This window comes from Stomoxys calcitrans, chromosome 3, assembly GCF_963082655.1.
Source record: "Stomoxys calcitrans chromosome 3, idStoCalc2.1, whole genome shotgun sequence".
NCBI lineage: Eukaryota > Metazoa > Arthropoda > Insecta > Diptera > Muscidae > Stomoxys > Stomoxys calcitrans.
In genome coordinates, this window is record NC_081554.1 from 149,941,788 (window position 1) to 150,055,865 (window position 114,078).

At 34.2% G+C, this 114,078-nt stretch overlaps 2 protein-coding genes across 2 annotated transcripts; both read left to right on the forward strand.

Annotated features, from left to right (window-relative positions):
• The first annotated feature begins 393 nt into the window (after nucleotides 1-393).
• Nucleotides 394-66,443, forward strand: LOC106090737 (carbonic anhydrase 2). The gene is made up of 3 exons (XM_013257023.2): nucleotides 394-745; nucleotides 65,284-65,699; nucleotides 65,763-66,443. Exons 1-3 carry the CDS (start codon nucleotides 712-714, stop codon nucleotides 66,123-66,125), a joined length of 813 nt encoding a protein of 270 aa, XP_013112477.1. The 5' UTR covers nucleotides 394-711; the 3' UTR covers nucleotides 66,126-66,443.
• On the forward strand, nucleotides 9,817-12,877 carry LOC131995799 (uncharacterized). The gene is made up of 2 exons (XM_059364897.1): nucleotides 9,817-10,342; nucleotides 12,411-12,877. The coding sequence occupies exons 1-2, from the start codon at nucleotides 10,036-10,038 to the stop codon at nucleotides 12,440-12,442; spliced, it is 339 nt and encodes a 112-aa protein (XP_059220880.1). The 5' UTR covers nucleotides 9,817-10,035; the 3' UTR covers nucleotides 12,443-12,877.
• Nucleotides 66,444-114,078: the final 47,635 nt, after the last annotated feature.

The window sequence follows — 114,078 nt, forward strand, 5'->3', positions numbered from 1 at the left end:
AAATTTTGCACCGATCCCTTGCTAACAATGTCCGAGGCATTATGGATTTGAACTTTTAGGTTTCCATATTACCACTGTGTTGTTTTTGTTGCTGCTGTAAACAGCAACAAAACGAACGCACTATACGCACTGCAACATTATTTGGGCTGCGACAACATTGGGGGAATATTTGAGTGAGGCGTTGATGTTGACTATGTCGTTCAGCATATAACAACACCAATGACCGCTGGCATCGCATGGCAAAAAACGACGACAGCAGCAACACCAACACCATCAGAAAAAAAACAATTTAACTTTTTACGAACGGCGAATAGCGGCGTCGTTAGCGCTACTCGTACGCCTAAAAACAGTTCTGTTCTGTTCCATCGTTGGTTGAGCGGCGATTCATCGACAGATATTTTCAGTCAGTCATCATTTGGCAGACTAACAGCTCGCATCGCTGGAAATATTGAAACCACCGAAAATAATAACAAGCTTAACTCATTACAAATCATTATTTTGAATATAACCGCGCGACGGACGGGGTGCCATCAAGAATAAACAAACATTTGATCGTTTTTAACTGTTTTTCGTTGTTTGAACTGCGTAATACCTGCGTTCTGACGTTTCAAAGATCTGTGTGGTGAATTGGAAAGTTTCAAAATAAAACAAATAATTATTTGTTGTTGTTATTTTACTTAATACAACCCAGACCTTATAACAGCTGTCAACATGTCTCATCATTGGGGTTACACTCAAGAAAACGGTAAGTTGATGTTTGACGATGCACGCTGTTCGTGGTAGCAAAAACCCCAGATATGCCGGTTAATTGGTCAAGTCAAAAACTCTTTTAGTGTGTAGACTCCATCTGAAATGAGTTCCGAATAGAATAAAGACACGGACAAAATTAATCGAAAATAAAATACAAATGTATACATTTGCATTTAAATCTATGTGGAAGCCAAAGTACATTTTTGATTTGCGAATGTACGCATATGTATGTAGGTTCTAACATAAGGAGGGTGTTATTAATAAAAACGTATTATTTTCTTAAAATCTAAAGATCTTAGCTAGATTAGTGAGCTTCTCAAACAAAACATTGGTTGATACTTCAATTAAGAATATGCATCAATATAATAGCCTTTGCAATGATCAACCTCTATTGAAAGATAGTATCTAATTTTTATTAAGTTTTACTTTTTTGGATCATTGCAAAAATCTCACAAAACTTTATGAAGCCTTAAGTAGGGTTATTTAACAGTTCTATAAAGGAAATAAGTCAAAAAAACCTAAAAGCTGCATTAAGTTTTTGAATAAGGCCGTTAGTTTTCAGTAATCCATTTTCTTCACCACAGGATGGGAGTTTATTAATTCAGTTATTCCATTCACAACACCTCCAAACACCATCTGCAACTCTATATACTATATGTGCTTTATCTTCTTAACATTCTTAAACCCCGTTTACATTGCTCTTTAAATCGGGATTTAATGGCTCGATCATCTATTTTCGCTTTATAAAATTAGATGACAATAGCTTTAAATCCGGATTTAATGGACAGTGTAAACGGGGCTTCAGTCCTTCAATACCCACACCATATAAAGCAACAAGACTCCAGCGCAAATATCAGAAACAGTTGTTACTAATTCTGGCAACATTTGTGAGGTATTCAGCAATAAAAACTTCTCTATGATTAGATGTCGCTTAGGTGCAAGCCGTTCGGACTTGTTACAAAAAGGAGGTACCTCTTTGATAAGAAAGAACTATCCTTTGTACCTTAATGAAATGTTCGCATTTATGGATTTATAAGAACACCTATATAAATCAATTTCACTTCTTGTGCCTCTAGAGGACCCAATTTAAAGCTGGTACTTTGTTCGCTTTTTACATTGAAAATCATTACTTTTCGCTATTATTTTTGTTAGATAATGGTCCAAGTGCAATTGACGGGCCTTAACCAATTTTTCTGAAAATGATTACGTTTATTGTGTTTGGCGTGCTGATTCCAGTGATATAACATTTTTTCAGAGGAGGGGCCTGGGACTTCAGAAATAGACCTCAAAATGGACCTTAAAAATCCCATTAGCCGAACTTACAGTAGTTTTCCAAGCGCATCGATCTTTTGCGCTCCTTCTAAAATCTCTGACACCAAGTTTCGTGATGTCTTTCTTATTAACTTTGCAGGGATACCAATCTCAGGCATGGCTTGAAATACCTTTGAACGTATAGGGCAATCGAAAGCGGCTTTGTAGTCAACAAAGGGATGGTATGAGTTGAACTATCCTTCTCGGATCTTTTTCAGGATAAGACGCAATGTGAAAATCTGGTGGATTTATCAAGTCTGAAGCCGCATTGATAGGTCCCAACTATCTTAAAGGTTGGGTAAAATGTTCTTTCCATATCCTCAGCATGCTATCTGTGTCAGATTGCCATTGCGCCGTTATATCATGGGGACAAAAAATGCCTACATCAAGCAGTTGGGTCAGTCGAGTGGAGTATGCCGTTACCATCTGCTATGTTCCCAGCTTTCCATTGTCCAGCTTCCGTGCTGGATCAAATCGTTCTTTTCACGCCATACTCAAACGGGTGTGATCTTTTGCGGCAACAAGGTAGTGATCTGAATCTATATTCGCTCCACGGATCGATCTATATATAACACGTTGGATAAATGCCTTCCAAATATTACAACCTGATCAATTTGGTTCCATTCTTCTTAATCTAAAGACAACCATCTGGTGCTGCTAGATACCATGGTTTTTGCTGTGGGGAAACGTTAGTGTTGTTGTCAGCTTTAACCCATTATCGAACGTTATCTCGTGGAGGCTAAATTTTCCGATTATTGGACCAAAGATATTTTCCTTCCCATACTTCGCATTAAAATCTCCCAGAACGTTCAATATCCTTTTTATAGCCGAGTCCGAAGGGCGTGCCTTAGTGCGACACCTCTCTGAGGAGAAGTTTTTTACATGGCATAGTAACTTTTTTTTTCTAAAATGAAGTCGAGCTTACTACCATGAGAATCATATTAAGCGGAAAGATTTGATTAATGAAAAGAAATTGCCTGATCAACCGATCCTTGAACATTGACATACACCATTTATATACGTTTCGCTTCAAAAGGCGGCTAAACTTTCTTATTCACTACAATCGCTTAACTCATATCCACAGACTGCTGAGGCTCCCGGCTTTGCAGCCCATTTTTGGGATACTTATTTAAGGTCATATGAAATTGGCATATGTAGTGCTGACAGACCACAGAGACAACATCTCCTTTTACCTGTAGGTCTAAATCTCATTCATGAAACTATCTCAAATCTATGTCTAACAACATTATTATCTATTATTTGACAATTGCAACTTGCCATTTTTTCTAATGTTCTCGCCGGGATTCGGGGTTGAACGTCTAACATGGTAACCTATGCGCTACGGTGACATCCAGATTGCCTGTTGTAAACATATATTAGGGCAAAGATTCCTGTAGATAGTCTATCTCAGGTTCCCCCGCTGTCAAGGGCTATACAATGGTAGAATTTCTTGACATTGAGAGTGAGGGTGGTAGAATTTCTTGACATTGACGCAAAACCCACTCCAAACATGAGGGAACTGGGTATTCTAGACATCAATACTACCTTAAGAAAGTTTGTATCTTATACTTAAATAACTTACTTCTTAACAGATGCTTTACGGTAGGCTCGGGATACCGAAAGTGGTCTAGCCGTAAATCCGTCTTAAGTTGTTCTTTTCACCAGGATATACAAGTTACCCACGTTGGTACTTGTCTCCAAGTCCAACATTTTGAATTACTTAGAAATGCAACTTAGCCCTATACAGCTGTAAAAGAGCTTGGCAATAGTAAACAGTTTAAAACGCGTGTCTATATCGTGTTGTAGTCTGGTGGAAAACAAAAAAAAAATCCACCTACTGTTCAATACTCAGTCGGATCCAAAGGTTTGCTTGTTTGTGCAACGCAGCCGCACTTAGGACGCCACCATCTGATGCACTGAGCTTAATGCCTTTGGACGTTGTGGCTAGAAGAATTACTGTGAGGCTAAGGGAACTTTCTCTTTGGATCCAAAGGATGGCTTGTTTGTGCATCACAGCCGCACTGAGGACGGCACCATCTGATGCACTGAGCTCAATGCTACACCTTAGGTCACTGGATGAATGCTATGAGTTTGAGGGAAAACGAATTGCTGTGAGGTTAAGGGAACTTTCTCTTTGGTCATATGACGCCTACAGACATTGTGTTGTTCTTGATACAATACCCGATGTGCCAGAAAGTGTGGTTTACCTATAGCCTGAGCTGCTATGTAATAAAAATTACTGAGCCACTACGTCCGATAGAACCGATGTGAAGTCCAACTTTCATTATAATAAAATGTACGTAGGCTTCTAAGCGCATGGCTCTGGACTGAAGATCAAGAGGAGAATGGGAGTGTTCCCTAAAGAACTTCGAGAAGGTTACCCTTCTCAAGTTTGTATCAAGGGAATGTAAGCTATTAAAGAAATGGTGGAACTGGTAAGATACAAAGCCATAACGACGATTGTCATAAAAATCTAGTCAGAGAACCAGCTAGCCATTAAATCTCGGCTGAACAGTTAAAAATTCAACTACTGTGTATGCTGGGCCACATAGATATTTTAGGGAATGGTAGAGCAGACTACCTTTAACATTCCAGACGAACTGGAATCAGTAGGCATGCCCTTAGCGACATGTAAGCTAGTCTTCAGGATTAGGCTTGAGGCGAACGAATGACAGATGATCACAAAGTGCGGGTTGTGAACGATTCAAAACTATGTGGCCCAATCGAAATTATCGCTTTGCTGTCGTTGGCCAGAACGTTAGTCTCAGTCATTTTGTCCGTCATGACAGGTTACTTACTCATTTGAAACATACTTATAGGCCGTAGTGGCAAGTAACGAATTCCACAGAACATCTGCTGTATGTGTCTCGCGCAAGCAAACAGGAGTTCCACCTTAGGTTCTCTTTTCATTGAGGACTTTTTTGATTTATCGAATATCAACATTCTCAAGTCGTTGGACTTTTTAAAGCAATCTGTTTGGTTCAACGGTGGCAACGAGACGTCATCTATTTTCTCCTTTTAACGAGTATCACAAAATCAAATGAAGAAATAAACATGTTTGGTACATTATTTCAAATCGCAGTAAATAATAGGTTTAAGGCTTAATACTGAGTTCGACTTTTCCCCCGAACAACTGTCAAAGCGCACTATTAAAAAAAAGGAAGTGCGAACGCATTCCGCAAAAGTGGTACCAAGATATATTTATTTACAGGGAGTGGCAGTTGCCCAACAACAAAATATTGAGTGCACTATCTGTCAAAATCAGTGATTAATGCAAATCTGATTTTGTGTATGTTACTAGTTCTCGCCATTTTTCGCTGTTGGTGTGTGTCATGGTTCTTGACTATAGCACACACACACACAACCAAATCTCTTTGACAAATAGTGCACTTCTCGAGGAAATAGTATTCTTCTGTTTACGGTACACTACCTGTTAATTATTTCATGAGTGGTACTGAGTTCTATGGGCGACAAGTCGCTGCGTCAGTATAAATTTCGCTTTAATTAATTGCGAATGTAATTAATTAATCACGAACTGGGTCACAAACAACTCTGTTTCAGAGTAGCTGCTTTAGTTGTGTGTCGCTGTACGAGTTTTGTTTGTGCTATGTCTTCCAATAGAATGCGGCACATTTCGCAATCATTTAATAGACAATTTTCGTGCGAATTGACTTAAGCTGCTATCACACGATATATGCGTTACATATGTGCTGTCACTTTCTATATGCAGAATACCTTCCTTATTTACGTCAAAAATGAGTAGAGCGTGCTGTAATAGACATGTTTCGCATATGTATTGTATTCTTTTTATAACATGTGTCTACATGCATGTTCGATGAAATAAAGGCTTGCTTTAATCGGAAGAGTATTTATTCGAAAATCAATTTTTCATATTAAAATTTTCGTACGTATCATACGATGTATATAACTTCCAGAGTTGGTAACTTTGAAAATACGTAAGACAAAACATATCGTGTGATGGAAGCTTTAGTACCAGGCTATAGGAAGTAAACAAATTTCGTCATTTCCTTTGTATCATTTTACTAGTTGTTGGTTGTTGAATCACTTTATAACGTTGGCAGGAATCACACCTCTGCAAATATCGACTGAAATCACGAAACATTCCCCACCAAAACAAAATGACTGGAAATTTTATTAGAAGTCTTTCGAATTTCTAAAGTCAGTTTCTTTAGTACTAGTCCATTTTATATGATCGCGTGACAGATCTAATCAGCTTCAATTTTGGTTTGTCTAGCATGCTAGAAAAAAAATCAAATTTGTTCACTTTTTCTTATTCTTCTCGGTGTATTTAATCACTTTTCTTGCCCTAATCAAGTGAACAGTTTTTTTTTACGAAAATATTGCATACTTCTGTTTTTGTTTTTATTATTCTATTTAAAGAAATTTTTACACGTTCATTTTTTTGCAACGACTTAAACTCGGTTCAACTCGTGCCCCACCATTCCACCATTCATTCAAGCCTCTCTAAGCTATTCAATCAAGATTACATCGAAGTCTCGTGACAAGTAGATGTGCAGTCGACGCCGTCGTTGTTGTTACAGCTGTGACATGAACGATCTCAGGCTTCAGTGTAAGAGTAAAAGTGCACATTTACTTCCCTGAAATTTTGAGTAACGAATACTTTCATTATAGGTGTAGTTTAGAAACAATAGAAAAAACTAGTTTTTGTTCAATTCTTATAGCAGTACATGAATGATACTTTCCTACTATGCCTTTTGTGTACGTTTTCTGGTGTTTCATATCGGATCACCTGAATTTCACTAATTTGTTTTGTATCGATAAATGCAGGCTTATGATCTTTTCGAATGCAAGGTAGCACAGTTTGGGAAACTACCAATCTAGTAATGAACAATGATAATTTTTAAAGATTTTTTAACTAACCTACAGCACTGTATTTTAAAAAAGCTGTAGTATATAGAGAAACTTGAACTGTTAAAAACTTAGGCCTGGTTTCTCATTCTCCGGTAACAATTTTACATATGGATATTCTTCCTGTTAATGGAATTTGTGTTTCTGAACACCTATATGCTTATTGCTTATCCTATCGATAAACCGTAACCGGCAAATGGGTGCTGGTTAGTAACTTATCAATCCGATAAAATCAAACAGATTGTAATATACAATCAGCTGTTTTTTGTTTACTGATTGTTATGTAGGTGTGTTCGCGTACTTTTCCAGTAACAATTCGAAAGTAAGCATTAGCAACCTCTTATTTACAAAACTTTCCAAATATTTTGCACTTTCAAGATTTCTCTTGCTGGCAAACAAACCACTTTCAGCAAAAAATTGTGCTAATTTTTGAGTAAGGCGAACACTCTTACTGCTAATTGTAGTGTAATAGCGCCATATCTTCTAAATTTATTTAAACGTGTATGAAAAAACCAATGTTTATACCCTCCACCATTGGAGGTATACTAATTTCGTCATCCCGTTTGGAACACCTAGAAATATGCATCTAAGACCCCATAAAATATATATATATTCTTGATCGCCATTGAATTTTAAGCCGATCTAACCGTGTCCGTCTATCCATCGAAAGCAGGCTAACTTTCGAAGGAGTAAAACTAACCGCTTGAAATTTTGCACAAATACTTCTTATTAGTGTAGATCGGTTGGGATTGTAAATGGGCCAAATAGGTCCATGTTTTGATATAGCTGCCATATAAACCGGTTTTGGGCCTTGACTTTTTGTGCATCTAGAGGGCGCAATTCTTATCCGATTTAGCTGAAATTTCGTATAAAGGCCTTCAACATACGTGTCCAATATGGTCTTAATCGATCTGTAGCCTGATACAGCTCCAATATAAACCGATCTCCAGAATATGCTTCCTGAGTGCCTACAAGGCGCTATTCTTATCCGAATGGACTGAAATATTACCCAATGACTTCTACTATGGTCTTCAACATTCAATTTACTTATGGTCCGAATCAGACTATAACTTGATTTATCTCCAATAGCATAACAATTATTTTACATCATTCTTTGTTTGCCTAAAAAGAGATACCGCGCAAAGAACACGTTTTTGTGTAAATTTTTAACAGAATTCATAGTGGTGGATTCGCAAGATTCGTCTGGCCGAGCTTAGCACGCTTTTACTTGTTTAAATTAATCTTCCTTGTTTTAATTAATCTTCCTGTTACTTAAGACGAACTTTATTTTTTCTACGAAAACCCGGACTTAGATAGTTTTAGTTCCCACAAAAAACATGGGCAAATTTCTTACTTATCATTGAGTGCTGTACAATTAAATTTTTGATCTCAGTGCTAAGAGACTTCGTTGTTGTAGCCAAGTCCGAAGGGGGTGCCGCAGGGCGACACCGCAGAAATTTTTGTTTTTTTGAATGTTCTCGCCAGGATTAGGACCCAGGCGTACAGCATCATAAGCAGACATGCTTACTTCTACGAAACCTTGGCCTCCAGTTTTAGTTCATAGAAAAGGCATTCATTATTTAATTTTATAGAGATAGCTTTGTTGGAGGTACAATTTATATGGATCTAACTCTTTGATGAGGAGTGCAGTTTATCAAAAACTCTTAGCATTTTACAACTCCATATCAAGTTGCTACTATCTTCTGGATTTGATTTTAATTAAAACTAAACAAATTACTGTCATGTTGAGACTCAGGTTTCAGAGATTTCTGTCACATCATCAACCCTAGATTACAAACTATAGTTTAACTCCGTTGATAAAGCTAATATCACTTGATCCAAGGTTAAAACAAGTAAAAGCGTGCTAAGTTCGGCCGAATCTTATATACCCCTCACCATGGATAGCATTTGTCAAATTCTTTCAACGGCTTTTTAAATATATATATATATATGTTATATATATATCATATATATATATATGAGTTACATCAAGTTATTCACCGATATGGGCCGTGATTGTCATAGAAAAATACCACCTCCAAAATTACAGGCAAATCAAGTAAAAATTGCTCAGAGTGTCAAATTGGGAGATCGGTTTACATGGCAGCTGTATAAGGTTATCAACCGATTTAGACCATGCATGGCATAGTTGTGCGAAGTCATCCCAAAACGACATATGTAAAATTTCAACCAAATTGGATATGAATTGCACTCTCTAGAAGCAAAAGAAGTCTAACCCGATTTTTTTGGAAGTGTTACCAAGTGATACCAAAATTTCAGCTAAAGAAGTCAAGACTCAAGATCGGGTTATATGGGTCAATAGGTGCATTTGACAGTTCTATAAAGGATATCTGTCCAATTAACCTTTTGTAAGGCTGCAATAAGTTTTGTGAATCTGGGCAAAAACATTTAGCGGGAAGAGCATTTTATTTGCCTATAAGCTAGAGAATCCACCAGATCGGTAAATAAAAAGGACTAAATATTGCCTCCGTGAATTTGTCATTGGGACAAACTGACAATTTTATTACGTAGTAATTTTTTTAATTAATTAAAACCTTTAGTTTTTCTCAGTGTATGAATAATTTGAGAAGAAACCACTTTATTGTTATTTACCTTTATTAAACAAAACTGAGTTTTGTGTATTTTACTACAGCTTCAGAATCTGCAATGAATTCTAAAAATTGCATTAATTTTTGAACAGTCATTAATGTCACCAAGTTTTCAATTAGTTTGGAACGTTAATCTAGTGTTGTCAGCAACTTGCAGTCGGCTTAAGACAAAATAGTAATGAAATAGGAATTTTAGAAATACACACTTACATATATAAACAAAGCAGTTGTTATTTGTTAAGTTTTAATTCATTCATGTTTTGTCAGTGATAGACACAACACGTATTCTGCGCTAGACAACTTTCTTTTGTTTTTGAATTAAATTCGTACCAACAACGTGTGTGACACCCAAAATATTCACCTGTGACAAATATACACTAAGTGCAAGTGCACCCAATCTGCATATAAGCAATACACACCCATCGCTACATAGACAAAACAAGTCTGCGTGCTGAGTGCACTGCTTGCACTCAGTATGTCGACGAGTGATGTACAGAACAACAACAACAGCAGCATTGATGATGAAGACGATGACTGGCAACGTGTAACATCAAAACGAAAACATACAGGGTCTCCAACTTCAGTAAAGCAACATGCCAAACGTTTTAATGCTGATGATGTGCCTTCAACATCAACCAACCGTTTTGTAAGTCTTGCAAATAATATGGAACCTGACAATGATGATGACGATGATAATGCTACTACCCAGCCTGAGGAACCGAAGCCGCCTCCAATCTTTATTCCTGATGTGGCAGATATAGCAAAAATGGTTGCTAGTATAAGTAAGATTATAAGTAGCAATAATTTTTCTTTTAAATCACTAAGAGACGGTCAAGTTAGACTAATTACAAAAAACGTAGATTCGTATCGAAAAATTATAAAATTTTTGGAAAGTTCTAAAAAAGCATTCCATACGTACCAACTTAAAAATGAAAGGGCTTATAAAGTTGTAATCAAGGGTCTACATCATTCAACTTCGACCTCTGATATCAAAGCTATGTTGCTTTCTTTAGGACACCAGGTGCGCAGTGTCAGGAACATTATCAGCCGTCAAACGAAATTACCGCTACCAATGTTTTTTGTAGATTTGGATCCCAGTCCAAATAACCATGAGATTTATAATTTAAAATCATTTGATAATGCGATAATTCAGATTGAACCCCCAAAGCATTTTGACGACATAGTGCAATGTTTTCGCTGCCAGGAATTCGGCCACACTAAGTCTTATTGCAAAAAGTCTTTCAGATGTGTGAAATGTGGGTTAGGTCATTCAACAACTGAATGTACTAAAACTCATGAAGTTCCCCCAAGGTGTGTAAACTGTTTACAAACCCATACAGCCAACTATAAGGGATGTCTCGTATATCAAAATATGCTGAGAAAAAAAACGAATGCAGTGAATAAAAAAGGGAGTTCGCAACCAAACTTTGACGCTCGCAGCCATCAATATGATTTTCGAAACCAAAATAATTTGCCAAATATGTCCTACTCAGAGGTAACCAGAGGGGTGGAACCAAGTCCAAATAATCTATTGCAAAAGATTGAAGCCATGCTTAACAAACAAATTGAGTTGACAAATACCCTCATCAACATGATGTCAATGATCATGAATAAATTATGCAATTAGATCTAATCATATCCATATGGAACGCCAACGGCGTTACCAATCATTTAAACGAAATCGAATTATTTCTGAAACTAAACCATGTTGACATTTTTTTTAATTTCTGAAACTCATTTAACGAGTAGATCCTTTTTTCGAGTGCGTGGATATGACCTAATAGGCTCTAATCACCCAGATGACAAGGCCCATGGAGGTGCTGCCATTTTGATTCGGAGTAGTATTAAATACGAAATTTCTGAACCACTTCACGAAAAATTTCTTCAGGCTGCAGGTGTAAAAATTAAATGCAACAACATCGACGTGGAAATATACGCCATATATTTTCCTCCACGGTTCAGCTTGAAATGCGAAGATTTTGAAAAGTTTTTTAGAAAGTTGGGCAACAGATTTATAGTCGGAGGAGATTACAATGCCAAACACCCGTGGTGGGGTTCTCGTTTGACTAATCCTAAGGGCAAGGAACTGTATAAGTGTGTTGTTAAGAACAACTATTCAACTTTGTCAACTGGAGCCCCAACATACTGGCCAAGCGATCCGAGAAAGACCCCGGATCTACTCGACTTTGTCGTTTATAATGGCATTTCTGGCACATCTTTTGGTATTAAAAGTTCTGATGACCTAAGTTCGGATCACAGCCCACTCATTGCCAACTATAAAACGTTACCTTCATTGAGGAGTAAAAACTCGAAATTGTTAACCAACAGCTCGGATATCGAGGTGTTTCAATCATGGATTGAAACCAACTTATATCTTAATACCCAAATAAGGAATGGTGAAGAAATAGACCAGTCAATAGAATCATTTAATAGGCTAATACACGAGGCTGCATTCAGGGCTACACCTGAGCATACAACTTTTGTTTCTAATCTGAAAATTTCCACTGAAATAAGAAATCTCATAAGACAAAAAAGGCGTTTGAGAAGAAGATGGCAGAAGTCTAGAATACCTTTCCATAAAACTACATTTAATCGTTCTGTTAGAAACCTGAACCGGTGTATTAAGGATGCAAAGAATGAATCCGTGGGAAATTATTTAAGCAAGCTGCACCCAGCTGGTGACAATGACCATAATTTGTGGGTAGCCACAAAATACCTTAAAAGACCACAAAAGAGGAACGTACCAATCAAAAATTGGTCTGGAACCTGGTGTAGAACGGATAAGAGTAAAGCGGAAGCATTTAAACATTTTTTGGAAGAAACTTTTACGCCCTTCTCTTTTTGTTCCAGTTCTGACAGTGATGCAATCACCGAGTATCTAGATATTGCATGCCAGATGTACAAACCAATAAAGCCTTTTCGTTCTAAAGAAGTCGAGAATGAGATAAAGAAGCTTAACCGCAAAAAGTCACCTGGATACGACAATATTGATGGAAAAACATTAAAATCTCTCCCTAAAAGAGCTATAATTTACATAACTATATTATTTAATGCAATATTGCGACTATCATATTTCCCTACCCAATGGAAATACGCAAAAATAATAATGATTTTGAAGCCCAACAAACCCGAAAACGAGGTAAGCTCATACCGACCTATAAGCTTGTTGCCTATACTGTCGAAGCTATTTGAAAAGTTATTTCAAACAAGGCTCCAACCGATAGTTGAATCAGTTAGAATACTACCGGAACATCAATTCGGATTTCGACAAAGTCATGGCACTCCTGAACAATGCCACAGGATCATTAAAAAAGTAAGAGAAACCCTAGAAAACAAAGAATATTGCTCTGCAGTTTTCTTAGATGTAAAACAGGCATTTGATCGTGTATGGCATGATGGCCTTTTATATAAGCTGAAACAATTGCTCCCGGCCCCATTTTACTTACTTCTAAAATCATACCTCCAAGAGAGGAAATTTTATGTTAACATTAACGACGAAGATTCCGTCTTTGGTGCAATAAGGTCTGGTGTACCACAAGGTAGCGTGTTGGGGCCAATATTATACACAATATTTACATCTGATATGCCATCTAGCAATCATGTAACAATTGCCACATACGCCGATGACACTGCTATTTTAGCATCGAGTAAATCGCGTACAGAAGCTTCGGACATAGTGCAAAGGGAACTTTACGAAATCCAAAATTGGTTGACAAAATGGAACATAAAAGTTAATGCCGAAAAATCTACTCATGTAACTTATAGCCTAAGGATGGGAGATTGTCCTAATCTACTGCTAAATGGTGTTGCTATACCCACTGCGAACAGCGTCAAGTATTTAGGCATACATATAGATAGACGCCTAAATTGGCAAACACATATAAAAGCCAAAAGGAAACAGTTGAATATAAAAACTAAAAGACTATATTGGTTGCTTGGACCGAATTCAAAACTCAGTTTAGAAAACAAGATTTTGATCTACAAAACGATTTTAAAGCCAATCTGGACCTTTGGAATACAGCTTTGGGGAACAGCAAGTAATTCAAATATTGAAATCTTGCAGAAATATCAATCAAAAACACTTAGATCACTTGTTAACGCACCCTGGTTTATGACAAATTTAAATATACATAAGGATCTTAATATTCCAACAGTACATGAAGAAATCAGAAAATACAGTACAAATTACCTAAGTAGACTCAGCAACCATCCAAATGTATTAGCTATAACACTTTTAGATGATAGCGATGAAACTAAAAGACTTAAAAGACTGCATATTCTTGATCTCCCATTTAGAAAATAATTAAATTTTTGTTATTCTCATATCTTAAGTTAATGATGTAAACTATCATATTATTATAAACTAAAATGAGTTTATTCTGTTAAAAGAATAATATATCTTTGTTTTAAGTTCAATAGAACTTAATATTTCTGTCATTGTTATAAATTCATAAAACTTTGCTTATTATTTCTTTGTAAATAGATTGCAAATAAAGAATACTTTAAAAAAAAAAAAAAAAAAAAAAAAAAAAAAAAAGTTTTAATTATTTTTGCAAAAAACTGCTTAGCGTTTAAAGAAAAATAGTGATAAAAGCAAATGTTCTGCTATTGATACTGTCATTGCAATAGGTTTTGTTTTTCCCACAAACATCATATGGAGAAACAGAGGGAAAACATCTCGAAAGTAATGAGTTCTGCCCGATTTAAGCCTAAGCTCGAAGAAAGATTGTGTTGTTTTTATGGTTGAGTATAACCGCAGAGCGATAACTCTGGCGCATTTACTACCCGTTTTCGCCCTAACAGCATCGGACCACTCAATATCCGAGAATGGACCAGATCTCCCGGCACTGGATCTGTGGATCTACGGTCTGTGTGGTTTTCATCGTTATCAGAAGAAGCTTAGCTGGGACCTACCGTGCGGGTCCACAGGTTGCAGATATTGGAAAACTTCGTACGGAGTAGCTGTGTCTGCGGCCACGGACAATCAGCGGTATTGTGCCTGTGATGCTCGATATGACAAGGATCTTTTAAATAACCAATTATGGACTCCTTTAAATAACCAGTAGCCATTATGTTCACGCGGCGAAGGGTCCTATAGGACGGAACGAGATTGCTTGACGAGGATCGCTTTACTGAAAAAGCGTTCTTTCCATATCCTCAGCACACTATCTGTACCAGTTACCAGATTTGCTTTTTGTCTTTGCAAGAGGATTTACCTGTACCAAAGCCATCGGTTTGATGTTCAATTCATCGGTAGAATTGACTCATTTCTTGCCCAGAATTTATGAAATTTAGATCAGATCCCTTGACAGTCGCACAGTTGCAGTCAATATAAGAACTTATACCTTGTAACAGTAATAGGCCCCTCGGCGAGTATGCATACACAAAAACGGCAAGAAACGAAACGATTGTGAGTTATACCCGTCGTATTCTTCCGTAATTTATTTAGTAATTTACTTGGGAAACCAGCAAAATTGAGTTTAGCCTATCAAAAAAAAAAAAACCTGGTAGTAACCTACCAAAAACGGCAACACTGATTAGACTTTGATGAAGACATTCTATCAACGATTTTTTTATTCGAAGTGAGAAATAAGTTATTTGCCTGCTACTGAAACCTCGACTGGTGGAGCGGAAGCTCCAGCCTCCATTAGCCGACTGGTCAGCAGGGGCTTTTGCCGAAGACACTGGAGTCTTAAGGACAAGGTCTTACCTATTCTATCTTTACATGCCTATAATTTGCTTGGGTCATCTGCTTTTCCTGGTAAACCCGCACGCTCTTTAAGAAGTTGGAATAATAGAAGGCGCATCGCTCTCAGGTTTATTTAGAAGCTTGGTGCGAATGATCCTAAGACTCTCACTTATAGGGAGAGAGACTCCCTAATTAGGGCTCGGGGATTGGCTGCACAGGCTACTCCAAAGATTACACGTTTAAATTCGGAAACTGCACTGCAGTCAGCCAAAAGGTTGCGGTCACCTGGAGGGCATCCCACGCCTTAACTAGGGTGAACAATTGTAAGATGGGTCCAAAAACCTTTGTTAATGTCGCTAGAGACAGTTTGGTGATGGCAGTTGTCGACAAGGGAGAATAACAGGGCTAGAATTAATTGGATTGGGATAGTCAATGGACTGTCATCAGAATACTCCGATGTTCTTGCGGAATTTCCTAGGTCTTCTCCAGTTTGTGACGATCCAGTCTGATATCGGGGCTGATGCAGACTTCGGGGATCAACGCTCAATTGAAATGTATCGTTGTGTTAAAAAAAAAAATTGGTGAGATCTGGCCAGGTGCAGCACACTGTTTATTGTTTACGCTTTTCTTACTTATTGCTAATGTGCGTTTTTCACATTCAAATTCAATTAATAAAAGAAACAAAATTGAAACATTGCAGGCGGTATTTAAATAAGATGTAAAATAAAAAGAAATAATAATGAGATGATGTGTAATATGCTGCATTTTGTCAAAAAAGAATGTGAATCCTGGAAAGCCCCATGACGTCTATTCATTTTAATTAAACCACAAGTCCTTTTTTTGTCCAATAAGCCTAGTACTAACTTCGACTTTTCGGCCGAACAACTGTCAAAACCCATTATCAAAAAATGGTGACGAAGAAAATGCGGAATGTGTTCCTTAGAAGTGGTACTGACTTCTATGAGCTTCGCTTCGATCCATAATTTGTTTTTTTTTTTGACTTTTCTATTCAAAATCAAGTTTAGGGAGTAAACTTAATTGATTGATTGATCTTTTGTGGTATTTTAAAATGTTGGGTCACTCAATCGAAAGAAGTTGTGTACGGAATACCTAGAGATTCTGCTAGTTCCCTACGAATGTTGTCCTGGTCTGAACGATTCTTGCATTTTTTTCTTCGACAGTTTAAGTTGACGTTGTGGTACTTGTTTATACTTGTCCAACAACAACGAAATCAAATGTGATATTTGGAATATGCTGAATTTCAATTGAAATGTTCTGAATATGAAATGGAATTTGTGAATTTTAAATAAAATTTCTATTGAAAGTTCTGAATTTCAAATATGTTTTCTGAATTTCAAATAGAATTTTTGAACTTCAAAGGGAATACCAAACCCTGTGGCGGTAGATGCGCAAATTCCACTAGGCTGTTAAATTTCTGGACACTTCCTAATTGACATTCTAGTTTTTTTTTTGCACTAACATGTGTAGCAGCCACAAGATCAAACGATTTTTAATTATAAACGTGTAAATTATAAAATAAAACAATTAAAATGTGAAAAAGGAAGAAAATGTGAAAAAAAATGTAGAATCCAAACCAAGCATTTGACGTTCTAGTGGGATTTGGATACAACTCTGGAGTTGGACAATTCCATCAGCTGGTCAAGTGAGCTAACCTTCTTTAGTGAGTCATGTACATATGTATATTTTAAATTTCAATTGAAATATTTTTAATATCACATTTAATTTCTGAATTTCAAATGAAATATTTTGCATTGCAATTCAAATATTCTTCATTTTTATTAAAATATTCTGAATTTACATTGAAATATTCTGAATATGAAATGAAATTTCTGAATTTTAAATAAAATTTCTATTGAAAGTTCTGAATTCCAAAAGGCATTTTTGAATTTCAAATGGAATATCTGAATTTAAGATTTCTTTTCTGAATAGGACGGAATGAGATTGCTTGAATTCCAAAACGCATTTTTGAATTTCAAATGGAATATCTGAATTTAAGATTTTATTTCTGAATTTCGATTTGTAGATTCTGTATAACAGTTAAAACTGGTGTATAAGGTTACAACTTCTTTAGCGAACAGGTATTATGTTTCCAAAAAAAAAAATTTTTGAACAATTGTTAATTGTTGTAGCAAACATTTCATTCTGCAATTTTACTCTTCTAAAATAGTAAACATGAACTGATATACAGTCTTTTCTATGCTAGGAAATAAGTTATTCTGCAACAAGTTCTACAAGGCCAAAATTAATACAACTTATACTTGCGGTGCGGGTATTAATCTGCACCATGCCATGGACATACCTTGCGCACAACAAGCCGATTACAAGCTTAGGTGTATGTCCATAGTGGCATGAGCGTATTAATATCGGCAACCTTTTTTCAACCTAACCTTACCTATACTTGCCTTACATTTTTTTACTAAGTTAAAAAAATGATAGTGTTCAGCAAACTTCATTAAAAAAATAAACTACCATATTGGATGGGGTATCCATCAACAAATGTTAATAAAAATGACAGTCTTATAACCATAAATATTTTTACTTTCAAATTTTCATAAATATAAAAATATTTTGTTCCAAGAAGGTCATGAGAGAAAAATATGATTCTCCATTATATCATTGTCAAGTTCAAATTTTGGACAAAAAAATATTATAACATATTTATTAGATTATAGCACAACATTTCAATACAAACATTTATTGAAAAAATTTCCAAAATTTATAGAGTCATATATTTTGAATTGCTTACGCAAAAAATATGTATTTACGTCAACTTATATGGCCGATTAACACATCTATGCTAATAAATTGAACAAAATTTTTCGAGTTCAAATATAGGGTGACTGTGACTGAATATAAATTTCTAATGAAATTAACATGTTTGACTTCGATTATTATTTTTGTGTGACTCAACAATTTATAAAGTTCACAATGAAATTTCTTTTTGAAAACAAGTCATAACTTCGCACTGATCGTACCATTGTTCTCAGACGTTTGTAAAAGATCTACTTCTCAAATATTGAAATGTTGACTTTTCATTATCACAATTTTTAACATTGAAGACTATGCATGTAGGCTAGGAGGTTGTTTTGTTTTGTTATAAAAATGCCTAACTCAACAGAAAGCATACCATTCATTGGGTTTGGCGAAAAGTATTTCTTCCTCCAAGAATGTACAATACGTAGTAATGCGTACGTTTTATATTAAATGGAAAACATGTTTTATAGATAAGTTGATATCTTAATAACTGCGGTTTTCTCCTTAAAAAAAAACACACAAGAGTGAATGTAGGAAGATAAAACTGGCATTCTACAAGGGTACAACTTATTTAACTACAAGGTGCTTTGTTTCCCAAAATTTGTTGTAAAATTGTTGACAAGTTGAAATATTTGAGACATATTGGTTTCGCTAGCACAATTTCATATTAATAAACATAACGGTAACACCTTTATGAAAGGGTCACATGGCGAATCAGGCTAATTATGCATTTTATTATCATTGACAAAAATGTTTGGTATTGACTTGAGTAAAAGTTAAATGTTTTCTTTCTGTTGAAAGCCACATATGTGTAACTACCACACAATATAATATCCATATAATTGTTTGCTGTCCCAGTTACAATGAGTGCGATATTTCTTTGTCAAGTGCCATAAAGTACCAAACTTATACGTACCGAAATTCCCACGTGATCTTCAGCATTGCCATATTTGAACAAAAATTTTCATTAGGGTTGGTATTCTATTCTGCTTTCGGAATAGCCGCTGAAATTGTTAATTGTTTCGCGAGCGGAATTTGACAGCAAGCAAATGTTGTTATTTCCATACCACAAAATGTTTCTTTATATGCACTTATTGTTTTCTCTATTTTATACATTTTTCTCAAATAAATAAAGAAAAACGAACCCTTAAAACCAATAAAACAAGCAAAAATGATGCCAGCAATAGTTTCAAGTGTTGCCATTATAATAGTTTTTTTTTGCCATTTTCGTCACTATAAACAGAGTACTACTTTTCCGCCTATTTTCAGGCAACTTTTCGCCGATGTTTTTATATTGAGTTTGACAGCATTCCGCTTGAAAAGCTGAACAGAACACTCTGCTTTAGATATGATAAAAATTACTTTGTAAGGGCTTAGTTTTTTTTTATTATTAACCCATATTATCATAATAGGTCAAATAACCCATTTGACGTATCTTTAGGAGGAAAAGCGCCACCTAGACTTGAACGCAAGTTTTAATGTCATATTCGTAATCTACTCCCAAATATCTTTCATTTGAGTCCCATATAGCCATGGTCGTCTAATATGCCTAATATATGATTTTGTATGCCAGATTCGAAATCTACTTCCGAATATCTTTAATTTGAGCCCCATATTGAAACGAACGTCCAATATGTCTGTTTGGGGGAGTTTTGGCGTTGGGGCGGCCCGATGGGTACTTAGACTCAAATTTTAATACCATATTTGTATTCTAATCTCCAATACCTTTCATTTGATACTTATATTGTCTCGATCGGTCTACTTTTGATTTTGGGTTGTGTTTTGGCATAAGGGGAGGGTCCGTCCCCCGTCCCGAAAAATTATATATCCTATGTTTCCTTCCAGACCACCCTACACAATATGCGAAAATTTCGAGAAAATCGGTTCTGCCGTTTTTCAGTCTATACGGAACAAACAAACCGAGTTCCATATATCCGAGATTGGCTAATGTGTCCATTTTGTGCGTTTTTGTGGCGGTGGGGTGACCCCCTATACTTCGACATGATTTTGTATGCCAGATTCGTTATCTACTCCCGCATACTTTTCATTTGATACCCATATTGTCCTTATCGGTCCACTTTTGATTTTGGGTGGCGTTTTTAGGGTAACGGTGAAGGGTCCGCCCCCTTCCGTTATCAACAAATTAAGACGCCTATTCCTACTTTGTGACAATATACGTAATATACTCCCGAATACCTTTCATTTGAGTCCCTTATGATCGTCAAATAACCTTATTTTAAGGGGTTTTGGGGCTGGGTAGGACCCCCAGGTACTTGGACCCAACTTTTTTTATGAAATTCGTACTCTACTTGAATACCTTTTATTTAAATAGCATATTGTCGCGATCGGTTCATTTTTATTTTTGGGTAGTACTTTCGGGGTAAGGGGGAGGGTCCGGCCCCCTCCCGATATCAAAAAATTATATAGCCTATGGTTGCTTTCAGACCAACCTACACAATCTGTGAAAATTTCAAGGTAATCGGTTCAGCCGTTTTTGAGTCTTTACGGAACAAACAAACAAACCGACAAACAAACAAACTCAAATTGAATTTTATATGTATATAAGATTGTAATACGTCCAGCATTGGTAAACAATATGCCGTGCGAGATAGCTGTGAGCACCACACAGGCTGGAACATTGAGGTCCGATCAGTGTGATGTTCATTGCTGTCACTAGAAGCTTAGCTGCGAAATACCGGGCACGTCCACAGATAGCTGAGAGTGGAATGCTCCATACGGAGTAGCTGCTACGGCAGTCGCGGACAATCAGCGGTATCGAGCGGAGAGTCTCAGTCGGGTTTTTGGCTCCTTTAAATAATGGTCACCATGTTTCTTTTGCGATCAGTCCTTTGGAGCTGTGTGTGCTCACCCACAGGAGATTGACGAGGATCGCCACCACATACAAATATGGCTACAACAACAACAACAACAACATAATGATCTTTCTAAACTTCTAGCTAAGCCTATGTCAATGGTGGACATTCGACATTTGGTCTAAGAAGATAGCGGTCGGTCATTAGTTTTTAATATGTTACGGTGGCATAGGTTGACATCTTAACCAAAGGCCTGCGCAAGACCACAATAGAGTATTACAAAAACTGAACTCTTCCTTTAAAAATACAACATTGTATGAGATAATTGAGTAAAACAGATAACAAGACACCAAAACAACGATAATACATCATGTGGGTTCAGCGTTCACGAGTTCAGCAACACAGTCATCAATGTGCAGGTCCTTGATGTTAACATCTGCGCCACGGTGGCTCCACCCTTTGATGTAGCAATAAAATATTTATAATATGAAATAAGTTAATATAAAATATAAGAACTGTAAGGGATGACTCCTCTTGGACAGAATAAGTGTCCGACCAAAGCGCTATATTTTAGTTTTTAAATAATTTAGATTTTATTTTATTTTAAATATATTCCTAGACAAGAATAAGGCAATACTGCACAGTATTCGTCTTAAGATTTCGCTAGCTGCGGTAGTCTTATGATCTTCCCAAGTCTTAAGTAAAACACCGTGTTTTGTTTAGGCGACTTTATTTTCCAACAGTCAGACAAGAGTCAATTCAATCATCTAGAGTGAAAATAAATCAATGTTCGAAAGAATTACATTAACAATTATTCTTAACCATCGAAATTTTGAGCAAAAGAGAGTGCAGTTACAATTATATTGAGTTTTGACAAGAGAGTGTAAGTTAAGTGATGTAAAATAAGAAAGAGTGAGACAGCAATAGGTACCGATTATCAAGAGTGTAACATTGTAACATAACACAAAGATTAGGTACCATAAATGTTTATTATTAACATTGAGATGTTATACTGTTGAGTTGTTGATGGCATTTAATATATATTGGGTTGCTCAAAAAGTAATTGCGGATTTTTAAAAGAAAGTAAATGCATTTTTAATAGAACTTAGAATGAACTTTAATCAAATATGCTTTTTTTCTAAAGCAAGCTAAAAGTAACAGCTGATAACTGACAGAAGAAAGAATGCAATTACAGAGTCACAAGCTGTGAAAAAATTTGTCAACGCCGACTATAAGAAAAATCCGCAATTACTTTTTGGGCAACCCAATAAAATAATAAGAACTTATAAATTTATCGTAAAAATACGAAATCTTCTCTTATATATAAACATGAATTTGCGTTTGTTTGTTTCTTTGTATGTATGTTCCGTATGAACTCAAAAACAGCTGAACCGATTTTCTTGAAATTATCACTGATGATATGATTCATTTTATGATATTCGAAAGGGGACCCTCCCCCTTACCCTTATTTTCAGAAATGCCAGACTTCGGAGACGTGTGGTGCGAATTTAGCTAAATTTTGTGTGCTCTCTTATAGTAACCTAAAAACAAAAATTTGGTATCAGAATTTTGGATGGTGTACCTAGGGGGGCTCCCACCCCAAAACCTACCAAATATATATATTGACCAATCACGACAATATGGCACTCAAATGAAATGTATTTAAGATAAGAAAACGTATCTGATATCCAATTTTAGGACCAAGTGTTTGCGGGACCGCCTCGAAACCCCCCTAAATCGGACATATTTATGGGACTCAAATGAAAGGTATTTGCGAGTAGAATACGAATCTGATATCCAAATGTGGGACAAAGTTTCTGGGGTCCATCCCTTCTCCAAAACACCCCCCAAATATGACATATTTAATGACCGTGGCAATATGGGGCTCAAATAAAAGGTACTTGAGAGAGACAAATGTGGGACCTAGTGTTTGTGGGGCAGCCTCTCCCCAAAAACAACCCCCAAGAGGACAAATTTACGACCATAGCAATATGGGTCTCATAAAAGGTCTTTGGGAGTAAAACACGAATCTCAAATAGGACGTATTTGCTGACCATTGTAATATGGGGCTCAAATAAGAGGTATTTTATAGTATAACACGAATCTGTGATATATTTTCAGGGCGAAGTCAATGAGTGGCCGCCCCATCCCCCAAAACACCCTCCAAACCGGACATGTTTGCCGACTATGGAAATATTGGGCTCAAATAAAAAGTATTTGGGAGTGACCATGAATGTGATTTCAACATTTGGGACCAACTGTCTAAGGGACGTCCCACCCCCATAACAACCCCCAAATAGGACGCATTTGCTTACCATGAAAATTTGGTTTTTAGGGCCTATATCCCAAACCGGACATATTTGCTGACTTTTGCAATAAGGGGCTCAAATAAAAGGTATTTGAGATTAGAAAACGAATATGATATCCAGTTTTGAGCCCAATGGCAATATGGGGTTAAAATAATTGATAAATTACTATAAATGCTGCTTTATTTTCAGGGCTAAGAGTACAAATTTACCGACCATGGCCATATGTTTCTCAAATATGAGGTACTGGAGATCAGAAAATGAATTTGATAACCAATTTTTTGGCCAAGTGTTTAAAGCTCTTGAATTATCGAAAATAAATATTCAAAGGATAATTTTGGTCCATATAAAATAAAAGAAGGCGCAGCGGAGCGGGCCCGGTTCAGCTAGTTTGATATAAAATGACTTAAATGACAATACAATCCCTAAGCCAGCCGAGTATTATCATCACTTCTTACTAGAAAAACACTAAATATTTGCTTCTACTCAATCAGCTCATATATTGAGAACATTGCAGATCATCTTTAAAAAAATCACTCCGTCTAAAAGTTCAATGAACTTGGTGTAACCCAATTAAAGCATCGTTAGTTTTGCTTTAATGACTGGTTTTGTATCATATTTTATGTGCACGCCAAAAAAAAGGGTATACCTCTTGAATATATATTTAGGCAAACATCGAATCATTTGATATATATTCTTTTGATATATATAGTTTTAACTTTGTCTGTCGATAACAAATCAAACAAGTTTTACTTGTCCTTATTTCCTCTGTTTTTTTTTTTAAATTTCTTAGATGGGAGTTGGCGAGACATTTAATTGTAATTTAACCACCGTCATTATTTACTTTTGTTGGAATTAAATTAACATAAATTATAACAATGAACTTTAAAACCGTTTACAAAGAATTATTATTTGTCAGAAAAAAACGAGTGAAGCAAATATATAACAGCTCACTCACCATACTCTGTGGTTAATGCATGACGATTTTATGGGGTAAACAGCTATTCTGGTATTTCTTGATTTAAAAACTGGCGATGTGATGCTTCTGTACCATTAAAGAGATTGTCAATGCCAAAATAATTAAAAACAAATAGATAAAAACGAAAAAATTCCAGGAGTATTGCAAAGGGTCTGAAGCCAATAAAAGCTTTATTTATTACCCGATTTCGCTGAAATTTGAAACAGTGAGTAGGTTAAGACCTCCCAACATCCGACCTAAATATGGTTCTGACCGGACTATATTCAGATATAGCTGCCATATAGACCGATCTACCGATAAGGGGACTGAAGCCCATAAAACCTTTATTACCCGATTTCGCTGAAATTTGAAACAGTGAGTTTTTCTGAGCCTCCAGATATCCGACCTTAATATGGTTCAGATCGGTTTATAATTGAATATATCTGCTAAAAAGGCCAATATTTTGTTCTACAAAATTGAATAGTGACATATATATAAGACCACTCAATGTCCGTGCCGAATTTGGGTGCTTAAGTTATCCAATTTTCATCGGATTGTGACGAAATGAGGTTAACATATATACCCGAGGTGGTGGGTATCCAAAGTTCGGCCCGGCCGACCTTAATGTCTTTTTACTTGTTTAATATTAAGATCAATCTTTATGACAATTATTTCAAAGTTTTATCTAATAAGGAGGAAGTCGAAGGTTCCAATACGAGTAATGATGACAGGCATATCGACATCATTAAGTCGTCTTCGATTTTTAAGACAGTAAAAAATATTTTAACTTTAAAGGACCGATGGTGAATATTCATTGAATACTTCTCAGCGCATTTTGGTAGCTACCTTCATATGTATTCGCATGTCACAGCCAACTTTGTTATATTTAGCACTGCTGATGAATTCTTTCCGAATTTGCTTTGTTTATCCATCCTTATCACCAAGAATATAACAATCCAAAGCAAACATTTAACTGAATTATTTTTATTTTAACAAAATGATTTGTTTTCTCAATTGTCCCAAGGGCACTAAGTGTTTTCGCGTACAATATTTGCCAGGTGGAGAGAAAGCGTGTGTGTTTTGTTATTGACAAGTTCCAAATTTCTACTGAAGGTTTTATTTCTTGCAGAAATTTGGTGCTTCGCAAATATATTTATGGAAAACAACAGTTATATTTTGTTTTATAAAAGTAAATAACAATCGAGGTTCTTACACTTCGGCAAAGTTTTACTGGAAACACAGGAACAAAACTGCTGCCCATTTACTAACATATGTTTTTCGTTTTGATGAATGAACATTACGTGTGTTTGAGTACTCAAATCAATCCTGCAAACTTTAATGAAAAAATAAATATTCGAACAGACCTTTTCGTTTACATTTTAACGTTGTTATGATTCCATTACTAAAGCGTTTACAGGTAGTGGCAGTTGCCCAACAACAAAATGTTGAGTGCACTATCTGTCAAAATGAGTGATTAGTGCAACTCTGATTTTGTGTATGGAACTAGTTCGCGCCATTTTTCGTTGTTTGTGTGTGTTATGGTTCTTAACTATAATACACACACCCAACCAAAACTCGTTGACAGATAGCACACTTCGCGAGAAAAAATTTTACTCAGCTGTTTACGGTACACTACCTGGTAATTATGTCATGGTCGAAACCAACAACGAAGTATACACGAAATATGAAATTTGACTACGACTGATGTCGATTTTCGCCTTAACACTAGGAATAAGTGTGAATATCGAATGGCATAATATCGAAATGTGTAATATCGAAAGGTATAAGATCGAAATGTACAATATCGAAAAGTATAATATTCATTTAAAGCATTTCAATCGAATATTATAATCAAGGATACTTCGTCTAAAATGGATTATTTAACTCTTTAGTCAATTTCTAATTTGACATCATAAATAAAGTTCAATAGTCAATTTCTATAGTTGGTAACTTTTCTTAAAAAATTTGTCAATCTTTTTATGTCCAAAGCCAATAACCAACCACTCGAGATTAAATCGTTTTTTCCAAATCATATCATAAACACGACATTTAATTTACAATTTTGCAACTTTTTATGACTACGTCTCTGTATAATTAACAAACGATTAAAACTTATTTGTTTAAAGTTCCGCCATTATACATAATAATTGCAATTTAAATGTCTTACTCACGAGATCAAGATTTAAACAGCACTATCGGAAGTTTTATTTTAGAAATAAAAAAGAACAACAATAGAAAAATACAAACAAAAACCACCTTCTGTGAGAATAAACTAGAGAAACAATTTTGTATTCGCTAAATTGCCATCTAACCGGTTTAACAGTAAACAAAACCAACACTCACGCATAGATTTTAAGTTAAATTAGCCATTTATGGGAATGAATGTATAAAGCCACTGTAGAGATTTATCGCTAACTTCTATATTGTAATGCAATAAAGAAGGTGAAAAGAAAAATGAATGGGAAGTACCTATCTTGACGAGTTGAGGAAACACGTGCTGGTCTCTGCTTGATCTCATGTAAATGTCTCGAGATAACATTTAGATGATGTAAACTTCTCTATTACAAAGTGAAACAAAGAAAAGTAAAAAAAAAAATATGTGATTGCACATGTTCATCGACTTTCTCAACAAGTTTGATAGTTTGGTTGGTTCTGGATTAAGGGGTTTCATCATGAATAGATGGAAGTTTCATGGCAGAAGAGACATCTTCAGACTCACTAGGAAGCTTTAAGACTCAGACTGAGTTATTACTAATCTAGGATATTTTAAAGATTTTCTATGTGGTTCATTGAAGTTAAACCCAATCTTTTTTATTTTAACAGTATAAAATTCAGTGTCGCGCATTATCGACAAATTAACTATCTTCTGAATATTGTTTCTTGGTCAGATTAGGGATCCCAAAGTCAACTTTTGACTAATCGATTAGTCGACGATTTTGGCACAGATGTATTTTTGTTATCCATTATGTTCGGGGAGAGTCTGTATAGGACAATATATATTATCATTGCCCCAGCATAGACTGGACTCCAGATTTAAAATCTTCAGCTCCTGAAAAGCGTCCGATTCCTTAAGTTTGGAAATATTTGTTAAAATATACTAGGCGTCGTATGAACCACGAGCTGTATGACGACGAAAGAATAGTTAAACCCATCAAAATACCATGTTTGAGGCTGTGTATGTTATGTTATCAGAATGAATAAGCTTCAACAAAGAAGTCTTTGAAGGCGACCATAAAAGAAAATGCAAAAGGGGAAGACCAAAACTCCAATGGAGTGACGAAGTGGAGAGCGACATCTCGAAACTAGGTGTCAGAAATTGGAGAAGAAGCGCAGAAGATCGAAGTGCTTGGGCATCTGTTCTACGTTCGGCTAGAGGAATAAATTTTCTGTAATGGCCAGTTAAAGTAAAGTAATAGACTCATCCAATACCATATTTTGGGGTATATATCAAATATGGTCCATATAGTTCCAATTTTGTGTGTAGGTCTCATGTTGACGTACCCACATTTTGTCTAAAATTTTGAAATCAACTTTTGCTTGGCTTGGGGCTTTCCTATAATCCATAGACAAATCGACCAATATTTTACAGTAGCTCCTAAAAAGGGTACATTTCACAAATAGAGAATTTAGTCTAGATGGAATTTAGAATAGATGGACTCACATTTGGGGAGGCGGTCTTTTTTCATGTTTAATGGTGACGACAACAACACAATTTGGAAAATTCTACATTTTTGAAAAATGGTTTTTGATAAAGTCGACTTTTTGCACAGAAAAGTCTAAAAGACGACTTTTGCCATTTTGATAAAAGTCCACTTTTCGCCCCAACTTGGGATACCTAGGTCAGATGCATCTAGATATCTTACGTATTTTAGTCCTATTCAAACTGGTATCAGCTTGTTATATGTAGTAAGCAATGATATTCCTTTTAATGACTCCAATGGGCGAAGCGACTGACGTTTCTGGCAGTTATTACAAAAAGATTAGAAAGTAGTAATAGTTAAATTCAAATTCAGTTGGATTATATATACTAAACAATACTCTACTCTTTGGAACCAGGATTCTAAGAGCTTAAAGTCTATTTTTGCTCTACTTAAATATCATAATTAATTAATGAGTAGTTATTGGAGAAGATTAATATACAGTGAACAAAGTTAAGAAATGAATAAAAAAACAGTTTTTTCTCTCTATTCACAACAAGTCTTGGCATGATGGTGTTGAGTGTTATAACTAGCAAGGCTTGATAATTTAACTCCAACGTGTTGTTGGAAATTCAGTACAAGAGTGGCTTTTGTTGTGGTTTTTTCTATAGGAAGTTTCCAAAGTATATAAGTTTATAAGCATATATATAATAAATCGAATGTCCTTTAGGGACTTTTAATGGGGCCAAGACTTTAAATCGAGATATCGGTCTATATATGGCAGCTATACTCACACTATTGCATATTACTTGGTACGTACATAAGAAAATAATCCCAAGCAGGCCCATGGGCTCGCCAATAACCGCAATTATGTGCTTGCCACCAGTATGGACACATTCTTATACGCAGACATTTTTCCTTTTTATTTTGTTTGAGCAAAGAGCATTCAGTATATTGAGCAGCTCAGTCGCATGTGCTCATGGGGTAAACTCGAAAAGTTAAAATTTTTAAAAGTTCCCCCATTGGTACAACAAGTTTGGTATGTCCAATAACAAAAATCATTAGAGCAACACATTTATAGCTGCCAAGTACAAAAAAAAAACACAACAAGGATTTCTAAGGCACATACATTGTTTGGTAAAATTTACGCGGTTAAGAAATATCCATCCCAAAGTAAGTATTTGAAAGTGCGAAAACAACAACTTTCGAAGATAATTTTTTGTTTAATTTATAGCATAACGAATACAATAGATCATAATACAAAACCATAATGGAGTTGTGCGATAATGGAAGGCTTTTGATCTAATTGTGTATCATAACATCGAAATAAGTCAAAATATTTTTTGGAAGAGTTTGAATTGCCAACTTAGATCTGCTTATAATTGTAAAAATTTGAGTTTGAATTATATTACAGTATTAAATTTAACTTGGTATGTTTTTCAATATGCACAATCTATTTTAAAATTAAAAAGAATTTGCATTCACATAACCATGATGTTAAATTATTTTATAAATAGAGAAAAGATCATTAAGCTCAACTCAAAAGAAAAATTAACACGTCATTAGGAAAAATTATCTTCGACCTAACGGGCAAATGAAATTATGTATTAGAGAAAAAATAGTTGAATCTCCGAATAACATGTTTTATATATCAAAAATTTAAGATATTGTCAGGGTAAAAAACTTTGTATTTATACCAAATTCTTTAAAAATATTATCGCAAACAACATGTTCTTTTATCGTAAACTATGTCCAAGGTTTTCAAAAAAAATTTTTACTTGGCGAAAATTGCCTTTATGTGAAACAATTTTTTTTTGCTTGAAGCTTGGGTTATACATTGTAGTTAGCATAGCATTTGACCATTTTTCAACCTTGCTAGATTTAGATGAGTTTATGCTACACTCATAAATTGCTAACATTTCATTTACCATCACAATTTTTTTACATTTGGCTTATGCACAATTAGTTTTACAAATAACTAATTGATTCTCGGTATTTAATGCACATATTTAATGCGAGGACTAACTTGAACGCTTCAATGGTTAAGGCCACTTTGCTGCCCATCATAAGGCAAGGTAAATAGCTAACACGCCACCTTTCAAGTTCAAAAACCAATGAAGTTCATTGAACAGCAAAACATGAATATGTATAACAAGATTCGAAAACAACTACGAAGCCACTAAGAAAAGTAAAGGAATTGTGCTATTTTTGGTTGATACCATAAAAATAATTAAAAATTTTATTAGACAAACGGTATATTTTTACTTACAGCAGTTCTCAGTTTGTAGTAAATTGGGACAAAGTATGAAATGAATTAAAGCTCTTCCTTACATCAGTTGAGATTTTAAATGGGCTAAAGCTTTTTTTGCTTGAAAAAAGCATTTATTATAATAACAATATGAATTGATTCCTTATTCAAAATATTGCCCATCGTTAGCCACCACTTTTCCAATCTTTTTGATAACATATGGATTTCAGTCTAAAAGATCTGGATCGGTTTTTAGAAAAGCGATGAATTAATATATGAGTGCGATGAAAAGTCACCAACTCATTTTGGTGAATATTTTGGAAAGTTATGTAAAAGATTAGTTATAAAGCATCACAATTTATAGTTATTCTAATTTTGATGAAGTTTCAATTTTAAATTTCATGTCATCACAAAAATGAAAACAAATATAAAAAATTATGGGTGGCAGGTATTCAGGTCATCAAAATCAATGGTTTTATTCTGCACTACTAACGGATATACACACAGATAAAAATGATTTTGGAAAACAAAAACTTTTGTCAAAAAAACGGCGGCGAAATTTGTTAATTTTCCTGACACAATTTATTTGGAATTTCATCGACCCAAAGTAAAAATTTGTTGTTGAAAAGCACCAACATATAACAACAACAACAATATGTACTTTTTATTATTTACGTTTTTATTACTCGTTGCAATGTGCGTTTTTTCCCTTTCAAATGCAAATTGAATTAATAAAATGTACAAGATTGAAATATATTAATCTATATGTTAAAAAGATGTGAAATAAAAAGAAGAAATAATGTGTTGAAGTGCAATACGCTGAGTTTTGTCAAAGATAAACAATTTTACTGACATTTGTTAACATTCACAATAGGCATATTTTGACATAATACTGGGCCCTATCCACTTTATGTTATGACAACTTTATATTCGTAAATCATGGGTTTTATGCAACCAAGTTTGGTTTTATTTAATCCGGATATGGTGCGATATACTTTAAAACATCTCAAAGCAAAGCATACTGCTACAAGCATATCGACGAATTAAGTTCACCCCTAAAAGCCTAGTACTGAAAGGGCAGACGATTTGGCGGTACTACTGAAAGGAAGCAAGAAGGAGGTCAGTATAGCTATTGGTATCGTAACGGGACACATAGGAATACGAGCTCACTTATGTAAAATCGGTGCGGCAAGTGATAACATGTGTAGGGCATGCGGGGAAGATGATGAGACGTTGGATCATTTCCTTTGTCATTGCCCGGCTTTCGCGTCCAACAGATACCGGTACTTAGGTGGAGACACAATATCAGACATGAACCAACTTAGGGTAGTGGTCTTGAAAACAATTAAGGATTTTGTAAATAGCACGGAATTCCTAACTTAAAATTTTCTTTTTAGAGGTTACTTTATAGTTTTTAGAGCGCACAACAAGCTGATTACTATCTTAGGTGTATATCTATAGTGGCATAGGGCGGATTAATATCTGCACCCTCTTTTCAACCTAAAGTACTGACTTCGAGTTTCGTTCGAGCAAGTGTCAAAACGCCTATAAAAAACTCTTGTGAAATGACTTTTTCAAATAAGCCGTGCTAAGTTCTTTTTACGAAATGATTTTAACATGTTGATAGCAAAATTGTCAAATTTCGTAGATTTTAAATATACATGTATATTAATTCCAGTGAACAATGACAATCAGCTATTTACAAAAATTGTTAATTTAATTTTTAAGAAATGTTGTCTTTTCATTTTGTGTTGTAATTGTTTGTGGTAGAGATATTCTGGAAAATGGAAGACACTGCATCTTGGACTTGGACCAATCCCTGTTTAAAGAGGGCAGTTCGGGACGCTTCCAGCCTAAAGCTTCATCTCCGGGAAGACAATCTCCAATTCGCCATTGAAGAAAGATCCACCCGGCACACAATCCGTTGCGTCGCCAATGCCACGTCGTCGTCCCACGCCATCGGGCCCGAAATCCGAATAGTGCCATGTTCCTGACTACATCAGTCAGAAGACAGACCTCAACGACACGCCCTCCGCGTGCAAGTGTAAAGGTCTTAGACTATCGCATTCAGTGCTGCTCTCGGAGCACTCCTCCCCGCCTCCGATATCATCATTGTCGCAATTCCCCGCAATACCTTCTCCACTATACCGAGTAGACTCAACCTCTCCACGACCTCCACGCTCATAGGGGAAGATCAGTAAACCACAGAAAATTACATCCAGGGGACCGCTCCTGGTCTATGATCCCAACTTCTGTCTATTGAATTGCGTCATGAATATAGCGCACTCACACTCCGTTTAACTCTCTCCTTAACGTTCATTCTCCCGTTCTATTTATGGTCAAGAATAACGCTCAGGCAGCTGCAATCCATTAAGGATCAGTCCCCTGAACTCGTCATACGTCCTCCTTATGGTGAACAACACCCGCTATGTCTTTCTTACAGTTTTCTCACCGTACCCTGAAGGGGATTTGTGATAGTATTGAAGCATGAGTTTGACGTTTGTATCTCATATATGGAACGTATGACGGTAGTAGTCGGTGTATTAACAGTGCGCTTCATGATACACGGATAACTTTAAATAACATTGGGACACTTTGGACATCCTTATTTTTTCCTGGGGAATGAAGATAAGGTTTGGCGGCATGTTATAAGCGGCGCGAATGATTACATATCAGCGAGGCTGAAGGCTCTGGCGTCGAACTTTGTGAAGTAGAAGATGCAAAGAGCTTCCTTGAACCATGGAAAGGGCGGAGCCGAATCTTATATAACCTCGACCATGGAACGCATGTATCAAGTTCATTGCCTGGTATTTTTTTTAAAGCAAACAGAGAAAAGTAGATATAAATTGCTATGCTGTTGGAGCTATACTAGGCTAAGAACCTATTCGGACCATTAATGGTTTTGATATTAAAAACAATACTGGAAGTAATTATGCAAAATTTCAGCCAAATCGGATAAAAATTGATCCATATGGAGGCTCAAGAAACAAAATCGGGAGATCGGTTTTTATGTGAGCTAATGGACCGATTCATCCCATATTTGGCACTTACGCACAAAATTTCAGCCATATATGTAATCGGGAGACCGGGTAATATTTCTTTAGGTGCAGTGGGTGGCGGCCTTTTTCCAAGGACTGCATTCACCCGGTATAAATGCTGTCTAGCCTCGCTTGATACACCTCTTTGTATTGTTTCATGTTGTGCTACCAAACATACAGCAGCTTCTGTTTCTTAATCCATTTCTTTGTTTTATCTTTTAAATTTTCTTCAAAACGAATTGGACGCCCTGTAGTTAAAAAATATTATTTTGTTTTAAGTTTTGTTGACATTCGAAAGATAACAATGATGTCAACATACAACTGTTTACTACCAAAACAACGCTTTAAATCCCAAAAAAAGTTTAATTACAACTAAACAAATTAGCAACACTGTTGCAAATATTGTAAGATTTCACAACATTTAATTGATGTTTAGCAAAATTTTCCGCACAATCCATGTCAGTAAAGCCTAGTACTGACTCCCATGTAACAGGTTTCAACACAAAATATTTAAGCAACACAATCATCCCATAAATTCTAAATAAATGTTTTTTTTTTTTTTTTTGTTAAGCAAACTGCAAACAAATGTTCATTTAACACATCAATATCATATATTGTATAAAAAACAAATTTATTATCGATAACGATTATCTTCTGGTTCAATCATGTCACACTTTTTTCTAAGGCTAAAGTCATTGCCCTGTGTAGAACCCAACTTGTATTGGATAGGTTAAAGCGAGACTAATAACGAAAATGTTTCATTTAAATGTACGACAAGAAAGTGTATATCACTGTCTTTAAGCAGTGTAGCCATTTGTGGCTAAATAACGGTACTTTGATGTAATGGTACTAGACGCTGTAGATTGGTATTCTCACAGAGAAAAAGTGTATTTCATTAAATTATATGTTCATAGCTAAGTATGGTGCAATAAGTGATGGGGTACTCTATTTGAAATAGCTTCTGCGAGTGTGTATACATACACTCAGAAAAACTATTATTCTTTATAATGAATTTTTAAGCTTATAAAGGAAACAACTCTATAAAGGAACAAACTCAAAATTTAAAACTTATTCTAAAATACATTCAAATAAAAATTAATTTAATATTATGTAATTATATGCCAATTAAGATAGATTTGCAGCTTTAGTAAAAATGTTTGATAACAGCCATAATATTCAAGTTTCACATTATTGTGAACATATACAACAACATAAACCCCCAATTTAATATAATTGTGTGCTCTGCGGGATAAGTTGTGGGTGCTACAATAACATCAAACAACAATACATAAAATTGTTCCCTTTTCGGGCTTTTTTTATTAATGAGGATCGCATTTTAAGACATTAAATGTAATTATTTTAAAACAAATACATTTTGTCATGCAAAAAATTATTAAAACAATAATTTTTATTTAATATTGCTGAGAAATGTTTATTCAAGTCATTGTAAGGCCAATTTAAAACAGAAAATCTACAGTTTTTGCTAGAAATTAAACAATTGGATGTTTTGTCGTTAATACTTATAGTTTTTTGGGAAAATAATTAATTATTACTTGCAGATTTTTTAAATTCTTCCGCCAAACCTTTAATAGTTGCTTTTAGTTTATTCTCTTTGTTGTATGAGAGTTTTTGTTGATTAAAGTATAGCAAACGTTGGTTAGGTTAAGTTGATTAGAAAACGTAACTATTTTTTTTTCATTGTACATATTGATGGGTATGCACACTTTTTCATTTCATTCAGTTTCCTCTAAACACGCTCAATAAATCCCGCAATTCAACCCCCATCATCATTATTAGCGTGCAGCAGCATTATAATCATGTCACATATTTTGTTTTGTAGCATCGCCCGATCGAGTCCACATTTCGTTATGTGGTAACGTTGAATTGTTAAATTGCGCCTATTAAATGACACTACGATCTCTTGTTTGTCCCGAAAAAAAAACTCAAAGAGGAAAACACAAAATAGGCAATTGAGGGAAATTCAACAACGGAATGTATATTGTTTAATGAGCGAAATTAAATTGAAAGCGTTATGCGTTTGTTCTATGTAAAGCACCCTGTCAATTACATAACTAAATAAGAGCGTCGAATTATTGAATTAGCATCGAATTATTTCGAACTTGGTATAGAACAAAGTTGTACAGAATAACTCTTTTTAACGTGTAATAACTGTTGCTATCTTGCACTTTGCACTACATAATGCTATAACCAGGGCAGCGGAGTCGGAGTCGAGAAACTTATCTCGACTCCGACTCCGGACAAAGTAGTAAAAATTTTTCAACAAAAAAAAAAAATAAAAAAGTCAAAATTTCAGGGATATTTTCCTTAGAGAATCGTTTATTGAAATATGTTTTTTTAGAGAAAATGTTATTGATGTGATGTCTTTAACGAATCTTTCAATAATTTTTTCACAAAAATGTCATTGAAATTTAAAAAAAAAAAGAAAATACTTTCATTAAAATTTTGTCTTAAGAAAAATTTCACTAAAATTTTGTCTTAAGAAAAAAAAATGATCAAGTTTTATTAGAATTTTGTGTTTAGAAAAAACTTAATTCTAAAATGTTGTCTTTAACACATGTCATTAAACTTTCGTCTTTAGAAGAAAATTTTTGTTTGTTTCTCCTTCGAGACGAGCTCAATGATCGGAGATGCAAATGGAAAAGGAAAGCCAATGATAGCAATACACACCAACCACTATGGGACGCGTTTCGTCTTTGGTTAGAAGACTTTTCAACCATATTGGGTATGATGGCTTCAAGAGCCGAGCGTTGGTATGTTGTATTTGAATCGTAGTATTAGCGAAAACGCATCTATGATACAATTACCACATTAACCACGCTCGACAACCCTGTCTATTAGCTGTACTTTTCCCAATGCATGTATTTTTTGTGTAATGACAGACATTCGTTCTGGACAAATTACACTTCTTTCGTACTACACCTGATTTTGTGCATCTGTTGGAAGGTGTATTGATGCCTTCGAACGCTAAGATAACGACAACGGCTCTCGCTGTTGCTCCGTGTGCCCAGGTTCGAATCCTGGCCGGGCTCATCTTCTTCTGTTACGGCGAAGATCATTAAATTTTACAATTTTTGTTTGTTTCTTTTTCGAGACGAGCTCAATGATCTGAGATGCATATGGAAAAGGAAAGCCAAAGATAGCAACACACACCAACCACTATGGGACGCGTTTCGTCTTTGGTTAGAAGACTTTCTAAAGTATAATATGGTCGAAAATATTATATTTTAGAAAAGATTTAATTGAAATTTTGTCCTAAAAAATTGCATTGAAATTCGGTTTTTGAAAATATTTTATTAAAATCTGGTATCTAAGTAGAATTTCGACCAAAATCCGAACATATTTTAAGAGTCATAGAGAAAATAATTGTACAAATTTTGCGAAGATCGGTTGTTAAATGCGCTTGTCAAGGCTCTAAAAGTGAAAATCGGGCGATTCATGTACCTGGGAGCTATATCTAAATCTAAATCGATTTTTATGAAATTCACCAGTGATCGCAAGAGTCATAAGAGAAACCTTAATGGCTAATTTCGAGAGAATCGGTTGACAAATGACGACATTATTTATTACTAGTCCAAATCAGACGAACGTATAAATGTTAATTTTTAAGAGCTATAGGAAAGTTTGTAAAAAAACCCATAAAATTCAGAAAAATACATGAAATCTTTATTTAAATCGATAGTATGGTCCATATAATTAAAAGTTTAATGATTATTTCATGCAAATGCAGACCGTGACTGCGCCACAAATGGTCCATCCATTAAGTCCAATTTTGGCATACTCTTTCCAACATTTAGGCAGGTATCTCACGAATAAATGCTTCAATGTTGTCTTCCAATGGGTCAATTGAAGCGTATTTGTCTGTATAGACATGAACTTTTACATAGCCCCACAAAAGAAAGTCTAAAGACGTTAAATTGCACGATCTAGGCGGCCAATCGATCGGTCCATAACGTAAAATAAAATGTTCACTGAACTCGCCTCTCAATAAGTCCATTGTTACGCCTGCTGTGTGGCATGTAGCACCGTCTCTTTGAAACCACATGTCGTGCAAGACAAGATCTTAAATTTTGGGAAAAAAAATGGATATGATTTCATGATAGCGCTCACCATTCACAGTTACCTTACGATTCACATTATATTTGAAGAAGTACGGTTCAATGATGCCACCAGCCCATAAACCGCACCAAACATTGACTTTTTCTGGATGCATTGAAACAATAAACCAGTGTTGCCAAAAAGATAATAGCTAAAAATCAGCCTTTATATGGGAGCTATATCCAAATCCAATTGATTTCTTCCAATTTTAATAGAGACGAACTCTAGGCCCAAAAAGATGCCTGTAATAAATTTTTACACAAATTAACATGGATTTACGGACGGACATAGATAAATTGAACCAGAAAGTGATTCTGAGTCGATATTATAAAAATATTAAAAACTTGACACTTTTTTTGAATAAGCTAAGTTTTCGAACAGTTTGAAAGTCCGTACTCAAAAACGAAGTACAAAAAAAATTTTAAGTATTTATTTTTATTAAGTTCAAACGGTATATGGTATTGCTTAACCCATTAACGACGAATGGGTGGAAAATACTCAAGAATAGAACCGTCTTAGAAAAATTCAAGCTGAACGAATGAAACTAGAAACATTTTTTTCCCATTTAGGGGAAAATTGGCTTGTCGAATATCGGCAATTTTTTAGTTTAAAAAATTTTTTCTTAAATTTCATAGGAGAGAGTTTTCTGGAAACCCTTTTAGAGTCTTGTTGCATTTTATGGTTTCTATATAAAAAAAAATAGTCATTCAAATCCACTATTCGCTAAATGGTCATAAAATATTAGGAAATTTTTTGTTTTTGTTATAAGAGCATATTGGCTTAAGAAATAAATTTTTTTTTTTTTTTAATTTGAAAAAGAGTCAACTTTGGATTCTGAGTCGGAGTCGAGTTAAAATTGCTTCACTCCGCAGCCCCGGCTATAACCGAACATATATTGTTAATAATCAATTATTTTACGCGCCCTTTATGTTACACCACACATATTGCCATAGACCTTTAAGAAGTTCAGCAACATCATATAAAACCATAGGCCAATGCAACATGTTGCCAGACTCTGGGAAACCCTACAAATGCAACACTGGTGGCAATTAGGAAAGCATTACGTTATTTGGTATTGCATATGCGCGGTATATGCGCGGCATTGTGCCATTATACACTGGACCATAGATAGTTGTGGTATTGATCGTTTGCATAGGTAGCAATTGCACGTGACAATAATTCACTCAAAGAAATGTGGTACTCCACACATCAAATAAAGGTATGGTTATCAAAAGAAAGGCCATATTTAACATAGATATTAGGATTAAAGACACCGTGGTGCAGAGTTTAGCATATCCGCATAACGCCGAACGCGTGGGTTCAAATCCCGTCATAAACATCGAAAAAATTTTCAGCGATGGTTCTCCTCTTACAAATGCTGGCTGCATTTGTGAGGTATCCTGCCATGTTAAAACTTTTCAACCAAGTAGTGTTGCTATGCGGCACGCCGTTCGGACTTGGCGTAAAAAAGGAGGCCCCTTTTCATTGAGCTTAAACTTTATCGGACTGCACTCATTGATATGAGAGAAGTATCCCTTGCTTCTTAAATGGAATGTTCATGAGAAATTTAGTATTAAGAACTCCTCCTCAAAAAAATATCCCCTCTAATGGAATGTTTATGGGAAAAACTAGTATGTATTAGGAACTCCGTATTCCAGATTTCACTGATATTGAATTTTGTTACTCGATTCGTTGAACAATTCAGCTGTTTTTCTTTTTAAAAAATCAGCTGATTTCGATCAATTGGCGAATGTATCGATTGAAAGCACTTTAGCGATTGCGGTACTTTAGTTACTGTGAATTCGATGTGTGAGGAACGAAATGTTTTTATACCCTCCACCATAGGATGGGGGTATACTAATTTCGTCATTCTGTTTGTAACTCCTCGAAATTTTCCTCTGAAACCCCATAAAGTATATATATTCTTGATCGTCGTGACATTTTAAGTCGCCCATCCGACTGTCCGTCCGTCGAAAGCACTCTAACTTTCGAAGGAGTAAAGCTAGCCGCTTGAAATTTTGAATGCTTTTTATTAGTGTAGGTCCGTTGGGATTGTAAATGGGCCAAATTGGTTCATGTTTTGATATAGCTGCCATATAAACCTATCTTGGATTTTGACTTCTTGAGTGACTAGAGGGCGCAATTCTCGTCCGATTTGGCTGAAATTTTACAATAAGTTTTTTGTTATGACTTCCAACAGTTGTGCCAAATATGGTTTTAATTGGTCCATTACCTCATATAGCTGCCATATAAACCGATCTGTGATCTTGACTTCTTGAGCCTATAGAGGGCGCAATTCCTCTCCGATTTGGCTGAAATTTTGCAAGAATTGTTTTGTTATGACTTCCAACAGTTGTGCCAAATATGGTTTTAATTGCTCCATAATCTGATATAGCTGCCATATAAACCCGTCTGGGATCTTGACTTCTTGAGTCTCTAGAGGTCGCAATTATTATGCGATTTGGCTGAAATTTTGTACAACGACTTCTCTCCTGACCTTTAGCATACGTGTCAATTATGGTCTGAATTGGTCCATATAAACCGATCTCCCTATTATACTGCTTGAGCTCCTAAAGGGCGTAATTTTTATTCGAATTGGCTGAAATTTTACACAACGACTTCTACTATGGTTTTCAACATTCAGTTCAATTATGGTCCGGACCATCGGACCATAAGTTGATACAGCTCCAATATCATATCATTTTTTTTCTTTTATCATATTTTTGCTAAAAAAAGAGACACTAGACCTAGACAAATGCGACCTGGTGGAGGGTATATAAGATTCGGCCCGGCCGTCTTTAGCACGCTTTTACATGTTTTTTTAGTATTGGATGCACCGTGGAGGACAAAAATAAAAATCTAAAAATCTTTACAGTACAAGTCCGTTTGTTTGAAATCAGGTGGTAACACTGTTTGAAAACAATATGAGGAAAAAAGTGAAAATATTGTCCAGCACTTCACTGCATAGTGTAAAATTAAACAGGACTAATATAAATATTATATTTCCATCCTATATTGGATGAAGGCGTTATCTCTTGCTGTGTTTTATTTTATCACTCTACCGTGTAAATCACTATAAATCGGCTTTGATTAACTGGTACTGGATGATCTCGATAACTATTTAGTCAACTTTTCACTGAAATTCTATCGAGTACATCCGACTTGTGATGAAAAGTACTAACATAAAAGACGGCATATGAGGGCAAATGTGTCTTAAAGCTCACATCTGATCGGCTTTATTTTATAACTATATAATGCAAATCGTGATTAATCGCATGATATCAACCACTTTTCACGGAAATTTTATCTAGAGCATCTGACTTGCACTGGGTACGACTTAAATAAATCACAGCAAGCATTGACAGTAGCTTATTGATTACAAAACAATTACCTCATTATGGCGCAAATTTCTTTTACTAATTTTTGTTATCTTAATAAAAATACCGTTGTGTTGCCTTCTTTCCACTCTAAGACAGCCCATTTCGCCAAGCCCTCATATTTTCATGTTCTCTTGGGGAAAAAAACAAACTAACAAACTCAACGCGCAATAAATGGTATTTTTTGTTATGGTGAATATACAAAAAGGAAACATTCTAAAATGTTCCATAACAACATACTCGTAACTTATATGGCCTTTTTAACACTTTTTTCTTTCCATTTTTAATCATTCTTTGGAAACATAAATTTTGCTGGTGTGTATTTGTATTTTCTCTATTTGGCGCCTGTTTGTTATAATGGGTTTAAAAATTATAGTATTTCCCATATGGAGGTTATGCGAGAAACAGCTTTGATCAATAGTCATATAAAAACAAATCAAAATACTGAAATTGTTTTGTTTTTTTCTTATTTAATTGTATATTGAAAATTAGCCAAAATAAACAAAATAAAAATTCCAGTGGATATATTTTGTTACACATGCATGTTTTGATAGTGACATTTTATTGAGAATAGAATGAAATTGAAGAGTAAATGTTTTTGTTGATTGTTTTGTTATATAAATAAATTTTTGGAGCAGTTTTTAAATTGCGTACAGTATGCTTAAATTTCGCCGTAAAGGGCGATATTCGCATATAAAGAAATTATATGTGCTAAAAGAAATGCTTTGATATATGTTTACACTCATAGAAAATAGTCGGCTGAAAATAGCAAAAGCTGTCTGCTGAGTGTTAGCAGTTAATTTTGCTGCTATTACTGCAGTTGTTCTGCTATTACAGCAGTAGTTCGACTATTACAGCAGTATTTCGGCTATTAAAGTTGAAGTCATGCAATTTCCGCACAGCAGACTTACTGCTGAAAAGCTTAATTATGATGGGAATGTTAGAAGAAAAAACAAAATCCAAATGTAAATGATTGTCTCAGTGGATGTTTATAATCACCACTGAATAATTACTTTCCATAATCTTTTTTCATTAAATTTAGAAACAAAAGGCCATGCCAGTCATGTACACATTAGTAGAGCATGGACTAACGCAACTATTGAAGAGAACGGACGTGTTTCAATAAGCTCCTCGAAGTTTCAATTATAAAAAGAATTTTAGTGTCTGTGCTATAATCTAAACGCTAAATATCCACTTTCCTCTTCAGTGGCAACACTGAGTGATATTCAGAATATAGAAAAAACAATCAAAATACACAAAATAAAATAAATAAATATAAACAAATCGTTTGCCTTCTGCTACATACATACATATATGTGCTCTGCCGAAAAATAAGATAAATCTCTACCGATAGATAACTCTCAACATAAACTCTCATTTATCTTTTTGTTTTCACTCCGCGGATACGAGAACATAGAAGCACAAATTAACTTAAAAAAAAAAAAAAAAAAAAAAAAAACAAATATTAACAACAACAATAACAACATGTCGTCGGCATCGTCACCAAGCTGTGTCTCACCAATAACCGATAGCTGTTTAAGGAATGAGATAAATAAACAAGTGCAGTCCGCGCCAAAAAGACCAGCAATCGATACTCTCGCAGTCTCACAAACAACTAAAACTCCGAAGCTATCTGAGTACGATTCCAACTCACGTCTTTGGCATATTATTGACAAACAAATGACAAAACATAATGAATTGATTTGCAATAAAATAGATGAGAAAATTAAAGAGAGTGAAAAGAGAATAGTACACATTTTTGAAACTAAATTTGATGCTATGCAAAGAGAGATATGTGGTTTAACTAAAAGGGTAGAACAACTGGAAACAGTGTCGGCTGACGTTATTATGCTTAAAACCCAGCTGAATCAAATGAAGATGGAAATAGATAAACGCGATAATGCCTTAGTAGCTTCTGATTTACGCATAAGCGGAATTCCATATATTGAAAATGAAAATCTGGCAGAAATTTTCTATAACATATGCAACACCATTAATATTAATCCGCCTAAATTGAAATCCATTCACCGCCTGAAAATCACACAACAAACTAGAAGTAACCCAGATACGACTATACTTGCCAAATTAGAATCGCCATATGAACGTAATTTTATGTTAAAATCAGTTTTTAACTGCGTGCGTAACCTAAAACAGCCATTAAAACTTTATATGCTAAACATGCCAGATCTTAATGCAAACTCACCGTTCTTTGTTAACGAAAACTTGACTCCCAAGAACCATAAACTTTTCCTTCAAGCCTTGGTACTCAAAAAACAAAAAATAATTGCCTCCGTCTTCACAAGGCGTGGATTGGTCAACATAAAACTTTGTGGTTCGGATCGTTTATGTCAAGTAACATCCATCACCGACCTGAATAATCTCCAAACTTATTCAGGACACACATTGGATAATAACCAGAATAGTAATATATCAAAAAACTAGGAAATATATTTGGACTTACACAATTTATCTGTCTTAACTTTGCCAATAGCTTTATAGTTCATTTTGAAAGTCATAGATATAATACCTCTTCTTATTATTATATATATTGTTTTATGTTGTTTGCGAATAAATATGCCTATGTTGCTGATATATTAACGTATTTATATGAGTGCATCCTATGATAATGGTTGGAGTTCCAAATGCAATACACATGCTATGATTCGTGTTCTTTCAAGTGCGACAAGCGGTCTTAAAGTAGTTCACATAAATGCACAAAGTTTAAATAAAAAAATTGACGAATTTCGTTACATTTTTCAAAATTCATGCGTTGATATAATTTGTGTATCGGAGACATGGTTTCGAAACGATATATTAAGTCAAGCCTTCAATATACCGGGTTACCGGCTATACCGCGCCGATAGAGAAGGGCATGCGGGAGGTGTTGCAATTTACGTAATTAACCATATGAAAAGCAGGGTAATAGACAAATCGACGCAAGGTAACTCCATAGAATATATGTTTTTAGAGTTAGAGAGTGGAAGTGAGAAAATGCTGATTGGAAATGTATACAGACCTCATAGAAATGTTGACATCATGCCACTTATTTCAATCTTATCTACAATTACTTTGGAATATGAAAACATTGCCATAACGGGCGATTTTAACAGTAACATACTACATGAACAGTTTTTGGTCGATGAAATGCAATCTATTGGTCTCACACTGGTTAATTCTACTACTCCCACTCATTTTACAGCCTCCTCTAATACATTATTAGATCTTATTTTCAGAAACAGGCAATTGGAATATTTGTTATATGAGCAACTTTCGGCTCCAGTTTTTTCAAAACATGATTTGGTCTTTTGTTCTCTCGATGTTTTTAATCACTCCAATCCTTCAGATGAGACATATACCTATCGCGATTTTAAACGGATTGATATTGATTTGATGGAATACCGCCTGTCAACCATAGATTGGGATCGAATGTATAGCTTTCAAACCGTTGATGACAGACTATCCTTCCTACAGGATAGAATATTAGATCTGTACAACGAACTAGTTCCATTGAGAACGAGAAGAAAGACAACTCGCGAGAAACCCTGGTTCACAAATGACATTAAAAGATCTATGGAAGAACGTGACATAGCATATAGCAGATGGAAGCGTTTCCGACTGCCAATTCTTCATATGCAATATCGACAACTTCGGAATGGAGTGACGGAGAAAATAAGGCAGGCTAAAAATCGTTATTTTGAAAGGCGATTTTCAGAGTCAATCGGTTCTGGTAGTAAGTGGAAGGTAATACGCGAAATTGGTGTTGTAGGAAAAGAGCGAGATGTTAAGGTCCACGAGAATGTGGACGAGCTTAACAGTCGTTTCACAAACATTTCATTCCAGCCGGGGGACTTGAATTACTACAGCGGGATTACTGGGCAGATCGATGAAGGCATGTTTGGATTCACCTGTTTTAGCTCTGGAGAGGTATTGAGAGCTCTAAATGGTATAAAGTCTAACTCCATTGGACTGGATGGTATAGATCCCAAGTTCGTTAGAATGATACTACCGACATTACTTCCGCATATCACGAACCTCTTTAATTGGATAGTGACGACATCTACTTTCCCTTCTGGCTGGAAATACGCTAAGGTAATACCAATTCCGAAGGATGCGAATGAATATAGGCCCATTGCTATTTTACCTTTCCTCTCGAAAGTGTTAGAGCGTCTTCTCCATGATCAAATGAGTAACTTTTTATCGAATAACAATCTCTTGACGGATAGACAATCGGGTTTCCGCCCGAAACACGGATGCATAAGTGCGCTTCTTGATGTTTCAGAAGACATTCGCTCGAGTCTGGACAAAGGTCATATGGCTTTCCTATTACTTCTAGACCATTCTAAAGCTTTTGACGCTGTTAGTCATGAGATATTGCTTTTTAAACTGGAAAATATGTTTAAATTTTCCAGTCCAGCTATTCGCCTTATGACGTCCTACCTCCACAATCGGCAGCAATCGGTGTACAATGAAGACTGCCTTTCTGATTTCCTGCCTCTAGTGCGGGGAGTACCACAGGGATCTATTTTGGGGCCATTGTTGTACTGCATTTATGCAAACGATCTGCCTGAACGATTGCACTTTTGCAGAATACATATGTATGCTGATGATGTGCAGCTCTACGCCAGCTGTGACTCATCTAAATCTGATGAATGTATAGAAAGGATTAATGGAGATCTCAAGATAGTGCACGATTGGGCTAGGGCCAATGGTCTAAGCATCAACTCTCGGAAATCTAAATGTTTGATTGTCCATAAACGCGCCCTAAATCCAGTTGTTAATAATCCACTAGTATTAGGCGGATCTAATATTGAAGTAGTAGAATCAGCCAGGAACCTTGGCATTACATTTAATAAACACTTGACGTGGACGAATCATGTTAACATCTCCACCGGTAGAGTATACGGAATGCTGAGGAATCTGTGGCATTCGCATTTTTTCACTCCTTTTCATATTCGAATGACACTTGCTAAGACCTACCTAATACCTACGCTTTTATATGGTTGCGAACTTTTTGCCAAAACTGACAGTGCCTCGATGAGAAGATTAAATGTAACATTCAACAATATTGCGAGATATGTTTTTGGGAGAGGAAGACGCGACAGAATATCTGAATTTTCCAGACAAATTTTTGGGCTTTCATTGGAAAATCTACTAAGTTTCAGAGTGATTACAATGCTACATAAGATAATTACCAAGCAAGCTCCTAGTTATCTTCTTGCTCGATTAACTTTTTTCAGTTCTAACCGGGGAAACCGAATCATACAGATACGGCATAATAGACAACTATCTGAGAATCACTTTTTTATCAATTCGATCCGCATTTGGAACCAACTACCACCAACAATTCAAACTATCAGCAACATACGGCAGTTTAAGTCATTATTACATACTCATTTAAATTCAAACTAAATTTTATTAACATAATGCAAACCAAATTAAAATTATAGTTGTATGTCTGAAAAATAGATTGTAAATTAATATCACTTATTTGTTTAATCTCTTTTACTCAAAATTTACCTCATCATTTCTTTTATACTTTGTTATTATTATTATATTTTACCTTCATTTCAAATCGTATTGTTAACCAATTATATATTTACCACATTGTACACCAATACTATTATATAAGATTCTATCTTTAGTATTGGTAATAATAAATAAAATAAATAAATAAAAAATAAATAAATAACGAAAAATGCCAGCGAACTCAGCCACATTTCAAAATATATGCCAATGTATGCGATGTCATGTGTACAAGGAATCTGTTGAGCAGGTAGTTTCATTACAGTAATATTCCTCAAATTAAAATCATCTCTTTTAACAAAATTTCTAAAAAAAATGACTAAAGTAATTAGAACAAGTAACAGGCAACCATAAAATGTAGCATACTCATTTCTTTTCAGCAGACTTGTGTATTAAAAACAGCAAATTTTGTTTGCTGATTTGTTTGTTGACCAAATGTTTTCTAATACAGCAGCCCTATGTTTGCTGAAACATAGGTAATGTCTGCTTTCCCATTTTTAGCAGATAGCAAACATTTTTGCTGTTATGAATAACAAATTTGGTTGAGTGTATCGGATTTTCCAATATGGACTACACTACTTTTTTTTTAAAATAAAACGCAAACCAATTTGAGATATTTCAAAAACTTTATTATCCGCTTTAAGTATAACAAGAAGTAAAATAGAGAGATCAGTTTATATGGGGGCTCTATCAGGCTGTAGACCGATTCAAACCATATTTAACACGTATGTTGAAGGTCATGGGAGAAGCAGTTGTACAAAATTTCAGCCAAATTGGATAATAATTACGCCCTCTGGAGCCTCAAAAAGTCAAGATCCCAGATAAGTTTAAATGGCAGCTATATCTGGTTATAGACCGATTTGAACCATATTTGACACAGTTGTTGGAAGTCATATCCTAACACCTCGTGCCATATCGGATAGGATTTGCGCCCTCTAGACGCTCAAGAAGTCAAGATTCAAGATCGATTTATATGACAGCTATATCAGGTTATGCATCGATTTCACCCGTTCTTGGCACAGTTGTTGAAAATAATAAAAAAAAACATCTCATGCCAAATTTCAGCTAAATCGGATAAAAATTGCGCCCTGTAGTGGCTCAAGAAGTCAAGATCCAAAGTCGGTGTAAATGGCAGCTATATCAAAACATGGACCAATATGATCCATTTACAATCCCAACCGACATACACTTATAAGAAGTATTTGTGCAAAATTTCAAGCGGCAAGCTTTACTCCTTCGAAAGTAAGCGTGCTTTCGATAGGCAGACGGACATGGCTACCTGATATAAAATGTCATGACGATCAAGAATGTATATACTTTATGGGGTCAGAGACGAATATTTCGAAAAATGACGAAATAAGTATACCCCCATCCTATGGTGGAGGGTATAACAAAAGGCAATCACTGTTGACAAAATTAACTTGAACTTTTTCGTCATCTACTTAGTGCCCCAACAATAACTATTTTGTTAACCAATAGAGATCCATATTGTTGCGCCATTTAGACCCTCTCCGCTTGTTAAAATAATTAGATCTTTGTTTTTAATACAAAGTCAAAATATTTGTATGCAATAAATTTCAATTTGTATCCGCAACTAACGATTGAAATAAAAAATGGTTTATTTATGGGGCGAATATGCATTATTTATTTTAATTAGGTCAATTAAACGTGTTTTTGAAATAATAAACAGTTTTCCAATAATTTGGTTTATTGAGTTGATAACCGCTTTATTTGAGTTGATAACAGCTTGCCATAAATGGAAATTGTAAAATTGTTTATTAATAATACAAATTGTTTATAGGACCAATTTCAGCTAAATTTTTAATTGAATTTACAAATTTCTTAATTGATTGAATCAAGATATTCATTTTTTCGGTGTAGGAGGTAATAACCACCGCTGTTGTTGTTTCTGGTGTTCTCGCCAGGATTCGAACCCATACGTTCAGCGCCATAGGCGAAAAAATCTGCCAATTTTTGAGTAGGTGATCATTTCTAAAATGAGAACATTTAAAAGTACACCTTTCAAATAGGACTCTATAGTGCTTTCTGACAATTTCAATTACTCTTTATCAATAATTTCGTGTTATTAAGGCCACAAGTGTTTAAATATTGAATATAAAAACAAAACATACTCAATGTCAGTGAAGTAAACATATGTTTCTTGTTTTGCCATATCAAAGGTACAATGATCATATGGAAATTAATTGCATAACTAAACTCACGTGTTTTCGATGACTACAATCATTATTTACCTAACAATTCACTTGCTTGATTTGCCAACTTTATTCGTTAGATAACTTGGCTTCCTTTTTCCCAGAAAGCAAACAAAACAGTAATCGATTCGCATAAATTGTCTCATCCATCACCTCTTGTTTATATGAAGAACGATTCCGGTGAACGACACAAGAGTATTTATTTGTAAATAAACTTATGTATATTTGCTAAAGTTATTAAAGCATAACAAAAGAAAAAGAGGTCGATCACACTTTTAGCACTATCACTCTGTGAACATTTTAATATATCCATGTTTATCGCTCACTTTCCTGCCCGCCCTATTCGACAGTTATCGATCGACGTGAACGAGTGTACGAGTCTTCTTCGATGCTTTTACTTGTTGTTGTTGTTAATTGTAATTTTCAAAACAATTTAATTAATTTATATCAATCATAATTAATCGTTTTCATGTGAGCTCCAAGTGTGAGGGAGTTAATTTGGTTTGAAATGCTTTTGCTTCTGTTTGTCTTTCCGGTTGCCTGTGGCTGTGCGTCTACTACTCGGGACGCCATGCCGCAGTCGCCGCATAAGTCTTAAGAGTCACATGAATTGTATGAAAAGCACGTGACATCGTATCGGCTGTGTATGGGATTTATGGTATCTCTACAGTGTCTGCATGTATTGTTGAGAGTATTATCTCATTGTAGATACAAGGTTTTTGAGTTTTGTTTACACGTATTTGTATCCACTTTACAATGACTGTATTATGAAAGGTGTGAGACAATCGGTGTGTTTTGTGATGGACCCTTAACACCAAAAGATAAAAAAATGTTTTTGCTCAAAAAAAAAAGAAAGAAAAAAATTCCACTACGTAATATGTTCTGTGTTATTCTAGCCGTAAGTAATAGTTAATATTCAGATATTTATTCCCCTTAATTACATAACGAGCCTTTTTCGTTTTTGACCCTATCTACAGCATTTACGTAGTCATGCATACCGGATAAGTTTTTGCCAAAAGTGTTTCTGTAATACTAGTTGGATGTATAGCGTCATAAAGAATTTTTTCACATTTTTATTTTTATTCCTTCACCACAAACAGACAATAAGGGGCAATAGGTAGACCAACACATATTTGTTTAATTTCTCTCAAAATCTATCATAAGGGAAGTTCTACCCAATCGGATGTTATGTGTTGATGTTACTGTTCTGATTAATTTGACGTACCCATTCAAACATTATTATTCTATCTACGGTTCTTGTGAAATTTTTGTTTTCAGAGACATATTAAAATAATTTTGCAGACAATTTCAAATTATTTCTTAGATTGTATTTGAACAAAAACTATTTCAAAAAAAAGGACGAACTTTGGATACCCACCACCTCGGTAAAAAATACATCATTTTATCTGATCTCCATCAGTATAAATATCAGCTACATCCAAATCTGGACCGATCTGGGCCGTATTGAACAGAGATATCAAGGAGCATAACACAGTTCGCTATACCAAATTTCAACGAAATCGGACAAAAAATACGCCTGTTATTGGCACAAGACCCTAAATTGAGAGATCGGTCTATATGGCAGTTATATCGAAATATAGACGGACCTTAACCATACTCGGTACGAATGTCGAAGGGTCTAACGTAACTCATTGTGCCTAATTTCAGCGAAATCTTTTTAAAAATTCACCCTTTATGGGCCTAAAACTTTAAATCGCCAGATTGGTACATATGGCAAATCTGGGTCGATCCGGGCCGTATTGAACAGGGATGTCGAAAAGCCTACCATAGCTCGCTCTAGCGAAATCGGATAATACATGCGACTTTTATGGGCACAAGACCTTAAATCGAAAGACAGGTCTATATGGCAGCTATATGCGAATCAGAACCAATCTAGGTCAAATAAAACAAGAATGTTGAGGGCTATAATACAATTAACTGATATAAATTTCGGCGAAATCGGCTTAAGACCCTCAATCGGCAGATCGGTCTATATGGCAGCTATATTTAAATCATGTTATAAATGTAGCTTTTATGGGCTCAAGACTCTTAATCGGCAGATTGCCCTATATGGCAGCTATATCTGAATATAGACCGATCTGAACTATAATTGTGCTGGATATTGGGAGGCTATAATCAACCTACTATTTTAAATTTCAGCGAAATTGGATAATAATTGCGGCTTTTATGGGCTTAAGACCCTAAACGATCAGATCGGTTGATCTTTATCTAAATATGCTTCTAATTTCATCAAAATCGGATAATAAATGCTCCTGTTATGGGCTTTAGACCCAAAACCGGCATATCGGTATATATGGCCATATTCGGCTTGAATATCGGGGTCAACTAGTACAACTTCGTGTTTTAAAAGTTTCAGCGAAATCGGACAAAAAATGAGGCTTTTATGGACTTAAGACCCTAAATTGACAGATCCGCCTATAAGGCAGTTGACGGACGCACGGACATCTTTAAATCGTCTTAAAATATTACGACGATCAGAAATACCACGTGGGAAATTGAAATATTGAGCTGAAAATTGGCACAGATATGTATTTTTGCTGTATGCAGGTTAAGTTCTTGAACGGTCCAAATCGGACCATATTTAGATATAGCTGCCATGTAGACCGACCTGCCAATTTAGGGTCTGAAATCCATAAAAGCTGCATTTATTATCCGATTTCGCAGAAATTTGAGTCAGTGAATTGTGTTATGACCCTCTGCATCCTTTTTCTTACCTAGATCGGTCTAGATTTGCTTATAGCTGCCATATAGACCGATCTCTCGATTTAAGGTCCTGTGCCCATAAAAATGGCATTTATTGTCCGATTTCGCTAAAATTAGGTATAGCGAGTTGTAGTATGCTCCTCGACATCTCTGTTCACTACGCCCCGGATCGGTCCAGATTTGGATATAGTTGCCATATATACCGATCTGCCGATTTAAGGTTTTAGGCAAATAAAAAGTGAATTTATAAACAGATTTCCCTGAAATTAGCCACAATGAGTTGCGTTAGACCCATCGACGTTCGTACCGAGTATCCCTGTGAAATACGGTCCAGATCGGTCCAGATTTGAATGTAGCTGATATATATACCAAAGAAGATCGGAATAAATGAAGCATTTTGCACCGTATAATGACGAAATGAAAGGCGGTTAATATAGATATACCGAGGTGGTGGGTATCCAAGTTTTTTTTTTTTTTTTGTAAATAAAAATTAGATGTTGATTAATCCTGACTGGCAAGCCTACTACGTAATGAATTTGACTCTTTGTCACATTAGCAGTTCCTTTTGAACGCATATTTTTTGTTCTAATGATGGGGATTTTTATACCCTCCACTATAGGATGGGCGTATACCAATTTCGTCAATCTGTTTGTAACACCTCCAAATATTCCTCTGAGACCCCATAAAGTAAATATATTCTTAATCGTCATGACATTTTAAGTCGATCTAGCCATGTCCGTCCGTCCGACTGTCCGTCCGTCGAAAGCACGCTAACTTTCGGAGGAGTAAAGCTAGCCGCTTGAAATTTTGCACAAATACTTCTTATTACTGTAGGTCGGTTGGTATTGTAAATGGGCCATATCGGTTCATGTTTTGATATAGCTGCCATATAAACCGATCTTGGGTCTTGACTTCTTGAGCCTCTAAAGGGCGCAATTATCGTCCGATTTGACTGAAATTTTGCACGTTGTGTTTTGGTATCACTTCCAACAACTGTGTTAAGTATGATTCAAATCGGTTCATAATCTGGTATAGCAGTCATATAAACCGATACAAGATCGATCTTTTTGAGCCGCTGGAGGGCGCAATTCATATCTGATTTTGCTGAAATTTTGCATTAGGTGTTTTGTTATGATTTCCAATAACTGTGGTAAGTATTGCGCCTGATTTTGCTGCCATATAAACCGATCTGGGATCTTGACTTCTTAAGCCTCTAGAGGGCGCAATTCTCATTCGATTTGGCAGAAATTTTATACAACAGCTTCTCTCATGACCTTCAACATATGTGTCTAATATGGTTTGAATCGATCAATAGCTTGATACAGCTCTCATATAAACCTATCTGCCGATTTTGCTTCTTGAGCCTCTACAAGGCGCAATTCTTATCCGAATGAACTGAAATATTACACAATGACTTCTACAATGTTCGGCATTAATTTATCGTCTGAATCGGACTATAACCTGATATAGCTCCAATAGCATAACAGTTCTTATTCATTATTCTTTGTTTGACTAAAAAGAGATACTGCGCTTAGAACTCGACAAATGCGATCCATGGTGGAGGGTATATCAGATTCGGCCCGGCCGAACTTAGCACGCTCTTTCTTGTTTTACTTAAATGCATTCAATTCTACGACAACGTAAACTTCTCTGTCGTTGCTAATGAACGTCAAGCTTCAGTCCACAACACAGTTCATCAGTTGCTTGCCTTATTTCAGTGGTACCGCAATGGACTAAATTGCGTAGGTGAGTTTGATTACTAACGGCCACCATAACCTATCCTATCCTGACCCAGTGGGCACGAACATTATGCGTTAGATCATTTTATTGTATGTTATAATTCTGTTCGAATATAATAATATATATTCACTGTACTCATATAAAGCACCAGTGTCTAAAAACAAAAGAACTATCATAATTTTTATACACAATTCTCATATGACCACAGCGATGTGGTTCTTTCATTTGACATATATTTATCAGGAAAATTTAAGTCATGGGTTTGAATTCCTTCTGTTGCTCAAAAGAAAAAGATTTATTGTAAGTACAAAAACAAATAGTTATCAAATATGTTAGTTGGTTTATGAACTGACAAATTTTAAAATCCCCCCGCATTAACGGCAAAATTTATTTGTTAAGATATCACCCAAAAATTATGGAATACCCAATTTCTTTTTTTTTTTATTAAGTACATGCAGCGACATAGCAATGAGTTTTAAATGCCGATACTGTCAAATGGGTTAATATATCAAAATGTCAAGACCCCGAAATGTTTAAAAATAAATACTAAATCAAATTAAGCTCTGAACAGAAAGGAAAAACAAATTAGTGATAACATTTTTTATGAATTCTTTAAAAGTTTTTTTATACATAATGGACACTCATATATATGTATGTATATTTTATAAATAATGTACTGTATGTTCTGAAGGTGTTCATTTGTGTTCATTTAGAATCGAATTTATCGCATTTACTACTTGGGCTTTTGGTTTTTTATAATTGATGACTTATGTCGGTGTATCAAACCATTTGTATTAAGCTATTTTACTGGTAATTAGATTAAAAAAATTTTTTGTGGAAAAAGTAACATTTATTCAAAGAGTATTTCAAAGACTGAAAGATATTTAGAATCGAAGGACTTGTACGATTTAAAGCTAAAAAAAAATGTGAATAAATTTTCGAGGTAAAACAAATTGCATTTTCCAGGATGACCTCTAAAATTTGTAATTTTGTAATTTGTAATTTTATAATTTTATACTCAACGAAGTTCGTTAATCTAAAATACCAAAAAGTTTGAAAATCAGACAGCAGACATACAGGGTGGCTGATGAATATTGCTACAATGATGAATATTGCTACATTTTTTTTTCGGTGTATGGAATACATTTTTCTTTTATTCATGTTAAATTAAATTATTAAATTAATTATTAAATTATTATTAATTAAATTAATTAATTAATTAATTAAATTAATTATTAAATTATTATTATTAAATAGAAAAAAAGTTATTACATTTTTTTTTGGTAGCGGCTTTCATCAGCCACCCTGTACTGGGTAAGCAACATATGCCTCCTAACAATCCAATCATAAACTGAGCAACAAACATATTCAGCAAACCACAGACTTTTAAGCAGTCAGTTTGCTATTATAAAATTGCAATCATTCTGCTGTAACAGCAGAAGTATTGCTGTGATAGCAGACAATTTCACTTCAAAGTGTCAACGGGCCCTAAGTTTTTGACTTTTTATATGTGATTGTAATATAAATTTTAGCAGTTTTTTTTATTACAATTTTGTTTTCTTTGAGTGTATAAAATACTCTACGCAAATGACCAACCCTCCATTTACGTTGACAATCTGAAATGCATGATTGCATCACATGATTTGCCTTTCCAAAACGAAAAGCTTCTCCTTTCAATCAGATTTTATATAGGCGAATCTAGACAAAGTTGAATTTATATTCGCATAAAGGATGGCGGAATCTGTAAAGAATAAAAATTAAGTGTTTATGGTCTTTCTGCAAGTCTAATTGCTCCCATATGGAATGATTGGCTATTCAAATTCTTTTATTTTGATTTTTATTAAGTGTCGTCCATAATTGATGGCCATTATTGTGCTTTAGATGAATTGATGCAGTAAGATTTTGTTTTAATTAATTTCCCCTCGTTATGGCGTTGCTAGCATACTTATCTTACAATCACATCACGTTCTTTAAAACCATTTCAACAAAGAATTGTTTTGACTATGTATTTAAAAGTCAACATGGGAGGATTTGCAAAAAAAATTATTGTTGTTCAATTTGAAAACAAAAAATTTGTTGAAAAAAAACAACAAGTAAAAAGGCATTTAGTTAGGCCGGGCCGAACATTGGATACCCACCACCTCGGGTATATATGTAAACCCCCTTTCGTCACAATTCGGTGAAAATTGGATAACTTATGCACCCAAATTCGGCACGGACATTAAGTGGTCTAATAAATATATATGTTGAATTTTATATTTAAAATTTCAACAAAATCGGGTCAAAAATAAAGCTTTTATAAGCTTTAGACTCTTAAACGGGAGATCGGTCTGTATGGAGCTATATCTAAGTAAAGACCGATCTGAACCATATTTTGGACGGATCCCGGGAGACCTAAAATTACCCACTGTTTAAATGTTCAGCGAAACAGTGGAAATTTCAGGTAATAAACAAAGCTTTGATGGGCTTTAGACCTTTTATCGGCAGATCGGCCATTTTGGCCATTTTTCTACATTTTACAATTTTTCCGCATTACCCAAATATATTGTTAAATTTTTAGGTTATGTCATACAAAAATAACATATACTAGTGTGATAGCAAAAATCATGTATCGTATGTAAATTGACATTTTTGACACATACAGTGAAATACCAATGATGGTATGTCATTATACAAGAACATTGAGTATGATAATAGCTTTAACAGTTGCCCAACAACAAAAAATCGAGTGCACTATCTGTCAAAATCAGTGATTATTGCAACTCTGATTTTGAGTATGTTACTGGTTGGCGTGTGTGTGTGTGTGCTGTGGTTCTTAACTGTAAAGCACACACGCAACCGAACGTTATGAAATCTCGTTGACAGATAGTGTACTCCGCGTAAAAAAATTGTCCTCAGCTGTTTGCTGTACACTATCTGGGTAAGTTTGTCTTGACTGTTACCGAAAATTTAGCGTGCAGGTACGCAGCACAAATTATTTTTTTTTTTTCGTAACAGGGTGACACAGTAGGCATTGGAAAATTTGTTCTCGCAATTACGAATGAAAATGTATGTTGCATGCAACATGAAATAAAGTTCTTTGCAAATAGAAACGTTTAAGTTCAGTACATATGTACCTTACTAACCAAAAATTATTATAAATTAAGGAACCTCGTTGCAAAATATGGTTTTATAGCACGAAAATCATTTGCTTTCGTGTGATACGGATTTCCTGCTTTTGGGTTGGTACTCTGTTCGACTTTTCTCATGAAATGTTGAACTCCATAGAAAAAAAAATTTAAATTAAAAATGCGAGAAAAAATGATATCTCTTTTACTCTTAGGACTAAGAGATAACAGTAAAAAATTATTAAATTTAGCGTAATATGAAGGCAAGATTGTGTTCTTGTAAATGTGTTAAAAAAAATTTAAGATATTTCGTTTAAGTTTTTAACAACCATTAAGGTTGCGAATGGCATCCGAAATTTGCAACCACCCATGCGTTCTTTCTTGGTTTAACTTTATAGCGCTTAACATAACAGCATCCCATGCATAACTGTAATCCTATAGTCCTCATAGGTTTATCGGGCCACATTTTTATATATTCTCAAAGCTTCTATTTGAACCCATATTAGCTGCGTTTTATTTTTGTACTATATATCGGTTATTACTATCTGTTATTGCATATTACGAGAACTATCCAGGACAGCTTCGTACTGAAATTCTATCCAGAACATTTGACTTGCACCGGATATGACTAAAATAAAACAACAATTTTACGGATCAATCTGCATGCCTGCTCGTAGAGTTTTTGGGAACTGAACGACCTCTAAAGAAATTGAACCCAAAATTTAAATCACAAATTCTGCTTTGTTCTAAAGATTTTTAAATTCAACCTTAGATCTATTGAAATAGAATTACTAATGAATTTTGAAAAAATCGTTCATAAATACTATTTTATAAAAACCACAAAATGCAAGAGCTTGCGTGAAATTCTGGTTAAATATTCTATCCTTAAATTCTTTACATCCAATCACGTAGGTTCGCTTTAGATTGAATGATAAAAGTTTATTGTATCAACAACATTACGTAAGTTAACTTTTTATTATTTGAATTTAAATAAATCGCTTCATTTATATTCTTACCACTTATGAGATAATTGGAACTACTTCAACGATTATTGTGATTGGCTGTTAGTTTATTACAAAACTTTACGTCACGAGTAGTATATCTAAAACTATGATTGTAGAGGGAGTGTGAAAAAAACAATGAAATGATTAAAAAAAAACAAGAAGTCAAGATCCCAGATCGGTTTATATGGCAGCTATATCATGTTATGGACCGACTTGAACTATTCTAGCACAGTTGTTGGAAGTCATAACAAAACACGTCATGCTAAATGTCAGCCAAATAGGATAGGATAGGAATTGCTTCCTGTAGAAGCTCAGGAAGTCAAGACCCCAGATCGGTTTATATGGCAACTATACTAGATTATGGACCTATTTGCACTATTCTTAGGACAGATGTTGGAAGTCCTAACAAAACACGTCATACCAAAATTCAGCCTAATCGGATAAGAATTGTGGCTCTATAAGTCAAGATCCAAGATCGATTTATATGGCAGCTATATCAAAACATGGACCAATGTGGCCCACTTAAATTTTCAAGCGGCTAGCTTGACTCCTTCGAAAGTAAGCGCGCTTTCGACAGACAGACGGACGGACATGCCTAGATCGACTTAAAATGTCATGACGATCAAGAATATGCAATATATACTATATGGGGTCTTAGACGAATATTTCGAGGTGTCCTTAAGCCTTTTTCATTGAGTTCGTCTTTTCGCCTGCACAACTGTCAAAACGTATTATAAACAAGTAAAAGCGTGCTATGTTCGGCCGGGCCGAATCTTGGGAACCAACCACCATGGATTCTGCCTAAAATTTATACAAAATAAATCTTGTTGAATGGCATAGTTTTATTCTACATACCAAACTTCCGTTTTACCAGCAAAAATAAAGCTTCTTGAAACCGAACGAGGATGATCGAAACCGATTTGGACCGTACTTGGCATAATTGTTGGACGTCATAACAGAACACTATGTTCTAAATTTTAGCTCAATCTGACCAAAATTGCGGCTTCCAGGGGCTCAAGAAGTCGAATTAAGAGATCGGTTTATATGGGAGCTATATCAGGTTATTGACCGATTTGGACCGTAATTGACACACTTGTTGGATTGAGGTTTCCAGGGTCCCAAGAAATAGAGCTGGAAATATATCGATTGCACTATCGATACTATATATATTAAATTTTTGGACTGATTATCAATTGATATTTTTCCGATGGATACTGTAGAAAAGTTAAATTTTTTGCAAAATTTAACAAAAATAAGCAATTCGACACTGAATGCATTCTTTAAGATACATTGCGCCTATAGAGGGCTCAATTTTCATCCGATTAGCCTAACATTTTGTACAATGAAATCATCTCATGACTTTCAACTGGCTTCATTAATCTTGGTTTTATTTGGTCTGTGCATTGATATTGCTTCCATATAAATCGATCTCCGGATTTTTACTTCGCATTTTCGTTTGAAATATAGGTTATGGGAAATTAACGATAGTATCGATATTTATCATTAAACTATGCCAGCTCTACTAAGAAGTCAAATCGGGAGATCGTTTTATATGGGAGCTATATCAGGTTCTTAACCTATTTGGACCGTACTAAACACACTTATTGGAAGTCATAACAGAACACTTTGTGCAAAATTTCAACCCAATTAGACAAAAAAGGTGGCTTCCAGGTGCCTAAGAAGTCAAATCGGGAAGTCTATATATATGGGAGCTATATCCAAATCTGAGCCGATATAGCCATTCCCAACGACCTACATCAATATTAAGTATCTGTGCAAAATTTCATGCGGCTAGCTTTACGCGTTTGATCGCTATCGTGATTTCGACAGACGGACGGACGGACGGACATGGCTAGATCGTCTCAGAATCAGGTATGGCCTAAATGGGTTGATAATCTGATATAGCTGTCATATAAACTGACCTTGGGTCTTGACTTCTAGAGCTTCTAAAGTGCGCAATTCTTATCCGATTCGGCTGAAATTTTGAAGTAAGTGTTCTGTTATGACTCCCAACAACTGTGCTAAGTATAGTCTAAATCAGTCCATAACCTGATATAGCTGCCGATAGGACTTTTTGAGCCTTTAGACTTTTTGATACCTATCTTGGAATTTCCCATCCCCGGATTGGCTGTTGTATTTACTAAGATATTGAACTCAAATTGCACTTCTGGACTTTTTGTGCTACCCAATAATATTACAAAGGAGCTTTTGAGGGCAGTTGTTTTGTAAAATTAGCCCTTCAAACTTTTTTGCAAATGTTGAATCTCTTTCCATATCCTATTTCTATTTTTTAAATAAATGCTCAAAAGGGTCAGGACTCATTTAAAATAGATTACAACGATTTTTGTTAACGTGCCTGAAATTCTTCTATTGCTTTTTAAAAGAAAAAGAGAAACATTAATATATAATACTTTCTCCCTTTTGATATCTTTCAATGTTTCTAAATATTGATTATGCAAGCTATTGAAAAAACAACCAATTTTGCATGGTCCTAAGTTCACGTTTAATTGCAAATAAGTCCACTTTTAATTGCAAAATTAAACAAGACAAAAAATGTGACATTTGAAATTCAAATAAGTATTGCCCATACATATATATGATAATGAAATCTGTAGAAAGAGTCTTAAGTTAATTATAAATTATTATATTGCCAAATTAAAAGCATAGGAAAATATATTTAATAATTGTATGGGGTTTAATTGAAATCTGGTTAAACCAGGACAGAATTGCAAAAAAATGCATGCAAATTAAGAAAATAAACTGTTGTTAGGCTAATTAATATATAGGATGCTTCATTTTGACAGTTACTGTTCCACATATTGGTTTGAGATTTGACGCATTCAATGATATGTCTGATTTGTCAAATATTCATTAGTGGGCCACCTATTACTTCTTTTATTATGGCAAATATAAGGAACCATTATTGTTACAACGCTGGGATTTGAAATTTGGAGGGAACATCAAGTACACTATTCAGCGTTGGTCATCTTTCCACTAAAAGCTAAATTTATGAATATTTCAAAGATAAAACTTCTCTAATAAGTGGTGTCGTTCGCTGTTCGAATTTGGCTATAAACACACTGAAAAAATGTGTGTCCTAATTTTAAAGATTCGAGCCAAGGATTAGCAAATTTAATATAAAGATGAACAATTTTCCAATATTTGTAAGGAAACATTCCATATAGTGAAAATATTTTTCTTGATATTAAGAATTTTTTATTTCGAATGAAAATTAGGAAATTAACCTTGGGATAAGATAAAAGGGAATCGTAGTTAAAGACCCAAAATAGCCTTACGAATCAATCAACGATCAAAATTTCAAACGGATAGTCATTTCCGTTAGTAAATTTTCATTTTCAATTTTAATGTTTTGGTTCTTTGGCTCATTTTCATTGCATAAATCCGTCGAATAAGGAAAAATCTTAAATTTTGGACCAACTTTTTTTCAGCGCAGGTAGTAGTTTTTTGCAGGTCAAATGATAGAGCCGTTTAAACGAATCTGGTCTATGCAACAGACAATGCCTTATCTTCTCAACCATCTCCAAACAAAGGGGTTCTCTTTGCATTTACTTTTTTTAAAGCACAGTATTTTTTTTTTTTAATTTAAATCAAATGGGCTCAAGCTCTTCAAAGACACTGGTCAGTACTTCCATAGCTGTAAAGAATAGTAAACCCATAATTTATATTTATATACAAAAAGAAAACGATGAAATGAGACATTTTGATTAATGGGCAATGGACACTTATGTATGAAAATTTTCCATAATCAATTACACTTTACTTCTGACTGAAATTTTTGTTTGCACTTTTGTTAATGGAGATGTGATTGTAAGTAGCAACTTCGATCCTTGATGTTAATCGATTGGATATATTGAGTCACAAATTGATTTGTTCTTTTATTACAATGGAGGCGTTGAATTGGCACAAATTTATTCGTTTACGCTAGCATAGCATATCCTCTTTATTGATTTCAAAAAGCGAAAATATGCATTCTTAATATCGTATGAAAGTCCAGTAATAATTGTTACACAGAGAAACATATTTTTTAACTACTGTTTTGATTTTGTGTTACAGACAGGGTTATTTGAAAGCTATATTAGATTATAGACCAATTTGGATGGACGTAGGAAGCCATAACAGAACACTTCGTGCAAAAGTCGAATTCAAGTCAAACGACCATTTTATACGAGATCGAGACGGCCCATTGAGCACAATTTCGAGAGGATATCTTAATTCGGTAGGGTGGCCGAATTAAGATATCCTATCCTTACTAGATTTATATACCCCATTTTCTATGGTGGTGGGTATAAAAAGTTAGTTTGTTCGTACCACTAGTGTGGTACAGAGTATTTTAACTAGTACATTTGTTTGGAACACCCAGAAGGAAGGGAGATAGTCCCATTGATAAGTATACCGATCGACTCAGAATCATTTTCTGATTCGATTTAGCTATGTCAGTCAGTCTGTCTGTCTGTCTCTGTCCATGTTAATTTGTGTACAATCTACAGGTCGCAGTTTTCATCCGATCGTCTTCAAATTTGGTACAGGTATGTTTTTCGGCCAAGAGATGAAGCCTATTAAAAATGAAAAAAATCGGTTCAGATTTGGATATAGCTCCCATATATATGTTCGTTCGATTTGCAGTAATAATGCAATAAAATGGTAATTTGTTGACCGAATCTCTCAAAATTTGGCTGGAAGGATTTTCTAATAACTCTCGACATTACTGGTGAATTTCGTAGAAATCGGTTCAGATTTAGATATAGCTCATATATATATAAATCGCCCGATTTTCACTCCTAGAGCCACTGCAAGCGAATTTATTGACCAATCTATCCAAAACTTCGCACAACGCTTTCCTTGACGACTTTCTTAATGTCTGTAAAGTTTTCTCGAAATCGGTTCGGATTTAGATATGGCTCCCTTATATACGTTCATCCGATTTGCAGTAATATTGCAATAAAATGGTCATTTGTTAGCCGATTTGGCAGGAATAATTTTCTTATGCCTCTTGACATTACTGGTAAAATTGTAAGAAATAGGTTCAGAATTAGATATAGCCCCCATATATATGTTCGTCAGATTTTAGTTAATTTTCAATAATGTTGTAATTTTTCAACCGTAGTTATTACAGTTTGAAAATATTTGCTCGAAATTTGATACGAATTGCTTACTAACCTATCTGAAACACCCGGCGAAGTCCATCAAAAGTGGTTCAGAATTGGATATAACTCCCACATTGTACTTATAGGTAAGGTATAGGGTATTATACAGTCGGCACCGCCCAACTTTTGCCCTTCCTTACTGGTTTTAGGCAAATTTGCGCAGGAACATTCAATTTAGAAACAGGGGCAAACTTCTCACATATCACTCAGTGCTGTCCGATTCAAGTTTAAGCTGATAGAGGGCTGAACGCCTGGATTCGAATCCTGGCGAGAGTATCAAAAAACATTTTCAACGGTGGTTATCCCCAAATAATGCTGGACACATTTGTGTAGGATACTATGCCATGCATAGAAGCCATCTAAACACTTCTCCTCCAAAGAGATGTCGCGCTGCGGCACGCCGCTATAAAAAGCTTAAATTGAGCTTTAACTTGAAACGAACAACACTCATTGATATGTGGCAAATTTGCATTTGCATTTTGGGAGTTCCCAATGCCTTTGATCTTTTTATTTATTCCATACAGCATCTATTAGACAATAGTATTGTATATTCCTTTTGATCTCAAACTGACTTCGTTTGTTGCGTTTATGGCGCTACCGATGTTACCAACATTCAGCGTTTTCTTGCTTTGGCCTTGCCTTATGATACTCATCATTCCGCTTTAAACATTAACCGATTTTTTTCAAAGACTGTACTTACTGTTCGCTCTGATATCGAATCAACGGGAAGGCGAGTAGCATTTTTGAGTAGCAATTGGAATACCATTTATATTCAACGTTGCACTTGGTACGACCTTCTAAAGCAGCTTATTAAGAAAGATCACACGGCATGCTGTTTTCTAGTCTAAAACTTCATTTGTTTCTTAGTTCCTCGGGAGGTTTTTCCCTATTTAAACTAATAATCGAGTGTCAGTTAAGGTTATTCGTTAAAGTCCTACAAGCAAGGATACCAAAAATTGGCATTACCTTTGAAGGTATGGGACCTAGGCTGGTCAGATGGTTGGAATTGGTCGGGATTATCCCGACTTACTGTGGCTATCCTGACTCCCGACTTTTCGACAATATATATGGAAAATCCCGACAAGTATTGAACGAATCGGAAGTATAAATACAAGAAACCTTCTCCTGTGCAATGTGACTCGAAGCATTTGAGTCACATCCGTTGTCGATGCGTTGCGATGCAAATATTGCTATCGGACTGAAACTTGGAGCAGTTCTGTTTTGGGACCCATTTTATTTTATTTATAGTAGTTGTATTTTTCATGCGTTTTCGTTGAAGTTGAGACCTATGAGTTGTATTAACGCCTTTTTAAATCATTGCCAAGAATAGGTCAAACTTTCGGTATGGTCCCATATAGACTGTTCTCCTGGTGTTACCCCTCGAACGCACAAAGAGTATGATTTTTATCCGATTTTTTTCTACATGCCCTTGTATCGAAATTACGATAGCGAATGAAGGTATCTGTCCGAAAGTTTGCATAGCAACATCTTATTGATGTAGATCGCTAGGAATTGAAAAAGGTATATATGGATATAGCTCTCCTAAAAAATTGAGTTGATTCTTTTTAATTTTGGTATGTAAAGTATTTTGGTGGCCTTAAACGCCCACACCGAATACCACTAGATAGGTCCATATAATGGTATAGCCACCTTATAAACCGATGTCCAGTTTTTCACGCTAGTGTTTGTACGAATGAAGGTATCCGATTGAAAGTTTGCAAAGCAACTTCTTACTAATGTAGGTCGCTGTGAAAAAGGGATATATGGATAAAGATCTCCTATAAAATGGACTTGATTTTTTTAATTTTGGTATGTAAAGTATTTTGATGGCCTTAAACGCCCACGCCGTATACCACCCAGATAGGTCCATAAATGAGTATAGCCCTCTAATAAACCGATCCCCAGTTTTAACTTGTTGAGTCTCCAGAAGCCCCAATTTGTATCCGATTTGACAGAAATTTGGAACGTGAAGTACACTTAAACCTTCCATAAAACATACTTTATAAAACGTTCCATCGATAAGGCTTCTTGAGCTGTCAGTAGTCTAAAGCAATAGCCTACTAAACTTTTAGTTGGGTGTCCAACTACTACACTTGGTGTTGGGTGTCCAACATTCGGCTTGACCGAATTAAGCCCGTTTTTACTTACTTTTTTAATAAAAATTAGATATTGACAAGGTCTTGCGTTTTTGGAGAATCCCAACTAATCCCGATTTATAGCATAGAGTTTCCCGACTTGTTTGAGGACCTGGCAAACTCAATTATTTGATTGACTTTAGATCTCAATATCGCGATAATATTTTGTAGGCGATGGAAAGAAGACTTATAGTTGGAACATACTGTTTTATCTCCTTTTTTGTACGGCGGTATAGCATGTTGATTCCAATCATTCATGAACCTCCGGTATCGAATACCTCAGATGAAAAACCATGGGCTCCTGCTGCCTTATTTTTTAGCCGGTGATATGCTATATTTATTTTATACACTGACAAAATCATGCACCAATGGTGTCATTGCCATTAACAAGCGGTGTAAGAAACATTGACATCGTGCGAGGATGATACCATGTACCGACAGTTAGGAACTTCATCCATAAAAACGTGTATACCTTAAGTTTAAAAAGCTCTTAAAACACGCAATTATGGGACAAAAACTTTTTCCAATCTGCAATAATTGTACACAAGTTGATGTCAGTTTCGAACGTTTCGTTCACAAAAAACTCTTGTTGATTTATGAACATTTGTGTTTATTCTGACAAAATCAGTGTTGATGTTGAGTGTTGATGCACTTTTATGAACCAATGGGGTTAATTTGAGCATGGTTGATTTTTTATATGGGTGTACTATCTAGGCGCAATAATCCCAATAATTGTTTAGGTGATTAATTCAGGAGTATATTCGCCCGCTACAATGAGGTACTAACAGTTTTGCAAAATTTTATCTACATATACTTACCACGTTCTCTGCATTCTACCATTATCATCTTCACAGGAAGGTATGATTGCACTAAAACCTCTAATCTAAAAACCCATTTTAAATCCGGATTTAAGGCCTTCGTCAGCTGATTTTATAAAGGGAAAACAGATGATCGATCCATTTAATCCGGATTTAAAAGGCAGTGTAAATGGGATTGTTTATATATGATAAACTGTTAAATTTGCTCACACTCGCGATCTTTAATTTCTTAGACTTTTATCCACCCTCCCTTTTTTGAAGATATAGTAATAATAAATCAAAAGTCCTTAATAAAAAAACCCTCATTTTTAATATTATATCATATTTCTTTTTCAGGACCCGACAAGTGGTTCGTTGAATTCCCTCAGGCCAAGGGCTCCCGCCAATCACCCGTTGATATCAACACTAGCTCTGCCAAAAAGGGTAGTGACTTGAAAGTCTCACCACTCAAATGGAAATATGTTCCTGAACACACCAAGAGTTTGGTGAATCCCGGCTATTGCTGGCGAGTTGATGTAAATGGTACTGAATCCGAATTGACCGGAGGACCTTTGGGAAACAATATCTATAAATTAGAACAATTCCATTGTCATTGGGGCTGCAATGATGGCAAGGGCTCCGAGCATACTGTCGATGGTGTTTCCTATGCTGGTGAATTGCATTTGGTCCATTGGAATACCACAAAGTACAAGAGCTTTGGTGAGGCAGCTTCCAAGCCTGATGGTTTGGCTGTATTGGGAGTTTTCCTTAAGGTATGTAAATCATAATTTCTAATTAATGTATAACAGAATTTAAGCAGTTTTCTTTTTATTTAGCCTGGCCTCCACCACCCTGAATTCGATAGGGTTTCTAGTCTCTTGCAATTCATCAAACATAAGGGTGATCGTATAACCCTACCCAATGGTTGCGATCCTGCCAAACTTTTACCCAGCACCACCACCTATTGGACTTATGAAGGGTCCTTGACCACTCCCCCCTGTTCGGAGTGTGTCATCTGGATTGTCTTCAAGACCCCCATTGAAGTGTCTCATGAGCAATTGGAAGCTATGCGTGACATGAACTGCTACGATGTCAAAGAAGACTGTCCTTGCAATGAGTTGAATGGCAAGGTTATTAACAACTTCCGCCCTCCTTTGCCATTGGGCAATCGCGAATTGCGTGAAATTGGTGAACATTGATAGAGAGACAGCTAGAGAGCAAATGTTGAAAACATAACGAAATGCATGAACAAATGGTATTAATGCTTTATCCGGAGTTTAGGTCCTATTTACTAAGTATTCCACGGAATAATTTTATTATAAATTATTCACAAGAAGTTTTTTTTTTGTGTTAATTTACCATTTTTTGCTTATGTTGTTGATAATAAACTTTAATAGATATTCATCTAATTGTGTGCACTGATCATTGTAAATGCACTTATAATGACAGTTATTTAGTAATTTAAATTTTAAATATGACAATTGTTTATAAAAATAAAAAATCATCAAATATGGTTATTTACTGTGTTAATTAATCTTTATGCGCTCGGCTGAACTCGCAGATCTTTTTTATTATTCAACGAAATGCTATAAAATTTTTAGTAGTTTCCGAAAAAAGAGTTAACTATTAAATGGATAAAAACCACATAAGATATACTAGTCTGACGAAATATTTCAAAATATCCATCTCTAGGCCGGCTTGCTGCAAATGTAATAGTAAAAATAATTTATGGCCATTTCTACTTAAATCACTTTGTTGTCGTTATCATTTGGCAAATAATGTGATTTTATAATTATTTTGAAGCTACCAAAGCATTCGTTTCTGAGTTTATTATAAAAGAAAATTATTCGTGATGGAGTTCAAGCGTAATGGTGTGATTGCTTTAGCTGCAAAACCACAACAGAATATTGTTGGTGAACTCAAATACCTCAAAGTTTTCAAAGTGTTTGGATATCACACCATTATGATGTTGTTGTTGTTGTAGCAGTGTGTTGTTCTCTGAGGCGATGCTCGTTGCCGGTGTAGCACACGGTGTAGTCTGGTCAATCCGGTACTAACATTGCCAAACATCATAACAAACGGTGTAGTCTGGTCAATCCGGTACTTACATTGCCAAACATCATAACAAACCATAAGTCGAGCGGAGCCCTACCCTACCGCGTCTACGTACTACTTTTGATAAATGCAACCTATGTTGAAATCTAGACGGACTTACATTTGTATAGGTATGTAACCTATTGAAATATTGAATAGAGCCTTGTAAGATTTTCTTACGATACGACCTAAATTGTGGCTACTACAGCCTTAAAAAGCCATATCGGATGAAAGACATATATCTAAATCTGAACCCATTTTTATGAAATTTCGCACACAGTTTGGGACGTCAAATCAAAAATCGCATGCGAAATTTTGTAAAGATGGGACACAAAATTGTAACTGCTACAACCTTTAAAGGCCATATCGGATGAATGAATCTGTTGTTGATATATGTATGAACATGATTTATGTTTGTTCTGAAAACACCAGTGTGTTGATTCACAATCATAAACCAATTGGGTCAATTTGACAACGCCATTTTGTTGGACTGGAAATTGGACTTTAAATCAAACATCAAGAACAACTGCCAGAGAGCCATTGGCCAAAGTTGCGGGTTTAAAGCGAGTATCATGAACTGGGTGTATACTGCAGTTGGCAGACCTGTATTCATCAAATAATCAAAAGTTTCCATTTACATACAAAATATTACTAATGATTATGATGATGACAACTTTATAAAAAAAATATGGGTCGCATTTGTCGAGTTCTTTTCCCTATAGCTCTTTTTAGGCAAACAAAGGATAAAAGTAAATAATCGCTTTGCTATTAGAGCTATAACACGTTTTGGTCCGATTCAGACCAAAATTCCATGTTGGAGACCATATTGGAAGTCATTGTGTAAAATTTCAGCCAATTCGAATAAGAATTGGGCTTTTTAGGGGCTCAAGAAGTCAAGATCAAGACCACCGTTTTTGGAAGTCATAAAAAAACGTCATGCTAAATTTCAGCTAAATCGGATAAGAATTGTGATTGGTTTATATGTCAGCTATATCAGGTTTTGAAGCGATGAACAATACTTAGCACATTTGTGGATGGTCAAACCAAAAAACTGGCATGGCTAGATCGACTTAAAATGTTATGACGATCAATAATATATATATACTTTATGGCGTCTTAGACGAATATTGGCAAGAGTTAAAAACAGAATGACGACATTAGTATCCTATGGTGGAGGGTATAATAAATGGTTGTAGTTAAATTGGCCAGGATTCACTTATAGAAGGTTAGGTTACTTGCGAAAACATAAAGTGGATCGGCCCCATGAACATCATAAAGGATGCCAAATCTGCCAATTGAATATGTCATCAAATAGGAGAAAACGTAAACAAGGAATGGATGTAAAAAGAGAACAAGTTGACATCCTCAATGCCAAGTACTGCCAAAAATTAAAACAAGAGCGTGCTAGGTTCGGCCGGCCCGAAACTTATATACCCTCCACCATGGTTCGCATTTATCGAGTTCTTTGCGTGTTATCTCTTTTTAGACAAACAAAGAATAATGAATAAGAACTGTTAAGCTATTTGAGCTATGTCAAGTTGTAGTCCGATTCAAACCATAAATTAACTGAATGCTAAACATTGTAGAAGTCATTGTGCAATACTTCAGGTCATTTGGATAAGAATTGCTCCTTGTAGGGACTCAAGAAGCAAATTCGGAAGATCGGTTTACATGGTAGCTGTATCAAGCTATAGATCGATTCAGACCATATTCCACTTGTATGTTGAAGGTCATGGAAGAAGCCGTTGTACAAAATGTAAACCAAAATGTAAAACCAAGTCAAGATCCCAGATCGGTTTATATGGCAGCTATATCAGGTTATGTACCGATTTGCGTCAAACTAAGCACAGTTGTTGGAAGTCATAAAAAAACACCTCATGCTAAATTTCAGACAAATGGGGTGAGAATTGAGCCCTCTAGCGTCTCAAGAAGTCAAGATCCAAGATCAGTTTATATGTCAGCTATACCAGGTTATTAATCGATTTTAACCGCACTTACCACAGTGGTTGGAAGTCATGGAAGTCATCGCTTGGCTGAACCTTATTCATTGAATCCTGTAAATTTACATTGTTCCTTATACTAAGTTTAGGCCAAAGCTGTTTTGAGCAAGACACTTGTGTTTCCTTTATAATTCTCCGAAAACGACTAGTTTTTCCTTTACAAAGTCAAAACGACTCGTATGCCAAATAAAGTTCGAGTTATTCGAAGCATGTGAGCCCAAATAAATGCCTAAATTGTCAAAAAAATCGATTCCTTCCGGAACAAAATTTTCAAATAAACACAATTTTACAAATAAAACAAGAAAAACTAAATCTTAACAAAAGAGCAGAAGATTGTGAAAAAATTCAATTTGTAAAACATTTCAACTATTGTGTTGTTATGATACGTCTGTCTATTATTTAGGTTATTTTAAGAACTTACATCAGTGTTGCTAAGAAAACTCAGCTAACATGAATTTTCTATAGTTGCAAGCACTTTTTAGATAGCTAATTAAGTTGACCCAGTCAGATTCTTCCTGACCATCCATGGTACAATTAAGCGGTAGCGTCATTAGTACGACAACAAAACTCTACCCCCAACGGAACTACTTTGAGTGTCAAATGCCGTAAATTTAAATGTCAAAGTACTTTTAGAAATAAACATTGTTTTACAACTTATCTTCTTCAAATGTGTTTTAATATTTTTATTTTCATCCTTATAACACTTTTTTGATGCTAATGTGTCCAATATCGGATCAAATAGAACATCCCCTTAAAATTTTAGAAAAAAATCATAGCATGACTTCACCTTATAACTGCATCCTGCTGCCCATCCAATATCGATATTATCTCTTCCTCTGCCAAATTTGGGGGTTTAAAACATGCTATTCTAAATTCGTTCAGTATAGGACAAACTTCTATAAAGTTTTGTAACGTTTCCTCTCGCAAATTGCAGAGTTTACACATTTTTCTCCTTCTTCTGCTGTATATTTGTTGAAATTTAGTTCCAGTAGGCCCGTTCTTGCTTTGAAAATTAGATTTATTATCTCCAAACTCATTTGGTCGACTATTTACAGTTGCGCTCTGGTATGATCTAAATGTTTATATAATCTTGTAATGCTTTGTGCTTTTTGTTGCGACCTGTTTTCATGTTATGAATAAGAACCGTGCAGAATGCGTTTCATTTAGCTTCAGTGGATGTTGTAGTAAGAAATTATACTTGTAGGTTCGTGGCTGTCTTTAAGCTCTTTAGCCCAAAATTAATTATCTCATTGCAAAATCTTCGATAGTTTATAGGGCAACCTTTCATGGTGGTTGCGAAATAATGATTTGAATATATATTTTAAGCGCAATGTGAGGCTATACATATATTTTATGTCGGCGTTTGTTTCAAGCATTACAGCATATGTTGGTGTTTAAAAATGTGTTCAAGAAGAAGCGTTAAAATTTGTTTACATCTACGAAATGCAGAAAATTCCATAGGATTGTTTGGACCTACAGACTGCCATGTAGACTTTCCATTTCATTTCGACCGAGACTTTGTTTTTTCCAGTAAAATTTTGCCAATTGAGTTTACTGCTACCTTTTCTTGCTTCTTTTTGAAGTTTAACTTTGGTGTTAGTATGAACATGGAAGTTATTTTAACTTCACAATTATTAAAAACCATTTCTCCTGCTGACTCATTCTTTCTCTACCCTGTGGATGCTTACAATAGCTGCCAAATTATAAATATTATCTGCTGTTCAATTCAGTCTCCAAAATCCGGCTTGGAATTTTGTGATAATATTACCAATATTACCTCTACCCATTTGTAGACTCTCTCATTCATAATCCCCATTAGAACTTTCACTGCACAGTTCATGAATGATATGCCTCTGTAATTCTGGAGTTGTTATATATCTCCTTTTTTATAAATAGAGAATATCATGAATTTTGTAAAGATTTCATCAACCGTTATACCATTGTATATTTTTATTGAATATGTTTAACAATTATATTTGAAAATTGTCGGTTGCGTTTATGTAAAACTCGAAATTATCCTATGTTCTCCCGGGGCCATATTTGATTTCAGATTATTGAGTGCATTTTTTTGTTCTATTATGCTTATATCTGCATCTAGGAATGTATATTCCATCAACATGTGTGCGTATTGAACTTCCGTAACGTTTTGTTTTGGATTAAAAAAATTTTCAATCCAGCTTTGACTTCTAATTTCCTTTGCTTCTTTCCACCATTGCCTTTCGACCAAATTGTGATTCTTTTTTACTGATTTCACACACCAACTTATACTCTTTTTTGGGCTTTGATATAAATACCTTTCTTTGTTTTCCAAGTTTTTTCTATATTTATTTGAAACTTTTTTTCCTAGCGTTGCTGCATCTGCATTTTTGTCCGAACTGGGTTGTGCTGCTGACTGCTTTATTATGTCAGACAAGTCATTCAAGGCGAGATCATTATTTTAAGCAACAAGGTTAATATTTCTTTCAAGATTTACACCATATTGTTCTTTTTAAATGTGGTTTCCAGTAGTATGTATTAAGTGAAGATCATGGCAAATAAAGAAGAGAGGGGAATGACTTATGGCTTCTAAGATAGTCAGGCTATTAAATTGAATTTCTGAATTCAAAAACCGCATTCGAATATCGGAGATCTCTCAACAAGATGGCTGAACGCTCAAAATTCACCTGCTTTGGGCGCCAGGTCACAGAGATATCCCAGGGAATTGTAGAGCACACGAGCTTGCGAGACTAGCAACTTTACAACAACCTTACACATTTCAGGTGAACTGGAATCAAATAAACGAATGACATATGGTCACAAAGTGGGGATTTTGATGTCGGTGGCAGGAATAGACGTCTCAGTCATTGTGTCCGCCATTGCAGGTCACTGTCTGATCGAAAAACAAGCTGATTTCTAAGTAACGACTTCTGCAGAAGTTTATGAGGACGTCGAGGAAGAAGAGACTATAGAACATCTGCTGTGAGTGCGTTCAGTACTAGCAGTCAGAAGGAGTTCCACTTTAGGTTCTTATTTCTTTGAGAATGTGAACCTTCACACGTTGTTGGGCTTTTTAAAACTATTTGGATGGTTCAACGGTAGGAACTTGAAGGCATCTTCCTTCTCCTGTTACTGTAGTATCACAATGGACGAAAACGTCTAAGCGAATCTGATGGCATACTGCAACTTAAACCTGACCAAATCTAAACTAACCTATAGAGCATGGTAAGAACTAAAAAATACGTCAGTAAGTATGCGCTGAAGAAAGTCATTGAATGGGAATTGGCCAAAATACCGGCAGATTACGTAAGTGCAGTTTCCTACTCGACTCAGAGCAAAATTCAAGGCAAAAGGTGGTCATATCACCTGTGGTTTCAGAAATTTATATTTCTTCCGCATCTTTTGTCGTCAATAAAAAAATAGTTTCGTGCAGATATCTGCATCCGTTCAAAAGTTCTAGAATTATTTCCAAATTTGTTCGTTTTGGCAACACGGTGTGCTGTTGGGCACTATATAGCCGGCACCACCCGACTGTTTCCTTTTCTTATTAATTTTTGTTTTTTTTTTCGTAGTTTACATAAGTGAGCTGGAAGTCCTTTGTGTCTCGAATCAGAAGCTTACTTTACATGCTTGAACATTCAAAATGTCAAAAAGATGCCAATTGAAATGCCTCCAATAGGAGAAAACGTGAACAGAGAGCAATTTGATTTCGTCAATGGCGAGTGCTGTCAAAATATCAACAAATTTTATATCACCTGATAGCTTTCCGCGACATCATTAAGTAAATTCCAGACTTCATTCAATAAGGTGATACATACTTTTTTTACATTGTATGAATGTTGCTAAGGATATCTCAATGCATTTCTTATAGGAACGAAAATTTCGTTTGAGGTGGATACCGCTCTTTAATTATTTTTTGCACCACGTAATGTATTTATTACAGTACATATCATTTTGCTGAGTATAGGCTAAACTTATGAACATATGCTTATCGCCATACGGTTGCCTATCGAAAATTTCACAAGAGATGCCTTTAAAAACAAAGTTCCTTCATATTTAATTTAAACGTTATTGAAATAAGCAACACCCTGTATCTCGTTTAGTTGGAAACACTAATACGCATCTTCTAACACTAAACTCCTAAAAGTATGTTCAACAAAATTTCAAAATACTGGTCAGTAACTTATACGTTTGTCGTACAATAATTAGCTGTGATATTGAAATTTGTGTATCCACATGGTTCAGTTTAGAGGTAACGTCATTAGCACAACAACATAAATCTACCCCCAACAAATGTAACTTTAGTGGTAAATGCCGTAAATTGAAATGTTAAAGTGGTTTTAGAAATAAAATTGGTTTTACTACTTATTATCTTCAAATGTGTTTTATATTTGTAATTTCATCATAATAACACTGTTTTGTTGCTTATGCGTGGAATGTTGGATTAAATAGAACATGTTTTTAAGATAAAAAAATCACAGCTGTTCTATCAAGACTTTGACATTTAGATTTTCTGCAAAATCAAAACAATAATAAAAAAATTGTACTCAGCTGTTCACTTATAAGTGCACCTTATAAGTGCATCCTGGTATACCCAGTAAAAGGGTGTCACAACTATTTTTCAGCATCATCAATATGTAATCCACACTGCCGGGATATGGGGCAATATATCAACGATAACACAGTGTCCGCAAGGAAAGCTCCCCTAGCCTCACAGCTGTGGTCGCAGGAATTTGTCTCGCCACGATGTGCAGAGGCAATAGGTGTAGCATTTAATTCAGTGCATCAAAAGGTGCCTTCCTCAGTGCGGCTGTGATACATAAAAAACCATTCTTTGGTTCCGGTTGAGTGTTGAACAGTAGGTGGACTTTTGATGCGCCTTCCACCAGACCACAGCACCATATAGCACCATAGGTCTCCCAACCGTAGTATACACCCAGTGCTTGACACGCGGTGTCATGCAAAAAGCTCTCTTGCAGGTGTACAGGGCAAGAATTGCCTTTGTTGTTCTTTCCAAAATGTTGGATTTGAAGTTAAATTTCCTGTCTACCAAGACACCTAGGTATTTGCGCTTTTAGTAAATAAAACATTCTCTTCTGCCAAGGAGACAGGTGCCACTGTAGGTAACTTGTATCTCATGCTGAAAATAACTTCTTATGTCTTGCACGGATTTACGCATAGACCACTTTCGGTAGCCCGCGTCAGTGTCGCACATAGAGCTTCCTGAAGTATATATCTAAGGAATCTAACTATTCAAGGTTTTAAATTTGTAGCAGACGAATTTATTACCCGATATTGCTGAAATTTGGAACAGTAAGTTACACTAATCCTCCCGAAATCCAAACCAAAATATGTACCATACAGACCGCTGGGTCGATTTAGGCTCCTAAGCACGTAACAGCCGCTATTTATTGTCCAACTTCGCTGAAATTTAAAACATTAATTTGGACTAGGCCGCGTGATAATTGAATATGGTCCATATCGGGCTATATTTAGATGTACCTTTCATATACACCTATCTGACTATTAAGGGTCCTAAGCCCATAACAGGGGCATTTATTACCCGATTTCAGTGAAATTTTAAACAGTCAGTTGTACTAAACCCTGCCTTTGCATTTATGGGATTTCAGCGAAATTTGGAACAATGAGTTGCAATGATCCCAGGATATTCTAACCGAGTATGATCCACATCAGGCCATATTTAGATATTGCTATCATATAGACTGAAATTTGAAATAGTGAGTTGCATTAAAACCCTTCACATTCCTGTCAAAAATAGTCAGATCGGTCATAGTTGCTATACAAACCTATCTTCCGATTCAGATTCTTAATTAAAAAAAAGTGCAATTAAAGGATACAACTTATCCTTTAATTGCATTTGCATGGCAGTATGACGCCAAGCAGAGGACAAGTCGGTAGGGATGGCTGTGACGAGAAGAACGCCTCAAGGTGGGATCGTTTTACCGCTCTCATGAATACTGAATCCGAATTCTTGTGGTACTTGGGATAAATGGGTATGCGCTTGCACGTATAACCTAGTTACTCTACTGGATTGGGTTCTTGGATGTACGACATCCTAGCCGAGGAGTGTGGATTGAGCGTAAATGATAGGGAGAGGGAGTAGCACTGCAGTGAACATCAGAAAACCCGGATAACGGTAGTTATCCCCTAACTAATTCTCGCTACATTTGTGAGGTATCCTGTATGTTAAAACTTCTTTACCAAGTGGTGTCCCTATGGCTACACTAATTGATATGAGAGGAGTATCTTCTAAATATTTCTTAATTTAGTAATAACGCTGCAGTTTTCAGGATCTAACAAATTTCTTAGTATAAATCTGTATATGGAATCTAGAATTAACAAGTAAGAGCGTGCTAAGTTCGGCCGGGCCGAATCTTATATACCCTCCACAATTGATCGCATTTGTCGAGTTCTATGCGCGGTATCTCTTTTTAGACAAACAAAGAATATTGAATAAGAACTGTTATGCTATTCGAGCTATATCAAGTTACAGTCCGATTCAGACCATAAATGAATGCTGAACATTGTATAAGTCATTGTGTAATATTTCAGTTCATTCGGATAAGAATTGAGCCTTGTAGGAGCTCAAGAAGCAAAATCGGGATATAGGTTTATATGGGAGCTGTATCAAGCTCTTGATCGATTCAGACCATTTTAGACACGTATATTGAAAGTCATGAGAGAAACCGTTTCAGCCAAATCGGATGAGAATTGCACCCTCTAGAAGCTCAAGAAGACAAGATCCCAGATCGGTTTATATGGCAGCTATACCAAGTTCTATACCGATTTACGCCATACTTAGCACAGTTATAGGAAGTCATAACAAAACATGGAAAGCAAAATTTCAGCCAAATCGGATGAGAATTGCGCGCTTTATTGGCTCAAGAAGTTAAGATAGAAGATCGGTTTATATGACAGCTATACCAAATTATGGACCGATTTAAATCATACTTAGTTGTTTGAAGTGATTCCAAAACACTACGTGCAAAATTTCAGTAAAATCGGACGAGAATTACGCCCTCTAGTGACTCAATAAGTCAAGACCCAATATAGGTTTATATGACAGCTATATAAAACCATGGACCGATTGAAATCATACTTAGCGTAGTTGTTGGAAGTGCTACCAAATCACTACGTGCAAAATTTCAATAAAATCGGATAAGAATTGCGCCCTCTATTGGGTCAAAAAGTCAAGACCCATGATCGGTTTATATGGCAGCCATATCAAACCCCGAACCGATTTTAACCATACTTTGCGTAGTTGTTGGAAGTGCTACCAAATCACTACGTGCAAAATTTCAATAAAATCGGATAAGAATTGCGCCCTCTAGAGGCTCAAGAAGACAAGACCTAAGATCGGTTTATATGGCAGCTATTTCAAAACATGGACCGATTTAGCCCATTTACAATACCAACCGACCTACACTAATAAAAAGTATTTGTGCAAAATTTCAAGCGGGTAGCTTTATTCTTCGAACGTTAGCGTGCTTTCGACAGACAGACAGACGGACGGACATGGCTAGATCGACTTAAAATAACATGACGCAAGAATATATACACTTTATGGGGTCTTAGACGCATATTTCGAGGTGTTACAAACAGAATGACGAAATTAGTATACCCCCATCCTATGGTGGAGTGTATAAAAATGTGTTTGTCTTTCTTTACTCGTTCCAAAAACTTATAGGTTGAAGGTGGGGTTTGTGATCTAGACTAAGATCAGCGGTAGTACGACCGGTGCTGAAGTATGATTGGCATGTCTGCACGTAACGCTTGACAGGGTTAAATGTGTGGCCCTGAGATTCATACCTGGTGCTATAGGTGCCACTGGTATACGTTGCTTGGAAGATGACTAGGTTAGGGTATGTTAAAAAGGTTAAAAAGGTATTTTTTTTTAGCCAAAAGGTACCATTTTTTTCTCTACACGGCCTTAATTTCCTCTCATAACTTAAACAAATGTCGTTCAAAGAGATAACAGTGGTGAGTATATCTGAAGGGAATTGTGTGCAGGTCATAACATACTTTAAAGAAAACCGGGTTTTGTGGTTTAATGTCCAACAATGTAAGTTTGTTGCGAAATTTAGTCACAATAACCCAAATAGCCGCTTCAATAGGTCGATTAAACTGATCATAAAATGGAAGAAGCGCGCGATAAACTTTCTTCACAGAGCACGCATTTTGATAATAAAATTCAAAAAATTGCAAGCGTTTTTTCTTGGTAAGACGATTCATGGTTAAATTATAGACCAAACTGAAAATGTTTGAGAGTGAAACAAAGCACGAAACGTACTTGAGTTGTTTAAACCAGTGTTTCTAAAAAGATAATAGTTAAAATATGGCTCCAAAACATGGGTACTTTCGAAAGCAGATGAGGTGGTACTTGGAGTGTTTGAGTGAAAGATCCTTCATAAAATTTATGAATCATTCTGCGTTATTGGAAATTATGGGCGTCGTATGAACCACGAGCTGTATGTGTTGTATGACGACATTAGCATAGATAAACACATCCAATTTCAACGCACAGTGGGAGAATAGTAAAAATATGCCGTGTGAGATCGGGTAGAGATATCTCTAAGTGCTGAAATGGTTAGAGCTGAGATTTAACGGAAATTGTGCTCAAAATTTCGAGGCCGTAAGTTGCCCGACCGCCTTTTGGCAGGCCCCTGAAGTTTCCCAAAGCCCAGATCCCCCAATTGGACACATGTTTTTTTACTCCACATGTCTCCTTAACCCATGCAAAAAATGTTTTGCAACTAACAATAGTTGTAGCCTCTACAGCAAAATTTACTAAAAATGCCAATTTAGAAACATCTTTGCCCGAATGCGGTATTTTGGGGATTTTTGTAAAATAAATCAGGCAGAATTTATTTTTGACTTTTTAAGGACACCTTTATCCAAAAACTTCAAAGAGAGTTAATATGATATCTCAAAAATGCATTCGCAAAATACAAAGCCAATCTCGGCCAAAATTTTTACAAACAAAAATTAAAACTCGTTTATCAATGAAATCAGTGAAGATATGGTATAACTCAAGCAACTTTTTTGTAGGGATTTTCGAGCACTATCCAGCAAAAATAATAATTTTTAAAATCAGCTCCCGGACAACCTTAGGCACACAATCTCACTAACACCACAGCTCTAACAATTTCAAAGAGATATCTCTTCCAGTTCTCACACGGCAGATTTTTACTAGTTTTTTTTTCGATTTTCTCCCACTGTGCAACGGTTGCGTTGGCTAGGCCATGTTGTCAGAATGAATTAAAAACTCCAGAGAAGAAGTGTTTTGAAGGCGACCATAAGGGAACACGCAAAAGGAGAAGAGCAAAACTTCGAGGGAGTGACCAAATGGAAAGACATTTCGAAACTGGGTGTCAGAGATTGGAGAAGAAGCGCAGAAGATCGATGCGCTTGAAAATCAATACTACGTTCGGCAAGAGAAACAAATTTTCTGTATGTAAGTAAAGTTACCCATGCTTTCCCCATCCTCTTTCCACATCTCTTGATCTATTATTGTGGGCTGATACCTTCCTTCCCCTTTGACTAGGATATCACAATGAGCCGAGAGGGAACTTCAGTTAAACTTTCAATCTAAAACCATGTCTACACTTGGAGCAAATCTAGATTTCGGATATCTCGTGTTTTGAAACAAAAAAATAAAAATCAGTTCCAATCACAAAATTAATTGATCCAATTTGTTTTTTAATTGAAACTGTTTCAATCTCAGTTTTTGAAAAAGGTGATTGAAAAAATTTTATTAAAACAATTGCATATTCAATTAAAAAAATGATTAAAGATTTATGAAATTTCCAATTACCTTTTTAGTTGATCCAATATGTGAAATTTCCAATTACCTTTTTAATTGATCCAATTAAAAACATGATTGAAATTTTTTAAATTTTCAATTAATTTTTTAGTTGACCTAATTAAAAACATTATTGAAATTTCCGAAACATCCAATTAATTTTTTAATTGGATCAAATAAAAATTTAAATGAAAATTTGCAAATGTAATGTTAAAATTTTTGCGTAAAGCGCGCTATATAGCGCATAGGTGCACCCTCAATTTCAATGCAACATGGCTCACATATGTAAAACTCCTGGAACACGAATTTGAGGTTTATGAGGTTCCATGGTCCCTCCTCAAAATGCAACGGAAAATATTGTTTCCCCAATTATAAAAAACTAGAGTGGCAGGTTTAGGTCTAGCTACCTACATAGACTAACAGTAATTAATATATATGCATTGAGGAAGTGAACCCAACAGAAACATGTTATAATTAGATCGATGTTATATTTAGATCGATGCTAAAGAAGCCTTTATGCCATTTATTTGCATATTTTGATCATAAATAAGATAAGAATTGCGTCTAGGAATTAAAATATGTAGTCTAAAGATTGTTTGTGGGTGTTTTATGTCATTTAAAATGACAAAAATTTCAATCACAATCGAAATTGAAAATAAATTTCAGATTCAATAAAGAAATGATTGAATCAATTAATTTTTTAATTGAAAATTTCCTAAATATCAATCACGATCGTAATTGAAAAAAAATCGTGATTAAATTAAAACATGTAAAGAGGCGTCAAGTTCGGCCGAGGCGAACATTGGATACCCACCACCTCGGCTATATATGTAAACCACCTTTCGTCATAGTTCGGAGAAAAATTCATAATTTATGCCCCCATAGCAGCTTTATCGAAATATGGTCCGATTTGGACCACATTCGGCACGGATATTGAGTGCTCTAATAAGTACAAGTCATTGTTCAATTTTGTAGAGCACAATATTGGTCTTTTCGGTAGAGACCGATCTCTCGATTTGAGGTTTTGGGCCCATAAAAGGCGCATTTATTGTCCGATGTCGCCGAAATTTGGAAAAGTGAGTTAAGTTAAGCCCCTTAACATATTTCTGCAATTTGGCCTAGATCAATCAAGATTTGCATATAGCTTCCATATACACCGATCTCTCGATATAAGATTTTGGGGCCATAAAAAGCGTATTTATTGTCCGATTTCGACGAAATTTGGGACACTGAGTGGTGTTAGGCTCTTCTACATTTTTCTGAAACTTGGCCCAAATCGGTTTAGATTTGGATATAGCTGCCATACCGATATCTCGATTTAAAGGCCCCATAAAAGGCGCATTTATAATCCGATTTCACTGAAATTTGACACAGTGACTTATGTTAGGCTTTTCGACATCCGTGTCGTATATCGATCAGATCGGTTTTTTTTTAGATATAGCTACTTAAAAGACCAATATTTTTTATACACAATTAAACAATGACTTGTACTTATAAGTATTTGGTCCAAATCGGAATATATTTCGATATAGCTGCTATGGGGCATAAGGTATGCATTTTTTACCGGATTTTGACGAAAGATGGTTTACATATAAACCCGAGGTGATGGGTGTCCAAAGTTCGGCCCGGCCGAACTTAACGCCTTTTTACTTGTTTTTTAATTAAAAACATTTTTATTTCCAATTACATTTTTAATTGAAAACATTGTCATGAAATGTTCTTATGCATTTTCAGTGTGAGTAAAACCATGTTTATACTTGGAGCAAATCTAGATTTGCGACAAGATTTCGGTAATCTCAAGTTTTTTTTTGCAACAAGGTTTCGGAAATCTCGTGTTACATTTTCAATGTGAGCAAATATACTTATTTGATGAGATTTGCAGCAAATCTCCTTTCAAATTCATATGCAACACTGCGTTTAAATGCAGTAGCGGTTTTTATTGGGATTTTTGGGCAGCACTTTTTCTTAACATCTGACAATTTGTTATAGAAATTGTAAATTTTGGTGGTAATTTAATAAAATCGTTTCGTAAACTTAATTGCTGACCGCAATGTATATGATTAACACAATAAAAATGCTAATCACAATAAAAACGCTGTCAAAAACGTCACTGACAAATAAAAATCCCATAAATCGTAGTGGAAACGGTTTTTGGAGATTATCTCAAATCAAGTGGATTTAGGCTCTAGTGGAAACATGGTTTAAACGGATTTTGAAGATTATCTCAAATCAAGCAGATTTGGTCTCCAGTGTAAACATGGTTTAAATCTGCTTATTTGAGGAAAATTTCAGCAAATCTACTTCGAAATTCAAATGCAACACAGAATACCGGTTATTATCGGTAGTCATGGACAACACTTTTTCACAACATCTGACAATTTCTTATTGAAATTATAATATGTTGTAGTTAAATGTAATAAAATCGCTTCACCAATTTAATTTCTGGCCGCAAATCATACGCTGAACACAATAAAAATGCCGGTAAAAACATCCCTGTTGATAAATTCAAATCACTTAAATCATAGTGTAAACAGGTTTTGGAGACTTTCTCAAACCAAGTGGATTTGGGCTCTAGTGTAAACGTGGTATAACCTTCCATACAAACCATTTGAAATGAAAACGCTTTGTTTTTAGTTTTATTAAAAAACAAAATAATTTTATTGTGATAGAAATAGAAATACTTACATTATTTTTTATTATGTATTTTATAATAATAATAATTTATTATATAAGACTTTCATTTTATTACATTATTTTTTTTTATTTTGGAAAATTGTGGCCCCTAAGCAATTAAAAAAGACTGTATTTTAGTTTGTTGTTTTTTTGAGATTTTTGTTCAATCGGTTTATATCAAAATGCTCAATATTTGATGAATTGATGTGGGTTGTTTGATTGGTTATAAATGACAAATACATAATAATAATTTATTCATAATAATAATTGTTAATAATAATTACTTATTAGATTAGGATTTAATTTTTTTTTTTTGGGATTTTCAATTCATTTCTATCATGTTTAAGGTATAAAAAATATGTATATGCATGGTATGATTTTATTTTATTTAATATTATAATTGTTTTTGCCAATAAAATTAAAAATAATTAATTTTTAATAATAACGTTTACATTACGAGGAGGGCTTCCAAGGAATGTTTATTGGGAGGGGATTTAAAGTTAACATTTTCTTTCTAACAAAAACAAAGAGAAAAAATTTTTAATATTTCTTTAACCAAAGAGAAATAAGTATGAGTTTAAAGAAACTATACAATAGTGACTAAATTCAAATTATTTTGGGGTTTTATTTGAATTAAAAAATACGTTATTTCCTTCATTTTTAGTTTTATTTAAATTTAGTTTAATAATTGCTCTTTATGTTATTATTATTATAAGTTTTTAACCATAAACATTTAAAAATATTCATGTTTGATCTAAGTTCACACACAATTAATGTTAATAATTTCGTTTTTAATATATGTAAACTATATATTATTTTTTTTTATTATTATGATTATTATTCATGTATAATAATAATTATAATAATAATAAACCTTTAAGGACTAAAGTAGATTATTTCCATTTTGTTGTTGTTGTATTTTAGAAATATGGTATTCATTAAAAAAAACGGTTTTTCTTAAAAGAAATTCACATTTATATATTCACGGGGTACCTTTGTTTTCTATGTTTTCAAATTTTCAATATTGTAGTGTACTATGTATGTAAGTCGATGTGATGGGCGGTGAGAAGGTTGTATATATGGTTCAAGAGGAGGAGGAGTGATTAAAGGTGGAGGAAATGTTGGAAACTTATTTTTGCTTTTAACGACAATGGTATTATATTATTTATTTCGTTGAAAAGGTGGGGTTATTAGTTTATAAAGTTTTGTTAAAACTTTGGTTTTTCTTTTAATTATTCTTATTAAAATGTTTATTGCAGCAAAATATAGAAATAATTTTCCACATTTTTTTAAGGTTTTTTTCTGTAAATTTTAGCAATTTCGTTCGTATAAAATTAATTAACTGTCTTAACACAAAAAACAAAACTTTTGCAGTTTTTTTCTCTTCATTTGCATTTTAACACCCTGTATTACGCAATTATTGCATAAAATTATTTTTTTTTAACAACAAATAGAAAAAATCAACTTAAAATAATTATATTGTATTTTTCTTTATTTTTAAATAATTAAGAAAAAATATTTCGACTTTTTGAAAGGAATGACTAGAACTGAAGAATATATATGTATGTATAAAACACTATATAAATAAATAAAATGTAAAGGAATAAAGAACATTCTTAATAGTATACAAACGTGTCAAAAAATATTTACCAATACAAATACGACTTTGAAAAATAAAAAACTTTAAATAATACGTTTGCCTTGTTCATATCGGTTAAACTTCCATTTGGTACAACATTTTGAAAAATTTTAGCCTGAAATATATAACACAGGAGTATTAACCGTAATGCTATTTATATAATTAGCTAAAGCCAGCATTATAGCATGGATATTCGAATAAAATGGTTCGGAGCATATTTTTGGATTACCGTTTGAATTGCCTAACAAATTCCTTCAAAATGTATGATTGTGGTATTTACGCAACCTTAGAGTTGGCTATGCTACAGTTGCAAATCAGTACCATAGCTCTACTCTCGATATGGAGATCCTGTCGATTTTCACCTTCAACCTGTTGCAGGTAGTATGAATGCAAAATGCAAATTTTGCCCATGAACATTCCACTAAGGAACAGGGACAAACTTCTCACATACAAATGAGTGAAGTCCGATAAAAGTTTAAGTTCAATGATAAGGGGCCTCCTTTTTATAGCCGAGTCCGAACGGAGTGTGGCAGTGCGACACCTCTTTGGAGAGAAATTTTACATGGCATAGTACCTCACAAATGTTGCCAGCATTAGGAGGGGAAAACCACCGCTGAAAAATTTGTCTGATGGTCTCGCCAGGATTCGAACCCAGGCGATCAGCGTCATAGGGCATGTTAACCTCTGCGCTTCTATGAATATTAAGAAGATCAAAAGAAACGAAGTGATTCTTGCACCGTTTTAAAAATTGAAAAACCGTTTTTTTTCGACGTTTCTTTCAACATTTCAAGAGCTTCTGATTGCTCAACATTCATATCGACGGTAGATAGACAAGATCGTAATGGATCGGCGAATAGTTTGTGTGATGACATACAGCTTTGCGTCTGCGTGCATTAAAATCTATTCTGTTCCCTCGAATCTATCAGAACAAGCTGCTTTTAACTCTTCTCACAATGGATCAAAAGTCGAGCATTTTCTTGAAGAAGCAGTAATTCGGAATGCACACAGAAAAAAATAAAAATAGGTTTCAATCACGAAATTAATTGATCCAATTATTTTTGTTATTAACAACTCCATCAATCACGGAAATGATAATATCAATCACAGTTTTTAAAAAAGGTGATTAAAAATTTTTTCAATCAAAAACATGGATTATTTAATTAAAAAAATAGTTGAAAATTTTATAAATTTCTAAAGAATTTTCCAATTAATTTAATTAAAAAAAGTTTTTAAACTTTTGAAATTTTCAATACATTTTTTAATTGATCTTTTATAATTGATAATTAAAAAATTATTGAAATTTCCGAAATATCCGATTAATTTTTTAATGGGATCAATTAAAAGCGTAATTGAAAATATGCAAATATTATATTAAAATGTTTGTAAAAAGCTCGCTGTATAAGGCGATCCCTCGATTTTGATGCAATGTGGTTCACATATCTGTGGACATTTGACAAAACAACATATCTCGAAAAAACCAATTTGACAGGAGAGCGAAAAAAAAACACATAAAACGGCATACAAATGTAATGAATGTAATTGTATAAATTTCCAATGAATTTTTAATTGATCCAATTAAAAAAATTATTGAAACTTTTGAAATTTTCAATAAATTTTTGAATTGATCTTTTTTAATTGATAATTTTAAAATTATGGAAATTTTCGAAATATCCAATTAATTAATCCAAATGTTATATTAAAATGTTTGCAAAAAGTTCGCTATATAGGGCGCTCCCTCGATTTTGATGCCACATGGTTCACATATCTGTGGATATTTGACAAAACAACATATCTCGAAAAACCCAATTTTACAGGAGCGAAAAAAAAACACATAAAACAGCATACAAAACTGTTTCAATGTATTGACGAACGAATCGAGTGACAAAAAGAAAAAAAGTTAGTGGTCTAGGCACTTATTGTTTAATTGTTGTTAAATAAAAAAAATTTCAGTCACATTTTAAATGTAAAATTTTGTAAGATTTAATTAAAAAAATTATTCTATCAACTAACTTTTTAATTGCAAATTTCAGTCATGATCGTAATTGAAAAACAGTTCAGATTCAATTAATTTTTTAATTGAAAATGGTAAATATTTCAATAACGATTGTAGTTAAAAAAAAATTCAGATTCAATTAAAAAAAGATTGAATGAATTAAATTTTTTAATTAAATATGGTCCAAATATCAATCACGATTAAATGAATTTTTAGTTAAAAAAAATTTTAATTGAAAAATTTTTGGTGATATTTTTTTCTGTGCAGACTCTGTCGTATAGAAATTTTTCGAGTTTAAGAATTTTGACAAACGAAGTTCTAGTCTGTTTCCACAGCAGTTTAGTACTACCATTCTCATTGGAACGCCATTTGCTGAAAGCCTAAACAATTTCTTCATGCGTGGTTAAACCAACTTTGGTCTTTCGGCTTAAACGATGTTACTTGGTTGGAATAAAATACTCGGCCGGGCCGAATCTTATATACCCTCCGCCATGAATCGCATTTGTCGAGATCTTTTCCCGGTATCTCTTTTTAGGCCAACAACGGATAAAAGAATATAATTGTTATGTTGTTATTATATTGGAGCTATATCAAGTTATGGTCCGATTCGTACCATAATCGAATTGAATGTTGGAGACCATAGTAGAAGTCCTTTTGTAAAATTTCAGCCAATTCGAATAAGAATTGAGTCCTTTTGGGGGCTCACAAAGTAAAATAGAAAGAAAGGTTTACATGGGAGCTTTATCAAGCTATAGCCCGATTCAGACCATACTTGACACGTACGTTGAAGGTCGTGGAAGAAACCGTTGCATAAAATTTCTGCCAAATTGGATAATTATTGCGCCCTCTAGAGGCTCAAGAACACAAGACCCCAGATCGGTTTATATGACAGCTATATCGAAACATGGAGCTATAAAAGGTTATGGACCGATTTAAACCATACTTAGCACAGTTGTTGGAAGCCATAACAAAACACCTAATGCAAAATTTCAGCCAAATCGGACAAGAATCGCCCCGCCAGTGGCTCACGAAGTCAAGATCGAGGATCGGTTTATATGGCAGCTATTGTATATTAGGTTATGGACTGATTTCAACCATACTTAGCACAGTTATTGGAAGCCATAACAAAACACCTCATGACAAATTTCAGCCAAATCGAATAAGAATTGCGCCCTCTAAAGACTCAAGAAGTCAAGACCCAAGATCGGTTTATATGGCAGCTATATCAAAACATGGACCGATATGGCCGATTTACAATCCCTATCGACCTACACTAATAAGAAGTATTTGTGCAACATTTCCTTCGAAAGTTAGCGTGCTTTCGGCAGACAGACGGACGGATATGGCTAGCTCGATTTAAAATGTCATGACGATCAAGAATATAAACGTATATTTCATACTTTCTGAGGCAGTTTCAAATAAATTCAATACCAATTGGTTATCGAAATTAATAGGTTATGGACATTAAATCACACCAATTACGAATTATTTTGAGTGCAATTTATTTGTCTTTCTTACAAAGATGCATACCAAAGTAAATTTTTCACGTATTATGCATCATGAGCAAACGCCATAATGTATATAAAAATTTTATGCAGTAAAGTAAATAATAATAATATTAAAATAGAAGATATACTCAGTCATTTAGTATAAAAGAAAAAATTTTAATATTTAACTTGCAGATTAAACTTAATAACTGCCTTGATGTACGTAGTTGATGATAGATATAATATAACTTAAACTTAACATAAATTTATAGGTTCATATAAAAAACGTTATTTTTGTGTGTGTTTTGTATTGTTTGGTTTGTTTTTGTTTGTGACTAACTCAAATTATTCGATAACAAGAACAAGTTAAATAACCAACTCAAAATATGTGCAAAATCGTAAAAAATTTATAGAACAAATTTCACTGTTTAATGACAATACAATAATGTTAGTAATAATAATAATGATGACGGTACTATTTATAATAATGTAAAGGTAGATAGACCTTGGAAAATGAAACACAATCTAAGCGACGACGGTGGCGGCATTTGTTATATGATTTTTTTTTTTTTTTTTGCATATAACCACTTATGAAAGATATCATTCATCTTTAGCTTAAAAATATATATGTTTTTATTTTGTATATGTATGTCTTATTTGCGCATAATTTTGAATAGATTGTATGAGAATTTATTTTTTTTCTGGGCTTCACATACAATGTTGGATTGATTCTCTTTTTATACTATTTTTAGCACATTAAATGCTTGCAATGATTATTTTGTATATGTATGTTTTTGTTTTATCTTCAATTACATCTACAAAAATGTTACAAATGCAAAGTGTATATAAATGTTTAATAATTGTGTTTTTTTTTTTTTGTTAAATTTTTTGAATTGTTTTTGTTCTATTTCATGTTTGTTTAATATATAAAAGCCAACAACAACAGTAATTTAATATTTTAAAATGATTTTTTCTTAGCTTTTGTTTTTTTTAATATATACTCGGGAATACTACAAGTGTCATATAAAAATATGCTTATACGAGTTCTTCATTATTATTATTTTTTTTTTAATTTTTATTTGAATATTTTTTTTTTTAAATTTATAGCATTTAACCGAAGAGTGTTGAGTGAGTATTAAAATGTAGCAATTGAACAAATATATGTTTTGCTGCCAAAACTTCATTGGTTTGCTATACATATGTATATTTGTTGAAGGCTATATTATGAAGACCGGAACAAACGAAAATGAAATTTAATAACTTGTTTCTTTTCGAATTTGTCTCATGTGCTTTGCTTTGAAGTACTGCATACACACGTTCATTACTCATTTGGGAGCAGTTTGTGTCTTGAGTGTTGTAAATTTCTTGAATTTTGCTTAGATATTTTCAATATCATGTAAGAAGACTTTTTTGTCCGAAACAATCTCGGTGGTGTTGTTTCGGTTGTTTTATTTTTTAAGACTGGTGTTTATTTATTTTTGTATATAAGTTTTCCTGGTATAAAAAAGTTGGGGTTTTTGTGTTTTAGTTTAGATAAAAAAGTTGTTATCGCATGTAGTATGTATGTTTTGGTTTTGCTTCACATTTTTTCAAAATTTTTCGAATTTGAAAAATTCCCTAAACGAGTCTCAATGTTCACAAGATGTTATTTTTTGTTTTTTTTTTTGTTTTTAGTTTGAAGGGAAAACAAAACATAAAATATTGACTTCAACAAAAGAAAGTAGTTTTTAAGTTTTTGGTTTTAATTAAATTTATAATTGAATTGTTATACTCAATTGTTGTTTGTCTTTTAATTTGATTAATATTTGTTTTGTATTACAATATTATTTATAAGATTTTTTTTTATGTTTAAGCAGTCTAAGATGTTTACGATTTTGTGTGTTCTTATTTATAAAAAATATTTTTTTTTTTTAAATTTTTTTCATTATTTTTTTTTAGAAAAAATCTCTAAAACATTAACAAGCTCATTAAGAGGCATATGTAGAATTTGTATGAAAATGATATACGGTGACACATATGGGCAGAAGAAAACTCAAGGCTAAGCTAATCATATGACAGTCAATATTGAGTTTAGCATTAATTAATGTAATCAATTGATATTTTTTGGAAAAAACTTTAGAAGAAGAAGAAATTTTACAGGATTGGCAATTGACAAAAGTGGGCAAAAAGGTGGGAAATCGCCTTCAGCATATACATTGCAGTCAGCAATTAAGTTTGTGAAAGGGTTTTATTAAATTACTACTAAGTTTTATAATTTCGGTAAGAAATTGTCAGATGTCGAGAAAAATAACCGGTACTCAATGAAAACGCAGTGTTGCATTTGAATTTGGAAGAAGATTTGCTGCAAATCTTAGAATTCTAATTAACAAAATAATGGAAAATTAGACTAAAAACTATTTGCAATGGTTTTTTGGATCATTAGTGGGTGGAATATTCAATAACGGTTTGGTACTAAAACCAATAACGGTCTGGTGCTAAAACCAATAACAGATTGGTATTAAAACCAATACCAGTTCGGTTATAAGGCTAGTACCAAATGGTACTAATCGTTTTATGTTTCATCCATACCACACGGTATTGTTTTTGTACCATACGGTGTTGCTTTACTATCAATACCGAATGTACTAAAATTAGCACGTTTGGTATCAACTTTTCTTTGGGTGTAGATGCACCGCTTTTAGCAACAGCTTTGTAGGGCAAAAGACCAAGTAGCACTCCTCGGAAGTTATTGTCCTATAGGCATAGAAAATTAGTTTAAAAAATTGGGGAAGTGTCAAAGAATTATGAGGAAATTATAATTAATATAAATATTGACGAAACTACATTATTTAAGAGTTAACGCATAAAAAGATAACCAATTCTCTTGTAGATAGTAAATTTAGCAGAGAAAGTGAAACTTTTTGCTGTAAGAATATACGTGGGTCATACGAAATCAAGCTGTGTCAAAGAATTTTGTAAAGATTTTATTGAGGAAGCACTTTGGTGAAAGATTGATATTTTTATAATGTAAATCTGAACCGATTTTGATAAAATTGTGCACACAAGTTGGAACATTTTATAGAAAGTCTTGTTCAAACTTTTGTAAAGATCGGACCAAAAATGATGGCTTCTACATCCTTACAAGACCATATCGGATGAAGTATACATATGGAAGCTATATCTAAAACTGAACCGATTTTAATAAAATTATGCACACATATTGGAACATTGAATAGAACAAAGTGTGCAAAATTTTGTAAACATTGGACCAAAATTAATGCTACTAGAGCCTTCAATATCAATAGCGGTCGTCATTGGACGGAAAAGGGACTTGTGCAAAATTTTACGATAATCGGAAAACAAATGCGACCTGTACCTTGATAACAAGAATATTGAAAGAACAGGAAAAAATTTTACGATAATCGGGCAAAATATCGTTGACACTATCGATATTCAATTTTTTGACTGAGTATCGATTGATATTTTTCAATAGATACTATCGGAAAAGTTTTTTTTTTTTACAAATTTAAACCAAAATAAGCGATGCGACACTAAATGTATCTTTTAAGATGCATTGCGTTATGGAGGGCGCAATTTTCATCTGATTAGGTTAACATTTCATACAATGATTTATCTCATGACTTCCAACTGACTTTATTAATCTTGGTTTTCTTTGGTCTGTGCATTGATATTGCTTCTATATAAATCGAACTCCTGAGTTTCAGTTCTCATGTTCTCTTGAAATATAGGAGATGGGAAATTAACGATAGAATTGATACTATCGATATTTATTATCGAATGTTGCGATTATCGATAATAATTGTACGGTCGAATTAGATATTCCTATATAATTTTAAGCAATAATAATAATAGAAGACGAGAGTTATTTTTCAAAGAACCCTTGTAGTGAGTTAGGTATATTTTAAGATTGATATCAGTATCAGTACATACAGTTAAACTTGCCTTTCGATGCCAATTTTATAAAAATACCAGTTCAAAGTCAATAGTAAGTCGATATACATTTACTTTCAATATTTCCTACAGGGTTGTTATTACCATATAAAAGCTATCAGTTATATGTCATTGGATGAATGCGTTACTGTTTAGAACTTCTATTAAGTCCCACAAATATTGCACTAGGTGAAGTATTGAATAAAAAACTTTTACAATCGTCATGTTGGGGATACAGGATACAAGTTGAGCCAAGCGATCAGCCAACATACATTTTTTTTAATTTTTGGCAGTACTTGGCATTGGGGATGTCAACTTGTTTTCTTTCTACATTCGTCTCCTATTTGATGACATTTTCAATCGGCAGATTTGACATCATTAATCATGTAATCATGGGGTCTTTCCACTTTATGTTTTCGCAAGTGACCTAACCTCCTATTAGTGAATCCTGTCGGGGATATAGCTTAGTAAATTTTGACTGTCAATATTGTGTCGTTAGTTTTGGGATTACTGAAGATGTGAGATTTTAAAATTTGTTTTTTTTAATTATAATTGTTTTTTCGTTTCTATACAAATATATTATATATTAATATAGGTAACATTTACATGTACATAAAAGTTTGCTTATTCTTTTGTTTTGTTTACTAGATGTTAATATTTGATTGAAAATATTACGTAATGAATTTTATTTTGTTTTAAAAATCAGTCAAGAGCAGTGAATTATGTGTATATAAGAATGTTTACATGGTTGTATATGCGTAAAAAACGTATATATAATGATTAACAATTTTCGCATTTGTGTGTTTATTCGTAGAATATTGTGCACAAATTAAATATTTGTCAATCAATATATACATACATATATGTGTTTGTATAATTGCAATTTATGACTATGATGATGATACACTCTAATGATGCATTTTAGTTATGAATGTTTCTATTGTATTAATATGTATATAGGGATGATATATAGAACACAGATTTTCCATTTTTTCGTTTAGTTCGCAAAAAAAGAGAGTTACATACTTTTGGGTTTTGTATTGTATGTATATATTCCTGTTCTTTTGGGAGAGGGAACATTTTTCGTTTATAAAAATAATCGTAACTACTTCGAACAACAATTATTATTTTTTTTTTTTCTTTTTTGAAACTTTTATTATGTTTTTTTTTATTGGTTTTTGTTTTCATTAAAAAACTCTTCACTTATTTGCCTTTAAGAATTAGTCAATAATTAAATAAGAGAAAAAGTTATGGTTTTTTTGTTTTGGTATTTTTTAAAAAACTCTTCTTACTTTAATGGGTTTGTTAAAATTCCTCAACGTTTTGTAAGACTTTTAAGTGTTCTTTTTAATATTTTGACGGATTTTTCATTTATCACTAACATTATAATGTTAATGAGTGTGTGTGTGTATGATTTTTTATGTATTAGCTTTTCTTAAAAAATTGGTGTGTAAGTGTGTATATAAAGAATTATTTATATATATATATATGTATACATAAATAAATATATTTATATATATATATATATGATTGTGTACATAACATGTAAAATACATAAAATGCCTAAAAAACATACTACTTGGCTTATTATATTTTAAAGATTTACTTAATTTCTTTTTGAATGCTAGTAATACTTAAATTTTATTTAAATTCTTAGCAAGTATTGGAATAATTTTATCAACCAAAAGTAAAAAAGAAAGCATTTGCTTCAAAAGCTTTAATCACTTTGGGGACTGTATTCAGATGTAAGAAGTACAAGAAAATTTATTAAATTGTTATTTAAAAACAAGTAAGAGCGTGGTAAGTTCAGCCGGGCCGAATTTTATATACCCTCCACCATGGATCGCATTTGTCGAGTTCTATGCTCGGTATGCGCTTTTTAGGCAAACAAAGAATATTGAACAAGGACTGTTATGCTATTGGAGCTATATCAAGTTATAGTCCGATTCAGACCATAAATGAATGCCGAACATTGTAGAAGTCATTGTGTAATATTTCAGTTCATTCGGATAACAATTGCGCTTTGTAGGGGCTCAAGAAGCAAAATCGGTAGATAGGTTTATATGGGAGCTGTATCAAGCTATTGATCGATGCAGACCATATAAGACACGTAAGTTGAAAGTCATGGGTGAAGCCGTTGTACAAAATTTCAGCCAAATCGGATGGGAACTGCGCCCTCTAGAAGCTCAATAAGACAAGATCCCACATCGGTTTATATGGCAGCTATATCAGGTTATGTACCGATTTGGGCCATACTTAGCACATTTATTGGAAGTCAAATCAAAACTCCTCTTGCAAAATTTCAGCCAAATCGAATGAGAATTGTGCGCTCTCTTGGCTCAAGAAGCCAAGATCCCAGACTGGCTGATATGGTAGCTATATCAGGTTACGTACCAATTTGCGCCATACTAAGCACAGTTATTGGAAGTCATAACAAAAAACCTCATACAAAATTTCAGCCAAATCGGATGACAATTGCGCGCTCTATTGGCTCAAGAAACCAAGATCCAAGATCGGCTAGACATGGCTAGATCGACTTAAAATGACATGATGATCAAGAATATATATACTTTATGGGTTCTAAGATGCATATTTCGAGGTGTAACAAACAGAATGACGAAATTAGTATACCCCCATCCTATGGTGGAGGGTACAAAAAGTGATTTTATTAAATATGTATATGTGTTAAATGAATTAGGCAAGCGTGCAAGTTCGTTGGCCTATTTTGTGTGGAAATAAATGTTATCGCTGACTTGTATACAAGATTCAGTGAATAAGGTTAAGCCAATCGATCACCCGTCACACAATTTTTTTAATTTTTGGCAGAACTTGGCATTGAGGATGTTAATTTGTTCTCTTTTTACATTCATTCTTTATTTACGTTTTCTCCTATTTGATGACATTTTCGATCGGCAGATTTGACATCTTTAATGATGTTCATGGGACATACCCACTTTATGTTTTTGTAAGTGACATAACCTTCTATCAGTGAATCCTGACTTATATACCAGATAAATCATATTTGGTAAAAAGTATATAACTGAGAAATTTAAGTTTTCCACAGACGTTTACTTCGGTAGGATAGCCTTCCTAAATGTCATTCACCTGGCATTATCCTAATGCAATCTATATTGTAGAAAACCCGATTACAATGATACACCACATGATTAAAGTTTTACAGTTTACAAATACTGTTGCAAGAAAGTGAAAATTTGCATTTTTTTAATGTTTATAAAAATTGTGTACCAACAACAATGTTTTATTTATGTACTGCATACATCTGAATATAAAATAGAAATTATTTAAAATTAAAAAAATAACACAATGAACATTTTTTCAAAAGAAAAGTCTCTAATTTTTCAACGTAGTTACTCGAGTAAATGTAGTATGTATGTAAGTATATGCTTTTAACGTTATCATGCAAACATCACTTTGAGTTGTTTACCAATAAAGATATTTAAATATGTGTTTTTTCTCTGTTTATTTATCAGTTGTTTGTAGACCTTTTGTCACAAATTAAAATCACATTCCTTATGTTGGTAAAAACAAAAATGCATACATAAAATTCAAAATGGAAACGATTGACATGGGGTATGTGGAGGAGCTGTCATGGGAAGAAATGAGGAAAAATAACGTTTTCTTCTTAGGGGGTAATTTCGATATTTTCTTGACCATTGCTTTTTTTCAGTAACAACATTTATCAAAAATATAAACTACATTTTTTTCATAACATCATAATTATCCTCACAAATGGTTTGATTTGGTTTTATTTTTGTTTTCTCCTTATGCACTCAATATTTATTACTTCATTCGGAATTTTTTTGCTTTACCTTATAACATATTTTTGTTTATTTTCTTCTGTTTTTTCTTCAACAACAACTTATTTTCATTTCAGATTTGACCCTGAACCTTAGCTTTTTGTTTAAAGTCCTCTTGGGTTTAGTTTTTGTATCTTTTAGACCATTCTAGAGATGGGACCACATTAATGAGCGATTAAAACTATTATTTAATGGATGATGTATGGGGGTGATTACTGACTTGAGAACAGTTTAAAAAGTTGCATGATTTTTAAATATAAGAAATTCATTCAGTTTTTTTTGTTTATCTATGCCTTAATTAAAATAGTTAATTGATTAATATTTCTTGTGTTTTGGGATACTATAAATATTTTTACTTTTCTTCTTTTATTTTATTTATGTGTTCCAAACATTATTACAGTAACATATTTTTTGTATCTTTTTTTAAATTTTTCACAGAGCCTAACAATTAAAAAGTTGTATTTTCTCTTTCTTTTCTTTGAAAACATGTTGTGGTGGTAAGGAGTTCTTGTGTATTTTTCATTTAAGACTAAAAAATTGAGTTGTGATATTGTATTTTTTTATATTTTGACATTGACTAAGTACATAGAGCCCCCCTCAAAACAGCTTCACTCACACAAATCAGCTGGTTTATGTTACCAAGCGAGTGGCAAATTCAGAGTGGGTTTATTTTCCAAACTCAGTTTGTCGTCAAGTGCTTTGGGCTTGCAATATTTAGGCTTCAGCAGAGTGGACAAATAATTCTACGTTTTGCAATGTGAACGAGGATGACCCCACCAGAATTTTGGGTGATTGCAGCAGTTCAGAATCCTCTATAACTCCCCATAATTCATTTCATGGCTCGGCCACATGACTTCATAACCGCTTAACGCTAAACGTATGTATATCAATCAAGATATATTCATTTACAGGTAGTGGCAGTTGCCCAACAACAAAATGTTGAGTGCATTATCTGTCAAAATCAGTGATTAGTGTAACTCTGATTTTTTGTGTATGTTTATAGTTCCCGCCATTTTTCGTTGTTTGTGTGTGTTATAGTTCATAATTATAATACACACACACAACCAAAACTCGTTGACAGATTGTGCACTTCACGAGAAAAAATTGTACTCAGCTGTTTACGGCACACTACCTGGTAATTATGTCATGTATATCAATCAGAAAAAAGCCAAATGAAATTACTTCAAAGAGTACGCCAGTCACTACTTCAGACAACTACCCTCTCCCTTTGTTGCTGAGAAGAAATTTCGAGACAACACTTTTGGCAACGTAGAAACGACTGATCAGAAGAAATGCGCCGGATTTTTCACCCTTATACTTTCAAAGGTCTAGAAAATGGCCAGTAGGGTACCACTGCTGAAGCCAGGAAAAGATTCGAACAAGGAGGAATCGTATAAACTTATTTCCCTTCTCTCGCCTTTAGCATAGACCCTTGGGAGTCTACTCCTTCCGCTTGTCGGAGAACTTGCATATGCTAAGCATCATCAGCACATGTTAGCCGAGGCCTCAATCAGGTCAAACCCCGGCAATCAACGGTCCTCGAGGCTCTTGACTTATCAATGGCTTTTGACACAGCCATACCACGCTTTTTGAGGACATTGCCAACTCGTTCCTCCTGTAGGGATAGTATCTCCTGCATTGTTTAACATAGGATAGGAGGATAGGTATATTTGCGAAGATACTTGTCTTCCTCTCCCTATGAGGAAATAGGTACGAAACCGCAAATACCTGAGAAATTCAGCAATGTGCTCGGAGACTATAGAAGGGAAAAAATCAAGCTGAATTTATTGGTAGGAGGTAAGCTAAAAGTTTATAGATTTCGCCCAGTACCACTTGCTTTAAAACCCAAGATAAAAGCGACTCTAGATCATATGATAGACAACGGAACTATTCGATCAGTGAAGTATAGTGAGCGGGCTACACCCGTTGTTGCCTTCGTTTAATTGGACGGCAGTGCTAGGAAAAGTAGTGACTATAAATGCACTCTAAATCAAATCCTGTGTATGAGACATACCCACTACCTAGAAACACGAATGTTTTTGCCACATTGTCAAACTGCAAATGGTTTTCAAGAATGTACCTTGACAGAGCATATATTCAGGTGAAAGTTGAAAAGAAATCAGCAAGGGTTTTAACTTTAAATACGTTCAAGGGGCTTTTTGAAGTGGCCAGGTTGCCTTATGGAATTCGGCATGTATTTTCCAAAGACTATTGGCGAACATATTAGGTGATGTCCAAGGTCCCCCCAAATTTTTGATTGAAGGGTCGACGATAGAAGAAATGCATTCACATACAGAGAGGAAGATAGTGTATAGTGTAAAAAGTTAAATGGTCAACACTGCACACGAAGAAAAGGTGTCGCATCCGCCTGAGTCCAACGATAAGCAAAAGCTTCAGTCCCTTTTAAGGACATTGACAATATTTGGGGGTTTAAACAGAGTGCCATACTTTGGTTGTATACTGCAGTTATCAAACCTATAACGTTGTATGGTGTTGTGGTCTCCTGGACTGTTCTATACTCTGCTCGTGTACGCAAACTTTCTGCACACGTGCCCACACATGCGTACAAACTTCTTTGTTTGTGTTGTCAAAATGTTAACTTTTTTTGTTGTACAAATTAGACATCCTTTAAATAACTGAGCCATGTAACCTTTTAAACATTTTGAAAAAGAGTTGCCATATGATGAAAAAAATTAATTTTTAAAAATTGCTACATAATAATATGTATTTCTAATTTGCGAACTTTTTTCTAGAAAAAAAAAATAAAATTTTTTGAAAACTTTAGGGGGCCCTTATGCAAAAGTATTCGAATGGATGACTTTTTATGTTTTTGCATAATAACTACTACAAATAATTCCTGTTATAACTTACAATTATATGATTCTAAATATATATTCGTAATAAGTATTCAACATTCACATAAAAAGCACAATATGTATTAATATTTATGAACGTAGATAAGATGATTTATGTATGATTGAATGCACAATGCAATATATATATAAATATATTTATATATTCCTGTTGTAGATAAATATGTATATAAAAAGTGTGACTTTAATTTTTAATATATTTCTCTGTGTGGGGCCTGCAATGTGGATCAATATATTTTTTAATATTGTGTGAGTTATTTGTTTTGTTTAAAAAGGAGGGAGAACCATGTAAATGATTGGAACCAGTCTTCCAGAGGATATCCAGAAGAGCATCCCTTTGAATTAGTGTAAAGTACTTGGTAATGGCAGACAGACAGACGCTTAGCAAGGAAGGGAGTTGATAGAATTTTATAAATGGTAATTTTTCCTACACCACATATTACGTAAAAATTTTGTAGTTTTTTTATATTTCACTTTTTTTAAACGTCTTTTTTAAATTTCAGTTTTAACTTAGGGATCAACACTAAAAATAAATTGTTGTTGTTTTTTGTTTTGTTTTATTTAATTTGTTTTTGGAAGTAAAAAAATATTGGTGTTTTGTTTTTTTTTCTATAATATATGTATATATATACTTTTAATTTTTTTTCTGTGTTTAACAAGATATGCGGAGGAATGTAAGTTAATAATTTGTCAATGTTATATAAAGTTTGTGTTTCGAGAAACTTTTTCACTGAGATTTTCATGTTTATGTTTCAATATTAATATTTTTACTTTTTTGTTATCATATTGAGCAAAAAAATATAGATGTATGTTTGCTATATATGCAAGCAGCAGGAAATAGTTAATATTTAATTTAAAAGAAATTAAATGCAAGAAAATTGGAGAGAAATTCTAGTTATGAAATCGGAAGAAGGTGCACCTTTTCTATATCAAACAATTAATTTACTCCTATCCAGTGCAAGTCAAATGTACTAAAAATTTCGGTGCCATGTTATGAATAGTTATCGATAACAGATAATAATAACCGATTTTTAAGAGACCAGGAACCGAATTACCTCATTCGTAATCAAGTGCGCCGTATCGAAGGCAATTTCTTCTCGTATTTAATGAAAGTTTTATCACTTTTATACGCATTTTAATTTAATTTTTTCATCATTTATAACCGATTAAAATATTCCTTGTCCTAAATTTCAAAAAATTTGGTTCAATAAAAAAATACATAATTCACAATAGATGGATTTCGTGTATGCGTCACATGTACACATAACCATCAGTCATAGCTAACAATTTTTAAATCATATGATTTTTTTCGATGAATGGCGTAAATCGATTACCGTTTACAAAGAAATGTGTAGTCATTAACTAACAGATATTGAAAAGCACGTTCTGTGCCAAATAAAGTACACACGATGAGTACAATTAGCAAAATTAGAAACCTATTAAAACGATAGCGCATTTGTAATTAACACATACTGTTTTTTATACCATACAGTATAAATTACTTGGTATCGGGTGTTATCGCCTGATATCGAAATCTATCCAGAACATCTTTGCAAATGCGTTGACAGCAGCACACACTTAACCATCTTTTAAGAGTTTTTTGGGTGGAATCTTAAATATATAAAAATATTACTCCTTTTAGGGACTGGGTTTTGCTTGACTATGTGCCGACTATGTGGTGGCAGGTTAGGATGGATTTCATTTCTAATGCGGGACCCAAGGACTATAGGCCAATAAGTTTATCATATTTCGTCTTGAAGACACTTGAGAGCCTGTTGGTCGCTTTCATCGGGGATCTGACCTAGAGCTAGCAAACTATCGATGGCACTATCGATTGTGTAGATAGTTCAATCCTTGCCTCAATATCGATAGTTTTAAGATTATCAGTAACATTTTATTTTTGTTGATTTTTTCTCTTTTTGATAAAAATTATTTAATTAACCAACAATTTCATAATTCAATAAGCCAAAAGATAGTTCTTTAATATAAAACCTTCAAAATTAACACAAAATAACGAAAAGGTGCGAGTATCTACTATATATGCTCATGCGTCGCAACCTCACTTTTAATATAACCTTGATCGAAGATGGGTCAACCAATCTCCATAATATATACAGATACTAACTAAATTTTCCATGAACATTCCATTAGGAAACAAGGGATACTTTTCTGATATCAATGAGTCTAGTCTGATTAAATGTAAAGCTCAATGATAAGGAATTTCTTTTTTATGCCGATTCTGAACGGCGTGCCGTATAGAGACACCACTTAAGGCTCTATTACACGGCATGTAGTTGTCTTATTACATTTCAAACTTAGCACATGTTGAGTTGTACATGTCGTGTGATACAAACGAAACTAACATATGAAAATTACTTTTCTAAATAGCACAAGTAATTCTTTCCGATTAGAGCGTGCTCTATTGCTTCTGACAAAAGCATAAAGAAATCAGTTGTTTTTCTTATCAGTCGAATGAAAGCAAATCCAAATTAAATTGTGTTCACAAATTCATGATTTAACCAGCTTTCTCACAACTTTAACAATTTTTACGCATAAAAAAATCGGCTTTTGCTCAAAGTTTTAGGTTATGTCATACGAAATAACATACAAGTGTGGTAGCAAAAATTATGAATCGTATGTAAATGAACAATTTTGACAAACATTTTCAATTACATGTGCATACAATAAGTGACATGTCATAAGACATCTACATGCCGTGTAATAGCGCCTTTAGTAGAGAAGTTTAAACATGGCAGGTATTCGGCGTCATGCTTACGTCTGTGGGCTTCACAGGTATCCAGGTATATTGTGGATATTCAAAGCTCAGTGCGGTCTAATTTACTCGTTTTCTTAGAAAATATGCATATTTCTTAACATGTGTCGATACTATTGTTAATTAAGAGGAACTCGCTCGAATGGGGGCAATAACGATAGTTTGCCAACTCTAATCGGACCCATCGCTGATAAGCAGCCACCCGTATGCCTTCACCAAGGTTCGTTCGATTGAAAGCGCCCTTCACGGCGCAGTGGTTTACATAGAACTTGGGGACAGGTGGTAATAGAAGGGGCATTTAATAAGGTTGGGATCTATATATGATTCTCTGGTTGATATGAGGGTTCTCCCTCTTCAGGTGGATTGGATTGATGCTACGCTAAAGGGCAGAACAATAAATGCTTCATTAGCTCAGGGCTTGATTAGGAAGATTTTGACCAGGGGCTACCAGAGGGAGGGATTCTATCCACTCTCAGGCACTTTGAGAAGGATAGTGTTGAATGGTTACTTTTGCTGATGACGTTATCATTATGGTTGGGGGTCACTTTCTCTCTACCATTACGGAATTCCCTCAGGGTGCGCTGAGGACGCTGTCATAAACCCCAGAAAAACTGAGCCGGGGACTGTTCACCAGTAGAAGGAGGTATGGCGAGTTTAAGGCACCGGGTCTGCATGAAGCGAAGCTGTTGCTGTCTAGGGAGTCTAAATACCAGGGCGTTTTCTTGAACTGTAGAAGGTACATTAGAGAGTCAAACGGGGGCTGAATCCACTCTACTCTTATCGCAACTTGATAGAAAGGAATTTGGGGGGACGGTCAACTGTATGAACACTGCTGTGGTTTGACCAATTCTCAACTGTGACAGGCACTGCGCGGCATTGGGCTCTGGAGAGGGACAGTCTTCACGGCATGCTAGACAAGGTACAGGACATCGTGGCGGTGCTGATATCGGGCCAGGAGGATAACTTCGAGATAGGCCTTGAATGCGATACTTGGTTTGAGACCTCTGCACTTGTACTAGACAAGACTAAGGGGTCAATTTCGGGCATTCATCTGTTCTGCGGAACAGACCCCCTCCCTCTTTCTGCGCTTACTGTTTGGGATGGTGGATGCCCATACGGCGAACGTGCAGAGCTGCAGACTGCAGGATGGCAAAGTCCATGTGGACGAGATTCTCGGCTGTTTGTGGCGGGCTCGAGACGAGTATCATTTCTGCAGCGTTTGTGGGGATGAGGTGGAGTTGGAGACGGTCGAGCATCGGTTGTGCCTATGCCCGGCATTAGTTGTGCCAATGCCCCGCCTAAGGATTATGGGTGAACACCTTTTTTCTTCTCTAAGATCTCTACAGACATTCGACCCTCTTCTCATTCTGAACTTTAGTAAGGGACTGTGGTGGTTGGCGGGGGGGCACTAGGTTTGGTTGAAAAGAGGGTACAGATATTAATCCGCCCCATGTTACTATGATAATACTCCTTAGCCAGTAATCGGCTTGTTGTGCGCTCTAAAAACTAAAAAGTAATCTCGGAAAAGAAAGGAGAGGCGGGATTATGTCAATGAGATTTTTCAGTTTCCGTGCCATGTGCGGGGCATTTCCTTTGGTTTCGTTTTTTCTCTTACATTGCCATATGCATGTACCTTGTCCATATGTCAAAGTACTCTATCTCTACTTTTTTTTCACTCGGAAATTCCCACATTCTTGCTATATCTCTAAATCAAATTAGATTTAGAAAATTGTGATTATATATATATATATATATATATATATATATATATATATATATATATATATATATATATATATATATATATATATATATATATATATATATATATATATAAATATATAAATTAACATATATAAATTTGAGAAATTTTGAAGAAAATGGCGCAACATTATCTTTTCGTTATGATTCCTACTTTCTTTCCACTTTTAGGCAAATTATAAAATCTGTTTTTGATCATAGTTCTTAAAAAAACACATATTTATTTCGTTTAAATTCAACATAACCTTAGCAATTGTTGATTTGATGTAAATATTCGTTATATTAACTTCAATGTGTATGGTATGTGTGTGTTTTGTATTATTTTGTAATTAACATTTAAAAAAACTACTACACTTAATTGGAGAGTAGAAGTTTGAGTTTTTGTTTTTGGGGTCTATTTGGTTGGGGTAACTAGAAAAATATTTTATTTCATAATATTGTTGTGTAAAAAAGATTTTTTCTGTATTTATTTCAGTTTATGCCTGCATGATTTCAAACTTTGAGATCTTTGTTTTTAAAAAAATATATATTTAAAAATTTAATAATTAAGAACAAAGAAAAGATATTTTCCAAAAATTACATTAAACAATACATAACTGGCTTGTGTCCCTTTTTTGTTTTTTTTTATTATTTTTGGTTGAATATTTAATAATCAATGTGAAATATGAATTATAATAAAAGCAGATTACATTATTAGTATATAAATATCTATTTTAATAATACGAAAGAGCCTTAACCAACAAAAAAGAAACACTATATATCCTTTTATCCTACATTTGTTCATTCTTAGAATCTAACGCTTTGTTTTGTAAAGATTGAAATTAACAATATATAAAACTAAAAAAACAAAAAAAAACTGTGTCAAAACGTCAAAAAGTCATTTTGAATTGTGCCTAACAGTTGTAATATGTGCAAAAATTTATAAAGTTGTATAGTCGGTTTTATATTTTCCTTGTTTTCGATAAATGTACGAGTATATAAGAGTAATTTTAATACTTTGTTTTGATAGCCCCTTTCATTACTGTGAGAGTGTAGAAAAAGTCATACCATATGAAGAAAGCTTTTTCTTAAATTTTTGGATTGTCATAATACTGTTTATAGTAACGAAAACGCAATTTCAACATAGTATGTTTTTAAAAATTCCTAACAAATTTCTTAATAATGAGCAAATGAGTTAAAATAGCTGGTTTTCACCATATAAGTTTTTGTGTAAGACAAATAATATAAAAAAAAAGTATCATGCTCGCTCAGGACTTAAATATCTACAAATGGAAAGTGCGGATATATTACCACCCACATTTTTGTGAAAAAATTTAAAGGTTAATAAAAGTGTTGGGAGAAAGAAAATGTGAATTTATGTAAAAAATTGCTTTTGCCAAATTCGATAACATTTTGTTATCGAATGGCTTACTCCTTTTGTTTTGCGGACTGTTTTATGGTTACATTTATACAAATAAATGCCACCTTTTTTAAACTTTTGTGAAAGATTAATAGCTACAACGTCAAATTTTGTGTCACCCGAACGTTATCTTGTCGTTCGCCTTAATTGGCAATTCATCCGCATACCCATTACAAAAATCAGCTGATTTTGAAACAACAAGCTAATTGAAGCTGCTTGTTTAAATGCTGTTGTTAAATTTGAAGCACCGATGTCGAATGTGAACCACACCTTAAGCAGAGTTTACATGGCACATCATGATCGTACTCATCGTGTGTACGTGTTGATTACAGCTTTTGCCAAAAACGGTACCTCTATTTTTTCTTTTCTTTGGTTTTATTTAATTTTTCATACTTTTCATCTTATTTTATAACTTTATTTGGCACAGAACGTGATTTTCAATATCTGTCAATTAATGTCTACACATTTCTTTGTAAACGGTAATCGAAAGACGTCATTCATCGAAAAAAATCAAATAATTTAGATTTTTCAGCCATGACAGATGGTTATGTGTACATGCGACGAATACACCTTTGTTTTCACCAATACTATTACAATGACCATACATCAGATGTGCCATGGTCACCTTAAGAAGCTGGTCGAGCATCGCTACTTCCATATAAAGAATTTGGCTACAACAACAAAAACTTTGAAGTTTTCCCGAACTTGTCACCGGTCTTGCATATGTGCCATTTGTCGAACTTCTTTTTATATAGTGCAGCTGGCATGAAGTGTTCCACTGACAGCTCATTATGTTGTGTACAAGCTACCAAAGTTTATTCTCAAGTAAGTTTTGTCCATGAACATTCCACTAAGGAACAGGGGCAAACTACTCACATATCAATGAGAACAGTTCGATTCGAGTTTAAGCTCAATGATAAGCCTCCTTTTTATAGCCGAGTCCGAACGGAGGGCCTACTATGCGGAAATGTTGCCAACATTAGGAGGGGAAAACAATCGCTGAAAGTTTATTCTCAGTTTATTTAAAAATAAAGTTATTCGTCATGGCGAAACAATAGCTGTGTTTGAGAACTCGAAAATTTGTGCAAATTTGCACAAATTTTTACTGGAAGTCGTTCGCGCACTTTATTTGCCAGCAGAAGAGAGCGCGAGAGAGAGCAAATTTTGACAGTTAGAAAATAGAGAACCTGCAAATTTCTACTGGGAATTTTTTGTCGGCAGAAATTTGCAACTTTGAACAAATATTTTGTAAAGGTCAGCTTATGAAAAGCAGCGGTTACATGAAAATACAAAAGGCAGAGGTAAGTAAAAAATATAAATATTGTTTATAGATAGTTATTACATTTGTTTCATTTTTATTTACTTGTAACGAAGATTCATGACAGCAGCAAGTGTTCAGGTGCAGAAAACTCTACAAATTAAGTTGTAATTTTACCTCAAGTCGGTTGTTTGAGTGGTTCGATTGAGTGGGCTTAACTGCCCAGTTAAACAAGTGAGGCATATTGGGTTTGGAAATAAATTATCAAATGATAACAAAGGGTCCGTAGTCGCCACAAATAGAAAGCTCCCTTAGCCTCAGATCAGTGGTCGTAGCAATTTATCTAGCCACAATATCCAAAATCATTAGATTGTTAGTCCAAGGTATTTTTTGTCAGCACAACAAATGTACTTTTGTATACGGCGAATGGAAATTGTCCTACGAAAGGAGCGGAAGGAGTAGTCCCTCAAGCGTCTTGGCTACTGATAAGCGAAGAGAGATCGGTCTGTACGACTCCCCCTTGCTCGTGTCCTTTTTAGGTTTAGTAGCGGGATCAGCTTATCTTCCAAACATCGGGTACTATAATAGTTTTCAGATAGGTTGAGGACAGTTGTAAGGTAATCAACTTGAACACTGAAAGACTTCATCGGGCCAATGCAGTACGTACAACCGGCTGCCATGGGATTGCACGATAAGTTGTGATGGCTGTCCAGCGGCACGGAGATCACGGATATACAAATAGCTCCCTTCTAGGCTTTTCACTCTCGGGTCAATAAATTGACACGTTTATTTAAGGAACATACCAAACAAGTATCGCCTGCATTTTTTATTTAAAAAAAAGTTATTTTCCAAACTAGCAAATAAAAAACAAACCAAAACAAAAATCAGCTGTTTTTCTGCAAACTTTCGCTGGAAGTCGTTCGTGTACTTTTGTTTTTTAAAGGGAGTAAAATGGCTCTTCCTCCCCTGCAACAGACCTAATTAAAGGTGGTCTCATTTGTGCAACAACCACAAATCATATGGTGCAATCCGTCAAATCCACAACCAAAGAAACTTGCGCTCCTGTACGTGTGCAGACAAAATAGGAGAAAGCTTGCGCTCGGGTTTGAACTTGTGCAGGTAAAATGAGAGAATGAGAAACACAAAGAGAACGGGCAAAAATGCGGTGGTTTGCTGTGAATGTAAACACAGAACTGACATTTTAATACCGTCAAACTGGCCTGCTGTTTTCAGCTGTTCGCGTTAGACCACCTATATAAATTCACCTTGGTTATTCGTGAAGGAGTTAAAGCGTATTAATGTGAATGCTCTATATTTGACTAGAAAATCACAACCGGCTATCGTTGGCGAGTTCAAACACGTCAAAGTGGAAACATTTTTTGTGTATCGCATAATAAATTGTTATAATGATATCAGCAGCGATTCCAAACCACATGGTGCTGGTCAAGAAAATTTCAACAACATCTCAAATGATTCAGCGAGTGAAGGCTCGAATTCAACGAATCCAGTCCGTTATGGCAATCAATTGGATAAAGATCTGAAAATGTCTCATGAAGGGATGAAACATGTATTGAAGAAAGGGCTCAAAGCAAAGCCTTACAAGTTGTAAAGGTACACTCGAAAGGGCAAAGAATTTGCTGCGCTTGCACGAACGTGGGGAATTTCCAAACATTGGGTTCTCGGATGTGAATAATTTCCCAATTGAGCAATTCGTAAACTCCCAAAATGATCATGTTCGTAAGAGAATTTGAACCTACGAACAGCCACCTGAAGTAATTTTCCGGTGTCGAGTGAAGTCTCAGCGAAAGTCCGGGCGGCACCGGCTCATGCTTAAATACTAACACCGGCATGAACAAAACTTAATGCAGATTTAAAATAGGTTTGTTTGACATATTTCCTTTATAGAACTGTCAAATAAACATATTTTAAGGCTTCTTAAATGTTTGTAATTACGATCGTAAGTGCCTTTGATGCTCGATATAACAAGGTGAGTTAATGGCGGCGATCGGTCCTACGGGTCGGAACGACTTGACTCACTTATAGGAGATTAACAAGAAGCGCTAAAACGACAACAACTAGAAATGCCTGTTCCATCTAATATTCTACCCAATTCTGATAACTTCCCGGAAATAAACTTCCAGGGAATTTATTTCAAATAAGATCCTCCTATGGAGTAGGGAAAAACTCCCAGGGAATTGTTATTCTGAATAGAACTGATTATGAAGCCGGAAATATAAGTCCATTTATTAAAGATTTTACAAAATCATGTTTAGGAACGACCACCTTTTTCACGCAATGTACCTATATTTGTGTGAAATTTCGAAACTTTTCTATTAAATAAATTAATGGATCCTATATAGGTACATACTTTAAATTCCTGCTCTTTAGATATTCAGCAAATTTTTTAGTGCTCAGATTATTACCCAGCGGCGGAAATCAGTTGTCTTTCTCTTAAAAACTATTGAAAAGTGGCCTTACAACAGAGCTAATACATATACACACTCAACTTCGAAAATCTTGTGTAAAACTACTACAAAATTTCCCATGAACATTCCACTAAGGAACATTACTCTAAGAAACCGGAGGTACTCATATCTCATATCAGTGGAGGCAGTCCGATTAAAGTTTAAGCTCAATGATAAGGGGTCTCATTTTTTATTCAGATTCCGAACGGCGTGCCCATAGCGACACCACTTGGTAGAAACGTTTTAACATGGCAGGATACCCAACCATCTGATGTTCACACTGGGATTTGAACCCAAGCTTCCGCGTCATAGGCGGACATGATCACCCCTGCGCCACGATGTTTTCCAAAAATCTTGTATTCTAGAAAGCCTTGAACACATCATTTTTTCAGCCATTAAAAATGCCACTAGTCATTCCATGACAACTTCTCAGAATATGGGTAAAAGAAAGACAATAATCAAGTGCTTTTCTAACACAAACATTAAAGCCATTTAAAACTACTTTCCAAATAACATGCAAATAATAATCAGTGTTAATCGAAGTTGAAAACGATGCCGTTTGTTCTTAAAATAGACAATTGTATTTGTTAACCTTTAGCAGCGCACTTAATACAAGAGTGGTAGCCGAATTGATAGAGCATCTCATGACATAATTACCAGGTAGTGTACCGTAAACAGCTGAGTAACATTTTTTATCGCGAAGTGCACTATCTATCAACGAGTTTTGGTTGTGTGTGTGACTCAAGTGGTTTTACATGCATTTTATACGGGAAAGCAAAAACCGCAGGGCCTAGAGTCAGAGTCTGGCGTCATGGCGCTAAAATAGAATCTATTTTATTTTGGCAGCGTCGCTCTTAAAGTTCTCTTCTTTCAGCACATTTCTCTTTCAAAATATTGTAACCAAGGCGTTTTGAATAAGGTGGCCGCATTAGCACACCTGATGGAACTTGATATGTCAATTCATTTTTGATTTCGCCTTATTAAAATATAAACGTCAAAATAAAAATTCTCTAAATTGATTTTTGTGTTTGCTGCTGTTATGGTTCTTAAACATAGGTACGCGTCCAATAACCTTAATCGCTTTGTCGCTCCAAAAAGATTCAAAAAGCGGTGAAGAACACAGACAAAATTTGCGACAGTACAATGCCAGACATTATAATGTAGAAGATAAGGAGCCAACATGCATGACAATAATGGAAGCCAGACGGGCTGCGGAAGTTCCCTCCTATCTGTCATTTCTAGACCCTATTGTAGTCAAGAATGTCGAAAGGACTATGTGCCTGGAAATAATTTAGACAAGAAAAAAGGCGTTCATTTAGCCATAGTCCTGCAGCTACCCCCACAATTTCAGGCCGGTGCCACAATAGGTGCTCAACCGTCTATAACTCCTCCTCATCCCCGCAAATCATGCGTAAGTCCGTCATGTGCCCATTGCGACGTCAAAGTCCTGACAATGCAATGGCTTGTAAGGACCCCTATCAGTAGTGAGAGCGGTAGCTTCACATGTAGGAGTGATTCCCTGAACACACCAAGGTGAATAGCACCAATTTTATCTTTCGGGTTTTAACGTCAAACCCGTTGGCCAATATTGGCAGCATACTATATGCACTCTGAACGGTCACTCGCCAAAATCCCACAATTACCCTCAAGAAGGGTCCTTGTGGTGATTGAGCTCTAATCGCAATATTTCTATTTGAGCCCTTTGCTAGTGGTACGCTAATTATCCTGCCCATCAAAATAGTATGAACTCAATTCAGGAGGAAACCTCATGTTTACCACCATGCATTTGACCTTTGTGATGTGGTGTCCCTGGTTATAATCGAGACAATTTCACCCCAATTGGAATTGAGCCAGAACTATCCTGGTCTGTACTTGGTAGCTATTTTATCGCAACATTAACCTGCAATCTTGGCGGTTTTGTGGATGTGGATCTAATGGGAATTTCGAACATTTTATAATTTGTTTTTTCTTGCTAGACCCTCAAATATTAATAAACTTCTTTCATCTTTTAAATGTCACGGCGAATCGAATTTTGTTCGCCCTGTATACGAATTTGGACATATCAAGTTCCCAAAAAAGATGCTTTGTTGTAGCAATTCGGCGATGAGTCCACCTTATAAATACGCCTTACATTTTCACATACATTTTCAAATTTAACTCTAGACTATGAGTCTCTTATTTGGTTTCACCGCTATCGATTTTTTATGACTTGGGTTGGGTTTAGATTCTAAATAGGGAATTCGGATGTTTTTCGGATATTTTTTGGATGTTATGCCATTTTCTGAATTTTGTAACGAACTTTATATGTAAGAAAATGTTATAAAGCCCAACAAATTCATTGCATATTTTTAGGATGCCTAAATAAAGTTTGGCTTAGTGCCACAGTTGTTTTGGGATATTATGGCATATTTGAATGTTGAAATGTCACAATATCCAAATCCAAAATTTTAATTTCTGAATGTTCTTTGGGGCTTTCTGATATTTGGAAAATAGTTTTTGGGGTTTGTGGCATCGATTGGGCGATATGACATTTTGTCGTTTTGGGCGAAATAAGGCTACGCCTTTCGGCAATATTTTAGATGACATTAAACAAGTGCTAATTGTAGAAGTGAAAGGTCAAAGAAATGTAAATTTGAAGGTATGTCCCTGGAATGCTTCCGGGACTTAAATATTGTGAACTTATTTCCTAATATTTAAGATTTTTGGACCATTGTGCAGCCTAAACCTTCAGTTTTGGAAAATATTTATTTTCTGTTCCTCTCTGCAGGTGTTCAAAGTTTTCAACAAACAAAATCAATTGGGTATAAGGGAGTGTTGTGTGAGGAGACATGAACAGCGTAATAAAAAAAAATATATCAAAACAATATCAGATTAAGTTTTTTTATGTATAAAAAGTTGTCATTTATTGAATATAAACAAAACAAATAAAATTCTACACAACATTTGTTTAATGCAATTTTTTGTTTTTGTAAACTTTACTTTGTATTTCGTTTTCGTTTTTGTTTATTTTCTTTTTTTGTATTATTTTTCGAATGGCAAGTTAACAAACACATAGAATTCTATATAAAAAATACATATATAGATAAAATCGAAAACCAGCCATGCTTTACTTTTTGCATTTATAAAAATAAAAAAAAAATTCAAATCAAACATTAATTACAAACTATAATAACATTTATTTAAAAAATAATAATATTTATATATGTATAATAAAAAAAAACAAAATTACAAGCAATAGAAAACAATTAATTTCAGTTTTGTTTTAGTTCAGTTTACTTCTGTTAAAAAATAGACATTATATATTCTAAATGTATAATTTAACAAAATACTAAAAAAATGCGGAGCAAAAAACTACGTATGCAGCTTCTAAATAGTACATATTACAAAAAAATGTTTAGTTTTAAATATATATATTTTATATAAATAAGTAGCAGGGTAATTATTAAAATTTGTGGTGAATTCTTTTATTTATTTAAATATTTTATTACAAAGCAACCAAACAAATCAAAAAAGATAAAACAAAAAAAAAATCAAACAAAACATAAAAAAAATTTTCACTATTTTTGAAAGGTTAAATAATTTTTTTTTGTAAAATATATAAAGATAAAAGTAAATGTCTTACTTAAAAATACATACATGATTTTTGTATTTCACTTGATTTAGTTTATAACTATTCCCTAGTTTTTTTCTGAATATATTATTTTTTAAGATTTTATATTTAGTTAAAAATAATTCATATCCAAGCGCTGCAGTGAAAAAATTAAACAATAAAATAATTGTCAAGTCTTGCGTTACCATGTACATTAAGGTATATCATTATATAAAAAAGAAATGTAGAAATAATTAGTTAGGCAGTAGAAGTTGAAGTAGGTAGAGTTTTCATAACAAATATTAGAAATAAAAACTGTTCAAAACTACAAAAAAAGAAAGAAAAGAAAATATATCCTTTTAATTGACTTTCAAGCCCACTTAAACTTTGTCCCTCAAATGAACATCTTATGTTGATTTATCTTTTATTCATCCAGATCATTTGTTTTCTCTTTATAATTCAGCCAATTTCGGTATCCAAGCTAACGTAAGCTGTTCTTTTGAATGACATGTAATTTGTGGGTGCGTCTGTAAATATGAAAAAATATCACCTGTCATTAAAAATAATCTAACAAAAAAAATATGCGTTATTATAAAGAAAAAAAAACCTTTAAAATGCTGAACATTTTTTTTAAAACCTGATATCAGAAACAGTGGAAATTAAACCTGTCTGATTTTCTATATAATTAAATTTTGAAATTAACCACAAAATTCAATAAAATTTTAACACTTGATTTGTTCGCCAGTTCGTCTAAATCGCAGACTTTTTACTACACCAAAATCACTAACATTTTTTTATTTGATTCTTTTGCCAACGCAACGCAATCAGCTGACTTTATATAGAAAAACCAGCTGATTGAGGGAAAGCAGCTGATTTCGATGAATTGGCAACACAATTTAAATACTTGTGGCCGTAAAGAAAAATAAACAGACAATTTTTTTAATTGAAATCACATGTATTTTTTTTTTAAATTCCAACAAATTAACTTCAAATTGAAAATATTATTAATTCTGTTCATCATGAAATTCAACAATGATTTTAATTCAAAATTCCAAAAAGTTATTTAATATTTGAAAAATTTTAAATATTTATGAAATTCAAAAAAGATCTACTTGATAAATAACATTATGAAAACAGACTTGAAACAAACTAATTATGAGTCTATTTTAATTTCAAAATTATGTTATATTTTTTATGTTTGGTACAAGAAACTTGTTTTCTTATTTAAAATTATTTTCGAAAACAAATATGAAACGACTTTAATTTTTTTTTTCTTTAAAATATTTTTTTTCAATTGTGTTATAGTTTAAATTTCCGTTTTATATCAATTTGGATTAAATAAATTTTTTAACGGCATTATTTTTAAATTAAGGATTATTTCTGGAAATATTGCAAAAAAATGTTTCGAAGATGTTGGCCGATAATCAAAGATGTCAGATGCAAACGAATAGGATATGGAACTTTTTAAACATTAAATTTAATAATACCAGCCGTCTATAGGTGACAGCTACAATAAATTTTCAAAATTTGTATTAAACAAGAGATGTGGCTCTGGTCAGCGATGGCCAAACACACACATGCACATTATTAACTAGCTTGTGTATGCTTTAAATAATAGATTTCAAATTTTTTAATTTTATGTATTTCATTGAGCAATATAAAAAATGTAACGTTCTTCACAAAATGTTTAACAATAATACAAAACTTAATTTTAATTTAGAAATTTCTAAAATAAATTATAAAAGTACTTCTCCTACAAACATCCCCCAAATTTATGAAAAGCGGAGATACTGCTCTTATATCGATGATTGCTACCAACGAATCAAATTTTTAACTCAATGGAAAGGTACTTCTGAGACCTTATAGGAAATCTTGGCAGTGATGTTAATCATGGCTGAAGACCTTACAAATGCATGTTGTTGTTGTAGCAGTGTGTTGTATACTGAGGCGGCAGCCCTTGCCGATGAAGGAATCCATCGGGTCAATCCGGTACGTACAACCGACTGCCTTACAAATGCATGATCTCGTCGAGCGTTCAGCATTGAAGGGGTTTGCTAACCCAGCAATAGTTTTAACTCACATCCCACATAAAATGTTATAATCTAATGAATCTTAGGAAGAATGCACATTTTTCTACGGCCTTTTAGGTGAATTAAATTCATTTTTTTTATAAAAAAAAAAATAAAAAAATAGAATATAGTTTACTGGCAAAACTGAAAAAAATGCTATCTCCCTATTCCAACAGTTCAATGTTAAAATTATAACATAGAATTGAAAGTTTTAGTTTTGCTGCCAAGGATTTTAACTTAAAAAGTGATTAGAGAAAAATTGATTCGGAGATATCCTTGATCTTCTTACAAGGTTTTAGTACTTTTAAACCCTAGTAAAGCCGTACATGTGTACCAAATAGATCTGGTATCAGGTAAAATCGTATCTTATAAGACACAATAGAATTGATTTATAGTTTGTCACGAATTTTGAGCTTTGTTTTAACCAAGAATTAACAAATTTATCATTTCGACAGTTTTGAAGTTGCAAACTATCAGATAAAACTTAGATTGAATTTTGTTCTATATGTTCAACTTTATTAACAGGGGTTTGAATTGGAGACTCCCTTATTCTATTCTGCTAATGACCATCGAGCCTATAATGGACACTATTAAAGAGTGTGACAGCAAATGAATTGCTCAAGTACAGACAAGATGTATGCTTGAGATCGGTCAGTAGAATAAATGAGGTAGCGTACAAGATTAAAGAGTCCTTGTACACGTTGGCAATGTGCATAGAAATTGTGGTAACCTTTTACAATGTGGGAGCCACACATTCTATATATAACCCATTTATAAGCCAGCTGGTTTTGTAATTTGTTGGTAACAGCGGTTTGGGATGAACTAAGCAAATCAATGTAGTTTTTCAAAATGGCAACTTTTTAATGGATTTGTTTTTGGTTTAAACAGCTTCAATTAAAATGCCCAAATATATGTAAGTCATATGATTAAATATATAAAGTTCTTAGTTTCACTATTCCAAAAAAAGCATAAATGTCAGTTGTCAATAAAATACGTATTTTCTTTTTTTTAATTTATATAAAGTTTTTAGTGTCTTTTAGGAAACTAAAAGACTTAAATGTCCTCTGATTATAGTTTTTGAGCTTCTAAATATTTTGCGAAATTAAAACACCAAATAAACAAGTAACTTAAATATATAAATGGAATGAATTTTAATAATTCCATAGAATACTGCACATAATTTAAAAAATACTTTTTATAACATGGAATGTTTGTTTATGCTTTTTTTAAATTGAAATACAAAATAGGAAAATTAACAAATTTTAAAAACGTAAAACTTAAAATTTTAAAAATTGCATTTAATTAAAAAATTTTATTTTTTAATGTTTTATAAACATTTTAAATTTAATTTTGTTTTCATATTTTTTTTTGGTTTAAATTTTTTTATATTATTCATTCCATTTCTTTAAATTTTATTTTTAATTTTATATTTTAAACTTATTTTTTTTAATTTTATTTTTAATTTAATTTTATTTTTAATATAATTTTTATTATTTTTTTTAGTTTTATTTCATAATTTTATTTTATTTTTA

Excerpts from the sequence above, each read along its gene's own strand:
- LOC106090737 (XM_013257023.2), top strand. The coding sequence starts at position 712 with ATGTCTCATCATTGGGGTTACACTCAAGAAAACG. Across the intron at positions 746-65,283 it reads GGGTTACACTCAAGAAAACG|GACCCGACAAGTGGTTCGTT; the intron begins GTAAGTTGATGT and ends TTTCTTTTTCAG. Across the intron at positions 65,700-65,762 it reads TATTGGGAGTTTTCCTTAAG|CCTGGCCTCCACCACCCTGA; the intron begins GTATGTAAATCA and ends CTTTTTATTTAG.
- LOC131995799 (XM_059364897.1), top strand. The coding sequence starts at position 10,036 with ATGTCGACGAGTGATGTACAGAACAACAACAACAGCAGCATTGATGAT. Across the intron at positions 10,343-12,410 it reads AAAAATGGTTGCTAGTATAA|TTCTGACAGTGATGCAATCA; the intron begins GTAAGATTATAA and ends TTTTTGTTCCAG.